This window comes from Crocodylus siamensis, chromosome 1, assembly GCF_052110815.1.
Source record: "Crocodylus siamensis isolate JL-2025a chromosome 1, ASM5211081v1, whole genome shotgun sequence".
Classification (NCBI taxonomy): Eukaryota; Metazoa; Chordata; order Crocodylia; family Crocodylidae; genus Crocodylus; species Crocodylus siamensis.
The window spans coordinates 414,291,704-414,435,882 of record NC_143395.1 but is presented as its reverse complement, the minus strand read 5'-3'; the positions used below and the strand labels follow the sequence as shown (position 1 = coordinate 414,435,882).

The following is a 144,179-nucleotide window of genomic DNA, read 5'->3' as shown; positions in this document are numbered from 1 at the left end:
CCAATCTGAGATCATGGAGGTTGGGCAGGAAGCTCCCTTCATGGGGAGAGTTTCCCACCCAGCCTGGAGCTGGCTGGGACCTGCCCCTGACCGAGACAGTTCCTGGATAGTTCTGGGCTCCATGGGGAAGTTCGTATGTGCATCCTGACCCTGGCTGGGGACAGTCCCATTTCGGGCAGTCCCCAGCCAGCTCTGGGCTGCATGTGCAGACTTCTCTGTGCAGCCCAGGGCTGGCTGGGAACTGTCCTGGTCCTGTCAGATTTTTCCTAGCCCTGTGCCCAGATTGGGTGATCAAGGCATGGGGCTTGGAAAGAGCTGCAGGGGAGAGACAGCTCCCCACTGCCTGTTCCAATCCACCAGTGGGGCAGCTAGCAGTGAGCCCCCAGCTGAGCAGGGATTCCCATCTGGGAGCTCACTGCTAGCTGCTTCATGGGTGGATCAGGCCACAGGCCCAGGACTTGCTCCTCCCCCACAGCTCTTTCCAAGCCCTTTGCCCCTGATCAGGGAGCTGGGGCTGGGGGCTCCCTGCTGCCAGGGCAAAGGGGCACTGTCCCAGCTTAGGCTCCACCACTAGAGTCCACTCTGGCAGCAGACAGCTCCTGGGGGCAGGAGCAATCTTCCAACCCCCACCAGGAGACAGCTGTCTCCTGGCCCAATGCTCCCTGCCAGCCCAGGAGCTGGCACCCAGGGGGAGCCTGGAGCTCTCCCTGGTTGCTGCAGGGCTGCAGGGGGCAGAAGCAGATTGCTGCCTGGAGCAGCAAATCTGCTTCCAAATCCTCACATGTGTAGACACCTGCCCAGGGTGGGTTTACTTTAGTAAATTATTCTGGATTAAACCCACCCCACAGTATTTGAATGTGTAGGCATGCCTCCTAATAAAGCTCACTAGATTCATGGACATAGAATAAATGAATTTAATATTGGAAGAAAGCATGGAATTATTCAAAACCTTTAAGCTCAGGCATATACCTAGATAACAAAAATATCCAGAGTTCTAATAGTATAAAGTTTAGGAAAGATGATACAATCTCCTAGTTCAGGGTATGAATCAACATCTTTCTACTAAAGGGCAGGATGGAGCTTCCCCTTATCTCATGGATGCATATTACATAATTTTTTTCTGATTTTCCAAAGTGCTGGGCTAGCTATTATTTGAGGCAGAAATTCTTGCAGGCTAATGACTAAGATACTCTGCCTGGAAAAAGAAAAAAAGGAAAGCCTTCTAAAATAAAAAGGAATGTCCCAGACAGAAGATATTGGGCAAAATAATGCTAGTAAGTAATAAGGAAATAACGGTAAAAATGTTATAGACCAGAGCAGAGAATCCATGTGCAGTGGTGCAGGTCTGCTGTGCGATGAGTTGCACTCCAGCCAGAGATGAGTGACCCCTTTGACCACCAGTCATTGGCTGCTGTGCTCAAAAGACGCTGCCTCTACGCAAAACCCAGCAACACTTGCGGTGGGTGAACTTTACATGTAACAAGTGTGTTTCCCCACTTCTCCCCATGAGTTGGTTGAATCCCTGCTCTCAGTTCCCACATCCACCTTCTGAATCCTGGCTTGCTCCTGATCCATGGACTAGTCCTGAGTCCCGCTCCTAATCAAGGCCCTACCCACTAGGGATGACTGTCAGTGACCTTGTCTTGGCTGCTGACAGAAAGGCACATAACTCAACCTGTGCTTGCATGAGTGGGTCCAGTATCCCAGGAAAAGAATGAATGAGAAGGAAAAACTGGCATTGACCAAAAGAGACTCTTGACTACATAGATTTCGTGCTACAGTGCCTAATTTTTGAAGGCACCATCCCCAGATTTAGGCACTTGGACTTGCTGTACAGCTCACGGAGAGAATTAAGCACAAGGCAGTATCCCTGTCCACTCAGGGCTCAGAACATGTCATATTTTCCTGAGGGCCAGGACCTACACCTGTTGCTTCAAAGACTGGAGCAGGACTCATTAAAATGCAGAGGGGAGAGGAGGACTTCAGCGAGACAACTGAGGTATTGAGGTGTAAGGACTTCTCAGGTACAGATTGTTGACCAGGCCTTGTGTCTATGAGGTATTTAACATAGTACAGGCAGTCCTCGGATTTAGGACACAACTGGCTCCTGAAAACTGCATCTTAAGTCGAAATGTTGTAACTCGGAACTGATTTTCCCATAGGAACAATGTTATAAATGAGGGATTGGTTCCTGAACCAAGACCCAAAACCCTATTTTCACCAAAAATAACCCAGAATTGTGTACTCAATCAACTATGGATGAGTAATATAGCCACATGCATGCATTTGTATTGTAAAGAGCAAGCGCTGATTTGGAAGGACTTCTTTCAGGTGACTTTGCTGGACCTTTTGAAGGGCTTTTGGTTGGACTTTGTGAAGGGCTCTTGGCTGGAGTCTTCTCAGGAGTTTTGGCTGCAGGTTTTTCCGGAGTCTTGTTTGCTTTCTTAACGAAAGTGTCCAAGGAAGTTTGGACAGATGTTCTCCAGGGTGATGAGTGACAGAGTGAACTTGTTTGCTGGTGTGGCATTGCATCAGATCAAGTGTCATAAAGTCAAAAGTGATGTCAGAAAGTCAAAACAGGGTGTCAATTTATAAACGTCGTAAGTGCCGTTCGTTGCAACTCGAGACACCTTAAGTCAAAGACTGCCAGTAGAAGCATTTCATGCTCCTTCAGTGGAAAAGGTGTGACAGTCTGTAACTACTTGGGTCCCTTTGGAAAGGGGGCACTAGGATATAACCTACCATAGGAAATACCCAACCATAGGAAATAAGCCACAATAAAGCAAACTCACTGCCACCACTTCCAGTTTCAAGGGGATCAACTGTGTATGTCTCCAAATATTTTAGTTCCTCATGAAGTTACAGTTAGGGGGTGTAGAGGGATACCTCTGGCATATATTTGCCTTTGACTTGGACATGAGGAGAACCCATAATCCCAAATCAAGGGAGAAATCTGGCAGCCTTTACTCGGATAAATTGAGTATGCCTTGGGTCTTCGGTCTTGCCTTGTGTATGTTCATGCAGTTACAGGAAGGAGCTCTTCCTCTCCTTCCCTTGCCACTTACCTTCCTTCTCTAGGCACAAGAGGGAACTGGCATCTTTAAAGGGGAAACATTGTGAGAAATATAAATATGTTCACCAACAGGAAAAACTAAGCGATCCCTAGTTCACAGGTTGGAAATTGTGGTTTACCTCAGGCTGTTCAGGGCAACGAAGGGTTTCAAATCACCCTGAATACCTAGAGGGATGACTATAAATTGGGATCTCATATAGTTTTATCTTTAATGATCCCGTGAGTTTCCAGTCCATCTTGTTTTAGATACACTGGGGGTGGAGTGGGGAGGGTAGAAGATGCTGTGGGCAACATTTTTGGTCCTGTCGTTTCCTCAGACAAAGAAACAAGAAATCTCTCTGAGGAAAAGGGAAGGACGAGGCCTGACGCCACATCTCCCCCCACTCCCAGATTAGTCAATACTGACCAGAGCCTTTGGGAAGAATACAAACCTACCAGCTTTGACATGGGAGGTAACAACCACCAGCCAAGAAAACCCCAAGGGAGACTTCTTTCTGCTTGAAACCCCATACCACCACACAAGTGCTTGAGGTCAAGGTGAGGAAGAGCTAGCAAGTCAGGAGGAAAAAGGGGTGGCTCTGCAGAAGCGGTCCAGGGCCACAGCTTAGGCTGACCATGGGACTGAATTATAAATAAAGGTTCAGGACATCCAGATGCGTGGGGGTAGCCTGGCAAAGAGAAACCAGCTGCGTCTAGATCTAGGTTTCAACACAACATGGTGTGTTTAAATCCCAAAGTTGCCAGGGGCACATCTCTAGCTGCCACCATCAGTCTGGAGAAAACAGCACAAGGTTTACTGTCTCAAAACTATCTTTGACCCAGTGAGATGCTGAGAGACATCAGCTCCTTTGAAATGCAGTTCTTGTCCTGCACATCATCGTTACAATGGCATTTGAAAGGGCTCAGGCCCCCAAAAGGTCAGGTTCTCAATAGAGATTTTCTACAGAACAGCTCTAACCACCATTCCCACCACACAGGTCTCTTCCTGCCCGCGTGAGTAAGGTTACATGGCTGGGAGATTCAGGTCTATAACAGGGAACTCCTACCCCTGTTACTAGGATGGGGGCATGTAGCTGGGGCAGATGGCAGAAGGCCTGACTGCAAAGGGCAGCAGGTGTGAGTCGCCTGTTTAAATCGAGCTGCAGGCTGCAGAAGGCAGGGCTGCTGGTGAGGGAATGATGAGCACGTGGGCATGGTGGCAGAGCATTTGGTCGAACGGAGCAGGATTTAGGTACATATACACCCAACTTCTGGACTTGGATGGGCAGTCTGGCCCTGGCTGCCACAAGAGGAAGGAGCTCTGAACAAAACTGGGTTCAGGAAAGAGCGTTGCAGCCAAGTGACATACCTGGGTGGTTGGAGAACAATCCAGCCCTCTAGGGTAGGCATGCTGTAGTCAGTCGAGGCCCAAGGGGGGCTTTGTATTTGAGTTGGAACCATTTGTTTAGCATTTTGTGTTCGAGACTGACCGGAGGACCATGGTGTGGCTATGGGGGAGGTTTGGAGGCCACCTAACAGGATGCCAAAGAAATGCTTTGCAGGTTGTGATCTGCTTTGGGCAGAGACATGAGGAGCTGAGGCCTAGAAGCTAAGGTCTGAGGCAATGGACCTGGGCTGAGAGGCTCAGCCAAAGAAAAAGGGCCAAAGCTGGGAAGGCTGAAGCCCAGACAAGGGTTTTGAGGCCTGGGGAGACACCCTTAGAAAAGCAAAGAGGTCCAGGACTGAGTCTGGAGGCAAAGAAGCCCTGAGGACTGAAAGGATGGCATCAAGAGGGGGACCACCAAAGAAGCTACTCCTAGTCTCTAGAGGCTGCTTGCCCAGTATGGTATTGATAACATCAAAGACATGGGAGAGGAGAGATAGTGCGGCAAGCAGGTCAGATCTGCACCAAAGGGTATCAGATGCCACAGCGCGGACCTGCAGGGCTTGCTACAAGGTCCACAACATGTCAAGAAACATTTGGCCAGTGTGTGGGAGACTTCCAGGAATTACAAAATCATCACCGAACCCATTCCATCTCCTGAGTTATTAGCTTTACAATAAATACACTTAATTAAGTAAACTCAGTGAAGCAGTGAGACAGGTCAACCATCCGGGAGGTTCACAGTACTTGGCTTCCATCAGAAGTCTCCAATTATAACAGATTCATGAGACCTTGCAGGCCTCACCTTCATGAAGATAAGACATGGGTGGATCCAGGATTTTGTAAAGGGGATGCGTGCGATAGCTTGGCTGGAGCAAGGCAGAAGCAGCCATGGAGCTCCCCACACCCCCTATCAGCCAGGGTCAATGGCAACTGGGAGGGGGAGGAAGGTGCTGTCAAGCACAGAGGGGAAGAGGCGCAGAAATTTTTACCTGATTTGGGAACTTAAAATGTCCTCGGCTGCTCCTTCTGCAGCAGAGTCCAAAAAGAGGGCTGTGACTATGATTTTATGATCCATAGACTATTAGAAAATTAGGGTTGGAAGGGATCTCAGGAGGTCACATCTAATCCAATCCCCTGCTCAAAGCAGGACCAGCCCCAGCTACATCATCCAGCCAGGGCTTTGTCTATCCAGGTCTTAAAGACCTCCAAGGAGGAAGACTCCACCACCTCTCTGGGTAACTTCTTCCAGTGCTTTGCTGCCCTCTTAGTGAGAGAGCTCTTTCTAGTATCTAACCTCAACTTCCCTTGCTTCAACTTGAGACCATTGCTCCTTTTTCTATTATCGACCATTAGCACAAGGCCTTTTCACTTGGCCACCGTGGCAGCTGCTTTGGCCAGTCATAATGCCTTGTGCTGCCTCCATCCTTGGGCTGTATCGCACCATTTACTCAGACTCTAATTACCCCTTCAAGGCAAGGTCTGGTTTTTGTTATGTATAAGACAACAGCGAATACAATGGGACCCTTTGCCCTCCCTGAAGCTTCAGCCAAAAATGCAAATAACAAGGATAATATTAACCTCAGCTGAAGCGTAGAATAGGTTTTTGCCAACTTACTTTAAACTCAGAGCATTCCAAGTAGAAGTTGAAGGAAGAGCAGGTCAATACCAGCAAGCCATTTCTAATGAATTCACCTCAGACCGGAGCTTCACAATGGAGGGCTTCATGCCTACTTGTCATCTCCAGGCACTAGGGGTTTATATTTTCTCAGCACCACCAAAACCCAGGCCACTTATTCAGGTGTTTAAATATGGGTATAGGTGCATCACATCAGGCATTCAAATGTAAGGGCTTTTGTCGTTTTTCTAAAACCTCTTAACCTCAAGACCCTTTGGCTAAGTGAATTCTGCCTTAAACCAAGTGGGGTTTTTTTAGTGACCTAGATGCCTACATGTTTAAGGACCCACGGCAAGACCCCAGGAAAGGGCTTGGTTTTCAGACAGCTATGACCACCAACCTCTGCCAACACATCCCTTTTAAGAGATCTTGGATAGAGCCAAAAATAGAGGCCTTCATGATCACTTTGGAAACATCTTGGCTCTCTGCTTAAAGAGAAGCAAAAGAATTTGCGATCAAAGCTCTGCTTCTTGGCACAGTTGTGAGAAAAGTGCTTTGTCCTTATTGTGTCTGAGAATAATTTTATAAAGCAAAAGTACATTAATATTTTAAAGAAGGGCAATGCTCCCTGAAGCTGGTGGGCATTTCGTCTTGTCTAAGGCTGCCAAGCATGAAGTTACCATTGCCTTTGTTCCTACAGAAGAAGCAATGGTGCCTTGGAAAGCACAGAATAAAGAAATGTTTTCTCTGATATACTGAAGGCTGGCTACAATCAATATTCCTCCTCAGCAGCTGGGGTTGAAAAGCACTGTCAGCATTTGGTAACTTTTTTCCTGAGACTATTGTTGTCACGAATGACTTTGAAGCAATCAGACAACCAATTGCCCATATGCCAGACTAACTCCGATGGTGCTAAACAGAATCCAGCTCAAATGGGTTGTATGACTGAGTGCTTTAAAACAGATGTCCTGAGTCTATCTGAGTTGTGTATTGGCTGCTCATCTACCTCCTACCATGTTTCCCAATGCTGTTAGAATGACTCTTCTTTAAAACAAAAAGAATATCAACAGACCTGTTTTTTTTCAAGGTAGTAATAGGCTAAACTAATTTTAAAGGGTTTGCACATATTTATGTGCATATATGCATGGGTGGATCTAGGATTTTGTAAGGAGGGGTGTCGTTTGTGTTTTGTATCGTCATCACAGATAACAGCACATATTTTTCTCTAGCCAAAGAGAAATTAGAAGCTTTACTATTATGCTAGGGACCTAGAGCTACATTATTCAGTTTAGATCAAAGCAAAAAAATCAAATATAGCTATTGGAATGTGCACTAATTTGCTAAAGTAAAAAAAAAACCCACAGCAAACTAGGCAAAGAATAGCCAAAGGATATTGTATCACGAATCTCCTGGATGCAGCCCCATTACAGGCAGTCCCATCACACCAAACTACCCCAGAAGGGTGCAGTTTTCTGTCATGCCCAGGACTGCTCTATCAGGCTCCCCCTGGTCTCCATTATATGCCTAAACTTGCCCTGGAGTTGTACCCCTCTCCATTAAAGGGGTATTCTCCCACTCTCTCACCCTAGCTTCCTCTCAAGCTCTTCCTGGCCCAAATCCTGCCTCAGGCCCACATCCCTTAGCAGCACCTTGATGGGACTTTCCCAGCCACCATCATGCCAGCTCCAATGGCTCTGGCCTCCACCTCTCAATAGCAGTCCTCATTACGTCAGGACCTTTTGGCCAGCCTTAGGTCCTGGCCCCATGATCAGGCCAGTTGGGCTGTCAGGCCCTCCATGGCACTGGCCACCCCTCTCAGTGGGCTTCCACCCTTCGGCCCTCTCTGGTCCCTGGCTCTGGCCAGGCCAGTCAAGGTGTCAAGGTCAGCCTCTGTGGCCATCTGCCCTCTCTCCTCCTGGGCCCTCCTCTCTGAGCCCCATCACATCATGCACACTCTTCTGGGCTTCAAATCCCACCATGATCTTATTTTCTGTATTCCTCGGGTATACACTAGCTTAGCACTACTCCTCCTGTGCCCTGGCTCTCAGGGTCTTCTTGATCTAGTCCTGTTGCTTGCTAACCTAGCCAAGCTCCTGGCCTAGTTCTCTCAAGGCCACTGATCCTTACCATCACCCAAACTCAGGTACAAGCAGCCTTTGGCTCCACTGGGGCTATACTCCTTTAGAGACCCCTAGTCTGGGCAGCTGTAGGCTCAGGGTGGACCACTTACCTTCTAGACCCCTTGTCCGGGCTGCTCCTGCCTCTGGTTGTCCTAAGCCTTCCCCTTCTCACTCATCACAGCCTTGACTAGGCTAGGGACCCTCTCTGGGTGCTAGGAACCTGCCCTCCGATTGTAATGATGACTTCCCGGAGCTGTGTTCTCCTTCCACAGGAGTGCCACTCCCTTGCTTTTCCCCTGTATTAGCCATCTTGCAGCACTCAGCCAGCCCCTGGCAAGTGCAACTAGTATCCAGCCACACATGCCCCTCAGGTTGTGGAGAATCAATTTTTTCCAATTCTCCTCTTCATTGGGTGGATTTTGTTCCCATCTCTCTAAGGGAACTAGGAAAGGCACTGCCCCACATCACATCCAAAGATCTCCAGCCTGGGTCTGATTTCTGCCTTGGTTTAATTTGCTGCTGTCTGGGTTTGAGTCCTGTACTTCTACTTTGCCCAGACACTTGGAACGGACTCACCTTCCAATACTTTAAATGGCACCTAGGGTCGGAGGCTGCTGAAAATACCAGACCCTCCCAGGCTCATGTGACGGCAGCATCTGATCTCTCCATTTGAACTGAGGCGTTAACCAGCATTGGGGCACTCAAAGAGCTGCAGGCAGGGTGAATTATAGACATTAGCTCAAAATCCATAAATCTAGCAAGCCATAAAGTGGTTTCGTAATCCTTTTATTTTAGAGGAAACAAGTTCTCTCACCAAGCCGCTCACCAGCTAACCAGAATCTGGCAGCACGAAGAGCAAAAACCTTCCAGATTTTCGCGGTGGCCTGTGGACTTCAATCTATGGCATTGCCTCAGTTATGTTTCCTCAGCTGGGCCAACTTTATGGGTTGCTGGCATGGAGGAAGCATGCTGTGCGGGAACTCCACAGCACTGCAAGTGCCTCAGCAAATTAAAAAGGCAGGTACAAGGCTGAAAGAGCTATGAGGGCTCTTGGGTGGGGAGAACCCCAGAAAATCCAGTATGAAAATTCAATAATAGAAATCCTTGTGCACCAAAAGAACTAGCTCTATAAAAGACTAGAGGAGACCATGGGTTTAAGGATAGTGGGCCAAGCTTTCAGCTAGTGTGACCAGGGAGGCTTTCACTGATATTGGTGAAACTGCACCTGCTTACAGCAGCTGAGGAGGATTTTTGCCTAGAGAGAATCATGGAGGAGGACAATGGGATGTTTTATTAGCATTTTTTCCTGACCCTCCTCTCTAGATTCAGGCCATTGACATAAACTGCAGAATTGGTGCTCTCGACCCATCTAGTTGATGTCTAAGTGAATTGTTAGGTATCTAAGGCTATGTATGTCCACATCTCAGTGGCACTGTGCCTGACTAAGATGGCTCTGAGCCTGTCCCTTCCACCTGCTCCTGTTTGCAGACTCCCAACTCAGAAACGCACCAGCCAAGGTGCTTTAATCAACATGCTTGGGCTACACTTTTCCAGGAACACTCTTCCACTTGAAGCTAGCCCTCTGCACAGTTGAGAGGGGAAGGTATGTGAGGCCAAGAGCAGGAAAGTATGGCAGAAGGATGCCAGCTCAGTGAGGCAGGTGCTACTCTGGAAAGCATAGGGCCCTCGGGTCAGGACCTGCCTCCAACAGGGCAGAACCGCTTCCACTTCTCTTTTTCCAATGACTATTAACAGGGTGCAGAAAAGCCATCTCTCAGCCTGAAGTCTGTGCCCCTTGGGAATAATACTTTGGGTTTTTTTTCTTCTGCTGCCAACCAGCCTTTCATAAACCTCTCATGCCTGAGCTAGAAATGGAAGCTGTTCCCTCTGAAGCCTGGGATCGTTCCTGCTATGTACTAGGCAGGGATGGGAGTCACCTGAGAACTACATGAAACACCAGCCAACCTTGCACTGGCCCAGAGAAGGAGACCCCAAACCTCGCGGATGAATGACATCCCATCGAGAAGCAGTACACCCCAGCAGAGGATGCAGTACTTGCCTCTCTGGTTAGACATGCAACTGTATGAAAGTCTGTTGAAAGGACACAGACAAGTGCTCTCCAAAAAGACTGAAAGGAATCAGCAATGGTCCAGTGGATGGACAGCATCACCATACAATTGGCCACAATTGATGCGCAAAAGAAAAATGCCACAAAACTTCAGGAGAACACAAGTAATCAAGAAACAAAACATGGAGCTGGAGAGACAAGCTGGATGCTGCTCGTGGTGCCTTGATGTCACTGTAGATTGAACAGCTCCTGGCACATCTTAGACGCTGCTACAAAGTGAGAGTGAGGATGCTTCAAACACATCTTCTAGTCTTCATCATTAGGACCTCTCTTACAACAATGTCAGTAGCTCACCAGCATCCGGTGGACCCATGTATTCGGATATGCATTTAATTAAATAGTTGACCTGAATTAGTAAATGACAAAGTAGTAACCCAGTATGGGTTAATATTAATATTATGTATTGCTACTGTGAACTGCATCTCAACATGCATTTAATGGCAGCGTGGACAAAAAATACTGAAAGATTTAGAGAAAGCGTAACTTTCTCAGTAAGATTTGCTGAGTTGCATTCCCTTTGACAGGATCATAACTATGGGATAGCTTTACAGACCTTGGGAAACTGCTAAGTGTGGCATCTGCAGAGTCCTTTACAGAGTGCACTGAGCTCAGGAACACCAGAAAATGTGTACACAAAAAACCACCAGAAACTAATCCTCAAATGTTTTTCAAGAGCTTGCCTGTTTTGGGAACAGAGCTACGTAGGCATTACACTACTGGAGAGAGAACAGCTGCTGCCATCTTGGTTTCTACAGAATTAGTGCTGCTGCTTGCTTTCTTTTTTTTAAGTAAGAGGGAGGAAATGTAAAGTCCCTGGTGACCTATCTCTGCTTCTCCACAAAGCTATCTCCCAGAGCTAACACGAACACTAAAAATTCCCTTACCCTCTCCTCCATCTGACCAACCTCTTAAATATTGTGCCGAGAAACAACTAATAAAAAAAATGGTAAAAATGGATCCAAGCAGACTTGTTCTTTAGATACAAACAGCAATACCAATTATATGAGATGAAAAGAGCAGAAAGATGGGATCTGGTTCTCTGTGCCGGGGAAGCAGATTAATTAGATTTTGGTATCTTTGTGTGGACATGGCATTCCAATGGAGAGCTGGGCAAAACGTTTCTATTATGCTGGTGAAAGGGACAGATGTGGACATGCCAAAATATTCTGCAAATTCACCCGTGCTACCAAATTTTTCACATGAAAAATCTTTTAAACTCAATTCTTCTGTTCAAAAGCCTTAAAATGATGTTTGGCTCCAAAATGAAACCTTTTGTTCCAAATTGTTTGACATCTTGTCTGACTCAAAATGACTTTGTTTGACTTTGATACACTGATTTCCTCCCCACCCCCCACAATAAACTATCCAGCAAACCAAAGAAGAAGAAACTATTTGCACAACTCCATTCCCATAGTGTGTTTCAGAAATGCAGGCTCTTGCAGTTATTATAGCACTTCTTCTGTGATATCCAAATATCTTTTAACAATATAGTAAGCTGGGTTTTTTTTGAAGTAAAGCTCCATACTCAAAATTTTTACCCCTTTAGCATATGCAATGCATTTACTCCATGGGAACGCTGAGAAGAGCTAGAAATCCAGAACACATTGTTATCTGAGGTAGTACACCTCATAAAAGTAACGAGATATTACCAATCTGGTCTTAAGAATGTCAAAAAATGAAAATCCTAGGAGCATTATGCTTGGCATGGGGAAAATATCATGATCCAACAGGAAATGTTTATTTGGTGAAGCGGCTTTAATTTTCGCAGTTGGATAAACATAGGCTTCTGAGTTAGTGGTCAAGATATAATACCCCAAATTAATGTTACTAACCTAAACTGCTTCCTGTCATGCCCGTTACTGTCTTCCCACAGGCTTCTAAGTCACGGGCCTGCATGTTGTACTAATGGTGAGAAAGCCCAGCACTGCCCTGGATGTGGTCAATCTTTTTTAAACAAAACAGCCCCTCGTACGAGCACTGTTAACACACCTACTCGGAGCTGCCTATGTAGAACATAATACTTACTGTCACTGCCTTTTTAACTCAGGCCACTTTCCATTAAAAACCCATTAACTTCCTGGGTTCAGTCTATGCTGGGGGTTTAAGTAGCTACCTATCGCTTGACCACTTAGGGTATTTGCAGAGAGCAGAAGCCAATTCCAGGTGTTAGATTTTCTTTCATTACAGGCAACCCCCGCTTCGCGCTCTTAATTGGTTCCTGAAAAACCGAGCGTTAAGCAGAGATAGCATTAAGCGAAACCAGAAGGTTTTGACAAACCAAGACGACAACCACAAGGGTTATAATGAAACTCGCTGAGCACTAAGCAGAAGCAGGTATCAATGTCAAACGGACGTTATAGCAAAAAAGCCCTAAGAGAAACAGCATTAAGCGGGCCTTGCCTGTATATAGATGGCATGTTCATCGAGTACTATGTAGAAGGGAAGTTCATGCATAGGTTAGGAAGTTGACCCAAGCAAGTCTATGGACATCCTAGTGGATTTTACTGTCTCTTAGGGGTGCCAAATACAAAAGATTTCAAAAACTGGAACAGTTATCAACTCCCCTGATGTAGGCCCAAGAAGGGGGCCCTGTAGAGACAGAGGAGGGTACCTAAAGAACAAAAACCACAAGAGGTTGATTTTGCTGGTTCCTCCTCCTTCAATAATTCTTTATTTCTGAGTACTAATAAAAATACAGTCCAGATTGATGCGGTTGAGGAGCAGTCTTGTCTTCGGCTGATAATCATCGTGAACATCATACAGGGTAGTCTTAAGAACTAAAACTGATTCACAACTGCATCCTGTCACCCTTTCCTTCATTTGCTCCAACTTGTCTCCTGTTTTTACCATCACTCACTGAGTATGTGTGCATCAGTGGCCTAAATGCAGAGTACTGACCTATGCTTTGACAGAAGTGGGTTCAGTTCCCAGCCTTGTCATACATTTCCACCTCTGGGGTGTTGGGCTCAGACTATCTAAGCCCCAGTTCCCCATCTGTAGACAGAGATAATAACACTGAGGGTGTAGGGAGGGTAAGATGAAGAGCACTGAAACACTACAGTAACGGAGGACCTGTAAATATCCAAGCTAGCCAGAAAACACATGACAAGGTTTATATATTTACACGGGGAGAAAGAGACAACAAGTGGTGCTAAAAGTCCATATTTTAAAAGAAAATAGGAATTAAAGTCCACAAAAAATAGTGGACATCATTAATGAAGCATATATTCGAATTCTATAATGCTTGACCCAAGCCCGTGCCAACATTAAATATCTTTCCCCTGAACTCATGCTACAGCTGATTGCATTTGTGACCCGAGTAGTAAATATGGTACCACACCCGCATTATTTCACTGGCCTCTGCGGAGACAAAGGGCATAAACAGACATAACAATGGTATCATCTTCAACAGATACCAAAATACGCTGTTAGGAGGCAACTGTTACATGTGCATAATGCTGCAGCAACAAGTATAGCAAGACTGCTCCAACTTGAACCATGCTTCATCTAGGGTCAAAGTTAGGGCATTTGAGCTCAGTTGTACTGCAAGATTATGCAGGCCTAACAGTCACCCCATAACAACTGCAGCTTCCCCTTCCACTTCTGCAGTGGCACAATATCCATTTGTCCATATTGTAAAAACTTTGTATAACTTTTTAGCCACCTATATAATTTAAACATTAGACAACATGCGGGTATGGAAACAGCAGACCAGTCAACCTGGGAAAGCAATTTAAGATTGGGGAAAAATGATTAACCAAACTAATCCTGCATGGGTTCAGACATTCAGGTTGCTGACAGATGTTCATTCAAAGGTGCAGTGGGATCTGATGCATGATCCCAACAATTATGGCTTCCCATTATGCTACATGTGAATGGCAGGTGGTGCAATTGTGGGAATTGGGATCAGATCCCAGTTGTGCCCTGTTGTCAGTGCAGGGGAAGCCTAGGATCCTTGAAGGGCTCCAGCATGCCCCCAGCCTTATAAGCACCAGTCAGTTGATCGGCGCTCCCAACCTCAGCCGTGCACCAGCCACACAATCAATTTAAGGCATGATGGGAGCAAGCCCCCAAATTCTTACACATATTTTGTGTAATTTTGTGGCTTATTCCCTATTTAATCATGCCATTAATTCCATGAACATGTAGCCAGGCTACTAGTCAAGACATGATTAACATCTGCCAGTGAAGGAGGTCTCCCCTGGAGGCTATGCTATTTGGGAGTCGAGACTGCTACTACTTATTACATAAGGCTGTACTAGGGACTGTTTTCTGTCCTCATGGCTGAGATCTGTCTTGTTAGGCTAGCACTCTGCTGCAGAATTTGCCTTGCTGGATTATCACTCATAGTGAATTGCTTCTGAAGATGCAGTCCCTCTGAAGAAACCTGGTACCTGAAGAAAATTCAGAGACTATCTTATACTCCATTATAGTAGCAATTGCTCAAAGCTTATCAGACAGTAGAGTTACTTTTTTGGTTGTTCAGACAGGCACTGAGTTTGATTAAAGATCTTCAGGAACCAGGGTAGAAGCCAAAATTTGTGCATCCTGGAAGGACAACGAACATGTGCCTTTCATTATCCCCGAAAAGTCAGGGGAAGTTAGGGCAGAGTCCTGTTCATTTTACACACCCAAATGGCAATTACCCTGTGGTGTAGCTGCCATGTTAGGCACTTGCTCACAGTTACCCATCCTATTCTACATGCAGTGTGGATGCGCAGTTAGGCTGCACTCTGGCCAGACAGTACAGCTGTGCAAAATTTTGCCAGCAGTTTCGTTTCAACGCTGTTTCAACTCATTTTGAGCTTGAAACAGCAAAATCAAAACAAAACAGAGAGCTTCGAAATAGCCTCGAAACAAAACAAAGCAAGTCAAAACATTTCAAAATTTTTAAAACGTTTCAAGTTTCGAACCTCAAGCTGGGCTTGCCTGCAGAGAAACAGAAACTAAAGTAAGGAGAGGGAGGAGGAAGAGGATAGAAGGGGGGTGGGGGGAAGCAGTGCTCTCATTATTGACCGTGCAGCTGGCCAGTGACTGTCATCCTTCCCTGAGGTCCCTTCCAAGCCCAGTGCTCTGGGGGAGGGATGGAAAAACTGCATAAAAGGCAGCATTGTTTGAACCGCCCTGCTTTCTGCCTTGGGGTCAGTTAAGTGAGGGTGCACCTTAACACACACACACAGTGTCACCCACCCATATCACAAGTTTTGCCTGGAAGCAGCTAGAGGTACAGGGGGAGTCTGGGTTCTGGGGCCCTGTACCTCTAGCTGCTGACAGGCAAAGCTCAGGACATGGGTGCTTGTGTCTGTTTTGGAGCACAGGGGGGTGAACACTGAAGATCTGCTAGGCCTTGCTATGGCCATGAAGCCTACCAGCTGTCAAGGAGGTAGGTCCAGGGGGAGTCTGGGTTCTGGGGCCCTGCACCTCTGGCCACAGGCAGGCAAAACTCATGACATGGGTGCTTGTGGGACTGTGTGTGTGTACAGGTGCGCCTTTCCTGGTGTTGAGGCCTCTGCACAACATGGCAGTGTGCCCCCATGAGGGCTCCTCCTCCCCTTACAGCCTTGATCCGGTCCACCACTGTAAGTGACAGCAGGTCAAAATAACTTAGCTGGCTCAACACCAATAGCACCAGCAGTATCAAAAGTACCCAGACAGAACTGTCACAGAGCTTTTCTTTTTATAAAGGAATTGACAGTGAGAAGTAAAGATGTTGTACTGGATATATGTTACTCGTAGTGTGTGATGGCTTATCTTGTATTTTTATGTTTATATGTTTATTATGAAAAAAACAAAATAGTTATAAAAATATATCTTAGGAAGCTTTCGGGTTGAAAAACCCTTTGTCAGGCTGAGGAAGTACGTACAGTTAGTGTGTCTCCTGGTCCTGGATGGAAGGAATAGTAAAGAAGCCAGAGGCTGGCCTGGCCCGCAGTGCAGGCAAGAAAGCCAGTCAGTGAAAATGGAAATGGAGGTGTCAGGGGGTGAGGGACAGACTTGGGGTGGAGAGGGGGAAGGGGGATGTAGCAGTGCAGGTAAACGTGCAGAGGTCCCTGGGGAGTCAGAAGTCCAAGTTTTGCCTGCCTGCAGCCAGAGGGGCAGGGCCCCAGGACACAGACTCCCCCTGCAGTTTTCACCCCCCTGTGCCTTAACACACACACAGTGTCACCTATGTCATGAGTTTTGCTTGTCAGTGGTTTGAGGTGCAGTCTCCCAGAAATCCCTTCACCTATCTCCTTGAAACTTGGCAGACTTTGTGGCCTCAGCAAGAGCTACCATCTCTGGAGTTTTCACCCTGTTGTGGCTTAACATACACATGCGACATGAGTTTTGCTTTCAGGACTCTGAGGTGTAGTTTCCCAGAATCCCTGCACCTAGCTCCTTGAAGCTTGGCAGGTTTCATGCCTTCAGCAGCAGCTACCAACCTTGCAAGTGTCATCTGAATAAGCCAAAAAATAACAAGGTGATAGATATTTCATTGATTTCCCATTATACCCTAAGGCTGAATCTCCAAATTGCCAAATCTTTTCCAAATCGATTCAGCTGAATTGAATCAGAAAAGCAATTCAGATCTCTGAATTGAATCAGATGAATCCAAATCAGCTGAATTTGAATCCGAATCGAATACTTGCCTATTCACACAGACCTATGTGTCACGATTTTGCTTGTCCGCAGCTTGAGGTGAAGTTTCACCCAAACCCTAACACCTATCTCCTTGAAACTTGGCAGGGTTTGTGGCCTCAGCAGGGGCTACCACCCCTGCAGTTTTGACCCTACTGTGGCTTAACACATACACGTGACATGAGTTTTTTTTATTTCAAGACTTTGAGGTGAAGTTTCCCTGAAACCCCTGCATCTATTTCCTTGAAACACAGCAGGCTTCACGTCCTCAGAAGGGGCTACTATTCCTGTAAGTTTTATTCAAATCAGGCCAGAAATGACAAAGTTGCAGGGTGTTTTGAGCTTCCCCATTATAGCTTATGGGCAAAACATCGAAACAGCATCAAAACAGCAAAACTGTTTCGACTAAATGAAACAGAACAGCAGTTTCGAATCAAAGCAAAATTCAAAATGAAATGCTGTTCCATCAAAACATTGAAACGCAATGGTGCCGTTTCACACAGCCCTACCAGATAGGCACATGGCTCTGTAGGCATCGATCTCAGCATTAAGTCCTAAAATTCAGGAAGAAGGACCGTCCCATGTTTTAGCACAGTAGACTAGTAGTAAAGGCACTTGCCTCAAAGGCAGAAATCACAGGTAGTTGCCCTTTTTTTACCCAGATGGGATTAGAGCTTGTATGTCTCTGGCTTCTCAGTTTAGTTGATCTGAACACCAGATCAAACACTGTTCAGGTCTTTCTCCAGCCTTCCCCTTGACAGCAAGCTGCTGCACCTTTCTTCTAATGTTCTTTAAATCAAACAGCCTGGAGAAAAGTTTCTGCCGAATCATAGCAAGGGTCAAGAATTCAGGGCCAGCTTCCTTCCAGAGTAGCAGTCACCTCACTGAGCCCACAACCTTCAGCTTGTTTGTGTCCTCCTCATGTCTCCCTCTTGGTGTTCCTGGGGCCGACTTTACACTTTTGTAAGCAAGGATTGTACAATGCAAACAATGCAAACCACTGCACTGTTGGGAGACATAGTACCCAATAAGATGGAGCAATGATAAGCCCACAGGGGGGATACTTACCAGTTGACCATAGCCAAGTGTTTCGTTGGTCCCTATAGAGGGACAGGTGCTGACGACATCTTCTCAGCAGGCTCTTGTGAGCTGTCTCTGGCTGTGTCTACACGTGCATTTATGCTGGCTTAAATTTACTATGCAGTAAATTACTGTGCAGTAAGTGAGAATAAGACGGCATCTAGATGTGCAAGTGTTAAAGTGCATTAACACTGTGTGTGGACTGACTTTGAACTCATATTAGTCCCAAGTTAGTCCACACACATAGTGTTACTGCGCAGTAACACACTTACATGTGTGTTACGCCAACATGCTCAGTAGTTACGCCTTCATATGCAGTAACTAACTGGGCATAAATTTTGATACCTGCATGATGCAGTTATCAAATTTATGCTCAAATCAGCATAAGTCACCATATTTGCTGCACAGTACAGGTGTGCACATGTAGATGCATGCCCAGACTGTGCAGTAATTTTGGTTACTGCACAGCAAATACTCACGTATAGACCCACCCTCTGTATAGCAAATTCCCAACCAGTTGGCTACATCTGGAATCTGGCATCTTTGTGCTGCCTGGGAAGTGCAAAGAGGTTGAAGCACACAGGACAATCTAGCCTGGGGTGGGCAAAATGTAGCCCGGGGCCAGACATAGCCCACCAGGTCATTCTATCTGGTTAGCGGGGCCCCTAAAAAATTTAGAAAATTAATATTAATCTGCCCTGGGCTGCCTGTCATGTGGCCCTCGATGGCTTGCCAAAACTCAGTAAGCGGCCCTCTGCCCAAAATAATTGCCTGCCCCGATCTAGCCTGTGGTGTTATCTGTGGCATAGGATGGGAAGAACAGATAAATACATGAAGTTACACTACATGTTTCAGGGACTCTTCAGACCAGCTTTTATAGCAATGCTGAATGGCACTTCTCCATATGCCAAGGAACTATACCCAAACCACTGACTTCTTAATAAACCAGACTTTTGCAGAGCTGATATGCTTTTGGGATTAAAGTTTACAACACTAACACCAGCAAAAGGAGAGGACTCTGACGACCTGCCAAGAAGTAATTCCTTCAGGCTTTCTACCTTTGGTTCTGACACTGCCCAGCATACCCCGTATTATATATTTAATAGTTTTCATAGACATTAGGGCTGGAAGGGACCTCAGAAAATCGAGTCCAGCTCCCTGCCCCAGGGGCAGGAAGTCAGCTAGGGTCATAGGATCCCAGCAAGATAAGCATCCAATTTGCTCTTGAAGGTGTTCAATGTAGGTGCTTGAACCACCTCCGATGGCAGGTTGTTCCAGACCTTGGGGGCTCGGACAGTAAAGAAATTCTTCCTTATGTCCAACCTGAAACAGTCGCGCAGTAGTTTATGACCATTCGACCTCATCATCCCTTGGGGCACTCTGGTGAACAAATGTTCCCTCTGATCCTGGTGGTCATCCCTGATAAACTTATAGGTGGCCATCAGATCACCCTTGAGCCTGCACTTTTCCAAGGCGAAAGAGCCCCATGGCTCTCAGCCTGTCATCGTAAGGTCTGTTGTCCTGACCTCTGATCATGCGCGTGGCTCTCCTCTGGACTTTCTCAAGCTTCTCCGCATCCTTTTTAAATTGTGGAGCCCAAAACTGGACGCAGTACTCCAGCTGCAGCCTCACCAAGGCCGAGTACAAGGGGAGAATGACGTTCCGGGATTTACTGGAGAAGCATCTGTGGTGTTTTGGTTGCTTTACTAGCCGCAGCATTGCACTGCAGGCTCATGTTCATCTTGTGGTCAATGATGCCCCCCAAGTTTCTTTCTTCCGTAGTGCTAGCCAGCGTAACACTGCCGAGCCTATAAGGATGCTGCAGGTTTGTCTTCCCAAGGGATTGCATTTTTCAGTGTTAATCACCATCAGGTTCTCATCCACCCATTTGCTGAGCCTATCCAGGTCAGCCTGGATCACCCGCCTGTCTTCTGGTGTGGATGCTTTGCCCCAAAGTTTGGTGTCGTCAGCTAACTTGGCCAGTCCACTCCTGACTCCAATGTCCATATCGTTAATGAAGACGTTGAACAATAAGGGGCCAAGGACAGAGCCTTGGGGGACCCCACTGGTCAGAGGGCACCATGATGATTGACTGCCATCAATTATTATCCTTTGGGTCCAACCATGGAGCCAATTTCCCAGCCAGTGGATCATGGTGGACCCGAGGCCACAATTGGCCAGTTTTGCCAAGAGGTGATCATGGGATACCAGAAAGAAGGCTTTTTTGAAGTCAGGATATATGACATCAATCTCTTCTCCCTTGTCCAGGTGATGGGTCCAGGTGATGGGTCACCTGGTCATAGAAGGAAATGAGATTGGTCAAGTAAGACCTACCTGCAACAAACCCGTGCTGGCTGTCCCTCAGGATGTTGGCGTCAGCCAGTCCATTAAGGATGGCCTCTTTAATAAACTTTTCTAAGATCTTCCCCAGGATAGAAGTCAGGCTAATGGGCCTATAGTTTGCCAGATCCACTTTCCTCCCTTTCTTGAAGATAGGCACCACATTGGCCTTCTCACTATGACAGTGATCTGGAAGATTTCGTTCTGTATTCGGAGAAAGCCTTACAAGTGCCTGGCTGAGTACTTACACTTAGTCCTTCAGACAGTATGGTGCAGTAACTAGCTGATAAATGCCCTGATTTTCTGCTCATGTATTTTGGTAGTGTTACAACACAGATCTCAGCCCTTTCAGTTAAAGGTACAGTGGGATGTGGGAAAAGAAAATGTCAAATCCCATAGGACCAAATGATGTTTATTCTACTATGAGCTTGCCCCTTTCATTAGAGTCACTAATCTAGTCAATACTTGCAAGACAGATGAATCCTGGTTGTTTTTTACTAAAAAAAAAGAAAAAAAGAAGGATTTAGAAACATTTTCTTGTTAAACAAAAAGAAATGCTTCGGGCTACAACACCTCTTTTCTCAACAACTGGCTCTGATGGTTTTGCATTAGTTTTGTTTTCAAAAAGGGATTTTAAAAGTACTTTTTCTCACTCGGATAAATACATAGATGGTGCTCAAACAACTCCAACAAGTAAATCATGAGCCTCTCATTTCCTCAAGGACCAGATTGTGAAACTCAATGCACGGTACCTTATGGCAGTAAAACCAGTGGGACTCAGCATGGAGCAAGGTACTTATCCTTGTGGTTAAGCACTCTGCAGTCTGGCTTACAAGCATTGTACCTTGTACAAGTCTCTCACATGCCTAAGCTTCTTGAGAACCATATATCATTATCACACTGGCAATTAAGGATGAATCCTGCAAATTGGTCTGTGTACCTAGACATTAGCACATCAGGGAGCTCCCAAGTGGCTGTGCAGATCAGCTTGTAGGACCTTATCCTGTATTTCTACACAATGTTCATCAGAAGATGGACTACCATATCATGTTTTTTTTTAATCAGAGCTAGCTTAAACATGTACCATCCAACCAAGGCCTCTCTTAGGGAACATTTAACATATGCAAGAATTGATAGCTGATTTCAAATTTTAGGACAACACTAAAATGCACTGTACTTTCCTACAGTGTCTGAATACTGACTTTTATGTGCAATGCTAACGTTAGACTATTTAGTAGGTTGCAAAACAAGGTTTCTTTGTAATGAAGCCAATCTGACTAATTCTCCCTCTCAAAAGGGTAAGCCAAAATAAATTTGGCTTCCTTGCCTTTGCACAATTAGGAATGCTACTTCCTAATATTGTTGATTTTATACCAAATTTCATATATGACTGAGCTCTGCGTTACATATTTGTAGCAGCAATGATTTAAAATAAGGCACATTTCCAGGAGGTATAGACAATCAATTGTTGTGTATTTAGCAACAGAGGAGTATGTGTTTTGCTACAGCTTTCATAATTCCCCTCCCCACACAAGTAATTCCTCCCCTGTGCATACTCTATGATGACTTTGCACTGGGCCTCATCTTTGTTAAAGCCGGTTCTGTTGTACAGCACCTAACATAATGATTTTTGTTCTGGCCCCTGACTGCAACTATAATAACATTGCATGAATGCTGTATTTATTACTTATGAAACCACAAAAATCTTCCATTCTGTCCAACCAAAGGCAATCCTATGGATTTGGCCTAGAATTAATAAAATAGAAGTTAGATTTACATTTTGTCTTAGTGCAATTTTCAGATGAATCCGCTGGGACAACTTTAATAGCACTGAGACTAGGTGGGATTGTTCATTCTCACCCGTACTAATGAATCAACATAACCACTTGCCAATTGGGAAAGAGACTGTGACAAAGCCAAAGAGCAAGGAGTACAATGTCGCTAAGGAAACTAGGAACACACTTTGAACAAAACCAACAGGCAGTCGCAGATTAATTCTGAAACAGCTTCGGGCCCTTCTGCTATCAAAACGTTTTATGGCAACCAAAAGCCTAGATTTTTTTCCATTCCTTCTCTGTTTACTTCAACTGCTATAATTGAGGCTGTAACCATTTCTATTCTAACCACCTGTTCTCAGTTATTTGCAACTCTAAAGCATTTCACCTATTGAGCTGAATGTTAGCCAGACCTGATCTCTGTCTTAAGATGAATTTATAGAAAACCAAAGGAGGCATCTCAGCAATAAACCATTCTGGAGTGTTAGGATATATGCTGGGGTGTATGGGGGGGAATCAAGTGTTCATCATATATTTAAAAAAAAGGGGGGGGGTTGTCATTTTCTTCTGAAGACCCCAACAGAGCCAGGGTGGCTGGAATTTTTAAGGTGAAATGAAGCACAGACAAAAATAGCTCTGAACCTTTACTTATAAGGGTGAAGTTACAAGTTCTACTTTGGCCATGCTAAATCTGGAGAATAATAAGTGACATTCAAGTCAGAACGTGTTGTGAGCAGTTGCACACTTGCCTGCACAGCTCTGACTTGCCACTAGAGGGTTGGCAAGCAAGGGTGCAGCTAGGAGGAGGAGGGAGGCTGGGAATGTTGCATCCTGGATGCTGGAAGACTGCATTGCTTGTTTTATTGCCACGGAGCAGACTGAAGTTACCCTAACACCAGCTAGGTAGCACACACCCAGAGTTAACCCTCTCCTGAAGTGGCCTAACTTTGAGATGCGGAAAGGGCACTTGGCATGAATTTGTGAGCTTTAATATGTGGACACTCGTGGTTTAAGTGCCCTTAGCATCTTCTAAGTGTGATGGAAACTGATTTCAGTTTGACCAAATTGTTAGCCTTTGGAAAAATTGCAGGCTGAGTTTAAGGAGACATGTTTTTTCCCTAATCTCCTAGAGCACCCAGAGAAGAAAGGCACTGCTGAACAGATGCATGGAGCTAAGAGATAATAGGTCCAGTGATCTCCTCTTAACTCATCCTCTGTGGGGCTGCTGCTAATGGTGTAGGGTAAAGGAAGCGGTGCTGTCTGCCCTTCCTCCTTCTTACTAGATCAGGAGTGTTGGCATGCAGAGCCCTATCATTTGGCCCCTGGTGCTGCTTGGGGGTCTCAGAGTGGACCCATGTGCTGCTGTGGGGCACATTGAACCACCCTGAACACCACAGGCAACACATATGAGGGGCATCAGGGGGAACATGCTCCTCCCAACAGGGCCACTGCCAACAGCAGCACCTGCAGAAGCTTGCCAGCTCTGCTCCCAGCTCCAATGCCATTGGTGGTGTCATTGGTGGTGCCTGCGGGTACCCTCCCAGACTCAGGAGGCACCAGTCACCCATGCTGAACACTATGCTGGGAGCAAAGGGCTGGTCTGGTGCATGTTATGGACAGTGCTCAGGGCTGGCCTGTACTTGGACTGGTCCTGGGTACACACTGCCCGCTGTACTGTGCCGAACTGGCCCTTTGACCTACATCCAGCTCCCAGGGCTGTTCTATAGGACTGCGGACTGGGCTGGTGCCTCTCATCCAGCTTGCATGGTTTTTGTCCTTTAAAGACGGTTGTGCTGTTGGTTGAAGCAAAGTGGGAGGCACAGGGACACTGTGAGAGAACTTATATCAAGGGAATATAGATCTGGTAGAGTTAACATACAAACTAACACATCTTTTTGCTATAAGCACATTAACAAGGAAATATTAATTTTCCTATGATGCCTCCTGACTCCCGATCTAGTCACCATTTAATTACGAGTGCTGCTCTAAGGGCTGTGCACAGTGAAACAGAGGCCAGTTGCACTGCTTGTACTAAGCACTGAAAACACTTGAGCATTTTCAAATATTTGTTAGAAGACTCTTAAATATACCATCACCTTGAATTCTAGGCTGGGTTCTTTTCACGTCTCACTGCTAAGACAGATCAGACAGGTGGAAGTGTAGCATGCACGCTACATTCTGTAAAACACATTTTCCTTGGGGAAGGAAGGAGCAATAAAGAGCTGGAAATTATCTAACGTTAAGCCTACTTTGGGATCACACTTATTGTTATTTTTAAACCAGTGATTGTTTCTTGAAACAGATCCAACCAGGAGATTTATTTTCATCTCATTAAAGTAATTTGGCCGTTTCTGGCAGCTGTGAGCGCTGCGGCATGCACAGCAACTTGTAAGTGCAGTCAGCCACAGGACAGCTGCATCCAGAGTCATTAAGCCGTTCTGGATCTCCGCTTCTTTGCAGCAGTGCTCTGGCAGGCAAACAGGGACAGGATTTCTGCAGCAGAAATGGTATTCCAGAAGATAAAAGCTCCATCCATGCTATTATTTGTCCACAGGACCAACAGTGAAGTGCAAGGGGAGTTCTCTAGTGCAGTTGAGTATCTGACACCACCAGAGGAAAAGGGAAGGAAAGCAGCACATTCCTAGGACAAACAGTCTCAAAATCGGAATCAAGCCATCAGCTAGGAACATCATATTCTCCGTATTACAGTAGAAGCAGACAATCACCGCATTCACAGCTGAATAGGTTTTCAATGGGCAGATCATTTGATCGTGCAGAAAACACCCCCAAAAGCGCCACAGCCAAATTTGTCTGCATCAGAGTCTGGGCACGCCAGACTAGCTAGAGGTTGGGGGAGACAGGGCAAGGCAACTCGCCATATTGCTTTCCAATCCAATCTGAATTTTGAGTAAGCGTTCTGGGGACTGAACTCGATAGCCTCCCAGTCTCTGAAAAGGGAGGAGAGTTTACAGCCTTACAATTTTCCAGCTCAGAACAAACCTTGAACTCATCCTTAGCCATTTTTTTCCTGTTTCCTTTTAAAGGTTGTTTTTCTACTGCCATCTGCAGTGCTCTAGTTCTGCTGCAGTCACATCCTATGTGCCTTTCTCTGAAAGTCACTGAAGCAAGTTGCATGTCAATCCATGTCCCACTGAATTATTACACAGAAGCCCACTGATCTTTCCCCTGCAAGGAAGGGACCCTGCCTACTCTCCTGCCTTTATGTGATGAAAGAATGCCACGGCTTCTTTCCTTTGACACACTAAGCAGAAGTCTCACTACTCAACATGGACTTGAAGTCTGCAAGTTTCAGTCTTCAGTTTGGCCATAATTACATAGTGCTTGACACTGATTTGCAACCATGAGTCAGAGTGTGCACATAGCATCTAAAAATATTCCATTAAAACATCTGCACACATATGCAGGCACATGCGCTTGCAGCAGATCAAACAGCAGCGGCACAAACTTGTGCAGGGGATTTGTGCTTCAGCGCATGTGCTGGAACAAGCACTTTGGTGTGGGGCAAATTATGCCACTTGGCCACATCCAAATGAGTCCAAATGAGTGCAGACATTTGGTTCCCTAGGGACAAGTAGCAGTGGCACACCTTGCACTGCTGCTTGTCCCCAGGGAAAGCCTGTGCCACATGCGCTTTGGCACATGGCAGGTTACCCCGGGGATGGTAGGGCAGCCTGAGGTCAGCACTGTGCTGGCCCCAGGAGCCTTACCTGGGGTTCTGGGGGCCTCCCGGGGGCGCAGATGCGATGGTACTGCTGGGTGGAGCCTGGCTGACAGCTGCAGCATGGTTGCGCACGGCCCAGCTCCACTTTTCATCAGTGTTCACTGCCTGTGCTCGTGCTGCTCCATTTTCCCACCCCCCATGGGTTTTTTTGACCGCTGGGTATCCAGGGGTCAAAGTGAAAAAAAACCAAAACAGAGCAGCACACACATAGGCAGCACACCCTTGCACCACGGAGAACACTTGCCTGACTGTGACCTGCTGCCACCTGTGACAGCATCTGCCCCTTTGGACCTGTGGCCCCATGACTGCATGCCTGCTAGACCCAGACGAGGACCACACAGCCACCTGGGCTGTGATATGAGCACTGCAGCAGAGCTCCCTGCATCTCTAGGCCAGCTACCAGTGGGCTGTGGCTGCACAGTAGGCAGCACTGTGGTCATGTCTTCTGGTGCCCCCGCTCTGCCATCTGGGCAGCCGTCACCCAGAAGATGTGCTCTTTGCAGTGGCCAACTTTGAACTGCCGAAGTGTGTCCTCCTGGCCCCAAAGGGCCGGATCAGCCACCTAGTCCATCTTCCAGCTGGGGACCTGGTGCTGGCCCTGGGCAGACTCCTCTGCCCAGGTCCCAGCACTTGCCTCACCAGCAGATTCTGGTGCTCCCTGTTTAAAAATGGCAAATACGTGGGAGAGGTGGGCTATTTGCCCAGTCCCCCACATGGTGCACAGCCCCCCTCACAACAGTGGCTGTTGGGGCACTAACGGCCAGCTCCTGTCAGAGATGCCCAGCAACTGCACATAGCACAGGGCACTGCCCGGCTGGCAAGCACCCTTAGGCAAGACCAGGCCAGCTCTTGCCATCACCTGGGCTCCCGGCACTGCAAGCAAGAGCCACTTACCTTAGAAGCTAGTAGGCAGAAAGGGATTGGGGATTGTTCTTGTTCCTAAATTCAGTGGTAAAAACACACAAACTGTTAAGTGAAACATTTTACTGTGTAAGGCAGGAAGAATGCCATTAGGAAAAGATAGCATTGTTTAAAGAGGTAAACTAGGGAAGTCTCTACGGCATTAGAAGAGAAGCTAGAGCTTTTTGAGAGTCAACAGTTATAGCTCTAAAATAAATGCTTCCAAATGCCTTTTTGGAAAATAAGTACACCTAGGAAAAGAAAAAAAAGCTTTCACTTATTCATACTGTTTGCTTTACATTGCAACAATTTGGAGACTATGTAACTGCCATATTATTTCCTGTAGTTTTTCATTTCCCTGCCATTTGTTTGGGTCTTTTCTACTGCAACCAGGGAGAGAAAACATTCTTTTCAAAGTAAAATTGATTTTACTTGAATTCTTTTTAAAAGTGGAATTAAGAGTGTGATCATAAATACTGAACTACAAAACCTGGCAGGAGCTCAGGGTGGATACTATAACTGAAGTTACATTTTAATCACTTTGAGATGGAAAAGGTCAATGATGAGATAGAGAAAAGGTGTCAGAAGCAGGCAAGATAAAAGAGGTACTCAGCTTGTCAGTGCAGGCTGAATTGAGTTTCTATGTGCAACTTGCTAAAGGATCTGCTTGTCGCGCATCAGACTCGGTTTACTCATGAAGCTGTGGTGGTACCCAATAACCCAAAAGTGCAACCTCCATGGTCTTGAGACTGATGGCTGCCAATGATGAATGTCTCCATTTAAAACAAAATTTTAAACTGAATAAGGTTACACTTCTAGTTATCCCAAAATATATATTTTTTAAAAAACCCTCTGACAATTATAGCATAACATATTAACGGAAAGTGATATTATATGGTCCAGTCCCATATCAATTAAAGAACAAAATGTGTTGCCATCCAACATGTCATTCATTAGGCTTGTAGGAACAATGTAAAACAAAACCAGAACTCAAAACACTTCATAAAAGAACATTTTCTCACTCACCAACAATCACTGGCTTACTAATAAACATCAATACTTCTTAAAAACCAAATTCACATTTTAATTTTAGATTGAAATAAGCTGTACAAAAATTGTTTCCTTTCGCCAAAAATAACAGCAATATTTTCCATAACACTTCTTGACAAACAATGAACTCTTATTTGTAATCTCTCCAGGGTAGGTTTACAAGTAGAATGGAGGCAAGAGATACACTATATTGTGTACAAGTCAGGACAAAACAGATTTAGATGCTTACGGAATAAACTTTACAAGTCAGTATTTCTGAGGATTTTAATTCATTGAAATATTAATTCAGACTTGTTAAACGCCTTAAAACAATTACTGTGCATTCTCACAGAAAGGAATGTAAAATGACAACCAGGCAATTCAGAGGCTGGATCTTTCACTGTACCTTAAAAAAAAAAATGTACCTCTATATTCACTAATATTCACTTTATGTAGCGAAAACAATCAGCAGTGACAGTTGTGTGACTGCTGATGCACTCTGCAGTAATATATACCATTTTAAAACTGTTTTCAAACAAACAAATCTCTAGTAATGGATTTGTTCTATTTAATTTTTTGTTGTTTTTGTTTTGTAACATTTGGGCATGAATAGGAAACAGACCATGGGATCTGCCGCAATCACATTATTTCTCCAAAACCAATGCGACAAAATAAGTGAGCATCTAGTCACGTCATTCAGATGGAGAGTTTGAGAACTGCCTTTGTGAAGCCTAGTAGCTTGTTTTCATGTGTGTTCATTTTTCCCCCCCCCCACATAATATTTTAACTAGGTTTAACAAAACTTAACTTGGATTGCGGGCCAACACTTGTGTTACAACTTTAAGCCTCAGACTGGTCAACTGCAATGATTAAGGTAGATTACATACATGTTACAGCTTCTGCTCTGTGTGTTAAATCCTGAATACAAAAAAGAGTTTTTAAAACAAACTGGCTACAGACTTTTGTAGTTAAGCATTTTCTGTTACTTCTGAATTGTTGGAGGGAATAAAATCCTCCTGAAATTCTACTTTATCTGGATACAGTTTAATGTAAGTGTCCACCATCAAATCCAAGTCATGCTTGATATCAAAGTTTATGTTAAGCAAAGCAAGGTTGCTTGACCTGTGCTCCGTCAAGGTGTTTTTCAGGTACGCTTTCAAACGCTTCCGTCCAACTTCATATTTTTCTTTCTCCACTTTCATCACTGGAAGGATGCATAGGACTTTGAGCAATGCATACACGTTAGGGAAAAACTTTATGTCTGGCAAATGAAGTGCTTCGTAAATGGTAGCAGGAAGCTCGATATCTTTTCCTCTGTGTTTCCATTTGATTCTCCAACAATGAAGTTCTGCAGAAAGGGTATCTGGATTAGGCAGATCATTTTTGTACATATCAGCATGATGTTCCTCAGAGGTATTGAATTTTAGCTGTCCCATGACTGAGGGTACCAGAGATAAACATTTAAGAGCTTTTAAATGCTGTTCTGAAAATATATCTTTTAGCTCCTGAATTATGTGCTCCACAGTTGGAACACTAAGAGTTTCTTTGTAATAGTTTTCTGATGTTATTTCAGAGTCTAAATTACCTTGCTGTGCCCTGCGAAATTTCCCAGGGAGTTTAATTGGTATGTCCAGCTTTGTGGCCAAATTCGTTGCTTCCTCAAACCAAAATTCATGATAAACTTCAATATTTTCCATCACTTCATTTAGAGAATGCAACACTGCTGTTAAGCTACTAGCAGCAAAGAACACATCTGACGTTTGCCCTTGGAGATTTTTCCCAAAGGCTCTCGTAAAAGACAGAATGTTTTTCAACACTACAACTGTGACTACAAAATCAAAGTCTGTTAATGCACTTGAAAGTACAAATGCTCGACCAACAATACAGTTGCTCCACCTGACCAACGTATCACTGCTGATCCCATCCAAGCATAATACCAGGGCTTGCATTAAGTCCACCAAAACCTCAAAAGTATCATGTCTGCCTGTCCACTGAGAACGACTGATCTCCTTCAGCTCCTTACCTTTTTCCTCATTGTTCTGAAAAAGAACAGCAATTACATTGTCCAATTCTGCTAGTAACTGTGGCGACTGATTAAAAAAACAGCAAACTTCTTCTATTGTTCCAAGCGCTATAGAAACACCAACAACAGGGACAGATTTTGCCAACCAGACATTTAAGGCACAAGATGAACACAGCGTATACACAGCTTGTGGGTACTTTTCTAAAAGTCTTGTAGCTACAACTTTCATTTTGGAAGCAAATCCACTGGCAACAATATAGGCTTGACCTCGGCAGTACTCCATGTTCAGACCCCATTTTTCAGTAACAGTCGTATGAAACTTTACAGCTAAAACTTCAGGATCGGCCTCATAAGGCAAAAACCCCACAAATTCTTCTCTCAGATTATGAGACTCATCAACAAACCTCACTAAAACTGGTAAATGTTCCTCTCCTTGTATATTAACCACCTCATCAGTAACGATGGAAAAAAAGTGGGAGTCCCGTACTTCCCTTAGCGTCTCTTCTCTCACACAGCTCTCGCAGATCTCAAGCATCTGCTTCTGTTGCGCTTTAGAACAATATTCAAGATTGACCGCAGTCATCTCAAACCGTTTCCTCAGGATTTCATCTCCAGCGTTTATTCTGCATTCCAAGAGAGCCTGAAAATTTTCTGGTGCGAAGATGCCTTCTGGGAGTTCATCAGTGTTATGGCCATCCAAAGGAATATTCTGTTTGCCCATGAGGATCAAAATTTCGAATAAAGATTTAAGGTAATCTTTGTTTTCCTTTTCTTCCAGAGTTAAAGGAGCAGCTTCCTCTTCTTGTTCTTCTCCTCCTTCCTCGGAAACAGCATTCTGAGTGTTGCTCTCATTCAGTTCTTGAGTTGCCTGCTCTCGTTCCAAAGCTTCATCAACTACAAAAAAACCGAAAAAACCCACAAGTGTTAGATTTCACACAGAAAAAGGGGATGGATATCTACCTCTCCTTACTCAAAGCATCATGGATGTATTGCAGTTTGAGAGCACAAAAGCTTTTTCTAATCTAATTGTCAGTGTAAATGGGGAGCACTATTTGGAGAGTTTGGATATGTGGAACTTCATGCCCAATAGTGGTTTAGCTACCCTTACTTTATACAATTTTAGTTATGTTTTTCATACTCAATTATTTGTCTTAAGTACTGATGTACCAAAGCGCTGAACACCTCTAAGAACTCAAATATACTGATCACTTACTCTTTTGCTGCTTCAGAGTCCTTATTTCATCTTCACTCTTAAGGGAAAAAAAAATTAATGATAACGTATGGTATGTAGTAATACACTGTTAGAGTAATAAGAAACAGCCGTGTTTAGGATCTGAGTGGCTGCCTCAAAAAGAGTTCTATATTTATAACAACAGGTATACTTATTAGACAAGTGTTAAATATTGAGAAGGAAAATTGTCAAACATGACCCTGAAAATTTGGGGGTTGGATTCGATGATCTTGTAAGTTCCCTTCCAGCCCCTAACATTATTAAAAAACCCTGTGAGGAAACAGCAACCCCCATCTGAAGGCCTGTTACTCTACTTTATGGTGGAATAGATTCTCTTAACAACAAAGCTTTCCCTACTTGTTAGGAACTTCATCCAAATCTTTGCTTAAAAAAGCACTAGAAAACACACTCGATACAAAAAATATATATATATTCTGATAGGGAGATGCACCAAGTAATGCAACAGAAATCTTTCACCTCAAGTTTTCTAGATTTTGATCATTGGTAAGTAACTATCCGAAATCTGTAAAGCAGTGTTTGTATACAAAAAAACATTATAACTGGCTTCTAAACAAAAAAACAAAATGAAGATGCTGAATTCTTCTTTATTTCCAGCATAAACAGAGCAACACAGAACCTGCAGTCAGATTCTCTGCGAAACATACAGTGGAGCCATTAGCAAGCCATTAATTTGGGAGAAGCTGCTTTCTTTTGGGGGACCACATCCTTAAAACCAACACCCACTACAAAAAATCCTTAACCCCACCCAAAAGAAACAGCTCTGGATTTCTCCTAAGTTCAGAACTTGAGACTCCACAGGAAGTTATGTTATCCACATACAGAAAGAATATACATACAACTGAAAATCTATAAAAGTAGTAAGAGGTATCAAATCATTCTTCTAGCTGTCACTGCAATAATACTGAGCTCTTAAGTAACACCCCTCTGCCCTGTAAATGTCATTCTTTGCCCTCGTATACAATAGGATATATTAGCGTAGCATTTGACGTTTAAAATCACTTTGATACCATCTACTCTGATATTTTCTTGATGATGTTCAGAAACAGACAAATGCAAGATACAACTCTTATTTAGGCCTTTCTACACAAATTTACTTTTGCTCCTTCAGCATGCAGAATTTTTTTTAATAAAAAAACAAACAAACCAACAACTTACCAGCTCTTTTATTCTCTTTCGGTGTCTGCTGTGTGGATTGTTCAAGTGGCTGGTGAGGTCAAATATGGTTGGCACAGCATTATCTCGTAAAACTGTTCTGTAAGGACTCTACATGGAGAGAAAGATTTAGATCAGACATTTATTTGAAAGGTTCTTTCTGCCCAAGCGCAACAAATGAAAAACCATAAGTTTCAGAGTTTGGGCTTTTTTTTTTTTCCTTACCATATGCACACTTTGTACTCAACTTGGACAGAGCTCAGGATAGTTAGTTTCCAGGTATTTTCATTTTGATTTTTATAAATAAGTAAAATGCTATGTAGTTTGCATTTCAGGCATAACCAGGAAAAATTTAAATAAGAGACCAATCACTGTCATATAAAGCACTGAACTGTATTTTTTGTTTAGATTACATCAACTCCCTCCCCATTACAGTGTAGCGTTTAGCTTAATATTATGTATTTAAAATGTTTTATTTATGTTACATTAGGGTTTACTTATGCAGAAACATTCTGCCACTAACATGCTTCTTTCCTCATTTTTACTGGGGATGAATAAAAATTTCCTCCGTGAAAAAAATTCAACTCCCTGATCCAAAAAAGTGATATTCTCTGTTACTGACTGCTGTGAAAAAGATCATACCAAAAAGAACATTATTTTCATTTCCAAACAAAAAGCAAGCAAAACCAGATATTCCTTCTACACAAACAGCTCTACAAATTGACAGAAAGTGTTTCTACATGGAATATTTTTCTAGCCCTACTGCTCTACGATTTTCCGAGTTTTGCAGGAGCTATTTCAATATTAAGTAGAGTATTATATAGGGGGAACAGTGAAAATGGAAGTCAATTAAGCTGGTTATGTTCTGTTAGTAACTAGATACAGCTGATCATTTGTCAATGTGCCATAATTAAAAACCACTTCAGTCCATCTGGATTTCACGGAAAGCCATTCTGAATGTAGTCAGCCCCTAGGAGCACGCTCTCTTATATACTGGCTGTTCTAAATCCCATGTTGTAAATTCTGCACTATATGGGTGAAGGGCTAGTGATGTATATCCATTAGACAGCAGATTTTTCCCACTAATTATAGTCTGTGTAAAACCAAGATTCTCCTTTTTCATTGTGTTGGGTGGGATCAGTCAAAAATATCACCAGCTTGCTTCAGATGCTAAAACATGTTACTCATTTCAGGCTTGCTCTCTCCAGTGCAGAATACAATTTTAGTAAAAGTAAAAAATGGAATCTGGGTACAAGACTGAAAACTTTCAGCAGGAAATAAATTTAGTTATGTTTATAAAATGGACAATTATTTCCTTTTACTTACACTTCTACATATCATAGACGTCTCAAAGTGTTTAGCACATAGCCTGTAGTGCTTGTTCAACTGATCTGGTGTTTTATCTTCTAAATCTGCTCTTCGACAGTTCTCCACCCACCTCTGACATCTGTGTACAAAAACAAAAATTAGCTCATCAAATATTTTAAAACAAACTAAAATAATCTATTATTTCTGACTTGGTTGCCACAAAGAGCTTTTTTTCATTAGTGTCTGCATTCAACTTTTAATCACTTTCAGGGTGCTGGGTGGGATATTCTTCATCTTCCAATGAATAGGGAAAAAGAATTAGGCAAAAATAGGATCCCAATGAAGGTATTTTAAACTCTTTTTAAGAGCCACTCTTCTAGTCTTATTCTGAGTACCAGCACCTCATAAGCTCACTATTGCACCTTTTCTTCCTTATCAGTACTGCTCCATCTGAATGACATAAGCATAATAATCTTCTGGGCAGTTCCTCACAAGTGCCAACTTGCTGGCACTTTATTCTTGAAAGAAGGTTGGTTTGATAAACTAGTTAACTCTCTTGGAAAACCTGACAAGTAGATTTTTAAAAGCACAAATCACGACTTTCAATAATTTTTATTTATTATTGCCAGCCCTGATCCTGAGGTCAATCTTCAAACAATAAAATACAATATTTCAACAGTGGGTCTATACAAATGGATCAGGAGCCCAAAGTACTATATAGGTCTGAAATAAGTCTTCAATAAGCACATGCTATGTACATTTTACAACATTTGTTTTTGTTTCATCTCCAAAACCCCAAAAAAGCTACTCACTTGATTTCTGTACTCACATCACAGGGCCTGGGAAAAGTCTCATTATTAATGAGACCTCTATTACATCTGCAAGGCAATGCTTCTTCTTGTGGATATGGCACGATTAACTGGCTTTCCATTTCTCTCAATGGATCCATTTAATCAAGTCTTTGCCAAGGAATTTGAAACTGGCACACACGACTGACTTTGCAAGAATTACTATAACAAAGGTCATCTGTTATTTAAAAGTGTGCATATCCATCAAAAAGAGATAAAAATCAACACTTTTTGGCATCATTAATATCTATTTTTAAAAGACTTCTTTACCTGCAAACCCAGCCTCAACTGGATAGACGGTGTCCTCACCCCAGTCTTAAAGCCATAAGGTTCAGGCATTCGTGGACAATGGGAACTGTTGGCCTGAACTCACTATTCCTAGCAAAGCCTTGGTCCACGTTTTGAGTCCTGGCTAGTGTCCTGGACCCTGCTCTCAGCCTTGTCCTCAGCTCCTGCTCTATTACTTTTACCTCTGTTCCAATTCATGCCTTGAACTCTGGCCACAGCCTTGTCTTCAGGCTAATTCTCTGTCCTGGCTATTTCTTTGAACCTCCTGGATCCTGACTTCTAGCATAGCGTTGACTAAAGTGTCTATTGCTGGGCGGTCAGCTCGATTCCTGACACCGTCTCTTGGCCCAGCTCGGCAGGCTCATGAGCTGGCCCTAAACACAGGGCAGACCACTAGCAATCTGGTTTATAGCACTTAAGTGTAGGAAACCCCAGACTGTGGATCCCAATTGGGCTCAGGGTACAGTCAAACTATTTATCAATAGGAAAAAGTGGGCAAGGCTTTACTGTGTCAGCTGCTCTGGTTGTCAGTGTGTCTGCATATTCTTACCCTAGCATAAGTGGATGCTAAAATGAGAAACATGCATATCTTTGATAGGGGCTAAATTACCATGGTTTAGCCTTCACTTAACAAGCAGTTACTGCAGAACAAAAGCCCCTTTCAATCTGCAGCAAACTGTTTGCATCTCTGTATATGTAGGCTGCACTGCTTAGCTCTGCCAAATAGCAGAAGTTTTGGGCACAGAGAATCAGCACCCCTGGCACCTAGGGAACTTGACTGGTGAAAACTCAGGCAGGAACAGGGGCTGGGCACACTATCATTCCACCAAACCTCCTGGACTTGACATCTATCCCTTTTTGTGGATCTAGGCCTTGCCACCTCCATCAGTCCACATAAGCAGTGCGAGGCAGTCCGTTGTATGTGCAGTCAAAAGAACTGGATGAGACCCATACAATAACTTCTGGATCACATCCAAGAGGATTTAAAGTGTTATTTCTTGGGTTCAAACCTTGTGGATAGTAGAAAGGCTTAGACAGATTGTTCTTATCTGTGAGCAAGCCACGCTAACAAGTTTACTGTTAAAATGGATTTTTATAAATCAAGACTGCCAGTAAGTACCTAATCAATGAATACGGAGGCTTCAGAAAGTACAAGACTGTCTTTCAAGTTCAGCCAGACGTAACCATTAACTTAGTACAGAAAGATGCCAACACATGTGGTTCAATAGCATTTATAAGAAAAATAATTGTGTCCACTGGACGTCTATGGTCAGGTAGAACTGTTTCCCAAGTTCTTTACTGACAAAATATTTGGCACAGACAAGACCTGCTTGGGTTTTCTCTGCTCCCTAGTTTGACATTCTTATGATCTGAAGAGCTTTTCTTCAGTCACAAACATTTACAAGTCAGTAGTTCTTCAGAAATAACACATCTCATGGAAGTGTAAAGGACCATTTTGTTTAAGGGGAAAAACAATCTACTGACTGCATGTGAAAATCATTTGTCTTCTTTTACTATTAGAGAACTTCATTAGAGTAAGACCTTTTTTTGTTTGGGAATACTCCAGGCGGGGAAAAACACGTATAACTGGAAGTTTTTCAATCAAAATGATACATTTTTAACTACAAGAAATGCTGTAATTCAAAGAGAAATTAATTCAAGAAAGTCCTACAACTTGTGTTATGCAAGACAACAGAATAAACAATGCAGTCATTTCTGGTTTTATAACCTATGACTATGCTATCAACAATTTGTGACAGCAGTCATGAAGGTATACTGCTTGTATCCTACAACACCAACTTCCCACCTTTTTGGGTGAGTCGCAGTGGCATTTATGTGGTAGGACTTCGCTATTAATAAAATATGGAATAGAATATAAAAGTAACAAAATTTGAAGTATTAAATGAAAACAGTTTCTTCGCAAAGGGGTTTTTATGAAAACCAAATGTAAAATGGCAAGATACCTTACATTTTAATAAATGACACCAAAAAGCTTTTCTAGCCTCTTCCTATTAATCTTTTTCAGTTGGAACCCAAGCCTCAGCTAAAGGCATCATAACCCTGATGCTGCAAAAATCAATGTGCTTGACTTCATGCAATGAGAAGCTCACCAATTTTGTTGCAATTATGTACACTGTGGACACGTCCAGATGAGTGCGCATGTGCCTCTTGCCCCGTCTCAAACTCCTTTGAGGTGGGGCAAGAGGCATGTACGGGAATGAAAAAACGTTCCCCGCGTTGCAAACTTGCAGTGTGGGGAAAAACTCAGACCCCCTGGATATCCAGGGATCTAAAAAAAATGAAGTTAAAAAAAAAAAGTGGGGCAACTAGAGGCTGGGTCCTCCACGGAGACGCTCTGGCTGTCAGAGTGTCTTTATGGTTAGCCCCTCTGGTGCCATAAGTAAGAGGTCAGGGGGGCTGAAGGGGGTGGGGGGAGGGGACTATGGGGTGGACCCCTGCAGGCCCTACCCGCTCCCCCAGCACCCCCAACTCCTGCTGCCCCCCCCCACGCCTCCCAATCCCATTTTTCCCAGGCCTGGGGGAGCAGGGGGTGGGGCTGGTTGGGGCAGCCATCAGTGGGGGGGGGGGGCTGCAGCAGCTGGCAGGGGATGGGGCCAGGTGAGGCAGCAAGCAAGGGGGCTGGGGTGGGTCATGTAGGCCTTGCGGGGGGGCGGGGGCAAACTATATATTCATGTTTCATGAATACATGTATTTAGAGTTCACTTTATTATTATGATACAGATACTGGTAGGCTTCCACACTGCTTTAACACTGTAGATATATCAACAAAACACTGCCCAAATGATGGCTGTCTGTCTCCCTCTCTCTCTTTATAGTGGTCTTTTGTTTTACTTGTGGAGGAACATGGATTTTGAGGTATTTTACAGAGTGACTTTGGGATTTTTTTTCATAAGGGATTTTTCAGTTTTCCAATAGGAAACACCAGAATTCCTGCTAGGGAGGCCAGTGGCAGGACCCTGCCTGCTCAGAGCTGGCACCTTGGACCCAGTTGGCTGTGGCTGACTTCCTGGCCAAACGGGGCCAGGAGGACATGCTTTGACAGTACAAAACAGGACACCACACCCGGAACATCTTTTGGACGATAGCTGCCCAGACGCCCGGGCAGGGGCACACGTGCCAGTAGTGCCACACAAAGGCCAACTCTGCAGCCACAGCCCACTGGCAGCTGGCCCAAAGGGGCAGATGCCTCTACTGGGTGTGCAGTCCCCATCTGGGTCTGGCAGGTGCACAGCAGGTGACAGCCAGGTGGCAACCCCCACTGCTAGACTGCTGCAGTGGGCAGAGGGTACTGGGAATTCTCAGGGCTGCTTCAGCAGTCCAGCTGGCACAAGGGGTAGTGTCCCCAGGTACCAACTGGCTGGGCCCCAGGAGCTCCTGAAAGCAAGTAGCCCTGAGCTATTTGCAAGGGAAGCTTTTTGTACTGCTGGGGCCAGGACAGGGCAGGGTTTTTTTACTGCTGGGGATAGCACAGGTGCTGGCCCTGGGTTCTAGCTCCCCCTGGCTGCAGATCTGGGAGGAGCCAGGCAGAGTTATTTTGCCGTAAGTGGCATAATTTGCTCTACTACAAAATGCATGGCCAAGCACGTGCACTGAGGCAAAAAGCCCGACTCAAATTTGCATTGCATCTATTTGAGCTGCTACAAGCGCATGTGCTTGCATGTATGATGCACCCTTGAGGGTAAGTGCTACATCTGTGCAGATTTGAGCCCATGTTTCCAAAGTTCACAGTTCTGCAAATAAATCACACTTTTTACTACCATAATGAGCACATTTCTGCCCAAGCCAGGGTACGCAGCCTAACTATCTCTGCCAAAATCCAAGACAAATCATACTGAAGTCATAAAATGTCAGTTTTTCAGAATTTTTTTTTGATTAAAAGGAAGGTAGTACTAGATCTGAGCTAGAGAGGCTGAGAAGTTACACGCTGCTAAAGATAAGAACGCATCAAAGCATGTGCAATTTTGTTTTTGTGCAGAATTTGAAATACCTTGGTATCTTGTACCAGCAAATTTTTAAATGCCAAGAACAGTGCAATCTACTTAAAACCAAGTTAATACTGAACCTTGCACAGCATTCACTTTAAGCCGGCATTGAACCATTTCAACTGACATAAAAATTAGGGGTGTGTAAAGTGGGCCATATTCAAGACAAATTCGGCACAATTCAGGGAAAAGTGATTTGATTCGGATCACTGTCCTGATTTGATTTGGCCGAATTCAAATCTAAAGATTCAATGCTGATTCAGATAATCAGGGATTCAGCCATAGATACAGCTTCAAATTTTATTTTTATTTTTTATATATACCTTCAGGTACCAGGTGTGACTCGTGAACGCTACGATGCTAGGGTGGATGGAGTGTCCCACAGGAGTGCAGGGAGGCCCCCTGCATGCTCAGCAGCAGACCTGGAAGTACTTCCAGTCCACTTATGGGCTTGCCGCCAAGCATATGGGGGGCCCCCCTTTGTGCCCCTCTCGGCTCAGCAATCAGCCGCAGCAGGACCCCACGTCCATCTCAGACCCAAGAGGAGGTCCCCCATATGCTCCACAGTGAACCTGGAAGTGCTTCTAGTCCACTTGCAGGTCCGCTGCCGAGCATGCTGGGGACCCTCCTGCACTCCCATGGGACGCTCCATCCATCTCACCATCTTGGTGTTCACGAGTCCCCTGGTACCTTGAGGTATGTAGGACCCCCCCCCCCTCACTTAAAACTGTGTCCATGGTCGAATCATCGAATCTCTCCAAATCAACTCAGAGGGTTCCAATTTGATTCAGAGAGATTAAAGGGTCTCCTGATTCGATTCAGCTTCGGCCACCGAATTGGGTCAAATCTCTGCTGAATCAAACCAGCGACCAAAGCTTTGCACACTCCTAATAAAAATACCGTTCCTCTGAAGCCTTTCAAGATAACTAGTAACTTCCATGTGGAATAACTATCAATGACTGCACTGATATTTTGACACATAGTCAAGACAATGACAGTCACTTCCTAACATGGCAATATCTAGCATAAAATGCTTTTTAAAAAAGCACTTCTATATTAGCAAATCGGAAAGCATCCATTCAACACGTGTTCAGCAGTAAGCAGTCAAAAAAACCAAAACAAAACAAAAACCCAAAAAACTATTTACAGCACTGTAGACGTTTTTGGGGATTGTTCCCCCCTCTTTATGTATTAAGCAAGGAATGTGGAAAATACGGCCCGTGGGCTGGAACTGGCCCACTAACCATTTGGATCTGGCCCGCTGGCAGGCACACACCAATTGACTGCATCTGGCCTGTGGCTGTCCCTGCAGTGTTGTGGATGGGGCCGAGTCTGGCCTGTTCCTTCCCAGGGCAACCAGTGCTGCATTCCTGCATGCCAGCTGGACCCAGCCCCTGCCAGTATGCACCGCTTCCCACTAGGACTACTGCAGCTACCTGGGTACTGTTCGGTTCCCACTACCTCCTGTGGCTCTTCTTCCACCTGCCCCAGCTGTGCTGCTTTGGGCAGGAGATAGGGTGGGGAAGTGGTGGTGAGCAAGGGGGAAGCTGCAGCTGGGTGACTCCTACCCCAGTGCACAGGGCTCCAACTCCCAGCCACCGTCCACCCACCTGGCACAACTAGTAGCCACCTGCGGGGGGCTGAGTGGGGGAAAGACAGCCCCACCGGGAAGCTGTATGCACTGGCTCAGCCTCACGCATAACACTGCGAGGGTGGCCATGGCCAGAATTTTTTTGAAATAAAATTGTGTTATAGTTGATGTCTGATTTTAATATACGATTTATTTTTTATCTACAAATTGTTAAAATGGTATCTTCTGAAAGACTGTGCATGTTTGTCCCTCAACAGCTCACCAAAACTCATTAAGTGGCCCTCCACCTGAAATAATTACCCACCCCTGCATTAGGCTGTTCTGTGCCTGTTATAAACCATGCTGATTACAAAACCTGGCTGGCACCAAGTTAAACAAGGGCTCCTAGCAAGTTAGCTAACAAGTACAGACAACCCCAAATCTCTTCCATTTTTTAGGACTTGCAGCCACCTTCTTAATTATATTGGACCAATGTAGTTCACAAGTACGCTTCTCAGGAGGACACAGGCCACCTGGATTCAAGGAGCAGACCATAAAGATGTCCTCAATAGACCATTATCTGTTTTGACTCACGCATCCACCCCACTGCTATATTAAAGTACAAGACGGACATGGATACACTCCCGGGCTTTGCAAGCTGTATTTAGACAGAAGGCATTGTATGCAAGTAGTCACAGTTCATGCATGCTTTCGTTTTAGGATATTCAAACCGAGACAGCCTGGGACAGGTGTTTAGAAATCCTGAACTCCTACAATCCCCATGGATGTTCACAAAACTGAAAATCAGGTCCAAGGAATCCCAGGGAAAGGACACAGAAGTGACATGCTCCAGATCAGGGAGGATTTTAGCCTGAAATATTTATTACTTAGGCTCAAGAAATGACTGCTACAAAGACACTTGAGAGAATTCATCCCTTAGGATTGGGGAGACTAACTGGAGTCAGAGGCCTGAGAGAGCGCGAGCTGTGTTCCTGACTTATCAAGAAGCCCCTGCAGGCACCTGGTCTTACGATAAACACACAACAGCTTTTATATCTCAGCATGACTCTGACTTGCCTCAACTGTGCCACTGTCACACACGTGCGGGCACACACACGCACAAGCACAAACACAAACTCCAAACCACTTTTGCCACATGGGCCATGGTTTGTCCTGCTTCTCTCCTTCAGCGGTGCTCCCGAATCGAAGTGCCATGTGTTACACACATGCACACCCACATCCTGGGCTCCTGTCTGCAAGGACACACTCCTCACCCTCAGGCTCACGGACTGTCATGTTGCCTGGCCCCTTCCTGCCCTACTTTCGGGCTCACACATGCCCTCCCCGAATGGGTACTGGTTATCATGCACACACACACACACCCCTGAACCACGCTTTGTCAAATGTGCCCACACTGATACACTCCCATGAACACACCTCGCTCTGGGCCATTGCCCATCACATTCACCCCCTCCTGCCCTGAATGGATATGCTGGCTGTTACCCCACCCCCCACCTCAACACCATGGGCTATCATCAGTGCCCTCCCAAATGAGGGTGCTGCCTGACAGAAACCCGCTCCCCCAGCCCGCCACCTGGGCCAGTGTCTCTCTCTCACTCTCCTCCCCCCACCCCATCTGGGGCAGGGTTTCACATGCACATACACACATGCACGTACACGCCCCCCCCCGCCTCAGTCTGAGGCTCACAAGTGCCCCTGCTGACTGGATGTGACGGCTGCCACCCCATACACACAGCACATTTGCCACACACACCCCCCACCGGCCTGTCACCCTCCTAAGTGCCCCCTGGGCCAGTGTCACACACCCACACCCCCCTCCCACCTGGGCCAGTGTCACTCTTGTCACACTCCCCCGCCCCGGGAGGAGGGGGAGGGGCGCGGCGGGCGGGGCGGGGGTCCCCTCACCGTGCCGGGTCGCGCGGGAAGCGGAAGAAGGCCAGGTCGGACTGCGTGCTCTTGCGGGTACAGTTGGGCGCGGCGCAGAAGTTCGGCATGGCCTGCGCCGGGGCGCTGCCCCTTTAAATCCGCGCAGCGGGCCGCAGGGAGGGGGCGCGGCGGGAGGGGGCGGGGAAGCGGCTCGACACTGCTGTGAGCGGCCGGGAGGATTCACCGCCACCCTCCGCCGGGGCACAGCCGCCTCGTTCCCACAATGCCCCGCAGTGGCGCGCCGGACCTGCCAGCCACTGCGCAGGCGTTACCCCGTCCCTTCCCTTCCCCCTGCCCGCCGCCGTAGCCTGCCACGAGGACCCGGATGTGGAAGGGGCGGGGAATAGACGTAGCGAAGCTGGAGAGCTGTAGTGCGCGTGCGCCTGCCGGACGAGCAGCGCATGCGCAGAAGGCGCCAGTTGGGGCCAAGCAGGGTTAGTTGTTCGGTCTGCGCATGCGCAGACAGCACCAGTAAGTGCGAGCTTAGTCCAAGTGCGCATGGGCGGAAGACCCGGCGGGCTTAAACAAGGAGGCGGTCGGCTTGCGCATGCGCATACACAGAAGGTATTGGTAGGTTGACTGCCCTGTGAGAGGAGAAATGCAGAAGTCGAGGACTCTTGGTTCCAAAATGATACCTCTTATTAGACCAGCTAAGAAATTGCCAAAAAAATTATCTTTTTCTGTAAGAGGAGGGACAGTTAGTGCATAGCTGCTTTTGTCCTCAGGCGGTTGCTCACCAGGATCTCCCCATCTGGGCTGTAGCTCTCTTGGCTTATATAAGGCATTGTAAAGGGATGAGGAAATATAATTACAACCTTGGTTTATGGTTTATAATTATAACTTTATAATGCTTTCTGCAGGGTTCCTGTTTTTAAGTCTAAAAGGACTTAGCTTGGCTCAAACAAATAACCCTTGCATTTACTTCAGGGTGAATAGGTTGTCATGCACCCCTTTCAGGATGCTGTTTGGGGCTTTGAGGGAACAAATCCAAGTTGCAGAGCAACCTTTCCACTGATTAATGGTGGCTGGTTTGGGACCAGGGAGACTGGGCATGAAAAGTCCTGAAAAGTCACATATATCCTGTGAGGGTGCAGTGACATGGCGAGTACAGGTTGCCACTACAATAAGCCTAGCCAGCCCCCAGCCATGGGTCTACGAGTTCTCAATGGCGGAGCAGATGGAAGAGGATATTAGACGTTCAATGGCTGCAAAGGCAGATGAAGGCTGCAGCAGGACGAGATCCCCAGCTGTCTTGGTCTCTTTGCCAGTGGAACAGGGTCCTGGTCTGTCAGGTCATGTGGAAGCTGATGTGCAGCAGCTTCTCCCCAATAAAAGCGGTCATGCACGGGCATCTTCCATGAAAACAGCTTTTGCAGCACATTCCTCAAGCCTTTGGGTGACCAGGTAATGGTGATGACAGCAGGATTGGGAGTTCTGGAAGCTCCTAGGCATGAACTGGCATGAAGGCAGCAGTTACAAGAAGGTTGTCTAGCACTTGGATGAGACAGGACTGTGATTCGGCAGCTGTAACTGCGACTGAGCAGCCCTCTTCAGGATCTGCTCTGCTCACCCCGCATGGTCTTGAAAAGATGCCCTAAACATAGCCTGTCTACCTGCTTCCTCATGAAAGCCACGTACAGTGGAACTACTATGACTGTGGTAAACGCATATCTAAACTGCAACAGAGTCCGTCAATCCTGGATAGGCCTCATCATCAGTCATCTTCTGATATATAGATAAGACAATCATGGAAGACAGTCATCCTCATCTGGGAGTGATTGCCAAAGAAGGAGATTCTTGCCCTTTCATTTCTTCTCACTCACTGCAAACTATTTGCTAGTCTAAATCTACCAGCTCAATGTTTAACACTTCATTTCAGATGACATGCTGTGGTGATTGAACAGGTCATCCAAGTAGCCCTAAGTGCTACATAAGCCCCCATCATGCCAGACGAGCTCCCCAGCCAAATATGGCCATTTTCAGCCATGTGTGCAAAAGCAGCAGCAGATCCAGCAACTCCTTGTCTCCCTGTCCCTGTTAGGAGACATTCAGCTGCATCCTTGGCATTGCCCCGTACACAGAGCTCACAGTACAACACGACGTGGTCCTGAACTAGGACCATTTGACATGCAGACTGAAGAGAAAGGGGATGGACAAGACATTTGGTGGAGACCACTGAGAAAAAGGTGATGTCTGAGAAAGTTGGTGGAACTAGGAATTGGGGATTGGACCAGGTGGCAAGATGGGCCAGTGAGTCCTGGGTCTCTTTTTCCAAGGATTTCTTTGAGGATGGGCCTGCGGAGCAGCAAAAGAGCTGGGTCCTCAGCCTGCAAGCAGCAGTCATCGATTTAATATTTTCATAAGGAAAATGCTAGCTTAAGTGGAAGGAATTCCTGGGTAATGACTAACTATGGTTCTGGAGGCTATTGCAAAAAGTGGGATGGATTCTGCTTCATTTGGGGGCAGAAATCACAACATTTTTGAAATAGCAAGGAAATCCCTATGGCTCTGTGAAGCAGAAGGTCCTGTATTTGACCCTTTGGACCCATCTGTTTTGGTTGGGGAGGAGGGCAGGGAATGCTCTGCTGGCAGCAAGCCTCTGGATCCTAGTTCAGTAACCTGTTAATTATATCCCACAGTTTCCCCCAATCAAGGAAGTGGTGCTAGAGAACTCTTCATGCAGCAGAACCTCAGCACAGCCAGCAAGAGTCCTGGAAGTTTGCCTTACTTAACAATTGTCTATGTAGCTCCCAACCCCTTTCATTTCCTTGGTAAGCCTGTTCAGTCATCAGGCGGCAATAAATCTGCTGTGTACATAAAACGAGATTTTTCACTAGCGTGGAAAAAGTGTTTTTTATTCCCGTCTGGAACTTCTGGAAGAGATACCAGGAATACCAGATGGATTAAAGTGGCTGTGTCTGAACAAAGGTGCAGGCAGAAATTCTTTCCTTTTCTGGAGGGCAAAAAACTGAAAAAATCACAGGAACACATATTTGCATTGCAGGGGAGAATGTTTAAGACTTTCCTTAGGCTTGAAAGGTTTGCGTTTGGGTGGACATTCATCATGGTGGTCACCTGGCTTCAGTCCCCAATTCCAGCCCCACTGCTCACTTCTGCAGTTACCAATGACCACAGACTATCGGCCCCAGTACCACATGCTGCTGGAAAACCTGGATATGGGGTGTTAAACATACCTACCACCGTGATGGGGGACACCTTCCCGGAGCTGCAGTGAAGTGCCTGGGTGAGACCCATGGTGCTGAAGCCCCGGCAGCATCACAGTTTGTTCCCATTGTAGCAGCCAAGCACCCGGGATTGCTGTGCCTCTTTCTACTGGGTCCTGGACTGGCTGGAGCAGGTGTCATGTGAACTCGATCCAGCATGGGTGGGGTCTATGGGCCTGATCTGGCCTCACACCATTCATCTGGCATGTGGACCAGACCCTTTTCACTCATCCAACCTGCAGGGACAAACAAGTTTGACACTCTTGGCAATTCATAAATGACCCATTGAGCTTAAATGGAAAGACAGACTCTGTGTGTTTTGTCCCTTCCCATTTTATACGCTTGTGTAAAACCAAGGCAGCCGGTTCAAAAAGGGAAGCAGAGCAGGAAGTATTACCTTTTAGATATCCAGATCTGCACTCATAGATACCTGTGGGGCTTGGATCTTGGTTCATGGCATCAGTGTGTTTCGCTTTTAGTTTTCACATTTGTGAACAGTTATCTGTGGACAAACTGGTGGGAATGTCCACCAACTTGGCTATGAAAGTGTTAATATCTGCTCAGTAATAAAGTGGTCTGGTTATAGAGGAGGCTGGTGTGAGTTCTGAGAAAAGAAGAGGCAGGAAGCTGCATGGAAAGGTTTTAATGAAGCCAAACTCTTAAAACACACAGCACCAGTGTTAAATTCTCAGTCACCCACTAGCAGAAACTGGCCTGTTTACAGCATTGTATGCCCCCAGCACAGCATGGGGAAGCCAACAGCATCCTGGGTTGTATTAACAGGAGGATCACTTGCAATTCCAGGGAAGCGATTCTTCCACTCTATTCAGCACTGGTGAGGCCTCACCTGGAGCACTGTGTCCAGTTTTGGACCCCACGCTTCAAGAAGGATGTGGACAGTTTGGAAAGAGTTCAGTGCAGAATGACCAAATGATTAGGGACCTGGGAAGCAAGACTTACAAGGAAATATTGACTGAAAGAACTAGGGTTATTTAATCTGGGGAAGAATGGGAGGGAAGGGATTTGATAGCAGTCTTTAAATACCCAAAGTGTAGGCCTGGCAAGCCCCACTTGCCAGAATAATGCCATGATGGTGCAAGTGCACATGACTAAGTTAAGTAAGTATCAGGTTGCCAGGCAGGGCTTGTGTTTTGCAACCTAAAGGAAAGAAGGAAGCAGATGCTGATTTGATGCAGAATTAGGTTAGCCAAATATGAAATGGTGTATGTGACTAACCAGGTGTAGCCAGAAGCGTAAAAAAGTTGTGTAGCTGCAAGGAATTGGATCACTCAAGACTGCTCTGAGCATTTTTTACCCTTATGAATCACCGAGGAAGTGGCGATGCTGGGCCAGCTGACCTGACTTCTCTCAACTCCAAGGCTATCCGAATTTTATAATTATTCTTGTGAATAAGTTAGTACTTAAGCATATCCCAGTTAGGCTTTTGTTTGACTGGAATGGTTTCACTGATCATTAATCCCACTCTCCACCCAAGCTCAATTTTAAAGTAACAGAAGGGTGATTATAAAGAGGATACAGATGGGTTTTTCTCTGTGATTGTATGGGACAGAACTAGGAGCAATGGCCTCAAGCTTCATCAGAGGGAATTGAGGTAGATTAGGAGAAATTTCTGATTTTGAGGGTGGTCAAAAATTGGAACTGGGGACCTAGAAAAATTGTGTTATCTCCATCTTTGGAAGTTCCCAAGAGCAGGTTGGACAAACACTTTGTCTGGGATGGTTTAGTCAAGGATGATCCTGCTTGAACAGGGGGCTGGACTAGATGATCTTATGAGGTCCCTTGCAGCCTATTTTCCTATGATACTGTGGTGCTGCATGCCACAATAACATGGGCTTAAGCTGTCCAGAGCAGCATCCAAATGCTTTTGCAGGCAGTTCCATGTTGTTTTCAGCCCACCACATCTTGAAACCACTGTGTGTATGTAATTAAGTCTTTGCTTGACAGTTGTTATGAGATCAGAGTACAGTATCATAAGTTAGAAAATAATAATGGGCGTGGACCCCAGCTAATAATCAAATCATTAGGAAGGAATAAGGACCTTACTTGTCCAAACACATCAATGGCAGATCTGTTCAGCACCTTGGTGCCATGACCCTTCCCTGTACACGTCATGTTGAGCTTTGTGACCGTTGTATGGTCTTAGCCTTGCAGAGCTGTGGAGCAGTACAACTTTGTGGCTGGCATAGTCACTGTCTTCTGGCAGGCAAACGGCCTCATCTATTCTGGCAACCCCCCGCCACCCATATGGATTACTTCCATGGCTTGGCACAGAAACAGGTGGCCAGAAGCAAGGACTGTGCAGCACCCAATGTATTGCCAGAGAACCACCTCCTGTCTGGGGCCCTAGCCGGAAAGACAAGCTCTCCCACAGTACACTGTGAACCAGTTCCTAGAGCAGCCCATGTTACAGAGGTGAGGTTATCCTCCCAAGAAACCTAGAGGGTAACCTGAGCAAATGCAGTGCCAAGGTAAATGTGAGAACAGGTGGGGTGGGTTGAGTGTGATTTGCAGGTAGGCTCAGCAAGTGAATGTATGAGTGTGAAATGGGACCTAGGTTGCACACTGTAGGACAGACATACCTTTAGGGGCAGCCCCTACTCCCCTGCTAAGAGACATTTGTTGAGCCTTTAGGTATCTACCTCAATAAACACCGTCTTTGATCTTAGGAGGTGGAGAGTCCCCCTGCTTTTAGCTCAGTAGCTTGCCTAGTGGTTAGAGCATGTGGCTAGGAGTGGGAGACCCAGGTTTTAGACCTTCACAGGTGGGGAGGGATTTGAATATACATCTCCTACTTCCCAACAAAGCACCCTAACCACCAACTGTGAGCTAACCAGGGCCAAGAGCACCCTCCACCCCTTTGCTGAAGCTGGATACTGGGCAGCCATGGGAGAGTCAGGGAGCCAGAAGGAGAGCACACAAGAGAGAGTGATTGTGTCCCACTGACGAGGGGCCTGGCCTGAAAGACAGATGTGGGTTCTAGCTGTACATGCATTTTAACCAATGACTTTTAAATGCAAAATGCAGAAACAGCTTTTGGAGCTGTTTTGGCACAGTACCCTGGTGCCCACCTCCACTTCTCAGGACAGTGCCCTCCTCACTGGGGCACAGAATCTGCAGTTCTTAGTTTTGTGTTCCCTTTGGGCCTACTAAGGCATCCAACTGGTGACCCGAAGACATATCCACAAATAATCCTAAACTTCAGTGTGAACTGATATACAAAAGACAGGATAAGGGAGGCGGGGGGAGGAAAAAAGTGTTCTCTGCTCTATGCCAAAAATGCCACTGCTTCCGTAGAGAGCCTGGCGAAACTGCTGAACAAGAGGTTCCAACTATGGCAGTCATAGGAAACGGAGGGGACAAATCCATACACTTTGTGGATTTGACTCCAGAATCCTGGCATATGCTCGTATTTTACTGATTTTCATCCATATATTTAATTAGCAGGAGTCTGGGTTTTGTGTTTCCTGCGGAAATGCAGTTTTCCTCCTTTTAAAGGAGAAAAACACTGATTTTCATAGATTTCATTGATTTTTAGGGTCAGAAGGGACCTATTAGATCATCGAGTTTGACCCCCTGCTCTGGACAGGAAAAAGCGCTGGGGTCAAGTAACCCCAGTCAGGTGCTTGCCTAATCTCCTTTTTGAAAATGTGGATTTTCCCCTTTCATAGAATCACAGAATCATAGAAGTCGGGTCGAAGGGACCTTGTAGATCTTCATTTCTGACCCCCCCCCACCTGGGCGGGAGAAAAGACTGGACTCAAATGAGTCCAGCCCGGTAGGCATCAAGCCTCTTCTTAAAGATCCCCAAGGTAGGAGCCAGCACCACTTCCCTTGGAAGTTGGTTCCAGCTCCTAGCTGCCCTCACCGTGAAGTAGTTCTTGCGGATGTCTAATCTAAACCTCCTCTCTAATAATTTGTGTCCATTGTTCCTTGTCATGCCAGGGGGCATGAGGGGAAACAGCATCTCCCCTAAACCCTTCTGGTCCCCCCTAGTGAGTTTATAGACAGTCACCAGGTCCCCCCTCAGCCTTCTCTTGTGAAGGCTGAACAGGTTTAGGTCCCGCAGTCTTTCATTGTAGGGTCTGCCCTGTTGTCCCCGGATCATGCGGGTGGCCCTCCTCTGGACCTGTCCACATCCCTCCTGAAATGGGGTGCACAGAACTGGATGCAGTACTCCAGCTGTGGCCTGACCAGCGTCGCATAGAGGGGGAGGATCACCTCCCTGGCTCTACTTGAGATGCATCTGTGGATGCACAACAAGGTGCGGTTAGCTCTGCCAACCCTGACCTTGCATTGTCAGCCCATGTTCATTTTGGAGTCAATAATGACTCCAAGATCCCTTTGAAGTGGGGAACTGTGGGTTTCCCCTTTTGCAAACAGCTCTCTGCAGAGGTCTAACCTGCAATGAGCTGCTTGCAAAAAGGACATGAAACCCTAAGACCTGTTTGGAGCAGGAGAGGGAGTGGGCAGGATCTGGTGAAGAGAGCTGACTCAGATTCACTTTGCCTCCTGCAGCCTTTGGGATATGTAGGGCCTGGCAGGGGGCTGGGGGTGCCCTCTGGCAGGGCAGAGGGGGCAAAGGGCTATGGGTTGGGAATGAAGACCAGTGATTTCCTAGTCCCTGCACAGCTCCTGGGCCTGATTTTGCAGGTTTCAGGGCCTGCTGGTTGGCCCTCCAGGGAAGGGAAGCCTGCTGACAAGCAGGGCAAGTGGGATGGTGAAGGGGAGGGAAAGCAAGAGGAAGAGGGGAAGTGGGTGCAACAGGGGCCACCCATGGGGCCAGGTGAGGTCTGCCTCAGCTGCCTTTAGCCCCAGCCAAGCAGGGACCACTGCTGCCCACTGGCTGCCCCCATGCCAGTCCCCAGTCTGCTGAAGTCCCCGCCCCACAACCCGTCCTGCTGCTCCTGGGCGCTTATCACTGTTACAGGCCACCTGGGTACTGTGAGTATATTAATTTAGTTGTAGGCTAATTAAGTATTGCAACTTATATTAGCCACTGGGTTTTTTTGGTTCGGGCTTGAGGAGGTGATGTTGGGAGGAAAGTAATGATAAGTTTTACTTATAAAACGGAATGAAATTTACTTATAACAGCAAAAGATATTGTTTGCACATATGACAGTTAATAAAAGGTTAAGTAAATAAACAGACAACATAACAGTACAAGTTAAACTTGGCAGTGATGATAAAACAGACAGAGAAATCAACTAAGAGTTCCCACTTGATTAGTAATTTATTGATAGTCCTTCAGTGTTAGGTACATGTTAAGTTGATTCAGCAAAGTTAGGCGTCCCTGATCCACGCTGTTGGAGGGAAAACCGAGGAAAGATCCCTCAGTCAGGATTTGGTCCTCGCACACACAAGGAGTAAGAGATTTGTCGGGGTATGGGACAGCAATGACTTTTCTGTTCTGTCCTTCCTGTTGGTTACTTAACGTGCATGTTCTTTTATATTTTATGTTAATTTGTTGGCTTTCTAGCCACTTATAATTTTATTTTATAGCTGTTATCCTATATGGTTAAAAGGTGTTAGAAATTATTATAATAAATTACTGTCTAAGCTTGGGTTTACCCAATAAGCAAATCACACCACATTACTTTGGGGTTTGAGATTAACATGTTTCCACCTAAGTTTAACCCACTATGTTAATTATACCTTGTGGTTAGATTTGTTAATTTTATTGACTTTAAGCGAAACATTATTAAATTAGCTAGATTTGCAGTTTTATTTTTTAGTTTTGTTTTTTAAAACTCATGCTGTCTCAAAACTAGTGTAAACAGCTATATATAATTCTTATGGGTTATACTCCACACAGACAGGAAACAGTTTCATAAGCTGTATTTCAGATATCTTCAAAAAGCATTTTCTTTTTGCTATAAATTGCTTGTTAACCCTTATGGTTCCAGCCACCACACATCACCCAGAGGGAAGCAGTGAGTACATCAAAGTGCTTGGGGCTGGTATTGCATGGGCTGGACTGCTCTAGTGTAGTGCATCCCAGCAGAGCAGCTCGGGGATCTGCAGTAGGGACAAGTGGCAGCAGCCCTAGGCAGCGTGTGGGGACCAGCTGGAGCTAGCAATGAACCTAAAACTGCCAGGGACAGGCACACTCCTCTAGGATGCACCTGCTGCTGCCATTTGGAACTATTTGGGCAGCATGCTCTTGGAAGCAGTAGGGCAGGGGTAAAGGGACAGGGACTATGGTAGACTGCAGACCAGAGTGAGGGCAGTGGGTGGGCAGCAGTGATCCCCACTTGGTGGAGCTAAAAGGCAGCAGAGGCAGACCACACTTAGCCCTGTGGGTTGTCCTTGTGGTGTCCCCATCCCCCTCCCCTTTGCCCTCCTACCCCTTCCCTCCTTCCTCCTGCCTGCTACCAGGCTTCCCTTGGTAGGGGGATGGCAAAACATGGGACACACAGGGGCATTTGCAGGGTTGGGGGGCTGTGCCTTGGGAGTGAGGGGCAATGGGATGAGCAGGGGCAGAGCACCAAGTGCCAGAAAGCAGCGTGGAGGGGGGAAGAGTCACAACTGAATCTGCACCCTGGTGAGCAAAGGGGCAGGAGGAGCTCTGACTTTCCACAATAAAAAAATCCAAAATCAAACACCAGAATATATAGGTATTTAGAATTTGTTTGATTGTAATGATTGAGGCACTGGTAGGCTTCCAAGTTGCTTTAAAATTGTAAATATATCAATAAAACATTGTGTGTGCAACTGATACCTACATATATAGTGGCGTTTTATTTTAATTGAGGAAAAAACGTGACTTTTGGGGGGTTTAATCAGAGAATTTTGGATTTTTTTAACAGAAAACTAGGATGCCTGCTCATTAGTCTTCAGGCCTCTGCACTTTTCACAACCAGTCTCAAGTTAGTATTTTCCACAGAAAACCATCTGTGACAGGTCCAGCACAGCAAATGAGCGTTTTTTTAAGTTTGGGAAGTATTTTGAATTTTGAGTTCTTTCATAACATCCATCAGAAATTTCTGATGCAAGTGATTGGGACTGAGAAAGACATTTGGTCCTTGTGACTCATATCTGAAGTGCAATTAAGAATAGAAGCATTCTTGAAATTGGTCACATGCTGCATTTTTTCCAATCCCTTTGTCCACAGTGAATCAGTGTATATTAATTGACCTAGAGAATGGTAGGGAATTTCGGCTCCTGTAATCATACAGGACTGTTTCTGTACCAGAGACATTAAGTCAAAATGAAGTCAAACACCTATGTAAGCTTAGGCTCTTCCTTTTTTAATGTAATTGGAACACATTGGATATTGCATCAATCAGTGTTAAAACACTGTCCAGTGCATAAAGAAATAGCCTGTTTAAATTAGACTGAAGTCAGTGACATACTCATGTGTGTATAACTAAAAGTGTTTGGATTTGTAGGATTTCTCTTGGAAGCTCCAAATCCTCGTGAACGGAAATGATTTTTCTCAAATATCATATTACAACATCCACGCAAAAACGGATGCCAGCTGCAGCTTCCCGCAGTCCAGCACATAGCTGACTCAGTGCTTCAGGATCTTCTTTTATTGTAGAGCAAATCTTTCAAGAGAACATGACAAATGCATTTTCATGTACCCCTTACTGAGCATTGCAGCTGCCACTCAAAACATCACAACTCCTCCCACTGGCAATCTGAGAGCCTAATTCTGCCAACCATTAAAAAAATAATTGCACCAAAAGCATACGTGAGGGTTACCTGGCTTGATTTTCTGGTGGAAGGTATCCCTGCCAAAGGGAACTGCTATTCACTCCTCCCTGGATGTGTTTTGTTGTACTTAGCTCAATTTGTAAAGTGTTTAAGGTGAAAGTCTTCTTTCAGATAATATTGGTAACCTTCACACATGGCTCCGCTTGCCTTTAAATTTAGTTTTTGATGAAGGGGACATTAAAAAACAGTGAGCAAGAAAGGGAAAAAAAAATGCAGTTAGATCGTACTGCACTGTCCAATGTCATTCTCTCTGAGGATCTGACAGGTTCATAAAACCAAAAGAGGACAGGAAGAAATAGCAGGTAAGAAAAAGGTAATACATGATGACTTCTGGAGGTGAGAGTCAAGTACCTGTGCTGCCAATAAGTGAAAATAATGGCAATACCAGAATAGAAATAGGGGGTAGCAGTCTCAACACATCCTCCATGGTCTGTGCCTTAGACAATTCCAGCTGTTTGTGACATTCTGCAAGCCAAATATGAAATGAGATTTTTTTTTTTTTAATTGTCTTGCTACAAAATGGAGCCACACACCAAGCTACAGCCCCCTCTCCTAGAGAGGCCTCTCCTCCTGCCCCCTTTCCTAACAAAACGTAGGGGTTTTTTTGTTTGTTTTTTTTATAGACAATGTCTGTCTTTTGGTCCTTCTCACCAAGTTCCTGCAGCTCTGTTTACCCTCGATAGCTTCGACTGATTTGCACCATGTTGCACTCTTTCCTAGTTACAGAGGGGAAAGGAAAGGCTTTCCAAGAAATATTTCAGGGAGTTGAAGCAAAGGCAATGATGGTCTGTTGTCTTTTTCCTGGTTGAGGCACGTGTCCTCAGCTCAGCCCCATTTTCCTTAGATGGCTCCTTCTAGGAACACTTGTGCAGTTTGCTGTCCCCACCTCACCTCCCCAACTGGACAAGCAGAGATGCCAGCAGAGATCATCTCATTTTGCTTCTGAAAGGTGTGTGCCCCCTTTTACCATGCATTTCTAAAAGCCTGCAAAGCAGATCAGGGCAGGGGAGGCGGGGGGAAGAGAGAGCTTATTCACTCCCTGCCACCTGGGGTTGGCTGGGTCATCCAGGAGCATCTCACACACACAGACTATTCCATTACACAAAGAAAATGAATGAGCTGTGGGGCAGGGAGACCACATGTAGAGACGACCCAGTGGCAATGTGACAAGACTAGCCCTGGGCTGGGCTTGGAGACGTATAGCAGGGGGGAGTGGGGTTAGCCCCTCCACCGGTGCATGTATACACACATATATATGTGTTCATACATATGCAAACACACGTGCCTGCAAACTCAGACATGCACATACACACGCACACACAGACACATATATACATAGACACACATGCATGCAGACATATACATATAAATATACACGCACATACATGTGCTCGCGTATACAGAGACAGATACAACGTGCACCCCTGCACACACGTGTTCAAACCCACCGCCAGGGACAGGATGGGAGGCAGTCGCCGTGTCCCTCGAAACGCCCTTTGAGGGTTTTGTCCCCTTGCACTCCCCGTAGCGTCTTCTTCCAGCCCCTGTGGACTCCACCTCCCAGGCACACCCGGCGCCTGCGCGCTACCCACTCGTGCCGCCATCTTGAAGAGGCTGTTCTATGTTCCATCCCGCGCACGTGCTGGGTTGACGTGATGACGTCAGGAAGAGCGAGGGAAGCCGCGGGAGGGGGCGTGGCAGAACTACACTTCCCGCCGCACCCCGCGCGGCCGCGCCTGCGCGTTGTCGCTTGCGCCATCTTGGCTCTGTGGAGGCTCCACCGCCGGCGCTGCTAAACAAACCCGCCGGTCCGTCGGGCGCCGCCGATGTACCGGGCGCGGCCGGGCAGGTGGGTCCCCCCCCCCCCGCCGCCCTTTCCTGGCCTGTTCTCCCGCCAGCGGGCTCCATTCCTTCCCAGGCAAGAGCGGGAAGCTCCCGCCCCTCCCCCATCCCATCCTCTTTCCCCCCTCCCCCTCCCAAGGGCTGTTCCCCTTATACCGTGGGGGGACCTAGGAGGCTCCTGTGTCCTGGGCAGGGGAGGGGGTGAAAAGGAGAGGGAGGCCGGGGAGAGGGAGGCCAGGGAGGTTTTGAGAGCCAGCAAGACCCCTGCGAGGGCGAGGGGAAGGGGGGAGCTGGTGGGAAACCTGCAGGTGTGTGCAGCGAGGGGGGCGTGAACACCGGGCCTGAGATGCTGGCGAGGGTGCCTCGCGGCGGTAGGTGTGCAAGCGTAATTCATGCGGTCAGAAACAGAAAGCTGTAGTTGCGGTCTCTGCCACAGGGGGGGAAAACAAACAAACAACCTGATCTATGATTTTTGTGTAAAAAGGCAACCTGATCTATGATTTTGATGTAGTCGAAAAGAACAAGTGGAAGCTAAGAGCCAACATTTATTCCCGGGGGGTGTGGTGAGGCTGTCTGGGGGGGCAGGAGTCGAAAACCATTGAGAGTCAGTGTGCCACGGGAGCACGAGGTGGGCTGGAGTGAGGGTCGTGTCCGTCACGTTGCCAGGTGGGGTAGAGCAGCAGTTCTCCACCTTTTGCACCCTGCGCTCCGCCAGCCATTTTGTTAAAAAACACTCGGTCCCACCACAATGAGAACAAAACCCCGCAAAATGGCACCATTCAAGATATGTGTTGATTCATCTGTTTGAAGGGCAAACAACTGGGTGTCATTGTTTTTCAATCGGACAATTAGTTGGCGTCCCACCTACGTGACCTTTCGAGTCCTACCGGTGGGATGCGTGCTGCTGGTTGACGGACGCTGCTCCAAACCAGTGATGCTCGACTGGGGTGCCGTGGCTTTGAGCTTCTTTCAGGGGTGCCCCATAGTACCACACAACTGTTAGGTGCGCAAACACGGTCCACAGGGTAAACACAAATTTCAGATGGGAATCTGTCGGGATAAAACTCTCTGCCTTTGTGCTCTGCGTTTTTTTGCAACAGAACAATTACCCTCTTATTTTTCTGCACTCAAAAAAGAAGCTGTTTAAAGGAGTGTCCTGGATATCTCTAGTCGAAAAAGGTTGAAAGCCACTCTCTTCCCAGAGGCAGTGATCGTACTGACCGTGTTTGTATTGTTTTTCAGGGAGGCCAAGCTCTGTGGGAGCACAAGGACAGAGGAAGGATGCCTGTGGTGTGGCCAACCCTTCTGGACCTCAGCAGGGATGAATGCAAGAGGATCCTTCGCAAACTGGGTACAGTAAGATGCGATTTATGGGCCCCTGCCTCTTCCTTCTCACTCGATGCTAGAGTTTTGGATCAGTCTCTGTTTAAAGGATTGTCCTCTCCTAAGCTTAGTAATAGTAATAAAGGCAATCAGTTGAAACATACAGGAAGCCATCATTATAGTCCTGCCCAGATCAGGGGGGTTGGGCTCGATGATCTTTCCAGGTCCCTTCCAGCCCTTAATTTCTATGATAAGATTAGGTGCCCTTGTCTAGATAGCTGTCCACATGTAGTGTTGGATAACTTGAATTAAATGAATGGACCACATCAGGGAAGTGTTTTGATTGCATGGGACCTCTGGTGGGTATTTGAGTCCATCTTTTTGCCCCTACCTGTCCATAACACGTTGTTATTGGCATTGTTTTTCAATATGCAGTAATGTGTAATAGGACACAGCTTGAAGTAAGAATAGAGTCTTACTTTTTAGTATCTCCATGTAAAAGGTGGTCTGATTTGATTTCATAGATTGTTGGTAGATTGGTTCGTAGACTGGTTTCTTCTTTTTTGGGGGGTTTGTCTGGAGAAAAATGCACAAAAGTTTAAAAAAAAAAAAAAGTGTCTCGTAATGCAACCCCTATTTAGTTGATGCTGTGATTCAAGTGCCATCAGTTGAGCAAACACTAAACAAATGTAAGTCCAGGATACAGTATCATTTGTGGTCTCCCGTTACAGGTCCTGGCAGCATATTGCAAATACTGTCTCACTTGACTTTCCTTCCACAACAGTGGAAGTTCACTGAATTGCTTTAAACATATTTCAATTTTGGACAGTCTGCCCAAAGAAAGGGAATGTGTATTGGAAGATTTATGGGTGCTATGACCATATTAACCTTTTATGTGAAGAAAGACCCATACACCTGCTATTTGTATGCATATCTTTTTTTCTAATTCAGTTATGACCTACTTGCTTACCTACAAAAACTGTACAAGTGAATTTTAATATGGGGAGGGAAAAAACATAGTTTGTTTATTCAGACTTTCATTTGGGCAACATTATCTTGTGGTTGAGCGCAGTACTGAGAGTCCAGAGACTAGATACCTAAGACTTTGTGACTGACTTCCTGTGCAACCATTGGCAAGGCACTTCACTTTTCCATGCCTTCCTTCTGCCTGACTTCAGACTAACTCAGTTAACTACCTCTTTCATGCCTCGTATTATCCACCTCTAGAAAAAAAAATTCACACTGTACCACTTGCTTTGCAGAGAGTGGAAGGTAGTGTTTACAGAATGCTTTTTGGTCCTCATGTGATGATAAACTATTACCAATATTTTTTTTATGATCTTGTGCTTTGTGCCCAGGGCAATTTTTGTTTGTATTTTTTAAAGGGACAGCACATTGCATCTAGACACTGCATGAGTATTTGTATCATTTTAAAAATAACATTACACTAGTTACATTTTAGTTGCTCTGGTACACTAACAGAGACACATTTGTACAATCCCAAAGAATTTGGGCTACCTCTTTACAGTAACATTTTGCTGCCATAGTTCTTTTGGCTGGGAGCAAGAAAAAAATCATATCTTTAGGCAACAGAGCTGTGCTAATGAAACTGCTGCTGTAGACCCAGTTATGCTATCAAGAGTGTGTTTGTTGAGTTAATTTGTTTTCTACCAGGTAATACCCAGAGCAGCAGATTTTCTTTTTCCGTGGCATATAAGATTTCCCCACTAGGGGGCTCTGCCAGTTTAGCAGTGCCTCATCCCTATAGTGGCACAGACTTTTCTAGCGCTTAGCCAAGACAGACAGAAGCCAAGAGAGGAAATGAAGGTTTGTCGAGGTGAGGCGATCTGCTCTTTTCACAAGGGCATAAAATAGGTCAATGACAGAAGTCAGACATAGAGCCCAGGCCTTTTGACAATGAGGCCAGTGCCCCAGTCACAGAACTACTCTGCAGTACCCAGATCCTCTATATTAAATGCCGCAGCAGATTTCAGAGCAGTGTTGATCCATAAATCACATCTGACACCAAAGTGTGTCCTGAGGCCTGTAATATTTAGCACTGCTCCAAGACCTATGCAGTTCATAGCTCTAGAAGCATGAAATACTGGGTGAAACAAGTCTTATATCTGGAAAGACTTAATTTGTTAAACCTAATTTTCTGTTTTATTTTTGGCCATTTGACAGGGCTTCCCTTGATACTGTACAGAGAATATACCAGATAGGTTGTGATGGCTTCCTGAGCATGGGGTTGATTAAGCTGGTTACACCTGTTCCACCAAATCCAAACAAAACCTTGGAAGGTGCCTTCATAAAGAAAAAATATCAACCTATACCTTGTAATCATACAGTATTGTCTGAGAGAGTGAGTTCAAGTTCTAGAGCAGAAAAAAATAATACAATGTGATGCTGGCCCAAATGTTGACTCCAGTGGCAACCATTGTGGCTTTTATATGAAATGCTTTATGATCAAAGCTTTAACTCAGGATCCCTGTATAGGAATCACAGCTAACCAATATGTGTTTACTTTGTTTTCCCCTAGGTTTAGTCAGGATAGGGCAGGACTTGTTTTGGGTATGATTCCTTGACTGTGTAAATTGAGGCCCTTTTTGGAGGCTTTAGAAAACAATGCAAATGTTGTTTGGCAGATAACTTCTGATGGCAGCTTGTGTTTTTTGTCAGGTTCTTTTGCTTGTTCCTTTCAACTCTTACTGTTGCTTTAAATCAAATCCTACTGGGCTCTTTTGCGTAGCTGATGTATGATGCTGAAAGACGGGCACCTTTGGGGTTTAGATTTAGATTGTTAATTTTACAGGAAGGTTCTTAGTGTGGTTCGTTAAAAATGAGTTATTCATATTAGAGCAATAAGTCATCCTTTGATACGCTGTTTAAACCATCAGCACAAGTTCCAAACTACTTCATATTAAAATAACAGATTTATCAACTCATGGAGCAAAAAACAGAGTTGTATATAGAAATGTCATTTGACTCCTAGCTAAGGCATTCTGTATACAGATAGAATGTTAAGTACATGAAAGAGAGATTGTTGGTATTAAGATTATATCATTATGACCAAGTGGTATTTCTAGGCGTCATTCTTCTTGACTACTGCTCCGACTTGAAAATGGTCAATAGTGTTTTCCGAGGTTTAACTAGCTTATTTTCGCTGATACATTGGTTGCATGCTAATAAGCATCACATTGCTTGGGCTATCCTTTCCCATCTGATCAGCTGTATGTCATAAACATTATGCAAGGGATGTTGATTACAAATTTTGACAAACAATAATCTAGAGAAAGAGCTACATTTTAAAGATGGAAGCAACCTTTTTTGAACCAAGCTTTTTCCATGGAACTTTTTAAGTGCTCTTTATCATAGTTCTTAATATCTCTCTCATCCTGGAAAATTGAAGAGTACTTGAAAAATCAACATTCAAATTTATGAAGATCCCTGCTTATGGAACTCTTGCTATGAGTATATATTCTACAATTAATGTTTTGTGTGTGTGTGGTTGTTTGTATATGATGCTGTAATTTGTCTGAATCCAAGATGACTATGAATTGAAGATGACCCCACCCCTATGGAGCACATAGTAGCTCCAGCCCCAACCCAGCCTAGCAGCAGTGGTTGCAGTGGCAGCAGCTCTGTCCCTGGGTGGGCCAGAGCCGGAGTTACCATGTGATCTTTCCCCTGCGCTGGAAAGGGCTGGAGCTATGACTGATAGTAAGTGATGGTGGATATGCCAGGGGTAGGGGGGAAGTGTCTGGGGAGGGCAGGGGTGGGGGGAACAGTGGCTGCAGCTCCAACTTTGACCCCAACCCCAGATCAGGGCCAGTTGGAGCCACAGAAGCCACCTGACCTCCATGCTGCTTTGTACTCAAATAGAGTCTTACTTTTTAGTATCTCCATGTAAAAGGTGGTCTGATTTGATTTCATAGATTGTTGGTAAATTGGTTCGTAGACTGGTTTCTTCTTTTTTGGGGGTTTTGTCTGGAGAAAAATGCACAAAAGTTGAAAAAAAAAAAAAAGGGGGGGGGTCTCGTAATGCAACCCCTATTTAGGGGTCCCTCCTGTGTTGAACCGGGGAAAAACCCGTGCCTTCAGTTTGAGTAAATGTGGTGCGTATGTGTACTGGCAACAAATATATACTGTGCATAACACTTGAACATAGGTGCATTGAAGAGGACTTGATAGAAATAATTCTAATCTATGAATTTTAGAAAATGTACTGAATTATAAGTAGATTCCTTTTTATGACTGTGGAAATAGTAATAGAGTCTATATATTGAAAAAGCCCTGTGATATTTTTAATTTTTTGCTTTTTGTAGTTGATATGTAAGAGTAAATGATAATTCTGTTTTCCCTTAGAACTGGAGGCATATGCAGGAGTTATTAGTGCTTTGCGTGCTCAGGGGGACCTTACTAAGGAAAAGAAAGAGCTCCTTGGAGAACTTTCCAAAGTACTTAGGTAAACCTCTTCATTCTTGCAGCACATGTGTTGGGTGCATAATGAATTATGGCCTGTTTTATTTCAAAAGAATTATACTTTCTGTCATTGGCAACTTTTGCTCCTAATGTGAATTTAGGGTCAGAAAAGGGATTCTGGACATGGTGGGAAATTTATTTTTTACATTGCTTGCTTGTCTCACTTATTCATCTTGCAAGTAAAAGGTAATTTTTCTAATCTCCACCCTTTAGGTATTAATTTGGAATCAGTAATCCATCTGTTCAGTCAGTAACACAGCCTCTCATAATGATGATTCTCTATCTGAAATGCAGCTGACAATTTTTTCTGATATTCTGTGAGGTTGAAACATCCCAGTTAAACAGGGAAGCTATATAAGGTCTTGAGATTTCTCAAGTGATGTGTAGAAATAGAATTTCAAGACCTTCAGCTGCAATTACATTGATTGAAAGGTCCTACTCTGCATGTTTGTTTGTTTTTTTGGCCTATGCTTATTTGTTAATTTGTTAGCTCTTATTAAGGTAGTTGTGAGCATGTAAATTGGTATCTGTGAAATCCTTCACGTTCTCAAAGTCTGAGAACTATTTTCTTTACCTTCTAAGTAAGTAGTAAAACATTAAGTTTTCAATGTCACTGGAGAGGGAATTGACAGTCTCTTAAATAAAAATACTTATTCCTTTCCTCCTTCAGAGTGTAGCTATTTGTTTAAAAAAATGATTTCGCTAAATATATCAGTTACATGTATTTGTCTCTTTCATCCAAAATATACCAGGTACTTTCTTTTTTTGACAGCATTTCAACAGAACGCCATCGTGCTGAAGTTCGGAGAGCAGTAAATGATGAACGGCTAACAACAATTGCGCATAAGTAAGCTATAATTCATACGGTACATAGGCCCCATAAGGTATCGTTAAAATAGTCTCTCCCTTGGGCATCCCATTATCCCTTAACCATGAAGATCCCTAGCAGTTAGTTTACTGTTTGTTTAGGGAGTAGACTTTTGGGGACAGTAACTGTAACTATAATCTCTACTATTCGTCTACTATAGGAAAAAATAAGGGGATGTTAAATTCCAGATTTAATTACTAATTTATTGTAGAAGTGCTTAGGAGCTAACTGAGAACAACTGCCCTGTTCTCACAGACCTTGTACAAATAAAAAATAGGAGAATCTCTGCCCTGAAGACGTTACAATCAAATAAATAGGCTAAAAAGACAATGCATAGAGGAAAGGTATGTAAAATACAAGAAGAGTGAACAGTGTCATGGCTGCAGATTTCATGTGACTTTTGGGTTTAATTTTGTTTAAATCCTTTTGGTGGGATTGTGTTAGGAGAGGATTAGCTGGACAAAGGCAAACATGGTTGAGAAAAGTTGAAGCATAACAGAATATCAGCGCAGAGAGATGCCTGCAGGTTTCACTCTGAACAGTCATCGGTGCCTGGTCCTCTGTGTAGCTGCTAGTCTGGTCTCACTCTCCTCTGATTGTCTTTCTCAAACCCCACATGACTAAAGGGAGAAAAACTAGCACTCACTTGCCTTAGTTAAATGTATTGTATTCTTAATCCTACCTGAAAAGAGTTCTTCACAATTGGACCCTTTTTTAAGAGGAAACACTTTTTGGATCAGTTAGATTATAGAAGTACTTCATGTTTCTCTTAATTTTTATATGTTAATACCAGAAATAATGTATTTAGGTGGGACTCCTGACTCGGGTACAGCCTCAAGCAAAATATGGTATTTCCTAGCAAAATAAATGGCATAGTGTTTCTGATTTCAAAAAGAATATATGTAGTGAAAAGTAGTACTTTATGTATTAAAAGTGTTCAGGATTATTTCCATAAATTGAGTTTAGCACTGATTGTTTCTGACATTTTGTAGAATATGTGCACTGTTTCTGTCTGAAGGGCCTATTAAAAATAAAGTGATAAGGCAGACTAGAAAATCCAAAGGAGATGCAACCTTATGACAGGTCACTTCTTTTTTTTTCCAGTCCTTTACTTTTTCTAAACAATAATATGACAGAGAGATCTTTTAACTGCTCAGGATGAATTCTTCAAATAATTAGGACAGTTCCATATGGCCATTACATATGGTGGATGTAGCAACAGTACATTATCATCTCAGCTAATACAAATCTGCGTGTGTTGGAAGAAATTTCGTGGAAGTTGCTGAAATACATATGGATTCAACTGGAAAACTAGTTCTTTACATTATATGGACTGATTGATGGCAACTTTTTATGTGAGTTCCTCCATACCATTAGCCAGAGTTAGAAGGGGTTCTTCAGCCTGTAGTAATATTCTTTAAAATAATAATTAAAAAAAACCTTTGAAAATTGGTAGTTGAAGTTTAGTCAATCAGCAATGTAAAACCATCATATAAAGATGAAAATCTCTGTTCAACAGAGGAGAGGATGATGTTGCTGAAGCCTTCTGTTATGCCTTTAAACAATGAAGTCAGTTAGTACTACAACCAGGTGGCTGACTTCTGCAAACAGATGAGGTCTGAGTTGTTTAACATGTTGCTATCACATTTAGGACTGTTGCGATTAGGCTGAGAATATTTTTAATTAAATAGATCACGATGTGCTTTGGAAACAATTATTTTTATAACACAGTTAGCTTGAAGGATGCTTTAGTGATTTTATTTCGCTCAGAGTATAACATACACGAATTTATATGACTATTTCCTTGTAAAGTTATAATTTTACTGAGTATATTCTAATCTGTCATTAAAATTAATCCCATTATTTAGGAACCTGTCTCTGGAAAGGTATGTTTCATCATCAGTAAATATGCTGGATTTTTTTGTGGCAACAGAACATTTACAAAATATGTATTTCTGTTTAGTATGTCTGGACCAAATAGCTCTTCAGAATGGTCAATAGAAGGTCGTCGCCTGGTGCCATTGATGCCACGGCTCGTTCCACAGACAGCCTTTACTGTAACAGCTAATGCTGTTGCCAATGCAGCTGTTCAGCACAATGCATCGCTTCCAGTTCCTGCAGAAACTGGGAACAAAGAAGGTGAGGGAATGCCAGTATTTTGCTGCTACCTGTGGGGTTACGAGAATAACAACTTCACATTTTAAAGGGACACTGTCTGGTAGCTTAGATACAAGATGGAGGTAATATTCAAATGCATAAATAATATAGCTGACCCTCTGTCTTTGCACAGTGTTAACAAAAATATTTTTATGAAATTTCTTTGGATTTCAAGTCACCTCTGACCTTCCTGAAATATAATGTTATGCTAGAATATTAGGAATTGGAATATGAAACTGACCATGAAAATCAAGGAAGTCAAATAGTTAAATTAAGTAGACTGAAGTGGAAAAAAGTTTATCAGTGGTCTGTTTTGTGTTTTTAAAATACTGCACATGTTAAATGGTGAAATTAAAAGAAAAATCTAAGTTCTTACAGAGTCCCTTTAAGTTAGAATTATAGTTTAAAAAAAAAAAAAAAGACTCAATAGATATGATGCTGTGAGGTTTTCATTCTCATTATGTCACTCCAGATCAACGGTATTGAGTTAACAGGTCAAAAGATGACTCCTGCTTTCTCCTTACTTCCTAATTGCCATCATTTTAAACTACATCTTGGCTGCAAAGTTTTACAGAACAGAATAAAGTTGCAACACATTCATGCAATTAGAGATAACATAACACTTGTCAAATTAAGGGTTTTTTTCCTTGGCAGATGTGGGAAAGTTGACACTAGCTCTTTACCATTCTTTGTAAATCTTACTGCTTTACCAAGAAAACTATTTGGCAAAGATGCTGTTCTGTTTTAAGTTTAAATGATGTTTCAGATTCATTCTGGGGCTAATATACAATTAAACCTGTGCAATAACTCATTTATATCACTGATCCACATAAATATCCTAGGTCCTTTTACAGTAAGATAAAAACTAATTAAGATACCAGGTTATAATTTAAAATATACAGTTGGTAGAGAAGAGGAGCTAAACTCAGGGTTACAAAGGTTTTGTGAAATGAAAAGGCTTTCAGATCTGGTTTGAAAATAGCTAATTCCATGCTCAGGTCAAGTGGAGAGGGCTCCACAGTTATAGGAAGCAAAGATGTGGCTAGTGACCTGATAATCCCTTGGCATTTACTTTGACAATTTAGGTTAAGTAGTGTTAGGATAATGGAATTCTGCACGTCAGTTATGTGGAAGGTGTCTTTTCTCCTCTTTAGTGGTGGTTTGCTATTCCTACACAAGTACCACTTCAACCCCAACATCTACCCCTGTTCCAAGTGGCAGTGTAGCAACAGTGAAGTCCCCCAGACCTGCCAGTCCAGCCTCCAATGTAGTCGTCTTGCCAAGTGGAAGTACTGTTTACGTCAAAAGTAAGTGATATTAGTAACTTTGATTAACAAAAAAAGAAAGGAAGGGATGGTCTTGTGGCTAAAGCACAGGACTGTGAATTTGGCTATCTGGGTTCCATACCCAGCTCTGCCTGAAATTTACTGTGTGACCTTGGGCAAATCGCTTAACATCTTTGTTAGTTTATTCATCTGTGAAAAGGGAGTACTGCTTTCCTTTCTCAGAGATTTGTTAAAGATAACATTTTCCCTGTAAAATGCTCCATAGTGATTTGAGGCAGGGATAAAAAAAAAGCAGAATATTTTGAAGAATAAAGCCAGAAACTGTTGTGCCTGGTTCATCTCTCTCTCTTTACCTATGATATGGGCACTCTTCATGCTTCAGAGGAACATTTCTGTTCCTCCCCTTTTTGCCCATATAATGAATATGGATAACAGGCAGTCATTTATCACTTGATGGAATGGGAAAGAAGAAACCCTTTTTTTCCTGAAATGAGCAGAAGTTTTGCAAAATATTATGTTCTGACAAGAGTTCGGTTGCTATAGATAAATGAGTGATTTGTTAAAACTATTAGGTCATAGCTTTAGCCTATTTCAACTAAGGATCTGGGCCACTGGGAATGTAGGTTTAAAAGAATATAGAAATTTTCCTGCTGCCTATAAGTGGCAGAGCTTTTAAACAGACTATACCACTAATCACACCTGGAGGTTCTGTAATTAATCTGGTTTCACTGGGAGTTAGGTGCTTACCCTTCTGAGGTATGTATGAACATTGTATGTACCCTTTTTCATCTTTAAACACTTAGACTGTTTTTTCTGTTTTGGACCAGATTTTTCAATTGGTCAGTTCCATTGGCTATAGTTAATTTTACCTTTTAAGTCAAGTTTTAATGCAATTTTGTTTTGTTAAATTTAGTTATCTGGTACATTTAAAGTACTTCTTGCTAACAACTAAAAGGCTTTTTTGTCATTTTTAATTGGAACTCCGCTTCCATTCAAATGCATCTAGACACAAAACATGTAGGCAAACAATAGACAATTAATGCCTCATTTTCTAAAAAGAATTTTAAATTGTGTAAGATTGCTAATAAAATATACAGAAACTATATGCCAGTGGTTGGCAACTCCTCAGGGCTGTGGGCCAGAACAACCCAGCTTGTGTCTCAAGCAAGGATGCATTTTGATGTAGTAGCAACTGTTCCTTGCCACCACTTCATTCTTCCCACTAGCTGCTGAATCAGTGCAGCTTCTCCCTGCCCAGCCCCCATGTGGATGAGGCCCTCTGGCTCTGTGGGCCAGATCCAGTGGCTCTGCAGACTGGATTCAGCTCGAGCCATATGTTGCCAATCCCTGCATTATGCTCTTTGCTAGAAAAAAGTATCACATTTTGTGTAAAGTGGAATATTTGGTTTGTAGATTATCCTTTTTTTATTGATTATTCCAACCAAAAGAATGAACATCTGTTTAGGAAAATTACTAAAGTGCAAATGCAAGGTGCAAATGAAATACAGTTTTTAAATTAAGGTCTCAAGGTACTCTTTTAAATTTTGATGGATAATTCATGTGATTTAAATCCCATTTTCCCTATTTAGAAGAATTTAGAGTGATTTGGAAGTGAGATCCCAAAAAACAATGTTCTCAACCTTTTCCTTTTTTTTTTACTTGACTTTATTTTTAGAATAGAGTTGATTGCATGATTATGACCGCAAAATTGGTGTGGATTCAGATGAGTAAGCAAGGGATGTGAAGCTCTTATTTTCATGCCCTGAGCCATTCAGTTCCCCTCCTCTTTCTTTTTTTGCTTCAGTTCAATATACTTCATTTTTACTTGGGTAGGAATTGTATAAACATTTATTCTTGAAGCATAACAGTGGTTCACTTTCAAATAATACTAATATTAACAATGGCAATGTTTGTATTTGGGTCAGAGCAAGGGATGAAGATTCAAAGCAACGGAGTTATAATCCTGACTCTGCCCTTGACTTATTGAGTGATCTTCCCAAGTCATGGTCTCTTTGGACCATTCACCTCTCCATGTCTCTGCTTCCTGCCTCGTAAAGCTTGATAACATCCACATTTTCATTTGTGATACCCAGCTACAACTCTTTTTTTATATGAAAAACTCCACTTATGTGCAAATAACTATAAAATGAAAACCACAGTAATAGGGTTCTCACAGAACCCATACATGAAATGATAAAACTGTTTCATGTAAAGTACCTATATTAATAGTGTGTCCCTTCCAAATAAACTTGTTTTTCTCTTATGGGAAGAGACAATATACAGTTGACCATAGGACTGTGACCAGTTATTCACTTTGCACTTTACCACCAAAATATCAGGATGTACTGTATCACCCAAGCTACATATAAATTCTGCACTGAGGGGAATCCTGTATCCTCAAAGTGCTCAGAAATATCTCCTTATTTAAATTTGTTGATTAGTGATCCCATGACTATGGGTTTGTTTAGCATGCACACACAATGCACTCTAATAAAGCTTATAAGACAGACCTTATTTACTGTACATCTCAAAGACCCTTACAAAGTCATGTAAGCCTTATCTCAATTTATGGATATGAAAATGCAGCGAGAGAGACTTGCTCAAGGTCATGAAGTAAATTGATCAGAACTAGGATTAAAATGCAGATTTTCTAACTCCTAGACCCTTACTTAATCCTTGATACTACTGCATCCAAAACTAATAGACCACTATGACAAATATACAGTTTCAAGAGATAATGTATTTAAGTTTGTTTCCCAATCAGTAACTTTAAAAAAGAGACTTTAGTTTACTAGCAGTCTTTGCTTCCATTCCTAGCTCAGTTTCTTGAGTACGCTTATCAGATTCTTGCATTGCCCAGAAACTTATCTGCAAATGGGCTGGATACATAATAAGAGCAAATCCCATCTCCTGGAATTTATTTAACAAGCCATATAGCTTATCCTACAGTCTGCAATTTATTGTCTTTTTTCATTAGAGTCTCACAAACAATGAAGTTTTTCCTGGGTTCCCTGAAAGATTGCATTTTGCTGCATGAGATTTTTTTCTGAGAGCACATTTAACGTTTCTTTGCAAGGTGAGGGCCTGAGAATAAATATCTTCTGCCACCCTGTACAAAGATGGATTTCATCCACTCTGTTTTTCAGTTCCTCAACTTTATGGCTAATTTGTTTGTCCATTTGGCTCTGTGAGGTATATTTATATATACAACCATGTGTATAGACCGTGTTACCCTTTGAACCTTTTGGCTATTTACATTAAGGGAATTCTGGACATAGTCTGGTGGTTTATGAAAGTAGTTCTGCTTTTCAGGTCCACAGTCCTCGTTACAGAAAACATTATCAGTGGTTTAGCTGAGTTGGTTATAGCGGATTGACTTCCTGCGTCGAGTGGGTGGTTGTGGGTGCAAAGGAAATTCTTTGGATCCAAGGAAGAATAGAAATTTTAGCCAGGTGTTGTGATTTCCAGAGAGTGGTATACAGACCAAAAGCTAAATATGAAGGGGAATATTCTTGAAGGTGTCTTCCCACCTCTCTCACCCATGACCAATCTCAGTTGTGTAACTTCTGACATTTTTACATAGCAGGGCAAAACCCCCCACATTTATTTACTTATTTTTATATTTGGCCAGAATTAACATACAGGTGACCAGTAGTCCTTGGTCTTGAAAGCAAAACACAGTATTAAAGAAGAAATGTGGTCTGCAGCAAGGCGTCAGGACCTCAGGTTTTCCATGGACTTGTGCCTTTAGAGATATTATTTAGCTTTTTTCCCATTTTGAAAAGGGATTTGTAGGAGATAAGTCTTGCTGTTTTTAGAAAGCAGAGAGAAGACCCACAGATGAAGAGCACTATATAAATAGAAAATGTTGTTATTGCAGGTGTCAGCTGCTCGGATGATGATGAAAAGCCACGTAAAAGACGGCGAACTAACTCTTCTAGTTCCTCCCCCGTTCTTCTGAAAGAAGTCCCAAAGGCTGTCACTCCTGTCACTAAAACTATCACAGTGCCTGTAAGTGGCAGCCCCAAAATGAGTAATATCATGCAGAGCATTGCCAACTCCTTGCCGCCGCACATGTCTCCTGTGAAAATAACCTTCACTAAGCCCTCAACACAAACGACAAACACGACAACACAGAAGGTATGCGGGGGAAGCTGTCAAATGTTACTTCGTTCTGTTTCTGTTGGCGAATAAGATGTGCTATTTAACTTTTTTCTCTCTACAAAAATGTCTAGCTGTGTTTTAAGGAATGTACTTGGGATAAGGTTATCCCTCTTAAAACAGAAATCTTATGTGAATTTAGTGCACCTTTGTGTGAAAGGACCTGGATTGACAGCCCTGGAGACTGAAGCCCTCTTTTTATCCACAGAACAGGTACAGCACAGGCAGCAGGAGTGCAGGCTTCCTCCACACTGCCCCACCAATGTGCATCAACCCTGACCTGAAGGGACCACTTCTAGGGATGAGAGGGGATTCAGTCTCCATGCTCATTCAATTCTTGGCCTCTCTGGTGAGACTGCCAACAAGGTTGCCAGTTAGTACCATATGTGGTGTTGGGTTTTGTGATATGGACACTAGTTCACTGAGAACTGGATCACATAGGCCACTGAACAGCCATCAGATGGTAACAACTTTTGGTCAAAGGTAATCTTTCTTATTTCTCTTTTCCTTGTTTATAACTATTCTAATTCTGCCATAATAAGCCTCAGAAAATTAGGTGTGGGCTCTCGATTGTTGCCAGGCATGGCCATTTTCAAGGGGCCTAGGCCAAGCTACAGATGTGTGGCTAAGTAGAAGGTCCCATAGCCTGTTTTTGTGTGACCACAGAGCAGACCTTTGCAGACATGACAACTGGCTTGATCAGCAACATAAAGGGAGCATTCAACGTGTCCAGCTGAACCAAAATGAGATCCAGTGAAACAGAGCACAGGGCCTGAAAGGAGACATTTAAGGGAAGACCATGCATTACATGATAATAGTAGCGATTGGTGCAACTGTAAATATATTAGATGGTGCTTTGCTATAATACTTTTTCTTTTGGTTAAGGTTCTTAGATTGGTTGTAAAAAGAAGGTACTGTCATTTATAGAAAACGATAAAGTTTGGGAAAGAAAAATAGGATGGTGGTAGGCAATATTCCACGATGGTGAAGGAAGGAGATATAAGGATTCCTTCCTTCCAGAGGTGTAACTTTCACAAGAGACTATATCTTGAACAAACTGACATCTTACATGTCTACAAAAGAACTGGTTCAGTCCAGTTCCAGAAGTTTCAGTGAAATGAAGAAATTTAAATAAAACCAATCAGTGATCGTTTATTAGAACAAGCCATCTATTGGAGATCGGATCTGAGTGTTGTGCAGCTGTTTTGCCACCCAGTGATTGGGAGGAACTCCCAGACACAGTTAAACAGGCGCAACACCATCACCCATCCTACCCTGTGTAAAGGTTTTGGTTAGAGGAAAATGACCTCACTCCAGAGCTAGCAGAACTTGCTTTTAGAACTGACCAGGAATTATGAGAGTTATATTCTCCTTTTTCTTGTGTGCCATTTCTCACCCTTACCTAGTATTGTAGCACTAAAGATCAACTCAGGTATTCAGGGTAATGTGATAGTGCCCAAATTTTAGTTCTGGGCATTGGATAAGAGTGTTTTTGCAAACAATTAACAAATTTATTGTTGGTGTGTAAGCCTGTTGAAATTGGTAAATACGCAGAGATGAATTTGCGAGTTGCTATGACTGCCTACTCGAAAGCATTTTTTCTCAGCGAAATCTTCTTGAGGTCAAGCCCCCATTGCAGCTCCCCGCTTCCCACCTCCGGTTTAGACCAGTGAATTGGCTTTTTTTTTGGTGGCTTTTTTTATGTGCAGATTGTGAGTTTACTTAGGGCCTTTCATACTATCTGTTCAGTTATTAAAAATGGGTGATGCATACTTACATTTAATTCCCTGATCTCAGATAGTGTCATTGCTCAGAAATATGAGCTCCACAAGGATTCTGGATAGTATGCTAATGAACACTAATCCATCTGATACAAGGTTTTGCTTACCAGCAGATACTTGGCTTGTAGTAGAGTTTAACTTGGGGCAGCACGTTTGTTTGGATAAAAATGCTTTTTTGCATCAGAATATTTATGTCTGCATTTATATAATACATTTCAAGGTTGGTGTGACCCTCTGCATTTATGATTAAGCTCGAATGGGCTTGCAATTCAATGAACAGTAAGAGTGCCATTCACAAATTCTGCGTACATGTTTTTAGGATTGTGACATTTTTGCAGGTTGAAGGAAAATTCATAGTTCTTGATGGTAGAGATTATTGTTCTGGTATTCAGCTGTACTATTGCATAAAGCTGTTTGCACAAAAGTGATAACTGCTGCTGATAGTCAAGGGACATGGCAATTGTTTTGCTTGGATCTTTATTTGGTACCTCTTTACACAACGAATCTGGGACCAAGCTTTTGGCACTTCTCAAAACAGACTGTCACAACAACATTTTCAGTGTTTAGCAATTATTATAGTTAAACAAAATAGCCTGTTTGCTAGCAAGCATGTTTCACTTGGTGTAAGTCACTATTTGAATGACTGTTCAGTGGTGGAAGGTGGCTATATACTTTCAGCATTCACCACTGAATCCATGAGAAACTAGTATTTCGAAAATACTAGTCTTGATACTTCTACTTAAGACTTGTACTCTCTTCAGAGTGCTTTCTGTGTGTATTACACGGTTAGAAATTAGACAGGTAAACATTCTGTGTGCTAATTTTGATGAAATAAGTGTTAATGGTATAAACAGGAACCTGTCTGTGTGTACTCCTAAACTATACATTAAACAAGTTCTGGGTTTTAGTATAGATATCTTGGCCTGCTTATTTCCCTGACAGCAACCACTAGTTGAAAAAAAGTTGTGGGGAGGGCTAGGGAAAGAAGGAAAAACATTGAAAGTATTTGGAGTGTAAAGTATCATGGAAGGCTTTCATCATAATGATACCCTTCTTTCCTTTCTGTATAGTTATATACAGTTCTTGCAAGGAAAAGTGCTTTGAGGGCCTATGAGATGGTACTAGTTTCTTTCTTATGACAAAAGAAAAAGCTTGTTGAGATGGCTGCAAGCTCCTTGCTGTTCCTGATGATCCTATTTCACAAAAAAAGAAATACACAAACAGGGACAGAAAAAAACAGGAAAAATAGAAAATACTCTTCCTGTCTGTAATACTGACTAACTTATAGCCTGCATGTCAGGCGCAGCATGTCATCTTACCAGCCACCCTGAGATCTGACAAACTTGTACCAGCATCAGGCTACCTGTGCTTTTGATTTGAGTCACTTTTCTTATCACAGGGTCACAGCAGCATTGTAGAAGAGACTTTTGCCAGCTATTAGAAAGAAGGCAAAAGGAGAAAAATAAGAAAGAGAAGAAATAAGGAGGGAAAGGAAAATAAGACACAAGGGAGAGAGGTAGGAACAGGCATAAAAGTCTCACCTTTCAACTGGTGATTAGGATTTAGCTCACGCTGGTGGAGGTAGTGATGTCCTTGGTTCTTGCACATTTTAGCCAGGATGTATTTGAGGATCACGGCAATGAAGACTCAGTTATATCGTATCAACTGAACTTATGGCTGGAGTAGACCTACTAGACCACAATTGTTATATGCTTCTTTGTGACTTTTATGATATGTATATATTATATCAATACATAATTGATTTTTGTATGTTTCTTTTTAAGTGAATATACGTATGTAATAGATTATATATTGTCAACACACACCACAAGGTCCAAAAAAACAGAATGATTAGACCATTAAACATCTAACTTTCCAAGTTAAGTGATTGCTAAATGGTAAAACTGACCTTTTGCAAGGTCAGAATGAATTTTAGGTCTTTCAGTGTCAAAACAGATTAGTGAGGCTGCAAATCGCTCTCATTAGATGTAGCATTTATTATCTTCAGACAAATGGTGCCAAGAGAAGAAAGAACTTCCCGTCTTTTTGAAAACTTATCAGAAGCCGCTTCTGAACCTAACACTTGGTTCTTCACTGATATTTATTGGAAATAAAGTTCCCTTGTGGTGGTAGGGAAATGTGATGATAATCTTTTTGATCCATAATGTGAAATGATCAGTTGTTCCCTAATTGTTTTTTTTCCTCTGTGATGCTATATTTCTGCTTTCCATTGTCAACCCTTAGAGTGTATGCAGGATTTGAGATAGTAATACTCAAAGCCTTTCTAAAATACAAGACATACAACAGTTCTATTTGAGAAAAACGGGCTCCAGGCTTTTGGGCGCTGTCAAATGAACTGAGGTGGTTTTCACCTGTCTCTTGTTTCAGTTTGTCTGCAGCCATAACAATCTATGCAACAGCAGTAATGTTTTGTTCAGAATCAAAAAAGTTACACATGTACCCTTTTTGATGAAGGTGCATTCCCTTCAGAAATTGCAGGGCTAGTTATTCCTCCCCCAGCCAAGAGAAGTGTCTCATTTTCTGCTAGCAAGTGAATGTGTTAAGGTCTGCAAGTGATCTCCCTAACCCAAGACCATTTAAATGAAATAGAACTGTGTCTGTCTGTGTAGTTTAATGTAAGAAGTCCACAGCACTTTTAAATAAATATGAAGAATGAATGGATTTTTGTTTTTCCAGGTGATCATTGTAACCACTTCTCCAAGTTCAACGTTTGTGCCCAACATTCTCTCCAAGTCCCACAACTACGCAGCAGTCACCAAACTTGTCCCAACGTCTGTCATTGCCTCAACTACTCAGAAGCAGCCAGTGGTTATAACTGCTTCTCAGTCCTCTTTGGTCAGCAGCAGCAGCAGTAGTAGCAGCACTAGTACCACCACCACCACCACTTGTTCCACTCCCTCCTCCACTGCAAATACTATTGCTGTGACTGCTGTAGTATCATCAACGCCGTCAGTGGTCATGTCAACAGTAGCACAAGGTACAGCAGTACTGTTATTTGTATAAAAGCTTTCTGACTGGTAGAGTGTATTTTGTAGGCATCACCCTTTCTATGTACTTTGTAAATACCTTGGAACTCAAAACATAGTTTAAAAGCATCTGGTTCTTAATGCTACTAAATCAGTGTAGTCCATAAAAACCCTCAATTAACCTGGCTTCCCTCCCCCCCACCCTTAAATTGTTCTTTGCAAGTCTTTTTCAAGAGACTCTTGCCAAAAAGTGTTATATAAATATGTATATATAAATATGTGTTCCAAGCAGAGTTTGCCTGAAGTATTTAAAAAAAAAAAAAAATCCAACTCCTTAAAATGTTATACACACTTTCACCTCCCATTCTGTGGCAATCATTTGGGATGGTTCCTTGTTAAAACATGATCCACAAAAACTTACAAAATGAACTCCAGGAAAGATCAGTCTTAGTGGCTGATGTATGTAATCCTTAGAGTATCTTGATTATGAACTAATCTTAAGTTTTCATAGTACATAGTACTATGAGTTGGAAGGGACCTAAACAGATCATCAGGTCCAACCCCCTGCCCCAGGCAGGAATGGGTGCCGGAATCATGTCACCCCAGCCAAATAGCTGTCCAGATATCTGTTTTGTTAGGTAGAGAAGTATTTGTAAGTTTTATCCCCATTTTAGAGATCAGAGATGCTGTGGTAGTAGTAAAGTCCTAAAGCACCTAAAGTCTAAAAGATGCATTTCACAGCTTAGATTAACATTTATGAGTTGTTGAGTCTTAATTCCAACTCAGCACGCTGCGTCACAGTAGTGTCATAAAATGATTCTTCTAGGCTGATGTTATTCATAATCTTCCCCTTCCCATTCTCTTCTTGACACAAAAGAATGTTTTGCAGATGAACTGGGTGGCCTTTAGGATTTGAGTACCAGAATGGGGTGAAGTGTAATAGTACACATGGAAAGGAGCCACTAACAAAAATCTGTGATACAAGGTAGGGGCTCTCCATTTGGGAATGATAGGAGGAGACACCTGGATGTGATCCTTGCTCAAGTAGGGGGTTGGACTGGAGGCTCCACTGAGGTCCCGTCCAGCCCTACAGTTCTGTGATTCTATCCAGTGTGAGTGTGAAGTTGGCAAATGTAACTGTAAAGTGCAACTATAGATGTTGCCTATGTTCAAGACAGAAAATTGACTTGGAACAGATAAAGGGGTTGACCAGGAGAATGGAGAACCATTTTACAAGACAAAACTGAAAGAGCATGGCTGCTTTAGACCAACAAAATGATGGCTGAAAAAGGGGATCTGATTATATTACTCTCTTTAAATACATTCCAGGGTACAAACCAGGAAGAAAAAAAGGTTCTTTACCATAAAGGACTCTGGCACAAGAGTAAATGGTTATAAATTGGCTTTGACTAAACTGAGCCTCAAAGTTAAGAGTCTTTCAACACTTGGAGGTGTAAGCTTTTGAATAGCCTTGAAGTTGGAATAGCCTTCCAAAAGGAAAAACAGCTGGAAGCAAACACCCTAATTAGTTTTAAGGTGAAGCTTGGTCCATTTACCTAAGGGGATTGCCTATTGCAACAAAGGACAGGACTAGATGTTACAAGAGTTCCCATCTAGGTCTGTGTTACTATATTCTCCTAAGAGTTCATGGACCCTTTTAAAACTGTGTATTATTTCTTATACTGTTTCCCAGCCTATTTCTTCTGGTAGATCTGTGTCTCTTTCCTTTTGGTATGGGATGACCGATATGGTGTCTCATAGTTGTCTGGGTTTTAATCTTTGTCAGAGGGATTCAGTAGAGAGCAATGTGTGAGACATTCTTCTTTAAATAATGTGAGGGACTCTTGCTATTGTTTGTTTTCCTGCTTCAGGTTGTTAAATTTGAATTCTGTGGCTGCAGAGCACACTTAAAACTCCTTGGATGACCTCCCAAAGGCCTGTTACCTAGCTGATGGGCTCCTCAGAATAACAGATTGAACCAGATTCTGTTAAAAGGCGGACAGTATTACGCAGTAGCTTAAGATGGGAAGCGGTGGTTCTTATTGTAGGTTTTATGCCAACTGCTTCTATTACTGAACAGGATTTTAAATATTTAACTACAAGACTTTGGTTTGATTACCTTGTTCCAAAGTGTTCCTAATTCCAAGAGTTACATATTTCATAAGTACTACAAAATCTGGTCATATTTTCTGGTATACAGCATACCCCTAAGACACCATGGTTTTTGAAAAGCAGAATGAAGAAAAAAAGATATAACCAGAGTTATGACTGCATAGCGCCTAGTCTTTAGCTGACTTGCTTTCCTTTTTCTGCTTAAATAAAACTGAAACCCTTGCTGTTTGTTTAAGGTTGGTCTCCATGGGTGACTATGCTTTTAAAAAGAGCAAAGAAGTCTCCAAAATTGTGCAGTAGGAGAGGAGAGATCAGGAGCAGCTAGCAGACAGCAAAATTGCCCTAGGAAAGATTAGTTTGATTAGTGGAACATCAAAACTATTAAAAAGGAGAGACTATCATTAACAACTGTGGACTGAAGAACAGTGATCCAGTACATCAGTTGACTGTCAGATGCCTGAAATAGTAATGCAACAGCTGCTGCATTATGAAGCAGGAATCAAAGTACAGTACTTGTATGCCTCTCAGAAAATCTGCCTCCCCACTTCATATATGCACCCCAATTTTGGGTGGAAAGGTGTTTGTTATATGCAAGATAATACAGCTTTTTTTTTCACCTCGGAGTATCACATATGTTGACAAGCATTCTTATTCAGTGGTGATAGTCTTAATGTTTACTTTTACACCTCTATATTGCCTTTCAACCTTCTGCTGTCTTGATTCCAGTATAAATTATCTTTGTTTCTCTGTTGCTTACAAAACTGTCACACTTGGACAGATCTTTTGTACTTATACTACAAAAAGTGCAAAGTGTAGATCATAAGCTTTTTGCCATGATCTTTATTTTGGCTGTTTTCTTGTGTTTCCTGTCATTGGTAGTCTGTGGCTCTGGGCACACAGTATGTTTACACAGTATGAAAAAGGTACTTCCACAACACAGTCCTCCACCAGTATAACTCCTGTCTGGTATAGAATTAGCTTGAAAAAATAAGGGTAAAAGGACTGGTGTGTGTGTCATTTATCCACAGCTTATCCCAGGACATCCATTTACCCAGGGAAAAAAGCTCTTATTTGCTCCTCTGCCACCTAGTGACCAGGCACAGTTGTCACCTGTTACATATGGCAACCCCGTGATAACTGGTCATCTATCCACCCCAGATCTTGGTGTATCTTATTTGTCTACAAAACTTGTATAAATAAACCAGTGCAAGCTTGTTGTGCATACAGGCTCTGTGTAAGATTTCCTTTACCTTCGAATAGAGTGCTTTGGAATTAAGGTCTGTCGCTGCATCTTGCCAATTCATACATGGATTGGGTTTGTTTTGGACAATAGCAAAGACAATAGAAAAGTATTTATTTTAAAAACACAGAAATGTGTCCTCTTGCTTTGCAGAGTTAAATCCTCATTTGTTTGCTCTTTCACAGGTGTGTCCACATCGGCAATTAAAGTTGCATCTACCAGACTACCTTCTCCCAAAAGCTTGGTGGGGAACCCAACTCAGATTTTAGCACAGTTTCCCAAACAGCATCAACAGTCCCCAAAACAGCCCGTGCATCAAATACAACAACAGGCCCAGCAGCAGCAGCTGACACAATCTTCTCCCATACCCCAACAGCAACCACAGCAATCTCAGTTGCCACCTGGCATCAAGCCCACCATTCAGATCAAACAGGAATCAGGTAGTTGGAATTTCTCTTGGATGATTTTGCTAATTACAGAAGTCTTATGTCTGCTCTGAATAAAGGGCTTTAATTCTGTCCTCACATGTGCATAGGCAGCTCTACTGACTTCAGAAAGAGCTGTCTGAATGCAAGATTTGGCCTGGAAACTCGAAAAGACTGTTATAGAGGATGTCTAGGTAACGGTTTTCATTGGACTTAATAGAAGGTCTTCTGTTTTTTATCTTTGCCTTTGGTAGAAAAAGTTGTTGTGCCTCTCGATGTCACAGAGGTATGCACTTTTTGGTAAACAAGCGCGGTTGACTACTTGAAAGATGCTAGTTCCTTGAACATCAAATAGCTTTTCAGTAATACTGCTCACACAAAAATTAACCCTTCCTCCTATCTCTTATAGCTTGCTTTGGGTCCAACCCCTCCCTCCCCATGTAATTTGGTCTTTTGTCATATTGAATGCTGTTAGAACTGAGGCTAGATTCTCTTTTAGAACGTATTCATTCAGTTGACTTTGGGCTGGTCACTTTCTCTGCCTCAGTTGTTCCCATCTATAATATAGGCATAATACCCAATCTTATTGGGGTGCTGTGAGAATTCATGTTTATAAAGTTCTCCAATTCTGATTAAAAAGTGCTGTAGAAGTGCAAACTATTTTGTCCATGTGTTACAATAATGCATGTAAAATCAGTAGTAAGGGCTCTGGTACTTAGGTCAGGGTAACTCAGATGAGTTTAGAGGGGAAAAAAAGATAGTTCTAGTCCTGTAATCCTTGTCTTTATTTAATCATTGCTTAAATAAAAACTTCCTGTCCCAAATAAAATGCCCTCTGCCAGTCATTGAATACCATACAGTTAACAACTATTGTTCTTGCATGTCTGTTGCACACAAAAAAGTAATATTAAAGTCCTCAAAATTTTAAGCTAGCAGCACTGTCTTTTGGTCTTGTACTGTGCTTGTTGATTTTCCACAGTAGATTGAACAATTTGCAGATTTTCCATGGTTTAAAAAAAAAACAAAACTACCTGTAGCACACCATATACTATTTACTTTGGAAGGCTTAGGTGAGAGAGTTTACACTGAGATTCTGCTTTTGTATCTGGCTTTTCACCTAGATTTATGTGAGGAAGCCTATGCAACTTTCCCAGCATAATACATATTGACTCAGCATGGAATAGAACTACACAGCCAGTATATCCTACACAAGTCTGGATATAGTTTTGTGCTAATTGGATCATGACTTCTCACATCCGTTGCAACTGAAAAGTGAATCTTAAGGACAGTTCATGGGTTGGTTGTAGGAAGGAGAAAGTAAAATCCCACAACATTGGAGGGGAATGGAGATGCTTGCTCCCTACCTCTATTTTGATGCCTCTCTCCAGTCCCTGTGCTAGCTCAGTTCCTCTCTAGCATAAGGCTGTAAGTGGGGCAGAAAGAGCATCTCATGCCCAGTTCCCCTATTCAGTGCCATATTTATTCCTTACTGCTACCAGCAATCCAATTTTTTGCTCTGTGTAACTTGATAAAATGAAATTTGTCAATTGTAATTCAATTTAAAATGAAGTAACTTAATTGAAACAAAATATGGATTACATCTTTAGATATTTCATTGCTTCTGGACTAGTTTGTTACTGATTGAAATGGTGGGTCATGGAGACATTACTTAATTTTTTAGTCATGGGCCAAAACGGTTAAAACCTACTGCAGTGGATCACATGACTTACTGGCATCCCATGTTTTAGTTAAGAGTAGCTAGGAAGTGGCAAAAGGCACGTGAAAGACGGTGCTGATTTTTCTTGATTATTGGCAAAAAGTCCAAATATTTTTTTTTATGATGAGGAATACATGGGCTCAGAAGCAAAGACCTCAGAAGACCCATTAGGGCTCTGTCTGGGGAAGCATTTCAGAAAGTAACTTTTTGTGCCTGTATGTTAACAGTGACCTTTCTCCTTTCCTAGGTGTTAAAATAATCACTCAACAGGTGCAGCCCAGTAAAATCCTACCCAAACCAGTTACAGCGACTTTGCCCAGCAGTAGCAATTCACCTATTATGGTGGTTAGCAGTAATGGGACTATCATGACAACTAAACTGGTTACTACTCCCACTGGTAAGTTACTACTTCTAGAAGGGATGGGAGGGTAAACCCAGAAATACAGGTGATGAACTCCATATAACAGGGTTAAATAACATCTTGTTCATTGCTTATGAAAAGGTACAATAGTAGATTAATAAGCCTGTTGGGTAGTCATGCTAGGTTAGGGCTCTTCCCTTGCCATACTCTAAAATTGCTATACTATGACCTCAAGTTCACATGAAGTGGTCTCTTAATCCTCTTTTGGTCTCTCTAACTTGACACTCACTAGCATAATCATAGCTTCTGAAACCCACCATGATACTTTGCACTTCTGTAGCACTTTGTGTTAGAAAATATCAAACTAATAAGTTAAGCCTTCAGCATTCCTTGCAGGTAGGTAAACATCGTCATTCCTGTTTTACAGATGGAGGAATCGAGAGATGACTTGCCCAGTTCTCACAGTAGGTTTATAGAGGAAAGAGGAAGTTAGAAATTAGATCTCCCTACTTTTTCTGTGTTGTTTGCTGATAGATGTGCATGCCTTCCGTATTGTATCATCAGTGATCCAGACTAATGCATTACAGGGTATCGTTTGCAAACTTGGAAGTATGAGGACAATTTGGGGGAGGTTACTTTTTTTTATAAAACTTGGTTAATCTTTTTTTGTGCTAAGTGTTCAATATAGGCTGGAAGTGATGGTTTAAATTTGTGCCTTCTGTGCCTTGTTTAATTTTTAGTTTAGTTTTTCAGGTTACTTGTAAACATTGCAGACGCATCAAATAGTCTCCTAATCCGTTATAAACAAATACAAATGACTTGTTCTTGCCTGTTTTTAATTTGTATTAATTGGTAAACATCATAGAAGTAGTTTACTTTCTCTTTGATCTGGTTTTGAATGTTTGGCTTCCAAGGTATCTGGCTAGTAGTTTTTTCATTAAAATCTTCAGCAAATGACTAGTCTGCAGTTCAGCGCTTGCAGAAGTGCAAGCAAAGTAGAAATCTCCTTTCCTAAGCTATTTTCCACAAGCTAATACTGGTAATCAGGAATGTATTTCTAATTTTTGCTGTACAGTTGTGTCCAACATGTAATTTTGGGGAAGTCTCAACTTCTGCAGGCCCAGTACTGCTCCAGTTGTGGTCAATGGGAGACAAATTCAGTGTCTCATTACTACCTGTTTGGTTTGAGATGATTAGTTTTGTATGTGTAAGCACTTCAGAAATTTAACTTTACATCTTTAATTGTAATTCATAAGCAGTAATAGTATCTTTTTTGTAAAGGGACTTTAAACTTTAATGAAAACTTTACTGTGTAGATGAAGGGAAAAGCAAATATATTACCCTTTTTCTTAAAGGAAAGAAGGGAACAGTTTTGGCAGTGCCATCTAGTAAACTTTGGCTTCTGATAAGATAAAGGGAAATGCTGAGGCATATTTTAAAGACCATATGAGCAAAAGAGCCAGGAGTCTAATGGACATGGGCTTTGAAAAATTATAGATACATCACGGGTAAACAAAAAACAGTTGACAGCATGTCTTATGAAAGCATATTTAAGTTTAATTTAAATTGCATAAATATTGATATGCAGCCTGAGAACTAGCTGTGGGTTTGTAAACAGTATCATGGCCCAACTTGTCATGGAGATTAATGCTTCCTTTGAAGTAAAACTCTTTTCACGTTTTGCAGTACTGGTAGTGTTTCATGTTTTAACAGCAAGTTTGTTTCTTGTTTTCCTTTGAAATAGGGACTCAAGCAACATATACACGTCCAACAGTAAGTCCCTCTATAGGGGCTCGGATGGCTGGAACTCCAGGTGCCGCCACTTATGTGAAAACCACCAGCGGAAGCATCATAACAGTAGTACCAAAATCGCTGGCTACGTTGGGAGGCAAGATTATCAGCAGTAATATTGTTTCTGGTAGGCCTATGGGTATCTTGCTATAAACCTTTATTTGAGAAACGAAATTGAGATATGCTCTGATTGTTCAGAACTCAGTATTTGACTTTTCACTGAGTACACAGTCTAATAATTATTACGGCCGGTTGAAGAAGACATTTCATTGTATGTGTCAGAAATAGCTGAAGGGGAAAGATAAGGTAAGGAGGGAGTATGTAGGGGATGAAAGAAGCCAAAGGTGGTATTATAATAACAGAATTCTGTATTCCCATGCAACGAAAAATTGGTGTCCTTCTATGGAAAAGAATTGGAACAGATCTATCCTAAGGATACCCTTGGTATCTGAATTGTTTTCTGTGAAATAGGAAACCATTTTTTCAAGGTGTAAACTACCAGATAATTTTTTCTTTCAAAGTATTACAGATTAAATTGTAAAGCAAGCAAATACATCTTCACACTCATTTGAAGGTAACTCTTTCTAAAAAGACAACTTCCTTTTGGCACAGGGATGCCCAGAATTTGCCAGAGGCTCCTAATATAATATGAGACAGATGAATGCATTTAACTACAATACCTGATAACTATGATCACTAACTTTGAATTTAAGACAACCTCTCTTCTCCCCTCCTTCTCCCTCCCAAGAATTAGATTCTATACATGAAAAATGTATACATTTGTTACAAGTTTCCACATATAGAATATCATTTTGGGGGGGGTCATCTTAAGCCCATGTCCCCTGTTGCTGCAGAGGGAAAGCAGCAGAAGGTGGGAGGGGCAAGTGGCTGGGGGCCAGGTAATAGGAGGATCAAATGGTGGGGGGTCAGGCACTGAGGAGGGACACAGGATAGGGATCGCTGCCTTCCCACCTCCCCGCCTTCTTGTTGCCTGTCCCCCCCCCACCACTTGTGACCCTCTGCCACCACTTGCTCAATATAGTGGCTTTGGCTCAGGCCACAGAGCATGCAGTAGCTCCAGGCCTGGCCCTGGCCAGGCAGCAGTGGTGGCAGGTCCAGCCCCAGCTGTAGGTCAAGCTGCCTGCCCCAGCATGGTATTCAAATCCAAGATAAGGCTCCCTTCCCTCTGCTTGGATTTGAGTAAATATGTAATTAATTTGTACCTGCATCTTCTATGATGACCACTGAGAGTTTTCCTTTGATTTACACCAATCAAAGAATGTGCAGCTGCCCGACTTTGCTGATGCCATGCAGGGTATGTAAGATCAGTTATTGTACATCCTGCACACCTGACCTTGAGCCCAACTTAGTTTAACGTTTGGTTGTTTTAAGCTTATTAGTACAGTAGGATTATCATTCTTATTGTGTCCTGAGGGGGTGTCTAGAGTTATATGACATGTAACAAAAACTGAATGCTATCTTTCTTCCTATATTCTTTAAGGAACAACAACCAAAATCACTACAATTCCAATGACATCTAAACCCAACGTGATTGTTGTGCAAAAGACTACTGGAAAAGGAACAACTATTCAAGGTCTTCCAGGGAAGAATGTAGTCACAACATTGTTAAACGCTGGGGTAAGTAGAGGTTTGAAATCTAGAAGCTCGAATTGAACATGTCTTTTGGGATGGCCATTATTAGTAGAATTCCCAAGAGCTCTCAAACAGAGCATGAGTCTAGCTGAAAAGCAAGCGTGAAAAACTCTTAGTCAAAATGGGGAACTGGAAGAGATTTCTCCTGCTCAAGTTGGGTTGAAGTCCCATATTTCCTGTTAGCTGTTCATTTGTCCCTGGCTTATGGAGATCTTGGAATTTTTGTACTATAGTTTCCTCTTAAAGTGAGGAGGATGTGTCCCCTTTCTCAGACCTGCAGACGTCTGGTTGTGCGCCTGTCAGAAGGAAAGGGTAATAATCCTTTTCAGGGGACTGACTGTTTCCATGATCTGTTTGGTACCTAACATGATGAAGCCCTGCTACTGAGTGATGCTTCTGGATGCTACTGCAACATTACTTAGTGAGGGGAAATTTTGATTGGGAGGGTTAAAAGATGCTTCTGATACAACCTTAGTTGCTACTCTGCTTTGCAACTCTAAGGAATTGAATGCTTCCTTAAGCTAAGCAAGGTCACAGGTAAGCAAAGTTAAAATAAAGCATAACATCATCCTTTGGAGATAGAGCAGGAAGTGTTCTTCCCCAGAGAGTACTTATTCCAACCACTGGGTGTTAAATATTTGTTCTCTAGCCCCTTTTATCTGTACTTCTAGCATAACTCCTGAATCTTGGTTCCCTGGTTGAACTACAGAGAGTTCTTTTGGCAGATAGAATAGCTGACGCATATTTATTATTGTCTGCTCTCATGTTTTTGCTAGATCACTGTAAATGATGTGAGCTCCTTGATATGCTGCATTTACTCAAATTCAAGAAGTTTTTTTTCCCGTTTAACATGGGGGGAGGGGTAGATGCCCCTTTTCTTGGATTCAAGTATGAGGTGCGGTGGAGGGGGTAGGCAGTGGTCAGAATACCTTTAAAACCAGTACTCGGACACTGGAACCAGGTGGGAAAGGGTTTATGTATTATAAGATTTTTTTTTGAGCTTGTACAAACTTTTTTCCACTTTGTCAGGACAGAAATGCAAACCCAGATTTTCACAGTTCTGAAATCCCACAGTGTTTTGTTGTTTTGAAACTGGCACTGTGGTATTTCTGAAACCAGATATGCTGTCCAAGGCCCCCAGCTGCCATCTAGTCAGGATTAGGGCTCTGAGAATGTGAAAGGTGCTGACAAATGTGATTCTTATCAGTACCACTGCTGCCCATTACTGAATAAGTACTAGATTTTAATGGTTGGGGTCTAGCAGAAGCTGGTTGAAGTTGGACTATTCCTACAGAACAGCTATAACTCAGCACTTTCCAAAGACAATCCATGTTATTGAAAAAAAAAATGTGCACCAGGTGCATCAAATACCTAGAGACAGGTATAATATTGAAGCCTATGACAGATAAAAGGAACATACTTTCAATAATTTTTAAACCTGTAATATAGAGTTTGTAAAGTCACTTAATAAAAAATGGTATGTGGTTTTTAATTTCCAGTGATAAGAACGTTTACAAAAGACTTGGGGGAATTCTGTCTTTAGTAAATGATCTGAAACAGACAGTCTTGCTTGAGCAAGAGGCACCTGCCAGCTTTAGTACTTAACATAAAAGCAAACATTCATTCTCTTGTACTGCTGGAAACCCCCTTTAACCCTCTAACAAGCCCTCCAGAAATTACTTGAGAACCAGAAATAAAATTGGCCAAGCTGGTTAAATGTAGAAGCTGAAGTAAATTTAAAAAACAAGCTAACAGTGAACACAAAGAGAGGAGATTTTTTTTTCTTGAGTGTTTTCATCTTTGATAATCGAAGCTGTTGCTGTTATCAAATGGCACCTTTTCAGAGTTTTACATTTCCCTTTAAACTGTCCTTGAACAGTTTTACCCATTCAGAGAGCAGCAGTTTTGTTTAAGGCCAGTTAAATGCTCTAGTTCAGCAGTGCTCAATCTGGTCTTGCAAGGTTGGGTCAGCGGTGTGGGACCAGTCCACAGGGCAGATCCTGCATGGGGGGGTTGGGCCTGCAGGTGCAAGCCCAGTGTGCAGGACCCGGCCATGGGCCAATGCCATCTAGCCTCCTGTGCCACATCATCTGGTCCATGGGACTCCCAATGGTTTAGGAAATTTGGCAGTAGTGGAATGGCTGTTAACACTTCCCCTGGTCCTCTGCCACCAAATTTCCAGCTGTGGGGATGCACAGACAGAGGTTGAGCATCTCAGCTCTAGTCCTTTTAATCTCCAACCTCATTCTTCCAGCAGAATTTAAAGTGTAAATCTCTATTCCTGATTTTTTTTTTTAATTCACTTTCACTTCAATGCATCTGTTCCTTGAAATCAGCCTGGTGATGAAAGAAATTTGTTGACATATGTTACATGCAGCCACTACATTGCTTAATACATGACTATATGTATCTTAGACAAGAGGCTATTCCAGTGGTTCCCAACCTTATTAGACTTGAGGCATCCCTTGGACAATGCCAGTTCTAAGCTTTCACTCTTTTTGACTACAGAAAAATAATAGGGCAATTCTTCTATTGGAAAAACTCAAAGACCACAACAGATCAGAAAGGATTCCAGAGTGTCAAAATCAATTTGAAATGTCTGGGTTTATTTTGACAGCCTCGTTGAGAAGTACTGGGCTATTCTCTCTCACTGAAGAATTATTTTTTGAGGTAACATGTATACTTTGCCTTCATTACAGGGGGAGAAAACTATTCAGGCAGTGCCAGCAGGAGCAAAACCTGCCATCATCACTGCAACGAGACCCATCACAAAAATGATTGTCACACAGCCAAAAGGAATAGGGTCCACTGTTCAGCCAGCCACCAAAATCATCCCAACCAAAATTGTTTATGGGCAGCAAGGCAAAACACAGGTACAGTGAGACCTCCTTCCTGTTTCATGAAAAACAACCCTGGATTTGTTTTAGAGAAGCACAGCTTCATGGTATTGATGTTTCAAAGTCTTTAATGACTCCCATCATATTTGAAATGGTGCAGAGGGGTGTAGTATGTTTCTTGTCTCCCAGTTAATCAGTACAACATCAGGAGTAGGAATATATAATCCTCTGCTGTGAGACTTGAGCTTTCAGACCTTTGTTGAGCCTGATCCTATAAATGCTTAAATGCTAAGTCCGTACTATATCTTATTTGCGTATCACGTGCACCTTTCCCTGTGATCCTAGGTTGCCTGTCTTAAGCAGGGAAGCTGATTTTTCTTCTCTGGAATAGAAATGGGGAAGAATATTAGAACATAGCATTTTTTTGCTTCTGGCTGCCTAGATGTCTGCCACTTTTTTTGACTCAGCAAGCAGCAAGAGCAGAGTCCTGTGGTAATCCTCTCAGCTGTGGCTATTGGCTGAGCACTGTGGCTTATGCCTGAAGGAGTAATTGAGTTGGCTCAGGGCAGATGAGCTGCTGCATGCAGTCTGCAATAGCTTGATGAGGCTTGTGTGGAAACAACACTTTCCTATTTTCAGGAACTTATGTAAAGAACTGTATACAGTAAGGAAGTAAGTCTTGCTGCAGCCCTTTGCCAAGGGTCTGGGGCCTAAATTTGCTGCTGTCCTACCATACCAGGTAGTTCCTGTTGCCTCACCCAGCCTGTCTCCTAGGATGTCACACTTCCTGGACACCCCGTGTTTCTAGGAGGACTTACTTTGTCAAATTCTTATGTCAAACAGTCAGTCATGACTCTTAGTGCTTGTCTTATTTTGGGTGTGTGGTATGTGAGAATATATATAGTTGGGGTTTTTTTAACATGAAGCATAAATACAACCCAGTAACTTGTGCACTTCATTTTAAATAGACTATAACTAGAATCCTACATAACAAAGCCAGCATCTATAGATACTGTCATGGACGGTAATGGAAAAAGTGGATTACGTATATCTTGCCATACACTGTCCTAATGTCCTGTTAGAGAAGAGTATGCAGAGGAACTCAAGAAAGTGAAAATGTCTGTTATTCTTGAGTGTTCTTGCTGTAAGTAAAGAAATTGGTTTTTTATTAGGTGCTTATAAAACCAAAGCCAGTGACATTTCAAGCTACGGTTGTGAGTGAACAGACTAGGCAGTTGGTAACTGAAACATTGCAGCAGGCATCCCGGGTGGCAGAGGCAGGGAATTCTTCTCTCCCGGAGGTGAAAGAAGAACCACAGAGCTACACTGATAGCAGTTCTTCCTCTACAGAGTCCTCCCAGAGCTCCCAAGGTAAAGATCATTAATGACTTTGTTGCTAATTAATATGGTTCCCTCCCTGTCTTGAAGATGAAAACTAGCTTTGTACAACTTGATGCATCTCTTTTATTACCTTTTAAAAACAAGATCATCCAGCCTGTTAGGACACAGAACATCAGAAGTTTGCTACTGACTTGTGAGTCACTTTAGTATGTGCCTCATTTCTTTTGTAATAGGGTTAATATCTTCTTGTACAGCTGTTGAGGTTTAAGTTCTGAAAAGCATTTTGAAATTATTTTTTTTAGATTCTAGAGAAGTATGAAATTGTAGCTCTAAATATCAAGTGAAGTATGTAATAGTAGTTCTAAAATAGACTTCACCTGAGCAACATTAGCTCCCTTAATATTAAATTTCCATGTATATTAAAAAAAAAAAAAAAAAAAAAAGTCAGGCTCAGTTATTCCTTTGATCCTAGCTCACCTGGGCATGGCATACATTTTAATACTGAGAGCTCTAAATGCATATGGAGAGTATGGAAATCTCTTCATTGGAGGGTTTCAAAAAGAGTCTGAATAGGAATCTATATGCATGGTTTAGGAATATATCTCTGCAGAAAGTGGAACTAGAGAAAAAAAGGAAAAGTGATTCAGTTTTTAAAAGTAAAATCTTAAAAGAATTTTTTCATATACATAGCCCTTCTTCCACTCCTTATCTATTGTATATTTTTTTGTAAAACTTTATATGTCTGCTTTATTTTTGTAGCAGACAATGTCAGCAGACTTAAAGGAATTAAGATTTGTTTTCTGTTAAATAGATGTAGAGGTCAGATTTTGAATAAGCAGCTGAAACATTTCAGCCCAATGTGGATACCCAGCACTAGCTGTTTAAACTGAAGATTTTTAAGTTCAGCAAAGTTTTTTATAAGCAATTGAAAACAGGGTTTTTCAAATAGAAAGTATTAGGCAACCCTGTCTGCAAGCATTGCTGCTGGATCCAACTATAAGAAAGCCTAAGCAGAAAAATTGTAACAAGTTGATTTGATATCCTTGTTCTTTTGTATAACAGATTCCCAGCCTGTTGTTCATGTAATTGCTTCCAGAAGTCAGGATTGGTCAGAACATGAAATTGCTGTGGATACCAGCCCTACAATAATTTACCAGGATGTATCCAATGAATCTCAATCAGCTACTTCTACAATAAAAGCCTTGTTGGAACTCCAGCAAACAACAGGTATGCATTTGGAATCACTTTAAAGCATATAGCCGTCAACTACGTTGTTAAAATAACAATATGACACTTTCATAGTTGAATATGTAGGTTTTTTGGATCCCTTTCCATTTCTTTATTCTTGCCTTTATGCAAGATCAGTTTGAAAGTACTATAGTATTTTCCTGCTGCTTTGACATTTTATAACATATTGACTTCCTGTATATTTAACCTCAATTGGAGTTTATTTTACTAAAAGATACACTTCCAATATTTTTAATCAGTGAAAGAGAAGTTAGAATCAAAACCACGACAACCTACCATTGACCTGAGCCAAATGGCAGTTCCAATTCAGATGACCCAGGAAAAGAGGCATTCTCCTGAAAGCCCTTCAATTGCTGTGGTAGAATCCGAATTAGTTGCTGAATATATCACAACTGGTAAGTGACTTTAAAAAAGAAAAGAAAAGAAAAAAGTCCATGCTGTAAAAAGTGCGTGTGTAAAGGTGGGGGGGTGAGGATGACTGGTTTTCAGTTCAAAAAAAAAAAAGCTTTTATTTTTGAAGTGTGGACACGGGGTGGTGCTCATTTTCCTTTGTAGTAATATTTTTGGAGAGAAAATTCATGCTTGTCTTCATTTAGAGGGTGGAAGCTGCTGCTTCTGTTCTGCGGTATATTGGAGATTGCGTGTCCAGTTCTGATATAACCGAAGCAAAAGTTCAACACAAACCACTTAAACATATCCTTTATTCCAATCTGGTAGGAAAATGTCAAGATGACCCTATTGCCACCCCCTGAGAAGGATTCATAGGGGAAAAAAATGCAAAATGTAACCCGAGCATTATGTGGAATTGGTATGCGAGAGAGGCAAGACTTCCTGGGGAATTTAGCTTGCAAAATTTTACTTGCCCATCAGTGTTGAGTAGGCGTTTTGGGCAGTATAATTACCACCCTCACCTTCCTCATGAGAATGTATAAATAGTTTTTGTGTTTGGTTTGGTGAATTTCCATATCATCTTTGCAGTGTCAAGTTAACTCTCTGAACTAACGCATCAAACTTGTGATTGAGATTTGACTTTCACTAATGAACTTCCTATATACCTAAGACATTAGGCATGCTTGGATGCTAATGCACTCTGAACCCTCTTTTCTATTCCTCTGAACATGCCTACCTAAACCGTGTCTCCCAGAAAATGGAATAATCACTTTCTGTCCTCAGGCCTTTTCTCTGAGCCACCTTTCAGTATATTCAGGTGTGAAGGGATCAGGGTAGTTCAAATATAAAACATTTTTAAATTTCTTAATTAATGTGAGTGAACACTTTCTGTTTTTTTTCTATGTGCCAATTAAGATTTGTGCAGCTGAAAACGGGATTGAAGTGTGCCTATATTTTAAATATACTGTAAAAGACTATTTCAGTGTCTTTCATTAAATGTCTAATCTGGTATTTCCTTTACTTTCATTTTCCCCTTCTGTTCCTCTCCCTTCCACATCTACCTCCTGTACCTCTGATTTAACGTGTGCAGAATTTTTAGTCTTACACCACTTACTGTATCTGGCTTCAATTTTGACTGTTTGAGTTGCTCTTTTGTGGATCCCTGCTAAGAAAGCCTTGGCTAAATATTAAAATGTTTTATTAGTGGGCATAAAAAAGACTTGATAACAGGCATGTGCTCTGTTACAGTGCTGCTCCACCTTCTGGTCCCACAGGCTGGATGAGTGGCTCATGGCTCGTCTGCAGACCTGATCCAGTACAAGGTTATATCTAGCACGTGGGTCCATGTCATCCAGCCTGCAGGGCTCCCTCATGCGTCCTTAAATTTGGCAGCAGGGGAGCTGTGGCAGAATAAATTGTTGTGACACTGGGTGCTATGGTACTTAACACTGCCACTGCTCCCCCATCACCATGGGTGAAATTGTGCCACTGCTCCCCCATTGTAAAATTTCAGGACCTGCAGGCCAGATGACATGTCTCCACAGGCTGGAGGTTGAACACCACTGTTCTGTAGCCCTGTCAAAATGATCTGCAATTAACTGAAAACCAGTCATTCCCTGACAAGACCAAACACAATACACTGTGCATGTATTCAAATTTCTGCTTTCAGATTTCTGAGTCGTACTGGAAAAATCCATTTAAAATAATGTTTTTCTGAAAAACAAAAATCCACTCAGCATATGAAAGGTGACAGGAATGAAAGCTTCTATAACATTTCTGACTTCAGTAACTGAAAATAGTATTTTTCACAAACCACATAGTGGTTTACAGAATTACAGGCAATGTGCATGATAGGGGTCCATCTACTTTTCCCACTAATGAAATGCAGTCAGCTATGGATTGAAAAAGGCAGCCTTCATTATAGCATGGAGCTGTGGTTACTTCTCTAACTTACCTCTCACCCAAGTTTAAGTGATCACCTATCTACAAGCGGGGGACATTGAGGCTTGCTGCTTTTTTTTTTCTCTTTAATGTACAATCTTCAAACTTCATCAGTAATCCCAACTGACTGGATTTTCTGCTAAAATGATTGGTGGTGAAATAATGAACAATATTGACCTATGTTAACTTTGTTACACTTTGCCTAAACCAAAGGATTAGGCACATTTTAAATGAATCTAAGTAGGTATCAGGCTTCAGTGTTAACACCCAACTGGGATAAGTGGGGCAGTTCACACACCTTCGTGGTATCATTTTTTGTCTGTCTGCAGACTCAGGAAGACAACACTGTATAGGTTCTCATTCAGAAGAATATCTACATAACCATATAGGTTAGAAATTTTATTTTTAAATTACGTTTTAAATTCTGCAGAAACTGTTGAGGTCCCCCAGGAAGATCTGGTACAGCATGCAGGCCAGTACTGATTTGATTCAAGTCCGTGCTTAGGGCTGACAAGTCAGGTTCCTGTGCTCATTTGAACTTTGGCCTTCCTTTTGATTCCAGCAAAACCACTGGTGATTTCTTGTCACTGTCAGGTCCAAATGTAAACTGGTTTTCATCATATTCTCCTGAGCTTTCCAGTGCTTTGCCAATTTTTCCAGGATTTGAAAATTTTAGTTACCTATTAGTTTAAAGCAAATATTTTATATTTTGTTACTAGCAGGTCTAAGCTAATTGGAGTTCTCCATCAATGCAGTAATTCTTGTTTTAATGGAATTCATTATACTTTGAACTAAGGATCACTCTGCCTATCCTTACCGTGTCATTATGGAGCCATTGCTCTAATTCCAGTGGCTAGTGTTGCCTCTGTTCTGAAAAGTTATTTGAAAAATAGTATCATGGGTTCTGTGCTTGTCTCATTGATTTCTGAACTGTGACTGCCAGCCTTGCAAACTTAACTTTGGATCTCAGGTGTTAATTAAGGTTCTCTTTTTGTGTATTTTTGCCAGTAATTATTCTGTAGCCAAGTCTTACTGTTCTCAGTTATATCTTTACAACCCCATTGCTTCTAGTAGTGTTGTAAAGGTACGAGGGGCAAGGGATTTTTGTTTGTTTTTGCAGTATTATTTACTGCAATATTTTTACTGTATGGTTGGGAGAGATGATGGGCAATCTTCTTCCAGTGGTCTGTGCCCAAAAGCTTGTCATCATCTCTTCCAGCTATACACGTGATCCAGTAAAAGGTATCCCGAAAAACCTTTGCTTTTCTTACATTTCCTTGACCATTATGGCTGTAATACATGGCGACACTCTTTCAAAGATAAAAGTGTAAGACAGATGTCAGAATTTCTTATTGAATATGCATGCAGTTTCAAATTGGATTCTTTTGTACAAGTTCAGTTTGCACGTCTACCATTTAGGAAGCATCTTTTCCTTAAAACTGAGCTTTTGTGCATTGAGGTTATTAAGAAAAAACAGGGCCCTGTGATGTCATTTTTAAGGTGCTTCTCAGAATAGAGCTGCATTTTAAAGTTGAAGCTAGCATACAGTCAAGGACTTCATACTCAGATTTTTATTTCATCTATATTTACTTCCATTTGAAGGTAAAACAGTAAAGCAGGTAGCTTCAGTTCCTGCTGTTGGTTCTGGAGAAGTGCCATTAACCTCTTTACTTTCAGTCAGTCATCGCTCGCAGCCCCACCAGCAGTCATCCCAGCCCCAGAGGACTCTGCTACAGCATGTGGCTCAATCACAGACAGCAACGCAGACTTCTGTTGTGGTGAAATCTATCCCCGCATCTTCCACTGGCGCAATTACCCATCTCATGCAGCAGGTTGTACCCTTTCTTTTCCAAGCAGTCTGTAACTATTACTAGGCTCTGTGAACAACGTAGAGTTCCCCCCCCACCCCCCAGTAAATTTTTTTCCCTCCACCTATGGCATCGCTTTCACCACACTGATCCCATTAGAGTGAATTTCCCTCACATATAACGAATTTTTGGTATGAAAAGGGTGATCACATAAGCGTGAATTTGCACATACACAACCTGCATAAAGGGAGGGAAACCTGTAAACATATTCCGCAATCTCTTGTATAACCATCATAGCTATGATCCCCAGCTAGGAATACAGACCTACCAGTGTGAGGCCTATGAAGTTTCTACAAGGAGTAGACATAGAATTAGAATTTCCTCTGAATGAGGCCATTTAATTTAATAATTAAGAGATAAGTATTGTATGAAGCATATTATTAGTCAAAGCTTTTGCCCCAAGATGGTCTTAATTCAAACAGGATCGTAGGAAATTAGACATGGAAGGGAATTCGTGAGGTCCTCTAGTCTGGCCCCTCCTCAAAGCAGGATCATCCCTAGCTAAACTGTCTCAGCCAGCCAATGTGATACATGGGGCAACAGTATTGGTAGGAAGTTGCAGGAAAAGTTGACTTTGAGAGATGGGAGAAGCAGTGCTTTGACGCATGGGAAATGAGGTGGGTCCCAAATATACGGAGAATTGTGGAGGATGTCACAAAGCCAACTAAGCACAGATAAAGTTACCTGTTAGTGAATTGATAGCTGCCTGTTTAAGCTAGAAGCTGCCATCTTGAGAGATTTCCCCTAAGATAAGCTATGTGTTAGACTAGCCAGCACCTGTCACTTCCCATTCAGCTATCATGGAACTGGAAGTGATCCAAATCCTAGTCTTCCAAGTCTGGTTTTCCTGGTTTTTCATTTTGGGGTGGTACATCAGGGCCTACCTCAATAGCCATTGAGTGCTAAAGGCATTGGGAGTGCACCATATTAAGGCATTTTTGCTTTTATGTACAAGTTGATTGCCTGAAACCTTTAAGTTGTTCCATGTTAAGCAGTCCAGTATTCTGTAATGTCATTAGATTGTGTATTTAGTAGTAATTTAGATAATTTCTCATTACTTAAATCATGTGTAACTTTTCTGTTAAGGCTTTAAGCAGCCACACTGCGTTTACCAAGCACAGTGAGCAGCTTGGAACTGAGGAAGGAGAAGTGGAAGAGATGGACACCTTAGATCCTCAGACTGGCCTGTTTTACAGATCTGCCCTGACACAGTCACAGGCACTGAAACAGCAGAAACTGAGTCAGCCGCAGCTGGAACAGACTCAACTGCAAGTGAAAACTCTGCAGTGCTTCCAGACTAAACAGAAGCAGACCATCCATCTGCAAGCAGATCAGATCCAGCACAAACTCCCACAAATGCCCCAGCTTTCTATAAGGCATCAAAAGCTAAACCCGCTGCAGCAGGAGCAGGTGCAGAGCAAACCAGATGCACAGCCCACCCCTCACCACATGATGGCCAAAGAAAGGCAACTCCCTACCTTAGTGGCACAGCCACAGCAAACTGTAGTACAGGTGCTTGCAGTAAAAACCACGCAACAGCTACCCAAACTGCAACAGGCACCAACGGCACAAAAAATCTACGTACAGCCCCAACCCCCCCAAAGTCAAATGCAGCTACCTGCCTCTTCAGAGAAACAGCCAGCGAGTCAGGTAACGGAATATTGATAGCATGCAAAAAATAAAACCGTCACTATTCAAGGAAAAATCAAAACACCAAGTCTGTCACTGTAGCAGTGTGTTTCTTCTGGCAAGAGATAACTCCTTATGCTGGTATTAATTTCCCCATCCAAAGGTTGACACTAGGGAAGAGAAGCACATGTTTATAATATAGGGGAAAAATACATAGAGCTCACAAGTCTATTTTCTTGGACAGTTTCTATAAATTTCTGCCACCAGTGGTGCATGGAACTTGTCCCTAATTATTTCTTTTATTTTTTAGGTATGACGTATTATTGATTTCCGTTCCCGTAGCACTGTCTTTAATCTTTATGGAAATAAAGATGAATACACTGCAGTCTCCTAAGGATCTCCATTGTTCGTCTTCCTTTGTATTTACATCTCCCTTAAGTTAACTATTATTAGAGGAGCAATCTTATTTTCCTTGGGAGGTGAACATGTAAAGACTGAGAGAAATGAAATTCTCCGAGTATTTAACCAACTGCAAAAAAAAATCCCTACAACTCCCAAGCCCCTTGAGGCTTAAAAAAAAAGAAAGGGACTAAACGTACCAGATGGGGATGTAAATCCCAAAGGAAAACGAGGCTGCTGTGACATGCTGCTAGGAATGTGTCTAGCAGTCCAAAGAGCCTTTCCCCTTGCTTCAATTAAATGTTACCATATCACTGCTGAATCCTTTGTTAAAACACTGAGCTTCAACTGTCTTCCTAGTAGCAAGTATGTTGTTTATACCATATTGTCCAGGTAAATATTGATTAGGATTAAATAAATAATAATTAAACAAGCAAACCCAGCTGTAACATGCACAACAAAAATTTGATTTTCAGGTGCAGCAGCCAATTATAACGCAAGGATCCACTGTTACAAAGATAACTTTTGAGGGGCATCAGCCTCCTTCTGTTTCAAAGGTAGCAGGTGGCAATTCTCTGCCCAAACTGGCATTGCCAGTTACAAGCCTATTTCCCATGCAGGCATCCGTGAAGACAGCAGTAGCAGACATTTTGAAAATGTCTATGATGGAAGCTCAGATTGACACAAACATAGAACATATGGTAGTGGATCCCCCAAACAAGGCTTTGTCCACTAGTAAACTCACTAGCGAAGCAGAACCGTCACCTTGTACCCAGGTGCCGAGGGTGATTGCAGTAGGGATGACGGCAACTTCCATCCCCCAGCAACAGAAATATAAAGAATCCTGTTCAAGTCCTCCTGCTGTTGGTCCTACTTTAACAGAGAGGAAACCGGATGCACAAGGAGTGCCTACAACAAACCAGTTTATTCACATTCAGAATATATCACAAAAGAAAGCTGAAGAGATTTCATCTGAAATTATTATCCAGGTAAGAGGAGACCAGAGCAAGTAGAAGTTAAAGTTTGAGCTGCGACCTCTGCACTAACTTGGTCTAAAGCATTAAAAGCAACTGAACAATGTTCAAGGTTTCTTTCCCTGCCACTTCCCCCCCCCCGTCCCTCCCCTTATTTTATTTTTTTATTTTTTGATGTTCTCTCTTTAATATTAAGCTCTTTACCACTAGAAAAATGTCTGGCCCTTTTTGATGCTGGTCACTGCATTCTGCTTTGCTTTACTGTTAAGGAAACAAGATAGCTCACTAGATTTTGCAAACCACCTTCTAGCCAAAATACATTTTGCTGTAGCCATTAGAGAGATGTTTTGCCTTTTTCACAGTGTCTTAAGTTTTATCTCTGTAAGGTAACCTTTTGCAAATTAGAAAATAAGATCCAATTTCAGTAAAGGATATTAAAAACATATTCTTAATGAGATGCATGCTTTTATCAGGATTGTTTTGTTACTTAACAAGACTGTGTCCAGTGTAAAAAATTAAGCAGATGCTTACATCCTTTGCTGAATTAGTCTGTGGAAATGAGTGTGAACCTTAATTTTTTTGCCCATTTTTAAATTGCTTTTTATTTTGATATTGCATTATGCAGTAGCATATGTTCCAGAGTACAGACCACAAAAATGTTGAAATTTTAGTCATCTGAGATCTCACTCGGAGCTTCATGTCATTGGATCTTTGCAGAGATGTGGACAGGGTGCCTGTGTTTGTATGCAAGTAAACTGTGTGTGGGTTAGAGAGGTTTTGCTGTACATGTGTCTCAGAAAGAAATCTTAAATTTATCATTTTTATACACAGATTACAACTAAACTAACTTTTGTAGACACAGTCAAAGCTTTGCTCCTTGTTGTAGTACAATGTCTTGAAGAGACAGAACCAAAAGGTAGATTATATTTACTCTGATGCATCTGTATTTTTAGATACTTTATATTATGCTAATCCCTGTGCTCAACATGGTACAGTGTGGGCTGTCTGAAAATCAAAATACCGTTCTGGCTATCAGTTTTTATTAATAAAAAGAGCAGGGTAGCACCTTGAAGTAACTTGTTCAGAAAGGTATGAGCTACAACTTTTTTTTTTTGTCAGATGTAAATATAGTTTTACAGCATCTAATAAAAATTACAACTCAGTGATGACTGTCACCTATTCTGTTTTCCTTTTAATGCAGCATTTTCCCTTGGCAAAGGTTTTTTCAGTCCTTTGGGCAGTCTGGCTCTGTTCTTTTCAACTAAAATTGGACTCCCAGTTGACTATGAATTGTAGATACAGCATCATATCAGAAGCCTTTTCCACAGCATACTTAGTCTAAATAAGTAAGACAGAAAAGGGTGGGTTTTTTTCACCCCATCTTTTAAAATACAGGAAAAGCAAGGCAGAGAGATTGTGACTTGCTTGTGGTTACATAGGAAGTTAGTGGCAGTTGGCAAATTAATCCATATCTTTTGCGTCTCAGCCAGTGCCATAACCACAAGGCTGGTTTTTTGGTTTTTGGGTTTTTTTGTTAATTCCATTTATTTCAATTTATTTTCCTGAAATCCTGGAGAATGACCATTCAGTGTTGTAATCAACTTAGTTTGTTTTGACCTTATTGTTGCCATGTTGATTACTGAGCAAAATAAATCTTTCTAGGACTTTTAGAGTTGACCAGAAATATCTCTCTTCAGCTCATATACAAAACTGCCTCTTACTTACCTGTGAAAATAATTCATAATAAAACTAATTTTTTTCTTTCTTTCAGACTATCCCGCAGTATTCCATCCCTTGTCACTCCAGCTCCAACGTGGTAGTGGAACCCAGCGGGCTTTTGGAGCTCAACAACTTCACAAGTCAGCGTCTTGATGATGAAGAGACAGCAATGGAACAAGATGCGGACAGTAGTACTGAGGATGGCACTGGACCCAGTCCCTCTCAGAGTTCTGCTGAACAGTCCTAGTGACGCGGGAGACTGGAGTGCACTTTAAAATATCTTGGGAATTGAGTGTCCAAGATGCCCTTGTATTGTGATGTATTAGAGCACTTTGCCTGTTAGAGTTGTTCAATGGACCCTTGAAGCATCAGCGTGTTTTAACGAGTATTGCAGAAGCCGCATCTTAACTGTTTCCAAAAACATGTGATTACCAAGGTGCATCTGTGACAGTAGAATGTACTCCTTTAAAAAGGCAAATCTCCAGTGAATTGAAAAGATGAATATAAGTTCTTGCTATCAAGCCCTTGATTAGGTATTGAAACCTCTCTCAGTCAAAAGGGCCCTTTGTTTTGTTGTGTTGTTTTTTGTAGCTATTGAGCAAAATGCCATCACAAAAAGAATATTTAGATATTTGTATTTTTAAAGAGCATGTGAGAGGAAAGGTCTTCCTGACAGTGCTGGAAGAGCCCTGGGAATTTCAGACTTGTTTAGCTTTCTTGCACTTGAGCTCAGTTGGAGTTCAGATTTTTAATAAGCCTAAAAATGTAGTTTATTTTTTTAAATACTTGTTGGTGAATGTTTGGAAATAAGCAGAATTGCTAACAGGTAGCAGCGAAGTTTGCTGGTGAAATTTTGTTTTTGTATTTTACAATAAATACGCTAATTTAATGTAAAAGCATTTCTTCTTGTGCCATGAGCACAAGAAATGCTCATTTTAGTTTAATTAGTTAACTCTGATTATTTATTTAAATAAAAATTTAAAACAAGGCCAAGTTAATTAACAAGTTCCTGTTAAACAGGCAAATGGTTTCATTCTAACGCTGTAGGATGGGAGAAATGTTCTAGTTCAAAGCAAATTTTCAAAACCAGAGGGAGGGAGAAGAAAGTGGGGAAACGAGATGTCTAAAGGTTGAAACTGAGTATTCAGATGTGTGCTGAGGCTTTTAAAAATCTGTATTTTACTCTTACATGCTGTTTCTAAAATTGCCTTTTTGAGAATTTAAAAGCTTAAATCATTTACCATTGTAGGTTTCTGAGGTTATCATGAGCCCCATGATTTGAATTGTTCATGCAATATGTTGGTGTTTTGTGATTGTTACAAGCCAGAGAGAGAGAGAGAGAGAAAGAGAGTTGGGTGCAGATTGGATGATAAGAACCAGTTTTAATATATTCTGGTAATGAAGACAATATTTCTCTTTTTTTTTTTTAAATGTACATAGAAACAAGTTTTTAACTGTTTTGTATAGATTTCATTATAAATAACAAAGCATTTTAAGACTTAGACATATCATCAATTGTATATACATCTATCATTCTAACTGCCCATTTTTTTGGTGCTGAAGTACTACTGTAAGTAGAATTCATCCAAAGTCTAATACAGTTTTTGCGTCAATCTTTTTTTTTAATTGTGTTTTTACTCTTGATATTGTAGTTAATGTACCAACTAGAGTTAAGAGTCTAAAGTACAGAACCTAAAATGATGGATTTGTCGGGAATATCCATGTATGTAAGAATACTGCAGTATCCTCTAGAGGGTGCTGTTGGTTTTTCTTTTAGCTCCTGCTTACTTCGTTTATAAAGTCTTCTTGACTTTTTTTTTTTTTTTTTTAAACTTCTGGCTTTTCTTTTCACTGCAATCCCAAATGCCACACTTGTAGGGTAAAGAAAAGCATTCAGCTTTAACATTAGGGAACGCTAGTCAATAGGTTAAGAGTTAGTTGAACTCTTCTCTGCAGTAATTGTCTTACCACCGAATTGACAGATGCTTGTTTCTCTGTTCTTCGCATAAAAGATTAGAGGGACTTTGGATGAAGAGAAGGGAGTATCTGAAAAGGAATATACTTTACGCCTTTTAAAAAATGTATATAGGAATATTGCCAGATTGTTTTGAAGTTTTAGTTTTCAGTAGCTGTATTACGTTAGTAGGAGAGGATATCTAAAGTATGACCCAAGGTAGCTGTCCTCTCTCTGCAATTGTTGGGTCTTACAAAGCTGAACAACAGGAGACTTCCTTGCTAGTGGACTCAGGCAAAGAATCATTTTTTATTCATCTGTCATAGACTAGTCTTCAATATTTATTGAAGTGGAGGCCTGGATGACAAACCTTATAAAGAAAGACTAAGGGACATAGCCCCTGGGCTCCCTCTCCCCCCCACTTCTCCCACCTAACAGGGCTCAGCCCCCCCAAAAACAGGGCAGCAGCAGGCATTGCCTTAGGACAGCCCAGCTGTAGGGTCCTGCAGCAGAGGTGGAGGGGTGGGCATGCTGAGCTACCCTGTGCACTCGCACCCAGGATTACAGCCAGCAGGTACGTTTCTTTTAATCCTTTTTTTTTTTTTTTCCCCCATGGACTTGTGGGGAGGGCAGATCGAGACCCCCAAAGTGCAGGGGAGAGGGGTAGGGAAAGGGTGAATCTTTCACCCCTAGCCTTGGCTCCCTCCTGCACTGTGGGGATTGTCCCATGACCTGACCCGGGCAGGTCATGGGACAATCAGAGCCCAGCACCTCGTCCAGAGGCACGGTGGTGGGCAGTCAAGTGGGGGAGGGCACATGGTTCCCTTATCTTTGCATGGGGAAGGGGGGCGCAGCTGCGAGCTGGGCTCAGCCTTTGTTCCATGTCTCCGCACCTCACCACCACCGCTTTGAACGCAGCAGGCACTGCTATGTGCCTTGCTGCCCGGCCCGCCCATTGGCGGAACGCACATGGCAGTGCCCACCACTTTCAAAAAGCAATGGTGGTGAGGGGTGGAAACACACAGCAGAGGCTGAGCCCAGCTCGCAGCTGTGGCCTGCCCGTGCAAAGGTTGGGGCCATGTGCCCTACCCCCAGCTGCCCACTGCCGCACCTCTGGAGGAGCCTCCAGGCTCCTGGGGATGACGTGGGGCAGGGTGGGTGCATCACCTCCAGCCTGGTGCAGCCAAAGCTGGCCCCACTCCAGCCCCAGGACTGGGGCAGGTGTGGCGCTTGGGGCTGGGAGGTGGCCAAGGCTAGCACAGCCAGCACGGTGTGGCCAGGAGGCAGCCGAGACTCGGACTGGTGCAGCCGGGAGGTGGCTGGGGCTGATGCGGTGCAGTGCCACTCCCCCCAATTCCCCTCCCAGCCCTTTCCCCTCCCCCCTCACTTTCCCACGCTTAGCCCCCCCCCCCATTTTTTTTTCCTGCCTATGCGAAGGGATCTCGTACTGTTCAGCCTGGGGAAGAGAAGACTGAGGGGGACTCAGCAGCCGTCTCTATGTAAGTGGCGAATATCGGGAGCTGGGAGAAAAACATCACTAAGGTGACCCAAGGGTGGACAAGGAGCAATGGCCATAAATTGTTAAAGGATGGTTTCAGTTTGGATGTAGGGAAGAACTTTATGGTAATGGTCACCAGAATCCGGACTGGACTTGCCAAGGAGGGGGTGCAGTCCCCAATCTTGGAAGTTTTCAAGAGGAGACTGGACAGACACCTCGCTGGGATCATTTGATCTCAGCAGTTTTCCTCCCTAGAGCAGGCAGGTTGAACTCTGTTCTTTTGAGGTCCCTTCCAGGTCTTAATTTCTATGGTATGATTTCTATGATATTCATAAAAATATATCTCATGCAGATGAGATGCAGTCCTGTGGCTTGTGCCACATTGTCACTGTCAGCAGCAGTCTTGTATTTTGCGGGGAGGTCCCTGTGACTTAGGGAGCTAGGAGTGCTGGGAGAGGGAAGGTTTTATTGTTTTTCTTTGTAAACTGCCCCAGAAGTTCACAGGTTTTCTCTTAAAATAGAACTCTAGGCTCAAATTTGTGCATGCCATTTTAGAAGAAGTGAAAGTTGCATGCGATTCCTAGCCAAAACAGATCGGAAAAAAAAGTTATCACTTACAACGTACTGCATATATACACACATCTGAAGTTATGGCCTAGCTTGGCTTCTCAGAACACACATTTGTATCGTGCTGCTTTTGTGAAGAGGTTCACTGGATGAACTATCACTAGGTGAACTATCTTGGATTGCAGTGTCCTTAGATTAACGTGGAGGCTCGTAACACTGCTGTAGAAGAGAGGTAGGTGTTTTTCCAGATGGATGACTGGGTACATGTTAAATGGCTTGGCTAGCCAGCAGAAGCCCTGCGTGTCAGGAGGAGAACTGATATCTCAGCTTCTGTTTCTGTGCCAAGTTGAAACTTCTCTCGTGATGTTTTCTCTAAGCAGTTATGAATTATTGTTTTGAATTATTTTAGCTATTCTATGTTGCCATAATCTGTTTTCACTGGTCACAAACCTACAAAATGGGATAGACTTTGAGCCTTAGATCCAGACGATACTTTTGTTTTTCAGCAACAAGTAGTTGAAAGTACAGTATCACCAATTAAATTTCCCTTCCCTTTGCAGTTCCTCTTCACATACTTGCAAATACTATGGGCACACATACAGATCTCCCCTTTAAGTTACCATGTCCAATAAGCAGCTCTCATTACCTACCATAGAATCAGAGAAGTTGGGTCGGGAAGGACCTTGTAGATCTTCAAGTCCGACCCCCGGCCTGGGCAGGAGAAAAAGCTGGGCTCAAATGAGTCCAGCCAGGTAGGCATCAATCCTCCTCTTAAAGACCCCCAGGGTAGGAGCCAGCACCACTTCCTTTGGAAGTTGGTTCCAGATCCTAGCCGCCCTGACCGTGAAGTAGTTCTTACAGATGTGTAATCTAAACCTCCTCTCCAGCAATTTATGGCCATTATTCCTTGTTATGCCAGGGGACGCTTGGGGAAACAAGGTCTCTCCCAAACCCTTCTGGTCCCCCATAGTGAGTTTATAGATGGTCACCATAATTCACTGTTGCCTGATTAAAGACCATCTTCCTGAAATGAAAGAGTTTATTTCCTCCCTCTTCTTTCACACTCAATAAGCTGAAAGTAAGCTCTGTATGGTTCTGTTCCTCTTGTTAATATTCATAGTTGCATCATAGTAAGAAATTATAATTTAATAGGCAACTAATGGCGAATTAGAAAATCAGTGGTGTTTAGTACGGTGACTTCATCGTTTTTTTGAGCTCTTTGGATACAGACTTCGAGGTGGATTAATAGGCTGCAACGTGATACAGTGATGCTATCAAGAAAACAAATGTAAAGATACATAGTCAAACATAGAGTGGTAGGAAGTAATAAAATGTATTAATGTGGCAGAAGGCTTGGAGAGTTTAAAGACACCTTAATCTAGCCACAGCAGCCTGCACTTCCCCTGGGGGAGTGTTGGGGGAGAAGGATTGTCATGCTTGTGGCTACTTTAAAATCAAGTGAAAGTATTTTGAAAGGGACTGAAACTCGGTGGGGAAGGAAGATGGAGAATTAAAACCAAAGTGCACTGTTGGTTTGAATTTCTAGCAAAGCGTAGAAGGAGTTACCTGGAGAAGGTGGGAATTTTCACAAACTTTTTATGGGATAGGAATAAAACAAACACTCATAACATGAGCAGGAAAGGAGACATAAATGTAATGACTAAATTGATGGGGGGGGCTTGCTGTAAAAGAACAAAGTTTGGTGTAAGTTAAGATCATGTTTAAAAAGTCAGATTATGAAATAGTAAGAATACTTCAGGGCATATGCTCTGTTTGTCTAAGGGTGAGGGTGTAAACAATTACTGAAGTGTAGCAGTGGTATACTTAAACCACTGCCCAATATGAAAATGCCGAGATTGTCTGCCCTGATGAACGTGCATCATAAATACAGACTGCACTAAATGAGTTCAGTGTTGTGGAACATGCGGAGGGTATTTTATAGCCAAAGCTAGTCAACTACTGGAAAAACGTTCAATACGTGTCTCCCATACTGGGGAAGAAATTGAGTGATTAATTCTGTTTGGCCACTCTAATTCATATCAATTTACTGAGTAGCAAACTTATAGTATAGTGTCCAGGCAGCTTTACTTCAATCTTCAGATGAACATTTTTATCGCTGGGTGGATTTATAGTATTTCTCCTAATGTGGTAAGGGACCTCCATGGAAGCCACTAGGTTAATATTCTCATCGATTTAAGTCCTAGAGAAGGAAGAAAGCACTAAGGCTGGAAAAAAGCTAACGTGGTACTGCTCTGATTTGTCTGTTGCTGTTGTCAAGTTTAACTCCAGGCCTTCAAATGAAAAACCTGCTTTGCAATAAGAGATGCAAGCAGCTCAAATATTTAGATATCAAAAAGGAGGTTCAGAAAGGGAATTTGTTCAAAGTCTGTAAGTACATATCCAGGGAGAAGATAACTAAGAGTCAAGAGCCCTTTAGCAGATAGACATAAAGGCTGGAAATTCAAGTAGGAAAATACAATAAGGGAATAAAACTAAGGATAGCTGAATTTGTTACCCAGGGAATGTATCCTACATTGCCTGGAGTTTTAAAGTTAAGACGGGATCTTTTTGAGAAAGATATTCAACAAGTGTATAGATTTCTGGATGAAATCTATTCTCTGTTTCATAGAGGAGGTCAGTCTAGGGCAATGGACAAATAAATTAGTCGGGATGTAACACGCTTCACTCATGGTGACTGCCCACGCTTATCCCATAGTAAGCAGAAGTTAACTAATGGTTTATGCTGTTGCCTTGAGGACTGAATTCCTGCCGTTTAGCTTTCACCAGGTGCGCCTACACATGCAATTACAGCACCTGAATAAACTGCAGAGCTTATTGCTCTGGAGTTCATTGCTCCTGGGCGCACCCTTTGAACCTGCACCTGCGAGCAATGAACTGCGGAGCAATAAGCACCACAGTTTATTCAGGCACAGTCCATGGAGCAGAGGGCCCTGGGGGTCAGCATGCCAGCCCAGGGCTGCTCCCCTCACTGTGCTGTGGACAAGCTGGTTGGGGCATGGTGGAGCTTCAGCAAGCAGTTAACCAGCAGGCCGTCCCCCGCACTGAAGCACCCTTGTGCCCCAGTCAGGTGCACAGCATCTACATGTGCACTGCTGCAGAGCTTTTCATAGTTTCCAGCTAAAGCAAAATTACTTTCCTGCAACAGGCCTTTTTCAAAGGGTTTCCCAAGCCCTTTCCCTGTTGGTCAGGACAGGAACCACCTCTTCTGGAAGTTTAGTTTGCCCAATTTGGCACATGCTGGTGCTTCCCTCTGCATCCTCTGGCCTCCGTAAGTACTGTACATCTGGTATAATCTTAGGTCTTCTACTTGCCTGAGCATCCTGCACGTTTTGGTTCCTGTACTGTATAACTAAACCATTTTAAGAATGATTTAGCTGCAAGAAAGTAAAGGAAACGGCTCCTGCTTTGAGATTTGAGTAACTCGATTCGAAATGTGCAGTTAATCTCTGAGCACTTGGCTTCTGCGTATATCCTCGTTTGTAGACATCTGTCCATTGTATGTGATCTCAAAAGTGCTGTGCTCTTGGCTCTTAAATCACAGCTACAAACGGCAGCTGTTGTACGGGCAGTTACAAAAATGCTAGCTTCAGGCTTTTGGGAGCAAGGAAATTGATACAGACAAACCTATAAGAAGTGTGGTATTGATGGAAACGGAAGTTAATTTCTTTATTTTTCTGTCAAGTAAAGTCAACATCTCCTTTCTTGGGTCATTATTGTTCCCTTTCATAAGGATGGGAAATGGGACTTTTGTTTGAGGCTGCAACTTGATTTTCACCTGCAAGTGATACTCTTTCCCCAGGGATGCTGTAGCTCATTTGCCCCCTTCTCATTAGTTAAAGGGGTAGATAAACATACACATTTTGCTGTTTACATTTTAATTTGGGTTAAATTAATTGCTGGCAAATCTCTCCTGACTTCAGTGGAAGTAGATAGGCATTTATGGATGTGCCCCATGTTCAAAACACACAGCTACAAAACTGTTTTCCCTCATTGCTTTCTTTTTGGTACTCCCTGCTTCTCAGAATGTTCTCATGGATCTTTTCTTTTTTTACTTCACCTCCAAGACATTTATAAGGAAACATAGCAACAAAATGTACCTTACAATTCTTCTGAAAAACTTTTGGCTTGAGTTTTAGGTTCAGTTCCTATTTTTAGCTGAACAAATTCATGGATTCCTATTCTGCATGTCTGTGCGTACACACAGGTCCTAAGCACATATCTATACTGTAGTTATATTGTGTGCTCTTCCAACTATTTGGGCCCAACACCCCCCCACACACTCAATGAAGGCTCATGGAGGGACATATGAACATTGTGTATAAATCCAAATGTGAATGCCAGAGCCCAAGTGTCTGCAGTCTCTCACTTCTCGAGCACTTGGTGATCTGTGCTTTGAATCCATGCTTGCAGTCATTTCAAAGGCCAAGGCAGCTGGAACCTGCCCAATTTGCAGCAAGGATGCAGACAAGTTCATTCGGGTCCTGGTAGTCTTCCAGTGCCTTCCCACAATTCCCCTTGAGGGCCAAGCTCCTGTAACTGATTGGGTTAAGAAGCCCTTGGGTGTCTTGTGCTAGAGGGTGCACAGGTACACCCAGCTGAGTGATGCAGAGATGTTGAGGATGCAGTAGTGTAGCTAGGAATTTATTGAGGAACTTGTAGTCAGGCTAGACTGACATGAATGTGTCAGACCCAAGAGGAAATCCCTTGGGTTGACTAGTGTAGGCTTACCACTAAGCACCGAGTTTTTACTTACCAGTAACTGGAAGAAGTGTTTAGGATATTTTTGTGAGGAATTAATTCATGGAAGGCCAATATAATGTTTGGAAATAAACCAAGTTGAGAGCTGCAATAAAATGTGAGAGAGGGAGCTCTGTTAAGTGAATTGGAGGCTTGTATTAGATCTGTTCCAGCAAGTGTGGCCTGGCAGGTAACCACCTAGCTAAAAGCGCCTACCCACGGTACACAGGGACAAGAAAACAATTCAAGTTTGGACCAGTCAGTACTGAATTAAATTGCCTCTGTCTGTTGCAGGTGGTAGAGCAGAATAAATGACCAAGGCAACCTCGCAACTCTGATGTCTGCTATGAATGCTAACTGGTTGACTTAGATGCAAGTCCTTTACCGTAAAATAATATGCAGGCCTTTATTTTCTGCACTAACAACAGAATCGGAATTGAGTTGCTAGGCCCCATTTTCACAAGCATGTGTCAATGCTCTGATAACTTCCCAATTTGTGGCAACTTAAGAAGAAATCAGAAATTAAGGGCTGGAAGGGACCTCACCCCTTTCCTACTTGCACCCTTGCATGCACTCTTTTTCCCTCCCTTGCTTCCTTCCCCCCTACCCTGCATTCCCAGACCCTGTGCCCATGCCCTAAGTGTGAAGACTCCCTTTGGAGCCCTAAAACAGCTTCTTAACCTATCAGAAGGATCTCTGTAGAACAGTTAGAGGTCACATCTCCATCTAGGAGATGAGAGCTCTACTTCTGCAGAAATCCCAGACCTTGTAGTGTAGGGTACAAGGGTGCACAAAGGCAGTGTGGCACTGGACTGGCTGAATAGCAGCCTCCTTGATTAATGCTTACTAGAATAAACTACTTTTTTCTGTACAACTCAGAGGATGCAGATGCAATAAAGAACAAACATGATAAAGGATGAAATGGGGAAGGGAATTAAACTTTGGAGTTGTGTGTTGGACAGGTATTTTTAATCCTCAGGCAGTGATACTGTTCACAAGTGTTGAGAGAGCAGCTTTGTTGGAGCCAGTTAACTTGCATCAGTTAAAGTTACATAACTGTAGCCTGTATACATTATAAAATGCATGGGTAAAAGTAGTGGGTAAAAGCCCTGGGCATTGTTCAGGTAGGAGGCATGTCAGGCGGTCATGTGTGACAATCTACTGGAGTCACTGGATGGAAGAACCGCATATACCTCCCAATAAGACCCTGCCCCACTCCCCCTAACTTCCAGGTAAGTTGCTTTCAATGGTTGGAACTGTTCTGCTTGCTTTATAAATGGAGCTTTCTTGTGTTTTACGTTAATAAAATTAATTTGAAACATGAAATCAGGAGCTAGTCACCTGGGTGACCGTGCTGACTATTCCTGTGAGTAATTCCCAGCAACAACCACTTGTGAAAAGAACAGGAATTCTGAGTGATGCTAATGTGCCAACACTAATCTATCCCAGAAATTCTTCTAGATACAGAAAGTATTAGATGGGAGCCCTTTGCTCTGTGGGGATGCCACAAATGGAGGAAGAATCCAGAGGTGGCTAGAGGAACAGGAAAAAGCAGAAGCAAGTGACCCATATGAAATATGCCTGAAGAATGCAAAAAGTTGACTGAGATTTGTAGTATGTCTGGGGTTTGTGTTCCAGCGCTCTGATGGAAGGCATGCAAGAGGCTTGAGACGATTCGGGTTGAGTTTCTTGCTCCAACGCAGACGTCCTTGTGACCTTGGATACTCACCTTCTCTGTGTCCAGAGGGACAGAATACTTCCTGAAATCTAAGGAGTTATGAAAACAACATGTCAGAGCTTGAGGGTCTTGGGTATTTTGGATATTTCCTTTCTGTAATAAGTAAGTATACAGAAGGTCATTTTTCATACCTGTGAATGATCTTCTCTGAGTGTCTGGTTGATAGGAGTGACAGCGTAGCTACATGTTTGAGGTGTGCAATGGGGGGGGGAGGGTCCAGGAGATGGTAATGTTTCAGGATCATCTAGATGACTACTAATTAGGTCTCTAGTTTTAATTTATGTGAGCCTATCGATCCGTCCCAATCAAATGTTAGTCTCCTACCAGCACCTGTGTCAAGTAATTACCAAATGGCTTTTAGAAGGAGATGGTGTATTAAGTCAAGACGTGGCAAGATGAGAAGATCTGTTTAATTCTAGTACCAATATGGAGGCTTAGAGGACCCACGACCTTTGATGATGAAGATACAATCACTGCAGTTGGGGGCAGTGATATATTTCAGGAGACCTTTGCTACCGATCTTCACTTGCTTATTTTCAGTTCCTATGTGTCTGCTGCTTAAGGATACTTCAATCCAAAAAAAAAAATTCTCTGCCACCCTTGAGCAGATGAGTGAGCTACGTCACATGTAATCATCCTTGTTGGGAAAGCTTATGTGCCACCAGGGTAAACCCCACATTCCTCCTTTAGATCTTCTCACTGCGTAAGTCATCTGATTTTATTTATTGGGAAGGTTTTATTATAAAAATGTAAATAGCTCAAACGGAGGTTTTACCCTAGATATTCTGATTGAATTGGCTTAGATTTGGGCTCAGATGCATTTTGACACCATGCTCCACGGTCCCAATGATATTCTAAGGTGTCCTGCTTGACCTCTGTTCTCAAAGTGCTGCTGCATTCCCTCAGTGAGACTGCAGACACCCCAGCTCTGGCAATCGGTGGATTCATGTACTTGGATTTAAGCATGTCCTTCCATGAGACCTTCGTTGAAAAAAGCTTCTAAATCTTCTCCAGCTCCGAGAACCACCACCATGGAGAGGTAACACGGTAGGGTCATCCCTACTCCTCTCTGCTATGCTGCCCCAGTACAGAACAGAAGCGAGAATTGCAGTTTTCAATGCAAGGGAGTGGACTGTCAACTTTCTGGAAGATTGGTTGTAACCTTTATATAAATTAACATGCATACATACATACATACGCAAATGTTTGTATAAACTTTAGTGCCTTTCGTGGGAGGGGAAGGTTAATAACATGGACTATACAGCTATGCCTCTTTTAACATTGTCGTTATGTTCTTGAATAATGCAACTTTAAGTGAAACGGTGTTAAGCGAATCTAATTACGTCACAGTAGTTGCCTACTAGCAGGCGATGGCCAAATGTTATAACTGAACATTGCATGACTTTTAACGAGTACGTTCTCTAATAGATCAGCGATGTAATAATGAAACAACGTTAACCGGGATGAAATTGAGTAAGGAGTACCTGTATTTATACGCTTAATTTTGCCAGTTGTGGTGTTTAAAGCTTGGGACAAGGCATCCAGTCTAGAATTGGACTGAGGTCACCAGCTCAACTACTTGATGCTGCAATGCTGGCATGGAAGACACCTGTACATGACTTCTTTTATTGTGGAAAAGCTGCTGCACATCAGCTTCCACATGGCTCTTGACGGAACGTGACCTTGATCCAATGGCAAGGAGACCAAGATGACTGGGGATGTCATTCTGCTGCAGCCTCTATCTGCCTTCAGCCTTTGAGATGAACATTTTCCACCTGCTCCACTGTTGAGGACTTGTAGACTCATAGCTGGTGGCTGGGCAGGCTTGTTACAGTGGTGACCTGTACTCACTATGTCACAGCATTGTCAAAGAATACATGTTGATTTTCAGGAGGGAAACCATTGGTATCTGCTGTCCTCATCACATCCTGGTGGTGTTGCTGCTTGGTCCACGACTGCTTATTCATCAGAGTTACCCCTGCTTATTTCACAGCTAACCTTCCCTGAAGGTCTTTCCACTATCTACCACCTGTGGACGTTCTGGGTAGTGGTACAGCTCTGCCCCTCAGCCCCATATTACTGATGTAGAGTAATAATAATGACACTGATTATATTCCCTAGGACTGCAATCCAAGGTGGCACTGATCCTTAGTACGAGTGACCTAGGACATTCTGCCAGAGATTACAGGATCTGAAAATCTCTGTAACCTGTGACCAGTTCTCTTCCTTTAAAAACAAATTTGGCTGTACTTGTTGAATTGCAAGTTGAAACCCTAATAATCATTTCATTATTAAAGAAACAAGTCTGTATGTGAAAAAAGTAGGTGGTTTCCGTCTGGTTCCCCATGTCGGCATAGTTGAATTAGACCTTGGAGACTGAAATTGGCTCACTTCTAGAGCTGGTCTTATCTAGCTAGGATTGACGTACATCAGTGGTTTAATGTGGGAGAAACTGCCCTCCTATTTCTTGTGCTGTCGCTGTCCTGTGAATAAATACATGACTTCATTTTCTTTTTTTTTCTTTGACATTTTATTTATTAACCAATTCAACTTATGAAATAACAGATTTAAAGATGCATCCAGTCCTCTAAAACTCAAGATGACAGGTATCTATCTTCCATCAACAGTGCTCACTTAACCCAAGCCAGTGTTCACAGGAGTCTTATCTTTTTTTCTTCTCTTCCTTTCAGTTTCTGGCAGTTCCTTTATGTTTCTGTCAAGGTTAAGCTTAAGATTTCATTTTCTGTTGCTATCCATCTGGCACTGGTCCAAAATTCACTTTTGAAAAATTTTCCTTCCATCTGCTGGTCTTGTTCTTACCTTTTATCTGCAGACCATGCCCTATTTTAAGTCTCAAGATAGAACAATCAGACTATTGGAGAAGAGCAGCATAAAGTAGAACAAAAAAAATCTACATTAGTGCTAAAATCTACATTTTATGTATATATTCAGATATGAAGGCAAGAACGGGAGAGCACAGATGTAGATGTTTTTTGTTCTCACATATATGAGAAATGCTGAAACAGCAGTATTGTATAGGGAACAGCCTCAGAAGTAACTGAATTTATCTCAACTAAAGAACTCATAAATGTGGCCAACCAGGTGTTTCTCTTGGGGTGGATCATACTAACAGATAATACCTTCCCTTCACTCCCTACAAAGTGAATTGCCGGTTTTCTTTCCTCCTTTTTTTTTCCTCAGTCTAGCCCAATGTGAGGAATGTGCTGGAGCTTGAAGTCTTCACTCCCCACCTCCCATAAGAGAGGATGGGAGAAGCTTATCTTTGTGACTCAAAAGTTGTTTCATCTTTGAGTAAGTAAACTAATTTCAATCCATTTCTGCTGCCTGTTCATGCTTGTTGCTTTAAGATAACTGGACAAGTTTGAAAACCCTGAGACGGGTCAGTTTGTTCATCCCTGAGATTAAGGAATAGCCATCCTTGTATTTTTTCCATGTATCTGCTCATGGAAAAAAAAATGCCTTTCTGCCTTATTTACTGGTAGCTCTTGCAACATGCAAATCCAGTTGCACAGATCAGGCCTCAGCGATCAGCTCTGTAGATGTGCCCCAGTAGACCTTGAGGATTCAGGAAGATGTAAAGGAGCCACCCTTATGGTCTGTAATATCCTCTGTTCCAGGCAATGGCAGGTGAGTCTCTACACTGAATAAAACAACTGTGTTAGAGGTCTGTTGTTAGTGATACCTAAATGATACAGAGGAAAAGGTGGCTATAGGGACCAGATAGCAGTAGAGATCAGAAATAAATGACATTTAGGCTGCAAGGATGCATGACGCTTTGTGGATAAATGCTAATGCAGGGTCCTAGAATATCAATATTGTTGGGTGTGGCTACACATGCCTGTATGGTGCCATTGTTACTGTGCCATCATTTAGCCTTTTGGAAGTCCTAAATGATGGCACGGTAACAGTCCATACTGGCCATGCATTTTTTTTTTTGCCACTACATCGCTGTAGTGACGTGACATCACTGTATAACGGGGGAGTGCATCACTTTGGCGACATAGCTGTGGTGTCATTGTTCATGACTGCTGATGCTACGTTATCATAGTGCGCAGCTACTGCGACAAAGCCTCTTGTATAGATGCGTCCAGTGACAGCTAAATGTTTTGGCATATCATGGATTGAAGAGAGAGAAGCCACTCATGCTTGGGACGTTTCTTGGACCATGTGCTATGGCCGACCCAAGATTATGCTTTTCTGTCAGCCATTGACTGTATAACCTGTTTACCCAATAAAAAAATAACTGTTACAAAACCTGAATATAACAAAAAGAGACAACATGTCGAAAACATGGATATTTCAGAAAAACAGGGATGACCTGATTGGATGTTTCAAAGCTGAAATGCAAATGCATTAATTTATCGCATGCTTGCTTTTTTATTTTTATTTTTTATTGTAGTCTTGTATGTAGGTCATTGAAGAACTGTGGACAAAATGAATTAGGTCGGGAAATTTTAAATTAAATATAATGAAAATATAGTGTTTCTTAAGAAAAAAAGGAAGTGTAGATATTCATGGAATAGACTAATAAAACAGTACACAGGCAGTCCTCGGACTTACGACACAATTGGTGTCTTAAGTCTAAACCTTGTAACTAGAGCCAACTTTCTCATAAGAAACAATATTATAAATGGGAGCTTGGTTCCTGAACCAAGGCCCGATACCTTATTTTCACCAAAGATACCCCAGAATTTTGTACTCGTCATTTATAGATGGGTAATATAGCTACATTAATATATTTATACTGTAAATAGCAATCATATTGATTTGGAAAAACTTCTTTGAGGTGACTTTGCTGGACTTTTTGAAGGGCTTTTGGCTGGAGTCTTCTCAGGAGTCTCAGCTGCAGGTTTTTCTGGAGTCTCGTCTACTTTCTTAACTAAAGTGTCCAAAGAAGCTTGGACGGATGTTCTCCGGGGAGATGAGTGATGCAGTGAACTTGTTCACTGGTATGGTATTGCATCGGATCAAGCGTTGCAAGTCAAAACTGGCGTTGTAAAGTTGAAACAGGGCGTCAGCTTATAAACATTGTAAGTACGAAACGTAACTCGAAACGTTGAAAGTCGAGGACTGCCTGTATTAACTCTGAATCATGTATAACCTATACAGTTAGCTAGAAATCATTTCACTTTTCTGCAAGCTTCTACATGCATTTTTGTTGCGCAAAAATTATAAACAGTTCTACACAAATGTTCTTCATGTAACTCAGTAATCGGTAAAAATAACATTACATCCCAAGCCATAAGAAAACATACCACATCCTCTTGTAAACAAATTTCCATGTGAAGAACAATAACATTTGATCACTACTCTGTTAGAGTTTGGGACAACATGACATTTGACCTCTTTAAAGATATCTTGTAAAAGAAAATATCAAAGCATCAAATAACAACAAAAATATTTCCAAGCTTATTTATACTGGGGCAAAATGAACGTACTCCCAGAAACTCTGCAGTTCTTTCTCAGCAAAACAAAATACCAGGAGAGTAGAAGACCTTTTAAAGCTTAATCTCTAGCTAAAAAGTGGAAGCAATAATGATGATCATGTCATATGGATGCTGAGACTGCTTAGAAACTGTTCAGAGACATGATGTTATCACAACCTACCTTTAGGTTCTTATTCTGATGCCCATTTCAATAGCCTGCGCCCAGCGAATAAACAAGGTGTTGGTTAAGAGGCAGGTTTTTTGCAAAGGCTCAGTGGTAAAGAATACAATTTTACAAATGTTTTTAATATGAGAGTTCAAAAATGTGTTTGAAAACATGCAAAATGCAGAAAGATAGAAGGGCAAGAGAGAAACAAATGAAGTAATAAGGCAATGTCGCTAGCGGAGCAGAGGGAATGAGGGTGCCTAAAGAAAGCTAGCCTTTTTTTGGGAAAATATAGAAAAGATTACATCAGCAGAACATAATTTCCCAAGATCACTTTGATGGGGATATCCCTTTCCTTGTAAAGAGTGTTAGTGGGCCTTGGAAGAATTATTTTGACCAAAAGAAAATTTACCTGACAGATACTGCAAATCATGAAATTAACTTGTCTGAGAAGTGATGGAAGTCCTTCATCACATGCCCCAAGTGGCATGAGCAGCCCTTGTATGGGCGCGCGGCAGATCTGGGAGGGAGCATAATGGTAAATAGGGTTGGGAGCAGAAAGCAAAGCAGATTAGGCAGGGACTACTGGGAAGAAAGCAGAGCAGCAGATCGGGCAGGGTAAGGGGATCAGAGTGGCACTTGGGGAGGTTGGAAGCTAATTTGGCATGTCTGCCTCTAATGGTTTAGGATGGTTAAAACTGCCCTGGCTAAAGCTTTTGGAGCATATGACAAGAACAAACCATGGTCTTGGTCTAGGCCTATCTATGAGGTCAGTGCCCTTTTAGGTTATTTCTATCTCTAATTGCTAGGATTCTGAGATTATAGTTTCAATTGGAAGGGAAAACAATTAAGCAGACCCCTCTGGAAATGCATGAATTTTGCAGGAGCGAAGATGACCACCCACAATAGAGGAAAAGGGATTGCTGACTCATGCAGAAATTATATTTAACCCAGGCTTTGTTTCCTGTACCATATAAGGAGACCCTCAGAGGCTCCTGCTGTATAGAGCCAGCGGTTGTTTATTTCATGCAGTAAAATATTAGTTTAAAATGAGACATCTTGTATTAATTCCAGCAAAGGGTCAAACTATATGAGATGACCTGCAAGTATTAAGCAAGCGGCCTGCCCAAAGCTGCAGCAGCTGGCAACAATGGAGCTGTTTTCGTGGTGCGATGCTTAGGAATTGGATCACTTTCCAGACATCCTCTCCTTTATTGCATTGCCACTGGAACTTAATAGAGCAGCACTGCATATATGTAGCTAAGTCTTACAGTTTTATATATATTTAGGTAGTAAATATGGCTATGTTGGACCCAAATTCATTTATCTCCATTTCTTATGTTCTTAATGTTTTGTAGAGAATGAAGAAACCGATGGGGACAAGGAAAAGAAGACGCGTGTTAAGTTTGATAGGTAAATATAATCACAGTCTACGCCATAGGCTGCAAAATCTACCATCTCTCAGAGGCGAAAGGATGCCAATTGTAATCATTCTTCCTACCAGTGCCTGCTAGACAGGATTTTCCCCTAACGTGTGCGCACACTGCCCACTGCCTTCTGTTCCCAATAGAAATGGCACCTTGGGTTGTTATCATCCCTCATTATTTTACAGCTAATCCTTCTAGCAGAAACATGAAACCGAGGCCTTTATCCACATTCCAAACCTTTATCTTTCCAGATGCCAAAAGTCCCAGCTGCCCCAGCTAATAGCAATAACATTTTATAGTATGCTAAAATTAAGAATGTAGGTATACAGCAAGTGAGGTCTCGTATTAAAAGGAAATAATTCAAGGAATACTGTGACTATTTAAAATTTGCGTATGTAAATCCATAAAGCACCCAAAGCTAATTTCCAGCCTGTTTTGCTGGATCACTGTGGAATTCAGGCCTTTTTTTACTTAAATTCTCCATGGCTAACATAGTCTTGCTCATGCTTAATCCCTTCTCCATTTACAGTAAGATTAGATTCAGGGGTACATTTTTCTTATTGAAGGAAGTGAAGGATTAACAGGTTTTATTAGTTTAGAATTTACAGAGGCTAAATACAGAGAGTTTTAATAACTTGGTTCATATTCTTATAATTGTACAGTGAGGACATACTTTATTTCCAAGGAATTTCAGAAACTCAGGTTATTAACCACCTAAAGACACACAAGCCATTGCAATTTTTTGTTGTTTGGCCTGTATTCTTTGGCCTGGATAACTACTCCTGTCACAAGTTCCCATGATGTTTCGTCACGTTAGATACTGAGCGAAACTTGGTAGGTATTAGGACCCCCATGCCACTTATGTCTAGGGTTACCATATGTCCAGGTTTTCCTAGACACGTCCTTTTTTTGCATCCTCCGATCTCTGTCTGGGTGGGTTTTTTTGAAATCTGAACAAATGTCCAAGATTTTGCTTCACTGCACTGGTGGGAGCTGGGGAGGGCGATCTGGAGGCAGGGGCACCACATGCCTCTGTGTTTTCAAGAGAAAAATAGAGGACATAAGGGCATCGGGTTTCATATCAATAGAGGACAGAGGACAACCAGACTGCCCTCCATGATGGCCACGCTATCTAAAGTGATCAACTCCACCTTCATCCATGCACTCTTTCATCTCTCACCCTTATCCAGAAGCTTCCCTTTTTCCAACTAAAAAGTCAGTTTTTAATTAACAATTGAACCTCTTCCAAAACAGTCCTTCATTGCCCTGTAATTTCTCCAAATAATGGCCAGGCTATCACCGACCACATGCTCTCCCTTTCTAGGACCTTCCTGTGGCGAGCCATCACATCTGTGACTGACTCTCAGTCTGTCACCAATTAAACCCAACTCTTCCAGACAACTGAGGAGGTAGGAAGTCATTGCCCAATTAAAGTTCAGCTGTGGCAGAAGAACATCACTATTTTTTTTATGAGGACTGTCAGGTAGTCAGTCCCTACCAGTGCTATGGATCTTGGGTTCAAGTCTTTTTGTAAAAAAATATCATCTTTAATTATCTCAGCAGACCAATATATATGCCCAAAGGGACCTCAAGGATCATTTACTCCAGACAACCTGCTTGGATTATTTGATTATCAACTCTCTTATTTGGAGCTTTTCCACCCAAATCTATATCCTTGTAGGCTGCAGTAACTGCCAAGTGGGTATACTTCACTCCACTGGTGGGAGCTGGGGAGGGCAAGCTGCTACTCGCCAAGCTGTAGATACCCAATTGATAGTTTAGCTAGGTTTTTGTTTCTCTGCATAGTTGATCTTAAGAGGCTGGTATTCTTAAGGGGTTGCAGATACTGAAAATAAGCTTTTCTTTTCCAAGGGAATAAACAATTTCTTCTGACTTCTACCTATAATGTACAAACGATAAAACCTTAATATTTATGGATGCTAGGGCCACGTTCAGATGCGCAGGAATGTGTGTTTCCCCTGGGACAAGTAGCAGCAGCACTACTTGTCCCTGGGGAACACCCAGGCCACGCGCCCTGTGGTGCATGGCAGCTTATCCCAGGTGGGGTAGTGGGGGCTGGGGTCAGCAACTGTGCTGGCCCCAGCAGCCTTACCTGGGGTCCTGAGGGCCTCGGGGAGCTGCAGCCACGGTGGTCCTGCAGCAGGGAACCTGGCCAGGGACTGGAGCGTAGCTCTGGCCCGCCAAGCTCTGGTTTTGGGCAGCGCACGCTGCCACCATGTGCACTGCCCCATTTTTTTCGCTGTGGGGATTTCCCGGGGTCAACCCCTCTCCTTCACCTGCTGCAAAGTAGCACTGCGGGAAACACCTGCATGGGTGGTGCTACATATCAGATGTCTCTGCTTGTCTGGACACAGCCCAGGTGTCTTGAAAGATTTATAACAGGCTGTATTGATATTCATGTCTAGACTATCAGGTGAAATCCAGACTGGCTCTGCAGTAATCAGGTTGATCCAGAGTCAGCCTGTCTGCCTTACCACGTGTCTGCACACGTGATGAGGCCTTTATCTTTGATGGGTCATCTTAAGCACTACAGCAATGCAACTAGACCATTAGCACTGGCATTATCTGATGGTCTACATGAAATACGTTTGCCTTTTTCACTTTCAACTTTATGAGCAGGAAGTGCCAAGGATTAATGGACAAAAAGTTGGAATTGCTCTCTTAAAGCTTATATTCTCATAGTTATTCAGAGTTATTGGCTCTAATTCTCCATAGGTTGAAGTAATACAGGCACATGTTTGAAGTGCTTTATTCCACATTTGGCTAACCTCCAGCTATTGCTTCTTGTAATGCTTTCTCGTTTTGCCTTCTGTCAACCAGTATTTCCTCCCCATGAAGGTATGTCTTTACCGTCATCAAATCACTTCTTGACCTTTCTGAAAAGCTAACAAAAGGTTTCAGTGCAAGTGTTTCAGTGTAAAACAGATTTGCTCATCTCTGAATAATTTTGCTGGCTCTTCTCTGCACCGTCTCTTTTTTTTTTTAGTATCGTTTTGAAAAATATGTCATCTAACACTCTTCCATTCGCTCATCCAGAGATTGCATTAGCTGTGTTTGTTGCACCACTACCATGGAGCTGCAGTATTCCTGCCCAAAGCAGGGGGGTTAGACATGATCTTTCGAGGTTCCTTCCAGCCCTTCATTTCTATTTTTGTGATACGAGCTCATATTCTGTTGCTTGAAAGCGTGCTTGCAACACCCATGAAGTCTAATTCATAATGGTGTCCAATTCAGTGCTGACTCCTTATACTTAGCTGACCATGGATTTGCTGCAGTATATGGTGTATTTATTTTATAGAGATCCTTTATGGCTAGATTCTTGTGGGTATGAACTGACCAGCTGCCATTCATATCGATTGTGCCGTACCAATGAACACCAGCTCAAAGTTCACAAAATTGAGTAAATGCTGAGCTTTCTTTACAAAATTAATAGCATGATCATTTAATTTCAGTTGTGGACTAAATCATACGTTTAAATGCTCTTCCCCAAATTTTACAATAAAAACACATGAAGAATTACAGGCGTGATTAGAAATAACAGCATCTTGCAATAGAAATTAGCGTGGAAACATCGATGTAGCAAGCAGGATTATACCAGCTGTTGCCAAAGGCTTTAGCATAAATGAAGCCTAATTGTTATTATCACGTTATTTCATTAGCTTTAAAACTATTTGTCTCTTGTCTCCTTAACAACACCTATGTTTATATTATGTCATTTCCCTCCCTCCGAGAGTGTTTACGGGTAAAACTCCTTAGGGAATTGTGTATGTGAGCTTGTTACCATCAAAGAACATTGCAGGCTTTCAGCTTAAAAAAAAAAAAGACATCAGAACTAAATTCTGTGTGAATTCCTCATTATTTATTTTAATCTGTTGGCAGATTTGTGAGATCTTGGTTTCAAAATCAATGGCTAACCACTTAATTGAATGGGGTATTATAGTAACCTTAGGACTTGTCTGTGTGGGCCATTAAGCCACTGTAAACCTGGTTGAGTTAGTGTAAGAAGTGATGCACTAGCATGATATAACACCTTGCAGCAAGGTGAGTCCAGAGATTGCACCGCCTTGGATCAGGAGTAATTTTATGTTGGAGAAAGCTATGTCGTGGCAATGTCTGTGTGCAAGTCTGTGCTCTCTGCAGGGTCCAGAAGCTACCTACCTGCTCTGCTTTCCATCTTGCCCCATCCAGCTGCTCTGTTTACTTTTGCACCTCTGCTGTTCTGGGGATACAAGGTCTGCATATTTGACGTGCTGTCCTAGGCCATGCCAGCTCATTACACTTGTACCCAAATCCTTACTGAGGTCCTAGATATTCCTGTGCTCTGAGGAAAGGAAAAAGTACAGGAAATCCTTGTCTCCAGGGGCAGAAACCAAGGCATTTATAAAGGTATTGCCATGACAGTGGCCGTATGGGGCCCCAAGGAGTGCAAATTCTTGAATCTTCGAGCATTTTACTCTGGCCTCTATTAATGGTAATGAATCAGGCCTTTGAGGTCTCTAGTGACAAAGGTTATAATTTAGAGACAATGTCTAATTTAGAAGAGTTGGGAAATGGGAGGTAGTCCCTCGATTAGGTTGCAGCTGTTGGTCAGAAAGACTAAAGGACTGCAGAAGCTTGCTTGTTGCTCCACAAATAAAACTTGCGTTTTAGTTCTCCACATTCACTTACGCCTGTGATCATGACACAGCCCAAACAAGAAGTAACCCTTTATATTTATCAATCGAAGGCCTCGTGCAGAAGGCAAATAAAAGTACTATGGCTTTTGTGTATTGTTGTAGTATAAGGGACCTGGTGAATGCAAACTGGCAAGTGTTACATCACCTGGCAAGAATAACTTCTTAATGGCAGAATATACTTCCATCACAAGGGCCCTAATAACCCATGTTGAATAGGTTAAAAATTCACTGGTGGGGCATTACCAGGTACTTTTGAATGGATGAGGGAGCTGTCACTCATAATGATGCATTCATCGTGGTACGGATGACCAGAATCTGGACTAGACTTCCCAAGGAGCTGGTGCAGCCCCCAACCTTGGAAGTCTTCAAGAGGAGACTGGACAGACACCTCGCTGGGGTCATTTGATCTCAGCAGTATTCCTGCCCGGAGGAGGGGGGTTGGATTCAATGATCTTTTGAGGTTCCTTCAAGTCCTTAATTTCTATGACATGATTTCTATGATATGATTTTTCTCTATGGCACTGGCTTGGTCTCCATATAGTGCCTTGTGTTTCAGAGGGTGAAAGCCTGCTGCGCCCCCGCTCCCCCGAAGGCCCCTAGAGACACTTTAGCAGCTGCAGAGCCCCCCGCCAACCCCCAGAACAGCCAGAGGTAAGCGGAGCAGGGGCAGGTGGCAGGGGGTTAACCCTTAGAGAGTGGGAGGAGGTGGCTGAGTGGGAGTCAGGCCAGGTCTCACTCCGACCAGGCCCCTACTTCACCCAGCCCCCCAGTGAACCACGCAAACAGGCACACTTGTCTGCCAGTGCATGAGTTAGTGCAGAGTTCACACAGGAGGGTGCGCAGGAGGCCCTGCCTGTGAGACCCCCCCAGGGTAGACAGTCCCAGCCATAGCCATGATGCGGATGGGCACGTGCCACACCCTGAGGGTCCCCTCGGGGTCTGCAGCCCTCCCCACCAATCTTGCACCTCAGAGACAGCCACCCAGACGGAGCCCACGGTCCCGGGCTCCACGCGGACGGTGGCCCTGGCTCTCGCCTGCGGGGGCTGCCTGTCCCTTTTTCAGGCTCTGGGGCCCAGGAGCATGGCCACCTCCCTTTGCGGGGTCTGCTTCCTTTTGGGGTCCCTGGCGCACCAGCTGGAGGAGCTCCAGGCCACAGTCCAGAGACTGCGTGCCATCAGGGACTGCAAGCAGGAGATCAACTCCTACTGGCAGGCCCTTCTCCCCTGGGAGGTGGAGGGTCGACCACGGTTTCCCTCCAGGACGAGGGAGGACTCCGGGACCTCCCACTCTGTCCAGTCAGGGGCATGGACCAAGGTGGTCAAGGGCCCTAAGGCCTGCCTCAGCAAGGCCCCTGCCCCGCCAGAGCTCAGCAACAGGTACGCACCTCTTGCAGCCCCAGCAGAGCCTGCAGAGTTGCCAGCTCCCACAGGCAACACGGGTCCAACTGCAGCTACCACCCCTGCTCTCCCCAAGACCAAACGCAAAGTGTTTGTTGTGGGAGACTCCCTCCTGAGGGGACTGAGGGGGCAATCTGCCGCCCCGACCCCTTAGCCCGGGCAGTCTGCTGCTTCCCGGGGGCCCACATCCATGACATTGAGGAGAAGATCCCTAAGCTCCTCCAGCCCACAGACCACTATCCCATGCTCTCTTCCCTGGGGAGGAGGCTCTTCTCAGCCAGACAGGCTGATCTGCTCCACTGGGCTTTAAACTAAGCCCGCCGGGGGATGGGGGGACTACTGCCATTGCTGGCCTGCTGAGCAACCCTTGCAAAGCCAGTGGGCCAAGGCACTTAAGGGAGTCCAGCCCTGCCCCAGCCCTGGTACAATCTGTGGGCAAAGCAAGAGCCCCCAAGGGGACACTTGCCTGCCTGCACACTAATGTCAGGAGCTTGGAGAATAAGCAGGAGGAGCTCGTCCTCCTGCTTAACGCAAATACTTACGACATCATAGGGATAATGGAGATCTGGTGGGACTCCACCATGACTGGACCACGGGTATAGATGGCTGTACCCTGTACAGGAAAGATCAAGTAGATAAAAGGGGCGGGGGTGTAGCTCTCTATGTTAAGGAAAGCTATGCATCCCTGCAAGCTGATGTTGGTGACCAGGGTGGATGACTGGAGCCCCCCTGGGTTAAAATCCCTGGGGAACATGGCATAGGGGACAGAATGGTGGCAATCTACTACCGACCTCCCACCTAAAGTCAAGAGCTTGACCAGGAGTTCACCCAGGAACTGGCTGAGGCTGCATGCTCCAGGACCATGATTGTCATGAGTGACTTCAACTACCCAGACATCTCGTGGGAGGATCACTCCGCAAAATCTGAGCCGTTGCAAAGCTTCCTATCATGCATGGATGACCTCTACCTGACTCAAGAAGTCTATGGGCCAACGAGATGCAAAGCGCTGCTTGACCTGGTACTGGCTACAGGGGACGACCTAATTGGCGACCTAGTGATCAATGGGAAGCTGGGTGACAGCGACCATGAGCTGATCACCTTCACCATCCGCTGTAAAGCTGGCAAGTCAGTCAGCAACACGGAAGTCCTTGACTTCAGGAAAGCTGACTTTGACAAGCTCAGGAGGCTTGTCAGTCAGGCCCTCAGGGACCATGACCCCAGGGAGATGGGAGTTCAAGAAGAGTGGTTGCTTCTCAAGGAAGTGATCCTCAATGCACAAGTTAAGTGTATTCCATCTCAGAGGAAAGGCAGGAAGAAGGCACAGTAGCCCCCCTGGCTCTCCAGAGATCTAGCAGACCTCCTGAGGCTAAAAAGAAAGGCCTACAAAGGATGGAGGATGGGATTCACCTACAAGGAGAATTATTCTGCACTGGTCTGGTCCTGCAGGGAGCAAACCAGGAAAGCCAAGGCTGCAACTGAACTCCAACTAGCTTCGAGCATCAAGGACAATAAAAAGTCCTTTTTCAGATATGTGGGGAGCCGGAAAAAAGCAAGGGCAACATTGGACCCCTGCTAAACCAGATGGGGCAACTGACAACTGATGCCCAGGAAAAAGCCAGCCTATTAAATGGGGACTTTGCGTCGGTCTTTCATCACCCGTGGGACACCCATGCCTGCTATGGGACAGGGCGGTCCGGGTGAGGGAGATCCCCTCCATCAATGCTGACCTCCTAAAGGAGCACCTAAGGAGGCTGGATACCTTCAAGTCAGCCGGCCCTGACAATCTACACCCCAGGGTACTCAAAGAGCTGGCGAGCATCTTAGCCCAGCCCCCTGGCACGGATCTTTGAAAACTCCTGGCGCTCTGGTGTAGTGCCCAAAGACTGGAAGAAGGCCAATGTGGTGCCGATCTTCCAGAAAGGGAGGAAAGTGGATCTGGCAAACTATAGGCCCATCAGCCTGACTTCTATCCCAGGGAAGATCTTAGAAAAGTTAATTAAAGAGGCCATCATTAATGGACTGGCCAACGCCAACATCCTGAGGGATAGCCAGCATGGGTTTGTTGCGGGTAGGTCTTGCTGGACCAATCTCATTTCCTTTTATGACCATGTGACCTATCACCTGGACAAGAGGGAAGAGATTGATGTCATATATCTTGACCTTGAAAAAGCTTTCGATCTAGTATCCCAAAACTGGCTAACTGTGGCCTCGACTTCACCATGATCCACTGGCTGAGGAATTGGCTCCATGTCAGGACCCAGAGGGTGGTGGTTGATGGAAGTCAATCGTCGTGGTGCCCTGTGACCAGTGGGGTCCCACAAGGCTCTGTCCTAGGGCCTATACTTTTTAACATCTTCATCAATGATGTAAGCATTGGTGTCAGAAGCGGACTGGCCAAGTTTACCAATGACACCAAACTTTGACGCAACTGAAGACAGGAGGGTGATCCAGGCTGACCTGGACAGGTTCAGCAAATGGGCGGATGAGAGCCTGATGGTGTTTAAAACTGAAAAATTCAAGGTTTTCCACCTTGGGGGGAAAAACCTGTAGCATCCTTATAGGCTTGGCAGTGCTATGCTGGCTAGTACTACGGAAGAAAGAGACTTGGGGGTCATCGTCGACCACAACATGAACATGAGCCTGCAATGTGATGCTGCAGCTAGTAGAGGGACCAAAATGCTGGCTTGCATCCATAGATGCTTCTCAAGACTTCTTTAAACAAGAAGTCCTGTTTCAAATACATAGGGGGCAAAAAGAAGGTACTGAGTAACGTGGGGCCCCTGCAAGACATACTAGGAAATTTGGTTGTCACATCAGATGACAAAGCCTTACATATTTAATGACTTGTTTGCCTCCATTTTCCTGAGCAGGGATCAGATCAGCCCCCCACCGGGCTCCCCTCAGGCCCCAGGGGAGGCACACCCAGGCCAAGGGTCAGGGAAGATCTAGTCAGGGAACTTCTAGAGGGACTGGATGTATTTAAATCAGCTGGTCTGGATGATCTCCACCCCCGAGTTCTGAGGGACTTAGCTGAGGTTATTGTGGGACCCCTGGTGCGGCTTTATGAGCATTTGTGGTGGTCTGGTGTGGTGCCAGAGGACTAAAAGAGGGCCAACGTGGTTCCTGTCTTCAAAAAGGGTAAGGAGGAGGACCCGGGAAACTATAGGCCAGTTAGTCTTACCTCGATCCTAGGCAAGCTGTTCAAGAAAATTATTCTGGCGCACATCCACGAGGGACCAGCAGGGGATTTCATGCTTAGGGGCAACCAACAGGGGTTCATCAGTGGCAGGTCCTGTCAGACCAACCTGGTGGCCTTCTATGACCAGGTCACCAAATCCTTAGACGCAGGGGGAGCAGTGGACATCGTCTTTCTGGACTGTCGGAAGGCCTTCGACACCTGTCTCTCACCCCGTTCTCATTAAGAAACTGGGGGGCTGTGGTGTAGACACCTACACAGTCAATTGGGTCGCCAACTGGCTGGAGGGCCGCACCCAGAGAGTGGTGGTGGATGGGTCATTTTCGACCTGGAGGGATGTGGGCAGTGGGGTCCCCCAGGCCTCGATCCTCGGGCCCGCACTGTCCAACATCTTCATCAGAGACTTGGATGAGGGGGGTAAAAAGCACCCTGTTCAAATGTGCTGATGACACTAAGATGTGGGGGGATGTGGGCACGCTAGGAGGGAAGAATAGGCTACAATCAGACCTGGACAGGTTACAGGGGTGGGCGGTTTCAACACCGACAAGTGCAAGGTGCTGCCCCTGGGAGGGAACAACTGGCACCATACCTACAGGCTGGGAACTCCCTTCTTGTCAGTACAGAGGCGGAAAAGGATCTTGGAGTCATCATTGATGCCAAGATGAACGTGGGCCGGCAGTGTGGGGACGCGGTCAGGAAGGCCAACCACACCTTGTTGTGCATCCACAGATGCATCTCGAGCAGGGCCAGGGAGATGATCCTCCCCCTCTATGCGGCACTGGTCAGGCCGCAGCTGGAGTACTGCGTCCAGTTCTGGGCGCCGCACTTCAGGAGGGATGTGGACAGCATGGAGAGGGTCCAGAGGAGGCCACTCGCATGATCGGGGCATCAGGGCAGGCCCTATGAGGAGAGGCGACGGGACCTGAACCTGTTCAGCCTCCACAAGAGAAGGCTGAGGGGGGAACTAGTGGCCTGTTACAAACTAGTCAGGGGGGATCAGCAGGCATTGGGGGAGTCCCTGTTCCCCCGAGCACCGCCAGGAGTGACCAGGAATAATGGTCACAAGCTGGCAGAGGGGAGATTTAGGCTGGATATCAGGAGGCGCGACTTCACGGTCAGGGCGGCTAGGGTCTGGACCCAACTTCCAAGAGAAGTGGTGCTGGCTCCTACCCTGGGGGGCTTTAAGAGGAGGCTGGATGAACACCTTGCTGGGGTCGTTTGACCCCAGTACTCTTTCCTGCCATGGCAAGGGGTCGGACTTGATGATCTGCTCAGGTCCCTTCTGACCCTACTAACTATGAAACTATAAGCAAATCCTGGGATGTCATTCTCCCGCTGTACTTGGTCTTGGTGAGGCCGCAGCTGGAGTACTGTGTCCAGTTTTGGGCTCCACAATTCAACAAGGATGTGGAGAAGCTTGAGAGAGTCCAGAGGAGAGCCACGCGCATGATCAGAGGTCAGGAAAACAGACCTTATGACAACAGGCTGAGAGCCATGGGACTCTTTAGCCTGGAAAAGCGCAGGCTCAGGGGTGATCTGATGGCCACCTATAAGTTTATCAGGGGTGACCACCAGGATCTGGGTGAATGTCTGTTCACCAGAGCACCCCAAGGGATGATGAGGTTGAACGGTCATAAACTCCTGCGAGACCGTTTCAGGCTGGACATAAGGAAGAATTTCTTTACTGTCCGAGCCCCCAAGGTCTGGAACAGTCTGCCAGCGGAGGTGGTTCAAGCACCCACATTGAACACCTTCAAGAGCAAATTGGATGCTTATCTTGCCTTTGGGCAGGGGGCTGGACTCGGTGATCTTCCAAGGTCCCTTCCAGCCCAAATATCTATGAAATCTATGTATATAGATTCAAGACAGCTGAGAAGGGGAGACACCTGGATGTAAATGTTTGATTGTCATATGACTGCGAGCCGCCAGGTAATGTGAAAAAGGCAAATGCAATTCTTGCATCTACTAGGTGGCTTATATTCAGTAGAGGAGAAAAACTAGTGCTGTTGTGCAAAACATTGGTAAGACCATTTGAATGACTCTTTTAGAGGGGGTGGAGGTCTAGTCACCAATATTCATAAAAGATAAACTTAAACTGGAGGGGGTGGGGCGTGCAGGAAGACCACTAAGATAGTTCATAAGAAAGATGATTAAAGGAGCTTTGCTGGTTCATCCTAACAAAATGGGGATTGAGAGCAGTTACAGATTGGCCAGGACTGGGCTAGGAAGAAGGGGAGGGCTGTCGTCCTCTGTAACAGGGGATATAGTGATCCTCTGAGTTGATATTTACCCAATTACATTGCAGTGGCAGGGCATTGGCAGTTCTCTCATCTACCTGCTTTTCCCTTTTGCTCCTTGTGGAGTGTTTTTGGTGTTTCTGATGTCCTGTCTGAGGGTTTGTGGCAGTTTTGAGGACCGTGGCTAAATAGTTGCCTGCAAATGCAGGGGACTGGACTTGATGACACAGGTAGCCCCTTCCAGTTCCATGTTCCTGTGTTATTCTGCAGTTTTGCAGGTACTACTGGTTACTTCGCACCTGCAGCCCAACTATTTACACCTGCCTGAGCCTAGAAATAGCACTGCGTGAAGCAGTTTCAAGAAAAGTCTCTCTTGAAATAGCCTCTGAATCTCACAGTCTTTCTTCTTGTCCCCTTGACCCTTCGCTGCTATATCCACTGCAGGTGAGGAAGGGCAAGCTGTAGCTGTAGCTGTTGCTACGGTGGCTGTAAAAGCCACATCCAAAAGTGCTCATTCGTGCAGTTTTTCACTTCCAAAGCGATGATGGTCTCATAGCCTGTCAAATGCATCTTCAGAAGTTACTGCTTCATGGAATGGAGAACTGTCCTCTTCCCAGTGATAATATTAGGAGTTATAATAAAAGGTTCCAGGTACCAGAAAAGAGGTGGATCAGGGACCGTCAGGGAGCAGACACGAGAGTTTTAGAGTTTGACCTCTGGGTGTGCAACATGGAGACAGTTGGATATTTTCCACTACAGATACAATCCTCAACGGCAGACACAGTCCCACAATGAACCGGCCCAATAGCAGTGCAGAAGTGTGGGGTATCCCCTATGATGCTGAACATGTGCTCTGAAAACTGACTTGCAGTAAAGGAATAGCGGGCTGTTTGTTTAGGTGTGCTGACTTCCTACCATCCGAAGCAGCTGTGTTGAAGAATCTCACTTCACTGTAAATCCTCCAAAGTACAAACCCCTAAGCATTAGCTTTAAAATATGCAGCTCCCTACAAGCACAATTTCAAACCCTAGCTGCTTTCTCTAGTCTTTCTGTGGTTGGCAATAAGTATGCTGTGTGGAATGCTTTAGATAAGATTTTTATTGAACTGTAAATGTACACTGCTTTTTTTTATAGATCGGAGATAAGCCCAACTCTGCCTGGAAGGGCTTGCAATCTAAACAAGACAAGTTAAACACTACAGGACATGGTAAAGATTTCAGGATAAGCATTATCTGGGTTTGGTGGTAGAAAGTCGCTTAGTATATTTGTTTGAAGACGTGAGTTTTATGGAGAGCTCTGAAGAAGGGTAGGGAGGACATTTGGCAGATGGAGACGGGGCAGGAGGCGGAGGCAAAAAGTCAAGAATGCAAAGAGACAAAAGGAAGAGTAAGGTGAATAGTAGATAGCCAGAAAGTGGGGAGATTAGAAGATGAAATGAGGATAAAAAAGTGGAAACTCATAGGAACAGAGCTTCTTGCCTCTCTTGCAAGAGATGGACGGATCTGTGGTGGGGAAGCTACTTGCATGCTTACATTTAAGCACTTGTTTAAGCACTTTGCTGGATCAGGGGCTCAGTGAGGAAAAGGCAGATTTGGGAGATTTTATTAAGGGACAAGCAATGCAATTTAATGAGCGAGAGGAGGAAGAAGAGTCACAGATCATATTGAGATTATAGACTTGGAAGATGGGACATATAATGAAGTTGTTAGCAGACCTAGTAAAGGGGAAGGTGGAGGGGAAGGATTTGGAAGAAAAAGAAGAATTTCATTTCTGGAAAGGGTAAGTGTGTGAGAGGGGCTGGATATGTGACCCGAGGTGGCTGATGGAGCAGGGGGGGATCAGAGCAGGAAGCTAGAGTTTAGAGTCACTAGTCTACAGAGCAAGTATGGAAGCTTTAATAGAGGAAACCTATTGAGGCAAGGAAACAGGGAGACCACAGATAACTGGAGGGTGAGGAGCCATTAAAGGAGACACTGAAAGAGTCATTAGTCTGGGAGGCAGGCTGCGGTATGGGGTGTTTTTAGGCAGATACTTGTGTATCAGCTCTTATTCCTGATAGAAACTTTGACTTCCCACCTCCAACTGCTTCCAGTCACCGGTCTTTGTGTTAGGTATGTTCCTGTTTGAAAAAACTGTTTTCTCCTCTGTGGTCCCTCGTGCTTGAGATGAGCTGGCAGTAAAAACTCGCTATATTGCCTTGTTATTGCCCTTCGAATGCTTCCTTAAGACATTTCCCATGAAGCGTATAAAAAGATGACATTAGTTAGGCAGTTGATGGACTCTGAACACTGCCTCTCATCCTGTCCATTGCTGCTTTGGGTTTGCTTACATGTCTGAACCCATCTGTTACCATGTTTGTTTGATTGTTAGTACTCTGTCTTTTTGTCCTGTGTTTTATAGGATGTACCTTGATGGGGTTACCCTTGACTAGTGCTCCTAGGCTCTCTGGCAGGAGTGGTCAATCCATGACACACATGCCACTAGTGGCAAAGGCAGCCTCTGTGTATGGCATGTGGCAGATCAGGGAGGGAGCGGGGAACATGGTAGCGGACAAGTCAGGGAGCAGAAAGCAGAGCAGCAGATTGCCCAGGAGAAGAGGATTCGAGTGGCACTCATGGAAGATGCAGGCCTTACTTTATAGCATGCCTGCCAAAAAGGTTGGCCCCCACTGCTCTGTGGTTATGAACGTAATAATAGCACTTTCCTTTGCCTGATTTTACTTCCTTTTACTATTTTTCTATTGTGTACTGGTGGAGCTGCCATAGCAAAGTGTCTGCATTTTGGTCATGTTCTCTACATTATAAATTATATTGAGAAGGACATGCTTTTGTCACTTGATTGAAAATGCCCATATGTATTTTAGAGGTAATTAATTAATTAGCACCCTGGGGCCCAAGCAGTGCAGTTCCTAAAGCTGTACCTCTAATTGAGTAAACTGCTTTTAACCTCTAGTCCCTTCCCTGAGCCGGTATAATGATTACAGGCGGTGACCATCCACTGGTGTGTGGGTGGATTTAATACTAAAGAAAGAACTAATTAGGATGACAATTGTTTTTGTCTGTGTTTGGCACAACAATTCCCAGAAAAAGAATGAGGATCATGAAATAACACTTTACACAAGCCAAAATGTGACGTGTATGGAAAAACAAACTCCTCTACAAACTGGCTTTTGCTTTGTGTTGGCTGTAAAACAAACAATATTATGAAGCATATATTGATATTTAGCAACTGCAGTAATCTAGTTTTTTTTGTTGTTTTTTTTTTTATAGTGTTCACTTACATCCTGTTTACAAAATGTCCTTGAACAGCCCACATCCAAAATGTTATAAGGGGGTATTGTCATGATAAGGGTGATTCCACAAGCATTCATTTGGGACAGCTTGATCTACGCACCAGAAAATACATATCCAGGATGAATTAAAATTATTAGCAGTTATTTCACTTGATGTTAGAGGTGTGTGAAGTGGGTCCTATTTGTTTTGGATTCAGATTCGGCCCGATTTGTTGATTCAGATCCCTGTCCCTGGTTCAATTCAGCCAAATCTGAATCTGAAGATTCGATGCCGATTCAGAGAATCAGTGATTCCAACATAGACACAGCTTTAGAAGATTTTTCTACGTACCTCGAGGTACGAGGAACGGCTTGTGATTGCAAGCATCCCATAGGAGTGTGGGGGTGCCCTCCACATGCTCAGCGCCAAACCTGGGAGTGGACTGGAAGTACTTCTGGTCCTCTACCGGGGAATGCGCTCCCCCCCCACCGCACACTCCCAGCTCAGCGATTGGCCACAGGGGGGACCGTGGATGCTCCCCCCAGACCCAGAAGTGAACTGGATGTGATTCTTGTCCACTTCTTGGTCTACTGCTGAGCCTGCTGGGGAGCTCCCCGTGCTTCTGTGGGACGCTCCATGTGCCCCAACATCACAGCACTCATGAGCCACCTGCTACCTACAGGTATGTAGAAACATTTAAAGCTGTGTCTATGTCCGAATCGCCAAATCTCTCCGAATCATTTTTGGAGGGTTCTGATTCGATTTGGAGAGATTAAAGGGTCTGATTCGATTCAGCTTCAGCCGCCGAATTGGACCAAAAATCTGCCGAATCAAATCAGGGACCGAAGCTTTGCACAGCCCTACTTGATGCTAAGATTCTTTAGGTTCTCCCAACCTAAGCAGAGTAACAATAATAGTTGGATAATGGGGACTAAGAAATAAATAACCAGGGTCAACAGGAAATGGTGTGTTTAATTCAGCAGATGGGGCTTTCCTTCAAAATAAGAATGAAATCAGTGAGTGCCCTCAATAGTTTAGAGATAATGCCTGTGGACATATTAGCAGCTACAGCAAGTTCCCCATGTCTAATTAAAATCAAAACTCTGGCCTCTCTCTCTCTCGATGGTTTAAATCAAAACTTTCTCAGTTTACTATATTCTTCCTTTAACTGCCTGCTATTTTACATAGCCGGTATATAACAATTCCTCCTTCATTTTAGCAGAGTTAGACCCAAGCAATGAGATTTGCATTTGGACCTGAAACTTAAACTTTGGGCTGTGGCTCTTCAACTTTAGGGTACCAATCTGAGCATTTACAAAGGCCTGAGCTCCAAAGTTACAGTCTCAGGAAATTTAGATGCATTTTATTTTTATTTGGGTCTCTTTCCTACTTGAAAGGTATCTTTCCTACGGCTATTATAATTTGGGGGGTTGACTCCATAAATTGGTTCATTGGTGCAGGTCCCTGTGGAAGCCAGTAAGGTAGGATCAGTAAATGGGTCTGTCCTGGTGCATCTCCTTGAAGAACTGAGGTCTTACCATGGAAACAGAAAAGCCAAGTTTGTTGTTGACATGTTCTGTGAAGTTTAGCTGACTTCAGTGGATTTTATAGGGGGTAAATCAGCAATTATTTTGGCAAACCGTGTCTCAGTACACTTACCAGTGGACAAGGGCCTATGTCCGTGACCCACCAGTCCAACTAATCTTAATGAAAGCTGTAGAAGAGAGGGTAAAGCCTGAATGTGGATGGAGACGGAGCTACTTTCTAGCCTCTGAGTCCAAGGAAATGCACATGAGTGGTGTAGAGTGGGGGCAGCTTGCAGGACTGTAGTCTGTGCTGTATTTATTCTGTGGATAAACAGGAGGCTTCAGTCTCCAGGGCTCTCTTTGGCAGCGTCTACCAGCATTGACTTTTTTAACAAATAAACAGAAAAAATCCTGATAGGTTTGTACAGTAGCAACAGCAGCCAAGCAACTTTTTCTCCAGCTTTTATGCGTGGGGGTGAGCAGGAGATGTTCCAAAAGCAATAAAATGCAGAAACATCACAACAATTAGCAAATGCACATAATTAAGCTTCTTTGCCTAAAATATTGATTTAGAGCGTATCTTCACCGACTCGCATTTCCCACTAAAAATAAATAGATTTAAGGTCCCAAACATACTGTCTGAGTAGGTGTGTGTGTGTGGGGCGGGGGGGAGTGGGAAACAACACCACATGATAATGACAGCATGCGTTAGTGATTCTATTGCATAGCAATCCGGCTGTCTTCCCATGTTATCCTCCCTCCAGCAGTCTGACTTGAGCTTTCTGGACCTATCTTCTAGACATGCTGTCTCTGTATTTGTTGGTTTTACGTTTATGTCATCATCAGCTGACTGCAACCACATTTCCATGCTGGTGTTAACCTGCAAAAAAAAATGTTGGGCACCGTTAAGAAGGGAGGACATCGTTGTGACACTATACATATCTGTGGTATGCCCATATCTAGAATAATGCGAGCAGTTTTGGTCCCCACACCTCGAAAAGGATGTAGTAGACTTGGAAAACGTGCACAGAAAAGCAACTAAAATGATCAGGGGCCTGGAGCTATTGCCATACCAGAAGAGAATAAAAAGGCTAGGACTCTTCAGTTTGGCAAAGAGAAAGCTGAAGAGGGATATGATAGAAGTTTTATAAAATTATGAAGGATGAGGACCAAGTGAACAGGGAACAGTTTTTCACCAAGTCCCAGAATACTGTACCTGGGGTCTGAAATGAGTAAGTGATAGGTTTCAAATTTAACCAAGGAAAGTCCTTTTTGTACAATTTATGGTATTCATTGCCACAGGAGGCAGTAGAGGCAGATAGCATAACCAGGCTAAAGAAGGGGACTGGATAGATGCATGGATGATGGATCTATTAATGACTATTGAACAGAATAGTTGGAGATGTTTCCTTTGGCATTTCTAAACTAATAATGGTGGATGCTAGGGAGGATATTGAATAGGGGATAAATCACTCTAGAGAGATCCAGTGCACACTCTCCCTGTATAGCATCCATTTCTGCCACTATCAGAGACAAGATACTGGGCTAGATGGACCATTGGTCTGACCCAGTAAGGCACTTCTTATGTTCTTAATCATAATTTTTTTCACTCAGTTTTTGCAGCCTTCAAAATGGGCAACATCCCCCACTAGAGAGGCCAATGGCTTAGGAATCTGAAATGTGGGGCTCAGGTCCAAGTGTGGTGTCAACTCAGCCAAATTTGAGTTGGTCTACTAAAAAATATTGCCTCTATCCAAAGATTTCATCTGCCTCTCTGCTTAGATCAACATGCCTATAGCCTAGATTCCCGATCTCAGAAAAATTGCTTCATCTGTCCGTGGCACTGTTCCCCATCCCATCCTTTGTCCATTTAGATTGTAAATTCTTTGGGGTGAGACATTACCTCATGTGTTTGTGTAGATATAGTTCCTACCGCAATGGGATCTCAGTCTTGATTAGGGGCTTCTAGGCACTACTGTAAGGCAAATAATAGTGTGTATATATGTACACCCCCCGTCCTTACACCAGAAGTTTGTGACTATTAGCCATGGCCTTGCACTGAGGCAGCACTGCCTCAGGATTACCTCTGGAAGGGATTATACGTTAGGAAGGCAGCGTTGCCAGAAACACTGAAGTAAATCTTTACTTAGCACCATCCTTTACTTTGGCTGGAAGCAGAAGCTAGAGAAATTCTGACTGGATATAAGGCATGTATTACTTTTTTCTTACCAAAAGGTGTTTAAAACGGGATGTGGTGGGTTCCTGGGGCTGGAAAAGCCAGATACTATCCTATTTTATGTGCAACTTTATTCCATCCTCAAGTCTTTGAGAAAACGTGATGTGCCTACTTTGTAACACTGCCATCTTCTGCAAGCTAAGTCACAAAAAGCAGCAAGGAGGAGGTGGACTCGCCTGCCTTTTGTCCTAACTGTCTTTCAATTAATGAAATAGGGTGCAATGGGGACAGTTTAAGTTAACTCTAGGCAGCTAATAGGTGGAAAAGGAATTGGCCTAGTGTCTTGGAGTCAAGTTTTAGGTGCCCTCTAAAATAGGCCAGAAGGTGTGAGGGTAAGTGTCTATTTTGTATTATAAAGGAAGATGGGTTTCTTGTCTTGGAAAAGGTGGTACCATTGTCGTTTCATTAAGGCTTGTTTCCAATCCTTCATTAATTCTACAGCTAGGGGAATCTATGTCTCTTGGGGGATAGCAGCCCAAAAGTGATTCATCATCCTTTTGGTTGCTAAGTGGGGAAGTACAACTTCTGAGACAGATGATTAAAAATGTGTAACGAAATTTGAACATTTGCCCGTTCAGGGGCTCATCCATCAACTAGGGCCAAGGAGCCGATGAGGTGCTGCGCTTCAGCTTAATCCTCTCTAAATCTCTTGTGAGAAGTACAGAAAATGAAATTACAGTTGCTGACTCATTTCATCACAAGGGTTGTCATATTAAGAGAAGTACATGTGTGTGGGTGTTTGCGAAGCTTTTAACATTTCTTGTGATTTCCCCCAATTCTGGCATGAAATCCACAAGCTTTTGCCTTTATTCAAAGTGGCTACCACCTACCCAGCAGTTCTGCACAGCCTTTGCCATGTGATCATGCAGTCGCCTTTGGTGAAGAGGGTCACTATCTTCTGTGGTTGCCATTAAGACTGAAGGTATGGTTGAGTCTCTCTTGTGCTGTCACTGTACTGTACTAATTAGACCCGCTTCCAGATCCTGCATGCTTTCAAGCCAGCTGGGCAGAATGCAGTTATTTTTTTTCTAGTTCTCGTGCTTCACAGTGTCCTCCTGGGTGCAGCGCTCTGGTCTGGCACCCTTCCTAGGATGTCAAAAATACCCATGCCACCTGCCTTAGGCCTTAAAATTAGGACTAACCCCTCCCATGCTTCTCCAGTCACTTGCAGAAGTTTTCTTAGACTCGCCTCTTGGGGTTGATGTGGTTTATTTCACCGTCCAGGGACACATGGCAGGAACAGCAAGGGACCCTGGCTTTGCAGGGGTGCTCAAATGCCCACATGCCCTGTATTCTGGCAGACAAGGTTGTTTGGGTAAATGCAATATCTTATATTAGACCAGCTTAATAGTTGGAAAGTTTGTTTTTTGCAGGCTTTCCTCACAAACAGGGTGGTTTTTGTCCAAAAGCTTGCAAAGAACATTTTTTTCCAACTATTTAGTTGGTCTAATAAAAGGTACCATGTTTACCCAAAGAACCTCATCTGCGTGTGTCCTTAGACCAACACGGCTACAGCCAACCACCCTAAAGTACGGAACATGCGGTATTCTTGCGTGTGATTTCTGTGTCTGAATCCAAAGTCCTTTCAAGACCCCAACCACACTGAAGAGTTCGGGTTTGGGTAGAGTCTGTGGGCTAAGGCAGAGCCCCTCTTGCCCCCAACTCCTTTAGTTGCCTCCCTGTTTCTGGTAATGGATTTTGGGCTTTGGGAGACTTGCCACATGTTGAAAGCAGTTTCTGTCGGTTCTTTTCTTCTGCTGGTGGGCTTTTTTACCCAGACTCCTATGCTGACTGCTCCAGAGAGCATCTTTAAAAACCCATTGTTCTGCCACTAGCAACTGTTGCCTTACCAGGGTGGAAATACCCTTGTTGATGGCACCATTTTCAGACATAATCTATTCCTACTATAAAAGAAGAGTTGTTAGTCTGCAGTGAAGGCCACGCTAGTGACCAATATTTAACAAAGCAAAAAGGGGAGTTTATCATTTTGCTAACTTGTCACAGTCTCCATCTCTTGTTTCTAATTAAAGTGAGCTCGAGGTTGCCCTCAGAGAAGGTGACTGACCTCCAGGTTCAGTCCCCTTGTACCTCCCTCGAAGTCTAATTCCTTCTTAGAGGAAAACCATCTGCTTTGCTGCTAAGATAGAAACAGTGCTTATAGAGGGTTAGGTGTCTAAGCTATGACCTAATATCTTCTTTGACCCTGTATGACACCATAAATTGCATCAGCGCATTTCAAGTTTTTCTGTATCTGTATTTTCACCCTATATGACTAAGTTTGCTCTACTGTGCATGCCGAGAAGCTCATAATGGCCACAGAGGTGTCCATCTCCCCTTGTGCCTTGTTGCAATTCAGTTTTGTCACCAGCAATGAAGAAAGGCCATACAAAATGCCAGCACTGCCATCAACCAAGAACTCTGCTTCCCAACTTTTTGAGGATGGTGATAAACTATTCTCTGTGGCCACATTTTCCCTCTCTTGCAGGAAGGGAAATTTAGATTGGATACTTAATAGGAAGCATTTACTTCATTTTAAACTTCCTCATGGAAGAATGAGGTAAGCATTGGAATAAGCTATCTAGACAGGTAATCAAATCTCCATCCTTGGAAGTTTTTTAAGAGCAGGTTAAGCACACTTGTCTAGGATGGTTTAGACAAGGATGATCCCATCTTGAGCAGGGGATTGCACTAGATGACCTTGTGAGGTCCCTTCTAGTCCTACTTTTCCATGACTCCATGCCATAGCTTACAGAGTGGGTCGGCGTGCCAACCTTTTGCCTAAGTGATTACAGCACTTGGCCAGGACATAAAGGCCCATGTTTTAAGCCTGCTTATGGCGTAAACTCTGCTTTTCTACATATCACAACAGCATCATGAGCACAGGACTTAGAGCAACTTCTTGTTTGAGTTAAACCTCTGCACAGCGAAGAAGCAAAAAGTCCTGGAGCCGCAAGGAGAATACGCAAGAGGGACTTGGACTTAGGCTTGGTGACTCAGGAAGTTGGATACTGCTCTGGCTGGGGAGGACTGAATCCTCGCTTCCAAGGTTGCTTGTACATTTTGTATTCCAAAGTCATTGGAAAAAACTGCATAAATAACACTGGGAACAGAGAGCAGGCTTACTCACATGCTGCTCCACCTGCTTGAAACTCCTTCCTCATTGGGCTGGAATGGATGCCTGTGCTGTACAATTTGGAAAGCATTTTAGCTGGAACCCTCATTGCAGTATTTCATATGGGAGAAACCCATTGGAAGACATTACTCAGAGTCCTTAACAAGAAACATGTACGTGGGTTTGGAGCAAAGAAAGTAATGGCTGGTGGACTGTTAGTAGCAAACTTTAAGGTCTGTGATTTTCCTTTAAGAAAAATAAAGCCACATGTAAAATATTCAGCATTCTCCAGTCATCTGTCACTAGTCTACCCTCCCTTATGGGATGCCAGCTTACTCTTTCCATTGTCAGATCTCTCCTGATGCCTGAATAACTAATTTAAAAATTACACATGTAGAAGGGAGGAAGAAATATTTAAAGCAAGTTAATACAACCTATTTATGTAGAAGTTGCTGTTATCCAGGGGTGGATCCAGGGAAGGAGGGAAGTATAGGAGCATACTGATACAGTTGCGTCATTCCTCCACCTTTGATTCCTGCTCCATCCAAAGTTTAAAACCAACTGCCTGGCACTGGCAGCAGCATTTCTAGTGAGGCAGCACTGAGGGAGTCCATTGACTTCATGGCTCATTGTCATCTACCTGATCCCTTCTACACTCTTCACTCCACAGGCATTAACAACCCTTTCTTCTGTTTTAATGCTCCTGATGTCCAGACAATCAAGCTATCTTTTATTCTGCAATTCTTCTGCATGTTCACTGTAACGCAGCTGCTATTTCACAGCCCTGCAGATTGTCTTTAACTCATTCCAATGAAGTTGTGGGTTTTTGGCTGGGGTTTTTTGGGGGGGGTTTTTGAGGTCTTTTTTTTTTTATCTTAAACTGAATAATTCAACCCTTGGCTCCCAGCATATTGGTAAAGCTCCTAGTTTATTTTTAACTAGAGAAAAAGATGCCTTGTTTTATGCACCTTGCCATCTGCACCCCACTTTTCAAAATCCTCGATCAGCCCATGTTGGTATCTACTGGGTGGGGGAGAAGATAGTGGAATAGCTTAGTACTGAAGTGAATCCTGCCTTGTAAGTAAATGCTGTTGTACATGTAGAGGAGGAGGGCCTTTTTACTTAACTTAAGACTTCCTGTTTCTTAGGTGGATGCATTGTCTGTCTGGAAGAGAATGAGCTGGAGGGTGAGGAGGACAAATGTTATAATGAAGCTAGTGCTGCCTGTTTGGTAGGCAGATGCATGTTGACATAGATCCAGAATTTTATGTTGCTGTGAAAGCTGCCTGATTTTTAGGTAGATGCAGTCACCAGCGGAGGGGAAAACAAAATTCACACCGAAACTAATGCTAACAGTTAGTTACACAGCTAAAGCTATCCATATGAGGGAACCGAAGGATGAGGAAAAAAACATCATGCTGACATTCATTCTTCCTGTTTGTCAAGGACATCCACCATGCAGAAAAGTTGGACGAGACTAAACCATCTTCTAGTGGCCCGCTGCCTCATTGGGCCTTGTGGCAACCCATGCTGGGGCTGGGGTTCCCACACTGCAGTGGTTCCCCTACGAGGTCTCCTCCATCCCATTAGCCTCACCCGGTCCTCCAGTGTAAACAACAAACACACAACACAAGCCTCTGCATTATAACTTACATTCAGGCCTTACAGCTAAAACATCCTCTGAGCCACGCCACACGTGCTCCCTCTCTCACCCATATCACCAGCTGCACCCACATCCAGGCTTTTCCCTTTTTCTACTCGGGGCAGAGCTCCTCCTTTGGTCACAGGCAGGGTCCTCCCCCCAGCCTCCGCTCGTGGTTTATATAAGAGCCAGGTCCTGCCCCTTTCCTGTCAGCTGACCACACAGGTGTTGGCAACTTGCTTCCCCTGGTTGCCCATTCCTACTCTTCAAGTAGCAGGCACCTTAGTGCCCTGCTACAAGTAGTAATGCCTGCTTCTTACACAGGTGTAGTTGTCTGCATAGAAGATGAAGGGAATGTTCTTTATAAAGGTGTTACAGCTATCTGTTTGTCAGGTCGATAATGTTAAAAGGAGGTAGAGACAAACTTTTCTCCTGAAGTTAAAATGGGGTGTGTGTAGGCAATGTCATTCATGTTGAGGAGGATGAAGAGGAAATTTATAATGAAGTAAATGCTTCCTGACTATTAGGTATCCAGAGCCATCCATTCAGAGAAGAAGGAACAGTGTACACAAGTCAATGCTACCTGTTTCATACTTAGGCAGACCAAGGTTCTTTGGGTAAATGTGGTATCTTTTATTAGACCAACTAAATAGTTGGAAAAAATGTTCTTTGCAAGCTTTCAGGCACAAGCACCCTTCTTTAAGCATAGGGAAAGTCTGGTGTTGTTTTGTGTGCTCTCCTGGGTGGAATAGAAGCTGAAATGCAGGTCTGTGAAAATACATATGTGTGGCAGTGAGAATCGGAGGGAAAGGGAGACAATAGGTGAGAGACAGATAGCTGAGGGGAGAAGTAGGGAATGTGGACCTGGTGATAGCTGGTAAAACAAAGACGGGTTACCTGGGGTTATCGGATGGCAGGCAGGTTGTAATGTGCCATAAATCCAATGTCTATATTTAGTCCAAGATTTTTTGTATCCAGTAGATTTATGAAGTGAAGTTTGTTGGCTTGTCTATGAAAGGTGTTTTGTAAATTCCCTTTGAGGATTAGAGCTCAGAGATTGGAGAGAGAGAGAGAGTGGTTGTCTTGCGAGAAATGTGCCCCCCACAGATAATTAGGTATTTTTGCCTGATAGCTTTTTGGTGTGAATTCATTCTGGTGTGCAATTTTTGTTTGGTTTCCCCTACATATTTTCCATTAGGGCATTTGGTGCACTGGATGAGAAATACCTCATTTCTGGAGGTGCGGGTGTAAGATCCAGGAATGGTGATGGCTCTGTTATGGGGTGTAGTTATTGTGGGGGTGGTGGAGATGTGTTAGCAGGTTTTACATTTCTTGTCCTGGCATGGTCTGGGATTCGTTCAGTGTGCTTTGGGCCATAGGAAGTTTGCTTCTGGCGATGAGGTTGGTGAGGTCCAGTGCCTATTTAAAGGCTTGCATGGGTAATTCTGGAAAGATTTCTTTAATGTTTGGGTCTTCTTGTATAGGTTGCAGTTGCTTGGGGATTTTCTGTATAGGGTCCAGGGACTGATAGTATATCATAAATAAATAGTGTGTGATTCGTGGGAATTTTCTTTTTGTAGTGTAGAAATTCTTCACACGGTATCCGGGTGTCTTTCACAAGTGCCACTTACGTCTCTGGAGGTTTGGTAGCTGTCATCCATTTCATTGCTAGTTCTGAAATTGTGTGTTGCTGAGACAAAATGAAACTGAAGTTATGGTTTAATAGTCTTGTGTAATATCATTTTTCAATATTTAGTTTATGAGAAAAGTAGCCCTGAAATATGGGGTGTAAGTCTCAGTTTGTTTGTCTGTGGATGCTAGCAGTGAGCTAGTAGGGGAGTGATACAATGACAATGTTCTGCAATGCAGCAAATGCTTATTTGGTGTGTCAGCCAGCTCTTCTTGTTGTGTCTCTGTTTGCTTTCTTTGGCATGCTTGGAGCAAGCAGTACGATGACATAATTTTCAATACTATATTTTTCCCGCAATTCTTTGAGAAAAGATAGTTCCTGCAAAATGGAATTTCAGCCTCCATTTGGACTGTTCAGAATTCTTTGGTCATATTCGTTTCTCTCTTTTTTTCATTCCAAATTTTGTGAGGTGATGCATTAAAGACGGGTAGTTTTGATATGTGGGTCTATCAAAAGGTCTAAAACAAATCATCGAGATCTAAAGTGCACTTCCACATTCCTCTGCATGTGTGCACAAATGTATGTATGTTGGGTGCTGGAATCAAGTAGGGATCTGGTAATGGACTTTATTCTCTTTCACTTTCAAATTATAATCAGTGGGTGACTGGATTTTAGCACCATGTTTTATATGTGCATTTCAGTTTGATCTGATATGTGGCTAGCAGTATGTGTTCTGAGTATTATGAGACCAATTGAGAGTGTGGTTATCATTGGATTCAATAAACATGTATGCATGAATGAGAGGAACTAACCAAAAAACTTTAGTTGTGGAGCAACAGGCAACTTCTGCAGACTCTTTGTCTATCTTGATAACTAACTAATTGGTTAGCTGCCTCCCTAACTGAGGGAACATCTCCCAGTTCCCAGCTTTCTCAGTTTCCTGTTAAGCATCTCTAAATTATAACTTGTATTGTAAATTGTACTGTGTAACTTGTAATGCAGAGCATTTATTTTTTTTAAGGAAAAGCAGTTCCAAGGCTTGTATTCCAAGCCTACTTTGAACATTTAAGGACCAAAACGGGGACCTAAACATGGAATTGACCCTGTAAAAGACTTGCATATAAAGCAATGCATGAAAAGGAGGCCATGTGAATGATACTATATAGATATAGATATATCCTTCAGCAATATATCCTTTTAGAGAATGTGAATATTTTAGGGAAAAGAGAATCCTATTTTATATTTGGAGCAAAAAATATTATTTGAATGTGCTTGTGTGAGCTCATGAGCATGTACTTTAGGTTCTTCTGATTATGACATAATTCTCTCTGAAATGTACTAGCTGTTTAAAAATCTGGCTTTGGATTTCTATATTCCACCAGAGAATATGGTATCGTTTCCTACTGTCTGACAATGTAGTTTGCTGCTTACTCTACCACTCTGTTCGTGCCTCTCCGAACTAGTTAGTCTGTAAGGTGCCATCATACTCTACTTTCTGCCATATTTTACCATATGTACTCTTGCTGCTTAGGTGGAGCTGGCAGGGAGCTGAGACCTCTAAATCTTCTGCTGAATTCCCCTAGTTTAAAGTGTCATTTCCTGAGCAAAAGCTGTGGTCTCTCTGTTTTGAAATCAGAATCCTGACTTAAACAGCCAAGGCCCCAGACAGTACATCTAGCATGGAGGTAAGGCAATCTAGGATGGTTCCTATGAGGATGAGGTGGTATCATTTTCCTCCCATGTTCTGCCATATGTTGGTTTTTTAATCTGGTTTGAGGTATTCGTGGGCTGGGAATGGCCTGTCTCGTTTCAGATTACCCCAATTTTCCAACCCTTATTTTAAGAGGGAAGCCATTCTCTCTATTTTATGATCTGAACTCCTGAAGTAATCATTTCAAGGGTCTCACTGTAGATAGAGAAAAGAGGGGACACACCAAGGGCTTAATGTTAGGTATGCTTCATGCTTCCCTATCCCAGATCCTGCTTTCGGTTGTTCTTCTCCCAAACATGAACCATTCAGTCTGAAATTCTCCATGCCATGCCTACTGGAGACTGAATAGTCCTGGGACATGTGTCTCAAAAACTGTTGAGACATTTCTGAGAATCAAATACTGGGAAAGGCTGCAGCTGTGCTCATGTTTTCAAAGTAGCGCATTCATACTTTTGGCGCTGAGATGTGATATTAGGCAGTGGAGGCTCACTGATGTCAGGCATGTGCTTTTATTTTTCAGGGGGAAATTTTTTTTGGCCAAGGTTGGAGTCTTTGAATAGTCTGAATTGGCACATGCTCAGTGGAGGAGTGATGGAAGTTGGCTGCTGAATTCTCTGAAGAGTTCATCTGTTCTGAGCATGCCAGAGCTATGGGGGTTGAGCAGGAGCAAGATTGTCTCGACAGAGGCTGTGCTCAGCTGCTGCAGATCACTGTAGCCCCAAACACAGGACATGAGTAGGCACTGTGCAAGGAGAGGTGGATAGGATGCTTGGCTAAGTCTTCCCACATTTCATAGATTTCATAGACATTCAGGCTGGAAGGGACCCCGGAGGATCATCGAGTCCAGCCCCCTGCCCCAAGGCCAGGAAGTCAGCAGGGATCATAGGATCCCAGCAAGATAAGCATCCAAAAGTGTCTTAAAGGCGTTCAAAGTGGGTGCTTGGGCCACCTCTGGCGGCAGTCTGTTCCAGACCTTGGGGGCTCGGACAGTGAAGAAGTTCTTTCTTGCGTCCAGCCTCAATTGGTCACAGTGGAGTTTGTGACCGTTTGGCCCTGTCATCCCTTGGGGCACTGTGGTGAACAATCGTTCCCCCAGATACTGGTTGTCACCCCTGATAAACTTACAGGTGGCCATCAGATCACCCCGAGCCTGCACTTTTCCAGGCTGAAGAGCCCCATGGCTCTCAGCCTGTCGTCATAAGGTCTGTTTTCCTGACCTCTGATCATGCGTGTGGCTCTTTTCTGCACTCTCTCAAGCTTCTCCACATCCTTGTTGAATTCTGCAGTACTCCAGCTGCGGCCTCACCAAGGCTGAGTACAACAGGAGAATGATGTCCTGGGATTTGCTTGAGAAGCATCTATGGATGCAAGCCAGCGTTTTGCTTGCTTTACTAGCCGCAGCATCACATTGAAGGCTCGTGTTCATCTTGTGGTCAATCAGGACCCCCAAGTCCCTTTCATCTGTGGTGCTAACCAGCGCAGCACTGCCAAGCCTATAAGCATGCTGCAGGTTTTTCTTCCCAAGGTGGAGAACCTTGCATTTTTCAGTGTTGAACACCATCAGGTTCTCAGCATCAGACATTCTTTGCCATGACATACTCTCTTCCACCCAGCTCTTCCCCTTGTACTGTTGTATTTGACTAAGGCATCAACTTGACCTCCATATCTTTAAAAAAAAAAAACAAAAAAACCCCACATGGAGCAGGTTCTCAAGGAATCTATTGAGATTCAGAACAAGGTGACCAGGAACAGCCAGCATGGTTTACTAAAAACAAATCATGCCTCACCAACCTGATTTCCTTCTATGATAAGAGGACAGGCTCTGTGGATGGAGGAGAGCAACGGATGCAATATATCTTGACTTTAGCAAGGCTTCTGACACTGTCTCCTATAACAGTCATCGTTTCATAGTACTTAGGGTTGGAAGGGACCTGAACAAATCATCAAGTCTGACCCCCTGCTCTGGACAGGAATGAGTGCTGGGATCATAATACCCCAGCCAGATATCTATCCAACCTCCTCTTGAAGACTGCCAAGTTAGGGGAGAGCACTACCTCCCCTGGGAGCCCATGCCAGAGCCTGGCAGCCCTAACCATAAAGTAATGCCTCCTGATATCAAGCCTGAGCCTGCTCTCAATCAATTTGTGGCCGTTATTCCTTGTTATCCCAGGTGGTGCCTCGCCTATTTTCCGCTGGTTCCCCCGGTGAGTTTATAGATGACCACCAGATCCCCTCTCAGTCTTCTCTTGTGGAGGCTGAATAGTTTCAGGCCCTTTAGTCTATCTTCATAGGGCCT

The 144,179-nt window shown here is 43.4% G+C and overlaps 2 protein-coding genes across 8 annotated transcripts; one reads left to right on the top strand and one right to left on the bottom strand.

The window, feature by feature from the left end:
- Positions 1–27,668: 27,668 nt before the first annotated feature.
- On the bottom strand, positions 27,669–42,471 carry THAP12 (THAP domain containing 12). The gene is made up of 5 exons (XM_090030745.1): positions 42,158–42,471; positions 33,540–33,660; positions 32,217–32,324; positions 31,023–31,059; positions 27,669–30,703 (listed from the first exon to the last, which is right to left on the bottom strand). Exons 1-5 carry the CDS (start codon positions 42,244–42,246, stop codon positions 28,755–28,757), a joined length of 2,304 nt encoding a protein of 767 aa, XP_089886871.1. The 5' UTR covers positions 42,247–42,471; the 3' UTR covers positions 27,669–28,754.
- A 12,368-nt stretch (positions 42,472–54,839) lies between these two features.
- On the top strand, positions 54,840–99,461 carry EMSY (EMSY transcriptional repressor, BRCA2 interacting). Of its 7 annotated transcripts, none has more exons than XM_090030742.1 (20): positions 54,840–54,988; positions 56,224–56,332; positions 60,670–60,769; positions 61,559–61,633; positions 63,618–63,793; positions 64,966–65,118; positions 68,978–69,237; positions 73,737–74,037; positions 77,564–77,818; positions 79,768–79,917; positions 81,626–81,799; positions 83,174–83,310; positions 86,025–86,198; positions 87,335–87,533; positions 88,566–88,730; positions 88,991–89,146; positions 92,760–92,914; positions 94,037–94,600; positions 95,803–95,967; positions 97,724–99,461. In XM_090030742.1, the coding sequence occupies exons 2-20, from the start codon at positions 56,263–56,265 to the stop codon at positions 97,916–97,918; spliced, it is 3,624 nt and encodes a 1,207-aa protein (XP_089886868.1). In that variant the 5' UTR covers positions 54,840–54,988; positions 56,224–56,262; the 3' UTR covers positions 97,919–99,461. The 7 variants fall into 7 exon arrangements, with proteins under 7 accessions (XP_089886868.1, XP_089886864.1, XP_089886869.1 ...); XM_090030738.1 differs by having other exon boundaries at positions 95,455–95,967; positions 97,724–99,460; XM_090030743.1 differs by having other exon boundaries at positions 95,861–95,967; positions 97,724–97,907.
- The last annotated feature ends 44,718 nt before the right edge of the window (positions 99,462–144,179 follow it).

What these genes read in the sequence shown, in the direction of transcription:
- EMSY (XM_090030738.1), top strand. Translation starts at nt 56,263, where the DNA reads ATGCCTGTGGTGTGGCCAACCCTTCTGGACCTCAGCAGGGATGAATGC. An exon ending in GGCAGCAAGGCAAAACACAG is followed by an intron (nt 86,199 to 87,334) that starts GTACAGTGAGAC and finishes GTTTTTTATTAG; the next exon opens with GTGCTTATAAAACCAAAGCC. An exon ending in TGCTGAATATATCACAACTG is followed by an intron (nt 89,147 to 92,759) that starts GTAAGTGACTTT and finishes CTTTACTTTCAG; the next exon opens with TCAGTCATCGCTCGCAGCCC.
- THAP12 (XM_090030745.1), bottom strand. Translation starts at nt 42,246, where the DNA reads ATGCCGAACTTCTGCGCCGCGCCCAACTGTACCCGCAAGAGCACGCAG. An exon ending in TTCCCGCGCGACCCGGCACG is followed by an intron (nt 33,661 to 42,157) that starts GTGAGGGGACCC and finishes TTTTGTACACAG; the next exon opens with ATGTCAGAGGTGGGTGGAGA. An exon ending in GACTCTGAAGCAGCAAAAGA is followed by an intron (nt 30,704 to 31,022) that starts GTAAGTGATCAG and finishes GTTTTTTTGTAG; the next exon opens with TTGATGAAGCTTTGGAACGA.